At 36.0% G+C, this 144,179-nt stretch overlaps 7 protein-coding genes and 2 non-coding genes across 11 annotated transcripts; 5 read left to right on the top strand and 4 right to left on the bottom strand.

The window, feature by feature from the left end:
* Positions 1-19,210: 19,210 nt before the first annotated feature.
* Positions 19,211-19,318, top strand: LOC127809060 (small nucleolar RNA R71). The gene has a single exon (XR_008025066.1). It is a non-coding gene; the product is annotated as a small nucleolar RNA R71 (small nucleolar RNA).
* Positions 19,319-38,990: 19,672 nt separating this feature from the next.
* Positions 38,991-56,720, bottom strand: LOC127807936 (delta-aminolevulinic acid dehydratase, chloroplastic-like). Its single transcript, XM_052346172.1, has 13 exons — positions 56,566-56,720; positions 56,153-56,486; positions 54,415-54,526; positions 54,214-54,287; positions 52,359-52,427; positions 52,204-52,287; positions 52,035-52,104; positions 50,308-50,363; positions 44,670-44,791; positions 43,275-43,346; positions 43,091-43,172; positions 42,910-42,987; positions 38,991-39,437 (listed from the first exon to the last, which is right to left on the bottom strand). Exons 2-13 carry the CDS (start codon positions 56,468-56,470, stop codon positions 39,273-39,275), a joined length of 1,302 nt encoding a protein of 433 aa, XP_052202132.1. The 5' UTR covers positions 56,471-56,486; positions 56,566-56,720; the 3' UTR covers positions 38,991-39,272.
* A 4,007-nt stretch (positions 56,721-60,727) lies between these two features.
* Positions 60,728-60,834, top strand: LOC127809027 (small nucleolar RNA R71). Its single transcript, XR_008025037.1, has one exon. It is a non-coding gene; the product is annotated as a small nucleolar RNA R71 (small nucleolar RNA).
* A 10,343-nt stretch (positions 60,835-71,177) lies between these two features.
* Positions 71,178-74,057, bottom strand: LOC127807938 (two-component response regulator ORR10-like). The gene is made up of 5 exons (XM_052346175.1): positions 73,604-74,057; positions 73,315-73,466; positions 72,101-72,184; positions 71,761-71,828; positions 71,178-71,610 (listed from the first exon to the last, which is right to left on the bottom strand). Exons 1-5 carry the CDS (start codon positions 73,830-73,832, stop codon positions 71,343-71,345), a joined length of 801 nt encoding a protein of 266 aa, XP_052202135.1. The 5' UTR covers positions 73,833-74,057; the 3' UTR covers positions 71,178-71,342.
* A 10,011-nt stretch (positions 74,058-84,068) lies between these two features.
* On the bottom strand, positions 84,069-99,574 carry LOC127807937 (probable L-ascorbate peroxidase 6, chloroplastic/mitochondrial). 2 transcript variants are annotated; one of them, XM_052346173.1, is made up of 12 exons: positions 99,248-99,574; positions 99,013-99,156; positions 97,282-97,402; positions 97,110-97,210; positions 96,901-96,988; positions 96,209-96,276; positions 96,039-96,125; positions 91,878-91,952; positions 91,721-91,798; positions 91,528-91,632; positions 84,562-84,636; positions 84,069-84,271 (listed from the first exon to the last, which is right to left on the bottom strand). In XM_052346173.1, the coding sequence occupies exons 1-12, from the start codon at positions 99,431-99,433 to the stop codon at positions 84,119-84,121; spliced, it is 1,281 nt and encodes a 426-aa protein (XP_052202133.1). In that variant the 5' UTR covers positions 99,434-99,574; the 3' UTR covers positions 84,069-84,118. The 2 variants fall into 2 exon arrangements, with proteins under 2 accessions (XP_052202133.1, XP_052202134.1); XM_052346174.1 differs by having other exon boundaries at positions 84,069-84,444; positions 99,248-99,568.
* Positions 99,575-110,269: 10,695 nt separating this feature from the next.
* LOC127807404 (aldehyde dehydrogenase family 3 member H1) lies at positions 110,270-118,740 on the top strand. The gene is made up of 10 exons (XM_052345228.1): positions 110,270-110,654; positions 112,183-112,251; positions 112,360-112,456; positions 113,825-114,031; positions 115,258-115,373; positions 115,501-115,605; positions 115,698-115,870; positions 115,964-116,054; positions 116,820-116,969; positions 118,281-118,740. The coding sequence occupies exons 1-10, from the start codon at positions 110,421-110,423 to the stop codon at positions 118,509-118,511; spliced, it is 1,473 nt and encodes a 490-aa protein (XP_052201188.1). The 5' UTR covers positions 110,270-110,420; the 3' UTR covers positions 118,512-118,740.
* On the bottom strand, positions 118,710-120,557 carry LOC127807405 (uncharacterized). Its single transcript, XM_052345229.1, has 3 exons — positions 120,160-120,557; positions 119,444-120,009; positions 118,710-119,303 (listed from the first exon to the last, which is right to left on the bottom strand). Exons 1-3 carry the CDS (start codon positions 120,337-120,339, stop codon positions 118,859-118,861), a joined length of 1,191 nt encoding a protein of 396 aa, XP_052201189.1. The 5' UTR covers positions 120,340-120,557; the 3' UTR covers positions 118,710-118,858.
* Positions 120,558-123,350: 2,793 nt separating this feature from the next.
* Positions 123,351-126,871, top strand: LOC127807403 (uncharacterized). Of its 2 annotated transcripts, XM_052345227.1 has the most exons (4): positions 123,351-123,536; positions 123,651-124,999; positions 125,081-125,781; positions 125,860-126,871. In XM_052345227.1, exons 2-4 carry the CDS (start codon positions 124,171-124,173, stop codon positions 126,691-126,693), a joined length of 2,364 nt encoding a protein of 787 aa, XP_052201187.1. In that variant the 5' UTR covers positions 123,351-123,536; positions 123,651-124,170; the 3' UTR covers positions 126,694-126,871. The 2 variants fall into 2 exon arrangements, with proteins under 2 accessions (XP_052201187.1, XP_052201185.1); XM_052345225.1 differs by having other exon boundaries at positions 123,351-124,999.
* Positions 126,872-138,598: 11,727 nt separating this feature from the next.
* Positions 138,599-141,478, top strand: LOC127807402 (aspartic proteinase Asp1-like). Its single transcript, XM_052345224.1, has 8 exons — positions 138,599-138,896; positions 139,426-139,546; positions 139,638-139,864; positions 140,077-140,304; positions 140,385-140,523; positions 140,630-140,821; positions 140,936-141,008; positions 141,099-141,478. Exons 1-8 carry the CDS (start codon positions 138,736-138,738, stop codon positions 141,194-141,196), a joined length of 1,239 nt encoding a protein of 412 aa, XP_052201184.1. The 5' UTR covers positions 138,599-138,735; the 3' UTR covers positions 141,197-141,478.
* Positions 141,479-144,179: the final 2,701 nt, after the last annotated feature.

Genomic DNA, 144,179 nt, shown 5'->3' with positions numbered 1-144,179 from the left:
TCACGATTCTAATCACTATGAAATTTAAAGTTTGAATTTTCATAGCAATTTTTAGATTCCCATGATTCAACCCACTTGCATTTAATGAGGGAATATGGCATGAAACCATGGGCTTTTGTAGGAAATATGAATTAATTTTTAAATAATATTTTTTTATATTTATAAATTGTAACTAATACGTATTTTTTAAATAAAATATATTTAGTATATTTTTATTTTATGAATTATTATACCAAATTAGGTGCCATAATAAACTGTACAAAAATTATTATAGAAAAAAATGTGTATTAAATTATTTAGTATAAAAACTTATTAACTTGCTCATAGCTATAAAATTAAATAAATAAATAAATTATGTCAAAATCATATGAATTTAAAAAAATAGATACAATGATAGAAATACATTTAAACTTTTTAGAGAATATGTCAGCCTAAAAATTGCTATGCACCCATTATCGTTGCCATGCTATGCACCCATTATTGTTGTCATGTTATGCTTTCACGATTCTGATCACTATGAAATTTAAAGTTTGAATTTTTATAGCAATTTCTAGGCTCCCATGATTCAACCCACTTGCATTTGATGGTTGGGAACCGTGGACTTTTGCAGGAAATATGAATTAATTTTTAAATAATATTTTTTCATATTGATAAATTGTAACTAATATATATTTTTTAAATAAAATGTATTTATTATATTTTTATTTTAGGAATTATTATACCAAATTAGGTGCCATAAAAAACTGTACAAAAATTATTATAGGAAAAAATGTGTATTAAATTATTTAGTATAAAAGCTTATTAACTTGCTCATATATAAGTATATCTTACCAACTCTCTTTTTTGATTGTCTTCTATGTCTTTATTATGTTGATATAGTTTTCATTTCATCCATTATCTTTATAGAAGTTTTCTTTTTTATCTTTTTCTCACATAATCAAATAATTTTAATCATATAATTCATCTCATTTTTTTTTTCTCCTCAATAAATAAACTTTTATTTAGAACCAAAGTAGAGAATGCAGTGATTGGTAGGGCAAAAACCCTTTCTTGAGGGGCTCTGCCCTGCCACAGGGAAGGGTAAATAATTATTCATATGAAAATAATTAGTATGCAAATAATTATTCATATGCAAATAATTATTTGCATATGAATAATTACAATTTCTATTAATTAATTTAAATAATTAGTTCAAGATTTTTAATTTAATTTCTTCTTGACATGATTTGATCTAATAATAAAACTATAAAAGTATTCACAAATATAAATTTATATTTTATATATTCAATTTTTAATCTATATATTTTTATTAAAACTTTCAAATTCTAGAATGTTTCTTAATTAACATTATGAGATTATTATCCATTCCATATTTTGTCTTATTCACCATGATATATATATTGTATCATATGCAAATATGTAAGGGCCCACTCTTGAATATTCCCGCTAGTATAGGATATTCGAAAGGAGGTCATCACAGAGATGATATAAAACAAACCATAATAAAATAACTCAATTCATTACTAGCAGCGGAAACTAAATTAAGGTTCAGTTACACTTCCAATATCTCATAAGTTTGGGGCTCGAAGGCCATACAAAATAATTAAGAAACTCTAATGTTAACTAACAAAATAAAAATCATTTCATCAAGTCTCACCAAAATGCTAAATAGGATCTTCAAGTTAGGGCGCGTCTCCGTACATCACTATCCTTGGGCTTTAGTCCCACTATACTCGCCCCAAAAAATGGCCTTCTCTTTACCTGGAATGGCAAGGAAGATCAAGTGAGCTACAAGGCTCAGCAAGTTCGAGAAGTAATGAATAACGAACAAGAATCAAGAATAGGGTGACACCAAAAATAGTAATCAAGAACTTGACAGTTTCATACAAGATTCATAAGTTATGACCTTATCAGTTTCAATTTAAATATGTCATGTCACCATATATTATTATGCAAATGTACATATAACATTAATTATCAGAATCCAATCTCGTAGGCTCGCAAGCTATTAAACAACATATGCCAAAGTGCATCAAGAAAATAAAAACTCACATTCAATATGGAGCCAACTTGCCAGGCTATGGCCACCTCGTCCCGTGCCAAATGCTCTAGGGTACCTTTCATTCCGCACAAAATAATAGGTGCGCAAAATTTAATAACAATGGTATATATATATATATATATCATATTTTAACATGCCATTTATGAAATCACGCAAGGTTACCAACTTTGGTGCCATGCTCTCAAATGCATAAATAAGTATCCACATGGTTTAATACCACGTATTGATGATAAATATACCTCCACAAAAAGTCTCAAATTTTATGATTAGAGTTCCCATGCAACTAAAAGAACCACACCAAGTACATTAGCTCTATTAATCTTTACACACAGTGGCATTTAATTTATTGGCCATATTCTAATGACTATTAAAAATGCAAGGAAAATTCTGGTATGAATTCTCATAAATTTGGGCATATTTAAAAATCATTTAATAGCTAATTAAATAATGTTCATGGCAACATACAATGGGTGTGTGGGTGTTAAATATGTGTATACATATATATATATATATTATTAGGGTGCTCTTAAACTTACAGAGAATAGCAACACACATATACATATATACATATTTTATTTAAGTGCCTTATGTTTACTTTAACTTACAGGGACTATTAAACATATATAATATATATATATATATATTATTAAGTGTCTTACGATTACAGTGAGTGCAGGGGAAGGATTTAAATAAAACAGAGAGGGAGAGAGAGAGGCTGCACTGCGCGCACATGTGAACATATGTATGAGTGCATAAAGGATGGGTTGGCTGGAACGGAAACAAGGCAATCTAAGATAGCTAATCGGTTATGTATAAGTGTATAGATGTATATGTGGGTCACTCGGCTGGGATAACAGTGGAGCTGATTGGTATGTATATGTATACAAATATATATGTGGGTCACTCGGCTGGGATAACAGTGGCTGTTCATATATATGTATATAGGTGGATTTTGTTTGGAACATAACAAGATGGAGTCAGGCCATGCTCATATCTACTGTATATATATATATACTGGTTTTGCTTGGAATAGGGTATCCATGGCCGAACGTGTGTATGTATATATATATGTAAGATTCAAAAAGGCATGGGGGAATATATAAATTGAGCAGGCTAGGTTTATACCCGGATGGTTTCAGCGAGCTTATGGTTATTGTGTCGGATGACCAGCTTATATAGATACGAAAATGAGCAAATCTTTGCATCTTCATCTACCCAAAAAAAATTGCCATTCACATAAGGAAAACTCAGGGTGAAATGAGACCCCATTGGAGACCACAATGAGATCCAAAACCAACTGGAAGGTCATAGCACAATCATTCAGAATGTATAATCCACAAGCTAACATTCACTGCATACAACGCAATATATGTATTTATATATGGACAAGCATAGGTGAAGAAGGAACTCACTAGGATAGAGAACGTTCTATGTATACTTATATATATATATATTTACATAGGGACATTTCTGGCTGAATAAGAACTCCATAATGAATAAACATGTTGATACGTGTGTATATATATATATAGCGAGTTTGGAACAAAAGTTAACAATGGAGATTAACAACTTGGAGAAATAGCGTAAGAAAACTTGTTGAAGTTTAAAAAGACTGCGAACAGAGGAACTTGCCTGATGGAATGCGCAAACTCAACCAGCAACGGGAACACACAGCAAGCAATGAAGAAGAAAGGCAATGCAACAGTAGGGGCACATGGGTATATAGGCGCTGCAAAAATGGGGTTATGGTTTGAGCATAAAGTAAAAAGGCACAGCAAGAGAAGGCTGCTACTGTCCCCCCCCCCCCCCCCCAAAATATGGATTTGCCCCTTCTTTTTTTGGTAACAGATAAGCTTTTTGGGATGTTTTTGACATTTGACAATTATTTTTATTTAATTTCTTTTTCTTCCTTTTTTTTATTCAAATAATAAAATTTGAATCTCCTTTACCATTGGGCCCAAACCCAACCCAACAATTTATTTAACCCATATGATCAACCCATGAACTCTTATTTAACTATTTAAATGGAGTCCAAAATATTAATTTTTCAAATTCTTAAAAATTAGACTCATACACTTAAATTCATGATCACAAGAACCATAAAATAAAATTGTACAATCTAAAACTATTTCTACGTCCTCAAAGAAATTTACTATTAAATATTAAAATACTTAGGCTCACATTTAAAATACCATTAAACTAATGTTAAGTGTTAAAACATCTAGACCCACTTTAGGGCCATTACAAAATAAGAATATACAATATGCAAATAATAAAAGCTTATTTAGTACGTTTAAACTTTTAAGAGAATATGACAGGTTTGGCAACCTAGAAATTGCTATGCACCCATTATTGTTGATGGAAGAGAATATGACAGAGATTCAGGAAATACTTTTTATCAATTGTCAAAAGTTTTGAACACTTTTCTAGTCTCCCATGATTTTGATCATTTGAAATTCAAAATTTGAATTTTCATTGCAACTCGTGGGAACATTCAAATGTTTGCGTCTATAAATAAGTGATTGTTGAAGTTGTTCAATCACAAAATTTGCTTTCGCTATCTTACTCTCTTGTTGATACGCTATTTTACAAGTTATCCTGCTCTGTTACTATCTTGCTAATTACTATACTTTCTAGTGTTACAATATCTTTGATTGGTTTCATTACTCTACATTTACAATCATGTCTTCCCTTCGTCACTCCCTCACTACTCGCAGAAATGATCCTCGCAATGCTTCTTCCATGGAGCCCCCTCGAACCAGTACATCTTCTGCAAACCCCTAACGACCTTCTATTCCATCCCCAATGGTACCACTCCCCCATGATTTTTTTAACGATTGGAGTGGCAGTCAATGGGCATAGGAACACCTATCATTTACTGAATCAGATACACAACCTTCCGAATCACAAGATCCTGATGTGCAAATGTTTGGTAACCCCCCACCTCTACCAACTTAGGAATCCTCACCAAATGAGGGTTAGACATCCTCAAAACAACCAAATGAGGAGCCATCCAGCTCACGATGCAACTCCAAGCAACAAAGAACTAGTAATGTCTGGTAGGTGTTCGAGATCATTAATATAGTCGGGAAGGGTCAAAGAGCTCTGTGCAAATTTTACAAAAAAGACTACTCATGCCAACCAGGGGTGGGACTGGACACTTGATGAGACATGCCTTGAAACATGATGATGATGGCGTGGATGCAACGCAGACACAATTGCAACAAGGTAAGGGTTTGATTTTTCAATATAATAGAGAACTTGATAAATCTAGCTTAGCAAAACTAATAATTAAAACTGAATCTTCTTTTTTGTTTGGGGAGGATGCAATGTTTAAATGGTATTGTAAAAATGCATTACAACCTGTAGCTAGAGGTTTTTCACGAAAGACTATAAAAAATGAAGCGATGAGGTTATATTTAGAATATTTAGAACAATTAAAAAATATATTTAATTCATTTAATGGAAGGGTGTCATTAACATCGGATATTTGGTATGATGTTATGACAAATAACCATTATATGTGTGTCATTATACATTGGATTGATGAAGAATGGAAAATTCAGAAAAGAATAATTGGATTCATAGAATTAGTAGAACAACATAGAGGTAATTTAATTGCAAGTAAAATTCGAGAGACCATTTATAATTATAATATTAGTGATAAAATAATGACAATCTCATTTGATAATACGAGTAACGATGGCTCTACCATTGAACGACTAAGACACGGACTTCCATTAATTTTAGATGGACAATTGTTTCACAATAGATGCGCATGCCATATTTTAAATTTATGTGTACAGGATGGTCTACAAATATATAATGAGGCATTAGCTAAAATAAATGGTGTTTTGGCTTTAATTCGAAGTAGTGAATCCCGTTCTCGAGAGTGGAAACAACTTGTTAATGGATTTGGCTTACCATATAAAAGATTTCCAACAGATGTTCAAACTAAGTGGAATTCATCTTATTTGTTGTTACAAAAACTAAACCATATAGACAACAACTTGAATTATTTTGGAATAGAGAAATGGTAGAAGCATATCAACTAAGGGATAGTGATTGGGACCAACTAGATATTATTATATATATATTAGAAACATTTTATAGTGCAACAAAATCATTTTCTGGTTGTAAATATCCTACCATACATATTTTTATTCGTGAAATATTTTCTATTATTAGTTGTTTTGCAAAACATAGGGATTCAAATATATATGGACAATTTATAGCCCCCATGAAAAAAAATTAGAAAATATTGGATTAATATACCATTATTATATCTTATGGCAGCTGTATTAGATCCCACATAAAAGTGGGAAGGTGTTGAATATTTTTTGGAGTTTTACGAAACAACTATGGGGGTTGACACACAAGAAATAGAAACAAAAGTTCGAAATTTAATTTTTGAAAAGTATAATTTATATGAGTCCCGTTTTGGTAATAAACCAAGTAGTGAAAATTGTTCTTCACAAAGAAAGTCTAAGGGACTCTTAAAATGGGGGTGGTTCACATACCTCAAATAAAAAAAACCAAAGGGCGATCCACAAACATCTAGTGGGTTTAACGAACTTGAATTCTATTTAAATATGAGATCTTCATTTTCTGATAACCAAATTAACACATTTGATATTCTGTCACGGTGGCGTCAAAATCAACACACGTATCCGGTGTTGGCCGCCATGGCCCGAGATCTACTAACCCCCATTGGTGTCCACAGTGCCATTGGAGTTAGCTTTTTCTGCAAGAAATAGGGTGCTCAACCCAAAGAGATCGAGGTTGCAACATACGACACTAGAAATGTGTATATGTTTTAAGGTTTGGTTGGATGCTGAATTTAACGAACAAAGGATAGATTTATACGATAAATCTAGCAAACCAAAACATAATGACAGTGCAAGGCCATCCACAGCATAGTGATATTTCCTCTTAAGGGGAATATGCCTTGCAATTATTGGTTTGAGCTTTTTTATGCATTTTAATTGTTAATTATTTTCTCATACTTTAGATTTTTTTTTTCAAACTATACTAACTTAAGCATAGGAGTGCCCTCGGGAGCAATCCCGAGGGCAATTCTTTGTAGGTACTTATACCATTTGAAGAAATCAATGAGGTTGGGCAACATTTAAATATGAGTTTGTTTTTTTAATGTCATTTAATAACCTATTATTCATTTGCATCTTAATATATATTTGTTATTAAAACCATACTAACTTAAACATTGGAGTGCCTTCGGGGGCAACCTCGAGGGTAGTTTTTTACATGTATTTTTAGCATATGAAGGAGTTGGAAGCCTTTCAAGGAGAGGAACATTGAAAAATATAAAGTTGACAATCGCTTGTAATTACTTATAAATATATTTTACTTATAAATGATTTTAAAAAAATTGTATTTTGTATAGATTAAGATTAATTTTGAATTCAAGTGATGGCAGAAAAATAAAAGAATGTAGGGAAGGTTGAGAAGTGAAATGGAGGGAATAAAATAAATAAAATTAGTGGGACCCATCTACAATTTGAGAGGAATAAGGATTTTAGAACCTCTTCACAAGCTTGAAAGCACAAAAGCTTGATTGCTTGCATACAGGAAGGATTTGGGATCAAGCCCTAATAAACCAGTAGAAGACCACCGAGAAGACAGTTTTATTAAAGTCCCAAATCATTTGAAGTAAAATACGAGGATAACACACTTACCTTATCACGAATTTATTTCATGTTTTCTGTATATAATGAAACAAGTATAAGATATGTGGATAAAATGATACATAAGGGACATAATTTATAGAAAAGGCTAATAAATATATTTTAAAAAATATTTGTTACATTTGAGGAAAAAAATAAAAAAAATTATATTTAAAAAATTAAAAAAAGGCCCACAAGATGGCAGGCCCATGGGCTGGCCTTGCCCAGCAGGCACACGACTCGGCCCACCAGGCCCACGGCCCGACCCGCTTTGGCCCATTTATTAAGGGCCACAGGGCCGTGTCGAGCCTTAATTTCCATTTCTTCGGCTCGGCCCGACCCGTCTCACTCACAGGCCAAATTCGGCCTGGCCCACCAAATGAGTGGGCCAAGCAGGAGGCGGGCTGGCCTAGCCCGGCCCGCCTATTTCCCATCTCTAATTAAGGCTGTGTGTGGAGTCCATTGGTATAATAATAATAATATAAGGAGATTGAAGGCACCAAGATAGAAGGCCTAGAAAACAGAAGCGGCGCACGGATTCGAGGAAGGGATTGAGGAAGAAAAATGGCCTAAGAGATTGGAAGGCTCGAGAAGATTAGAAGAAAAGGAAGTAATGCGCAGTAGCAGACGTGATTTAATCAACAGATCCAGATCCATTTCAGATCTCGGCAGGGGGCTTTTTTTTTTTTTTTTTTTTTTCTTTGAGCCTTTGGTCCCTGTTTTTCTTTAATTATTATTTAGGATTTCAATTATGCAGCCACTCAATTTTTAGTTATGATTATTACATCAATTATGTTTATTTTATTCTAAACTTAATGTTTGTAATTGTTTGATCACCAATTACATAATTTGAGATTTCTTATGATGTTAGGCATAGATAAATAAGGAATAAACTTTGGACAAAATAACATGTGTTAATTGGGAAAGACATTCACTTGATTACATCTGTAATTTTTTATTATATTTGTAATGAATATTTTCATATGATGAATACATATATTTAATGTGTTCTCTAATTCTAATTCATATAGACATATAGTGAGTTAGGTTAGTTGAATAAACTTGTTAGAGTTAAACATAAACTAACAAATAAATTAAAATGCTCAATTGACATAATCCGTAATCTAATTAACCAAAAATTGAGATAATTTGATAAAGTGGATTTGCTAGGTGAATTTAGAAAACCCTAGGTCTTAACCAATTGATTTTTAATTTTTAGATAATTGTTAGTTATATATTAATTAATTTTCTTAATTAATCAATTGTCCAAATATAGTTAATTTTGAATAATTTTAGTATTTAAAAGATTAGTAACCAATCTTCGTGGGAACGATATCTTATTTGTCTTGACTGCGTATACTTGCGTGTTATTTGTGGGTTATATAAAATCACAAACAACAGATAAGTGATGAAGACGACATGGAGATATCCCTTAACATAACCATTCGAAAGGGTAATGGAATTGTGCACGGGAAAGGGAAATAAAATGTTATTAGGTAAGGATATCCCTTGTGTTTAAGTGTGATTGGATCATCTTGTGTTTTTTCTCATCTTATTCTTTTCCTTCAACAAGCTAACTCTTACTGGTTTCTCACAAGTGATTTGCTCTCCTTGACTAACAAGCCAACCATTCTATTTATAGATTAGTTTTCTTGTTTTAGGAATAGGAAATAATCTTCAAGACTAATTAGGATTTCTTGCTGAAAATCCCAACATAAAAGTTGTAGATAGGGGCAATTTTAGGTGTAGTTGTGCACATTGTGAGAAGTTTACTTGCTCTTTGTTTTCAGTATGTATCCTATAATCATGGAAGTTGGCACTAACTTTTGCTTCATTATACTCACATGTCATTCTGTTCCCTCATGACAATCATTCAACATAGTTAGACAACTATTTTTTAGAACATACAATATTCCAATAAAAAAAAAACTCAGTTTAGTTTCGTCTTTGTTCTCTCATGACAATCATTTCAACACAATTAAACAACTATTTTTCAAAACATATAATATTTTAATAAAATAAATAAATTTAGTTTTGTAAGAACCCATATTTTCGTGAACCTGCCACGTAATTTAAGCAAGTTTAGAATGCCAAAAAGTTGGCTTGATAACAGTTATTAATACCGAATCGACTGCAGGGAGTGCCTTGAAGCCGAGATGCCAAAGGAAAATGATACGACATTGATGAGCATCCCGAGATAAGATTTATGGTATCGAAAGAAATCGGGTCGAGAATGATTTTCGGTACAGCTAAAATACAACTGATATTTAAGCTATAAAATCGAATCGTAGTAGGAGACTTCCGGAAAGTCAACAGAAGCTTGAGGGGGCTCTGTTTTTCGTAATAAGCAACCATTCAGTGGTTTCGGGATGAAACGATAGCCCGATGAGGATACTGGGGCGGAATCGTCTTTATCGAGTAAATCTTGGGTTATTAATTTTGCGTTTTCGGTATTGAAATGCAAATTAATTGATGTTTGAGGGCATAGTTGCAATAAGAGAATTACTCAAGTAAAATTAAAAGGAAATTGGAGTTTAATGTGTAATTTTCCTTAGTTTAAAGTGTAATGTATAATTATATATATATGTATATGCACGTGATGTGTGTGCATGAGTGATGGCTGCCCATGCCCTACAATTTGATGATATTTTCCTATAAGATTATGGGAGAATTTGCACGTAATAAGGGATGGGTCGAGGGATGGCCAAAGCAGTTGAGTAGGTGGTGTGCTACCTATAAATAGAATGGAAATGAAAGCAGAAAGCATGGTCGAGAGCAAATCAGAGAGTGGGAGAGAGAGCTTAGGCTAAGTTTGGCCGAGAGAATATGAGAAAAATAAGGAGAGAGATCATGAGGGAGAGGTGGAGCCTGATCGGTGGCTGGCCAGAGGAGGAAGTCGCGAGCAACAAGGCGGGAGCAAGCTGGGCAACCATGGTCGCGGGCAGCAAGGCGAGTACGAGTAGGCGAGGCGGCCAATGGTGGTGTCAGCCAGCTGTGGTAGGATTGGAAGCGACGGTCGGCAAGGCCGAAGGCGACCAAAGTGGCCGCAATCTCGTAGCGGCAGCTATGGCGGCGAGCTCGTAACGATTGGGTGAGGAGACGACCTGGTCAGATGGCGAAGCTGCGTTGGGCAATAGCCGTAGAGTTGCTAGGGGCGTGCGACAGTGACGGGCGAGGCTGATGGCGGTCAGCGATGGCACGAGGCGGCAACCAGGCATGGCGTAGGGGTGGTTAGCATTGCAGAGGAAGGAGGGAGGAAGAAGAAAGAAAAAAAAAAAGGAAAAAAATGGCGAAAAATCCTAAAAATTTCTAGAAAAATAGGAAAGGGAGATTTATTAATATTCCGAAAATTTTGAGCGAGAAAATGGCTTGAGCACATGTTTTGAGGATATGACACGCATACCGAGAAAGCCTGAGAGGCTAAGTTAACGTAAGTAAAATTCCCTAGAAAATTTTAGAAATTCAGGAATATTATTTTATGAATTGTTATAGTGAAATATTTGAAAAATATTTAGTTTGGATTTATTGAGGAAAAATATGAAGAAATAGAGAAAAAAATAAAGAAAATGCAAGAAATTATGAAAAAATAGGTTTTAATACTTATTTAATCAAATATGGTGATTAGGATGCTTTGAGGCTTAAAGTTGAAGTGACTTGTGTGAATTTTGAGGTTGACACTCAAATCGAGATGATGCACGTATTTCGAGGTAATGCGCGAATATCGAGGTAGCTCGATAAGCTTGAGAAGGTAAGTGGTACTTTCCAACTAGATTTAGTTTTATGGAAAATGCTTGGTTTGAAGTGGTACAACCCCAAACCCGATTTTAAGTAAATAATTTTGACATGTTGTCATGCCTTGATATGAATATACCATGTAGATTGCATTTACATGTGTTGATGATGAAATGTGTATATGTTCACGATGATATTATCGATCATGCATCGCATAAGGGTTTGGGATTATGGACTGACACTGCTGATCTGCTAAGGGTGCACCTATACACCTTGACCTGGTAAGGAGACTGTAAAAATGGAGAGTAGCAGTTCGGTGCGGTTGACTGACCGGCTATCGAACCACTCCAGAATTAGAGATCTATGTATCTCTTCTCTAGTTTGCAGCAAAGTGCACCCTAGGTCATCTCTCACAAGGAGCCTCACCTTCTTCTACCAACAAGGAGAACCAATACAAATAACAGTTTGTTTAGGGGGGGGGGTTTGACAGAAAACTAATTAACAAAACAGAAAGACAAAGATGGATGAAAAATTAGTAAAAGAAGTGCAACCGGCTGTGTAATTGTCTCCTATGTGAAATCTTCCTCGTCCAACTTATATATCTTGGCTTGCTAGATGTTTTGATCTCCGGATAACAAACTCAAAGCATCCCCAACAACCGTCCAAGGATTAGAATGATTGGAATAACAAAATGAATACAGAAATCTCTTGTAACCAAAATGCAACCATTCACTCTCTATTCAACCTATCCGGACCTATGCAAGAACAACCGTTCAAGCATATAATATTCATTTCCGAGATGTTATACCAACCGGCTATAACATTCTGTTCTCTTAAGCATTTAACAGAAAATGAAACCATGCAAATTCACACAAACCTGCCATGAACTCCATGCATTCACAAATCTGCCCAAACTAAACCAAATGGAAATGAATAAGAAACAAACAACAAACCAGGTTTTTGTAGCTCATTCGGGACTCAGATTCCATATGGATTCAAGATACACAATCGGTTACAAATGCTCTAGCCTATCATTACAGCAAGGAAAACAAAATGGAACAAAAGATGATGAAAACAGAAAAATGCTAACAACCAAAAACGGCCAGAATCCTCCCTTTTCTCCTCTCTAAAAATCCTTTGGAAATTAATGCTAAGAGGTCTTAAATACATGGCTAAGAAAGGAAAGGCTGGGGAGGCTAGGGTTGGGCCTAGCCCAACAGAAAATGAGTGAGCCCAAAAACAGCAAAATTGAGAAGCCCAAGTCTGCTCCTTGAAAGTGAGCCCAAACTCCTTTAGTTGAGCCACTTCTCTAGCCCATCCAATATTCCCTAAAGCCTGGATCCATAGAAGTAAGATAGAAAATAGTGTAAGGATGATTTGAAGTATAATAAAATAGAAACAATGAAATATCAGCAAAAATTACTTCAAATGGCCTAATAAGAATGAGGTGAAATGCCAAAATATAGTATAAATATGCATGCTATCAAATCCCCCATACTTAGACTTTTGCACTCCTGGGCAAAACACTAGACTCTATGACTCAAGAATAAAAAAGTGGAAAAACACAAATCAGATGCAAGGTAAGTCTTCGAGAATTCATCATTCAAAGATTATCTTTCCTCTACTTCCAAGAAAACAAGTGTGACATGGCAATTCATTCAATAAGACAAATCAAAAGTAGAAGCCTCTCACAGGACAAGTGTATGCTCAAAAATCTCTCAAGAGGTGGTGGTGACTGTTTCGCTCAAATTCACCCAATCACAATTCCACTACCATAAGCTTGTTTATCTTCTCAATCTCCACTATCCATGTCACGTGCACGCCACAAATCAAAAGGGCTTATTCAGGGTTGTAATGTGGGGAAGAAAGAAATGGAAAGACAATAATGAAGGAAAACATGCCTTAGGTCGAGAAAACATTTCATGCAATTCCAAGATCAAGAGATAGAATTTCCAAGCATTATGAAAAATATTGCATCTTTATTCGGTTGAGTGCGTTTTACGCTCTGTCTCAACTTTGCTTTCTTTTTTTTTCACAATATATATATATATTTTTTTGAATAAGAGGTGAGTGCATTTTACGCTCCTTCTCACCATTTTATCCTTTTCTTGCTTTTCTTTTCTTTTTCATGGATGCAAATGGCCTTTGGCCTTATGACTTGCTTGATGAATTCAATCTCTCTCCCTAGAATGCACTTAATATTCCTCTTCCTAAGGTTGGAAGGTCCAAAAAGGTGTATGAAAATGAAGGGTAAGAATGATGGCTCTAAGTGGCAAGCGAAAGGGATTGATTGATTTTTTTTTTTTTTTGTAGCTAAATAGGGACAAGAAAGAATGCCTTAATCATGTTTGAGTCATGCACGAACAAATATAGCCTCAACCAAGAATCAAAACAAGTTCTAGAGTGGAGATCATGATAGGTGAATGCACACACAAGAAAGACAATAGGCTCAAAATCCTCACGGCTGTAGACTACCCAATCAATCTATCAAATCAAACTCATTGCCAAGTTACTTGAAATCAAGGAAGATAAGATTGAAGTTCTAATCATGCTGGGTCCTTTTAGACTTAATTGCTTAACTTGCATTTCCACGCAAAACAGACTCAACTAGACCTAAGGAAAAAGAAATATAAAAAGATAAAGAAAATGCTGCTAAAATAAGAATGCTGCCCCCCCCATACTTAGACTTTACATTGCCCTCAATGTAAACATGCAATTCCAATCAAAAATAGGACAAGTAAATGTAAAATATTAGGGAGAGAGAAACAGCCTGATGTATCAAATGGAGGTGGTGTTGAGGAGATGTAGCTCCTCCACAATATGCTCCTGAAAGCTCTCGTAGAATGGCTTAAGCCGCTGCCCGTTTACTGTGAATTGCTTTGCATTGGACTCGTCCTTGATTGCAACTGCACCAAAGGGGAAAACATGAATAACTATGAAAGGACCAGTCTAACGAGAACGTAACTTACCGGGCATCAACTTGAGACGAGAATTGTATAGCAGAACTTTCTGGCCAACTTTGAATGTCTTCCTCACAATAAGCTTGTCATGCACAACCTTGGTCTTCTCCTTGTAGATGCGTGAGTTCTCATATGCGTCCATCCTAATCTCCTCAAGCTCTTGAAGTTGGAGCTTTCTTTGGGACCCCGATTGACTGATGTCCATATTGCATTGCTTCACCGCCCAATATGCCTTATGCTCCACTTCCACCGGCAAGTGACACGCTTTTCCAAAAACCAACCTATAGGGGGACATGCCGATGGGGGTTTTGTAGGCCGTGCGGTAGGCCCAAAGTGCATCTTCTAATCTCGTGCTCCAGTCTTTCCTATTGGGCTGGACAGTCTTCTCCAAAATTTGCTTGATTTCCCTATTTGAGACTTCAGCTTGCCCATTAGTCTGTGGATGATAAGGAGTCGCCACTTTGTGTATTACCCCATACTTACGAAGTAGGGTGTCCATCTTTCTATTGCAAAAGTGGGATCCTTGGTCGCTGATGATGGCCCTAGGCATGCCAAACCTGCAAAAGATGTGAGAACGAACAAAATCTGCAACCACAGAAGCATCATCAGTCCTGGTGGCTTTAGCTTCCACCCACTTAGAAACATAATCCACAGCTAACAGAATGTACACATAACCAAATGACATAGGAAATGGACCCATGAAGTCAATGCCCCAAACATCAAAGATTTCACAAAACAATAAGGGTTGTTGAGGCATTTCATTCCTACGTGATATAGTGCCTGTGTGTTGGCAACGTGTGCAATGCTTACAGAACTCATATGAATCCTTAAAGAGAGAAGGCCAATATAATCCAGAATCTAGGACTTTCCTAGCTGTACGTTGGGGACCAAAGTGACCACCACATGCAAGTGTGTGACAAAAATTTAAGACAGATGCAAACTCATGGTTAGGCACACATCTCCTGATGACCTGGTCACTACACATGCGCCACAGATAGGGATCATCCCACACATAATACCGAGCCTGACTCTTAAATTTATTTAACTGTTCCTTCTTAAAATATGCAGGTAATTCAAAAGCAACTAAATAATTCACCAAATCAGCATACCAGGGCTCAACACCATGAATGTGGTATAATAACTCATCTGGGAAATCATCCCTGATAGGCTGGGAGTCCATGACTGTGGAATCTGAAGAAGGAGGGACCCTGCTCAAATGATCAGCTACTAGGTTCTCGGCCCCACTCTTATCTTTTATCTCAACATTGAACTCCTGAAGTAGGAGCATCCACCGTATCAACCTGGGTTTAGCATCGGGCTTCTTCAATAGGTATTTCAAGGCTGCATGGTCAGAAAACACGACAACATTAGAACCCAGAAGATAGGAGCGAAATTTATCTAAAGCAAACACAATAGCTAAAAGCTCCTTCTCAGTCGTGGTGTAGTTTGCTTGAGCAGCATCCAAGGTGCGCGAGGCATAGGCAATGACATGTGACTTCTTCTCCACACGCTGTGAAAGGACGGCACCCACTGCAAAGTTGGAGGCGTCGCACATCAGCTCGAAGGGCAACTCCCAGTCGGGTGGCTGTATGATGGGTGGAGAAATCAATCGACTCTTCAGCTCCTCGAATGCCCGCTTGCACTGCTCATCAAAGTGGAAGGTCACTTCTTTCTGGAGAAGGTGGGAAAGTGGAAGTGCAATCTTGCTGAAATCCTTGATGAACCTCCTGTAAAATCCTGCATGGCCAAGGAAAGAACGCACCTCCCTCACAGAGGTGGGGTAAGGCAATGAAGCAATAACATCAACCTTAGATCGATCCACTTCTATACCCTTCTTAGACAGAACATGCCCTAAAACAATTCCTTGTTCTACCATGAAATGACATTTTTCAAAATTTAAAACAAGGTTCTTTTCAATGCATCTCTCTAGGACTCTACCCAAGCTAACCAAGCAATCATCAAAAGAAGTACCATAAACTGAAAAATCATCCATGAACACTTCCATGCAATGCTCTATAAAATCTGAAAATATACTTACCATGCATCGCTGAAAGGTACCTGGAGCATTACATAGACCGAAAGGCATTCTTCTATAAGCGAATGTGTCAAAGGGGCAGGTGAAGGTGGTCTTCTCTTGATCCTCTGGGGCTATGCAAATCTGAAAGTATCCAGAAAAACCGTCAAGGAAACAATAGTGTGACTTACCAGCCAACCTCTCCAACATCTGATCAATGAATGGGAGGGGAAAATGATCCTTTCTGGTTGCTTGGTTCAACTTTCTATAATCAATGCAGACTCTCCAGCTGTTCTGCACTCTCATGGGGATAAGCTCATTCTGTTCATTTGGGACCACCGTGATGCCCGTCTTTTTTGGAACAACCTGCACGGGACTCACCCACTTGCTGTCAGAAATGGGGTAAATAATGCCGGCTGCGAGTAATTTACTTACCTCCTGTTTTACCACATCAAGGATGGTTGGGTTAAGTCTTCTTTGAGGCTGCCTTGCTGGTTTTGCTCCTTCCTCCAATAAGATACGGTGCATGCAAACAGATGGGCTGATTCCAGTTATGTCCGCTAAAGTCCACCCAATTGCTTTCTTATTCTTTTTCAGCACATCCAGCAACTTTCTCTCTTGGTCAGGCTGCAAGTTATTTGCAATGATGACTGGTAGCTTCTCATCTTTCTCCAAGAATGCATACTTGAGGTGCTGAGGCAAGGGCTTGCACTGAATGGTGGGTGGCTGCTGCAAAGAGGGGGCTGACCTGCTTTGCTCTAACTCAATGGCAGCAAGGTTAGTAGAAACAATATCCTTTATAGGGAAACCATGAAGATCAGGATGTGCATGCTCAATTTCAACTTCAGAATGATGGTTATCTAGAAATGCAGCAATCTCATAACATGCATCACATGGATCACTCTCATTACTACAATCAGGACAGATGAAGGAATCTGGAAGGTCATGAATTGTGGGGAATGCATCAATCAAATCACAAGACTTAATGCATGCTTCATCGACCAACAATTGAATCAAGTTAACTTGCAAAATGGAATGATCTTCAGAGGGACATTTCATGGCATCAAGTATGTTAAAATGAATGGTGCTACCAGCAAATTCCATGGAAAGTGTACCCTCATGCACATTGATGATAGTCCTTGCAGTTTTTAAAAATGGTCTACCTAGGATGAGAGGTGCATGCTCATGTGTGTTATCATCTTCCATATTTAAAACATAAAAATCAGCAGGGAAGATGCAATCCTTAACCTTAACCAGCACATCTTCTAGGACTCCAGATGGGTAGGCTGTGCTTCTATTGGCTAGTTGGACAACCACTCCTGTTGGCTTCAAAGGACCACACTGCAATGAAGCATATATAGAGTTAGGCATGACATTAATGGATGCACCTAAATCTAGTAAAGCATTGCTAAATTGCATGTCTCCTATAGTACAAGGAATGGAAAACGTCCCTGGATCTTTGCACTTCCTTGGCATGGCAGGTTGTATGAGAGCTGAAACATTCCTCCCAAGGTTGATCTTCTCATTCCCCTTAAGCTTCCTCTTGTGAGTACACAAATCTTTGAGAAATTTTGCATACTTGGGGATCTGTCTGATGGCTTCTAGGAGGGGGATGTTGACTTCAACTTTCTGGAATGTTTCCAGAATCTCTTTATCCAATTCGGCCTCTGCTCTTTTCTTGTTTTGTGTTGCTCGATGTGGGAATGGCATGGGCTGGATGTTGGAAGACTCTCCTTGTTCTTGATAGCTGGAGTTTGGCTGCTTGGCTTCTTGGATTGAGGAGGGTTGCTGCTCTTTGCTACCCTCTACATTCTGCTCCTCTACATGCTGCTCCTCTACATGCTGCTCCATGTTTGATGATGGTGGAGGGGTTTGGATGATCACTTCTTTCCCACTTCGAAGCATGATGGCACTAACATTACCCCTTGGATTGGCAACTGGTTGTGAAGGAAGCTGCCCCGAACCTTGACTCCTTAACTCATTGATGTTTGTGGCTAGCTGGCCTATTTGAGTCTCCAAATTTTGAATTGTGGTTTCTGTTTTCTGTTGGAATTGGAGTGTGTTGGCTGCTAGTTGCTTGACAAGATCATCCAAGGTAGGTTTTGACTTGGGTAATGGTGGTGCTTGCTGCATGGCTTGGTTCTGCCTTGGTGGTGGAGCATGGTTGCTTGAAATTGAAGGATGGAACCTCTGCTGAAATGGTTGATTCTGGTATGGCTGCTGTTGGTGCACATGTTGATTGGAAGGGCCGCCATATCTGAGGTTCGGATGGTCTCTCCAACCTGGATTGTAGGTGGCTGAGTATGGGTCATACTTGTGTTGTGGCTGCTGCTGGAAAGGTGGATTGTGCTGCTGGAATGGTCTACCAGGGAAGATGCCAGCAACAGATTCATTATTTTCTTGCAACTGTGGGCATTGGTCTGTTGTATGGGATGGCAAGGAGCAAATGCCACAAAGCTGCTGCTGGGGTTGCTTTCTCTCTAATGCCAATTGCCTGACCATAGAAGCTAATTCCTCAAGCTTGTTTTCCATCCTCTGCTGGTCCATAGTGGCAGCCACATTGACTTCATTGATGGCTTTTGTAGGAGTGTTAATTCTGGTGCCAAACTGCTGGGCATTTTGTGCCATCTTTGATATCAGCTCTTGTGCAGCTGCTGGGGGCTTCTCTGCTAAGGATCCTCCACTTGCAGCATCTACCAAGTACCTGTCCATGGGGATTAGACTTTCATAGAAATATTGAACTAGGAGTTGGTCACTTATCTGATGGTGAGGACAGCTGGAACACAACTTCTTGAATCTCTCCCAGTACTCATGTAGAGTCTCATCACTTATCTGCCTTATACCACAAATTTCCTTCCTTATGGATGCTGTTCTGGAGGCTGGGAAGAATTTTTCCAGGAAGATCCTTTTCAATCCATCCCAGCTGGTAATGGCAGCTGGTGGCAGGTAGTAGAGCCAATCCTTGGCGGATCCATCAAGTGAGAATGGGAAGGCTCTCAGCTTGATTTGCTCTTCATCTACTCCTTGTGGCCGCATGGTTGAGCAAACAACATGAAACTCTTTAAGATGCTTGTGTGGATCCTCTCCTGCAAGACCATGAAACTTGGGCAACAAATGGATCAGTCCAGATTTGAGTTCAAAGTTAGCATCCAACTGTGGGTATTGAATACATAGGGGCTGATAATGCACATCAGGTGCAGCCAGCTCTCTAATGGTTCTACCATCCAAATGACCATGATTACCATTATTGCCATTTCCATTACCATTACCATTTCCATTTCCATTACCATTACCATTACCATTTCCATTACCATTTTCTGCCATATTGATGAATTCTGGAATAGGTTCGGATGAAGTATTAGACACACTATTAGGGTCAATCCTATCCCGAGACTTAAGCTCTCTAGCTTGCCTTCTAAGAGTGTTCTCTAATTCAAGATCCAAGTCAAGTAATGTTTTCTTAGATGACCTGGTCATGCACTGACTGCACTCTCACCCTGCAATTAAAACACAATAAAAACAAATCATAATAAAACTTTTATATTTTTTTTTATTTTAGAGAGAGGTTTATACTCGCCAGTGTACGAGTGCAGTTGTAGTCCAAATTTAAATTTATATTTTCTGGATGAATCCAGGTCGTCCACTGAGAGATTTATTTATGGCAAAAGAAAAAGAATGTCACACACACGCACACGCATTTGGACAAATTGACAACAAGATTTTTTATGGTTTTGTTTTTAGACAACAGATACTAGAAAATAAAGTAAGGCAAAAATTGAAATAAACATTAAACGTAAAAATATGAATTTGGATAGTGCTTGAGTTAAGACAATTTCAGTACCAACCCGTTGATTCCCAAATTTTAGCATATAAGATTAGCAACATTAATTTAATTTCAGATATGAGGGTTTGTTATTAAATGCAATTAGAGATGATGATAGTTCTAGGTTAAGCAATCCCCATACATGATATGCGGGATTCTAATTTAAGCAACTACCATAAATCCAATTACAATTAATATACAAAACAACTAAATTAATCATCCGGGTTTGGGTATGATAGCGTTTCCAGTTCTAGTAACTCTCATACATGGCATGAAAGCTCTAAGTTAGGCTTACGCTCCAATCCAAACCTAGTGATTTTTTAATAATTAATACACACTCATACTGAAATTTAAATTAATGTTACTTATTTAAAGCGCAGCTTTCTTTGAGAATCATTGGCGTTGGACACTGTCCTTGCCTTAACCCAAGATTAGATTTAACTACTCATTTTTATTTGAAAGTTAATTGACAGAAATTTAAATGACGTAATTTAAATAACAGAATTTAAATGACAAGAAATTTAAAAGCATAAACTAACCGGCCATTTAGGCGGTGGATAATTAAATGACAAGAATTAAAATTGCAGAAATTTAAAAGCATAAACTAACCGGCCATTTAGGCGGTGAATAATTAAATGACAAGAATTAAAATTACAGAAATTTAAAGGCACAAATTAACCGGCCATTTAGGCGGTGAATAATAAAGTAATAATAAATGACATAAGAATTTAAAAGAAGAAAGAAAAAAAAGTAAGATTATAAGAGAAAGTACTAAAGAAAATGAGAAAGAACAAGAACAATTCTCAAAGAGAGAATTATAAGGAAACAACTAAACTTTTATTCAAGAATAATAATCACACTTACAAATGCAATCAAGTGAGCTATTTATAGGCCACAAGATGCAATACAAACCACACAATTTCAATTATTCAATTAGACATAATTATATCTAATGGGCACTCACACACTTAAAGTTAAATGGATTTTAGCTATAATACACACCTAATATTAAATGGATTTTAGCTAAAATACATACCTAATAAAGCACTCATAAAGTTAAATGGATTTTAGCTATAATATCCACCTAATAGTTAAATGGATTTTAGCTAAAAAACACACCTAATAAAGCTCTCACATAAAAAATAAAAATAGATTTCTATAAATTGGTTTTTAATCTTCATTAGGATTAAAAATAATCCTTGAGCCTTCTCCAAATAATATTTTCCATGGGTTGATCAAATTGGGCCTTAATTCTTCATGGGCTTGAATTCTTCATGGACTTTAATTTTTCATGGGTTTGATTTCTTCATGGACTTGATTTCTCCATGGCTTTGATTTCTTCATGGACTTGAATTCTTCATGGACTTTAAGTCTTCATGGGCTTGAATTCTTCATGCCTAAAAAAAATAAAAATAATTTAATGTTATTAATAAATTATATATTATATATATGTATTACACATGGCACATATATATATTAGATTATATTATATATATATTACATGCATGCATATAATGATATATATGTATTATATATAATTTTATATATTATTATTATTTACTTTAGAACTTCATTTCATTCATCTTTCAATTTAAATTTACATATAACCATAAAATATATATTAATATCTAATTTAAACCATATTTAAGATCGAAAGAAGGGTATAATTATAACAAAATTTTTACAAAATTAACCACTAATCATGCACTAGAAATCAGCACAAAAACAGCACACAAAATGGCCTATGCATACCAAAAACTCAAAAAGTCAAAAACACACAAACACACAAACACAAAAACAGGTCAAACAAGAGGCCCTTAGATGATTTTTTTATGCAATTTTTCACAAAATTTTAACACAAAAACACTGAGGGACCTAAAAACACTAAAAACCACACCAAATTAGCCACTAAGAAACATAAAATGGCCCAAAAAGTGGTCTAAACGTTGGAATTTGGCCAAAAAAGGGTCTCCTCACCGCAAAATGAATAGTAACCGGGAAACTGATTTCTTTGGACACAAACTGATTTATCCCCACAGCCCCATTTCTTTGGACACCAAAAATCAGCTCAATCGGAGCAAGTGGAAAGCTGTGAACAGTAACCGGGAAACTGATTTTTTCCCTCAAAACCTACTCCTATTTTGCCTTAGAAACCACTCTATATGTAAGAAAACATCAAGGAAAGCATATGGACTTGAAAGAATATCAAGTAGGGATGAGAAAGGAAGAGGATAGCACCGGTATCTCGAGCTCAATCCTTAAATAATGCTATCTGTCATGGAGGTGGTCAAAACCGCTGCTGAATGGGAGGCTGCTGTGGGTGATCTCCTTTTGGTTGCAGCTGCTGGTGCCTATCTGCCAAAAGAAAAGGGAGATTAGTGTGGAAGGTAAAGACAACGTTGAATGGAGTGTTAAAAGAGAGAAAATAAAAGAAAAATGTGAGAAAGAAAAACGGAATATCCTCTTGGTCAGGTGATCTGCTGTCAGAGGCAGAAAAGTGGGATTCAGAGCATTCTAAAAATGGTTATGCTCCTGATCTGCTGCAGGGTTGTCTACTTGCTGTGTGAGCTTGCTTTGTGAGCTTGCTTTTCAGCGCTTATCAGAGCACATGAAGACCAGAGAAGGACACAAGGTGTGCTACTGAAAATCAGAGAAGGAAAGAGAAGGACTGCAGGTGTCTTTTTGCTTTTTCAGTTGTTGCAGGGTTGCTTTTCCAAAAGATCAGGTCGTGCGGCCCTCTCCAACAGCCACTTCTTGGTTCAAAAATGATTCCAGAAACGAGAAAACATAAAAGGAAAATACACACAAACAAAAAGAAGATCGAAAAAGCAAATAAGGCTTTTCTGTTGCTGCTTGCTATCAGTTTATCTCAAGAACAGAATAGCTTTTCACCAAGAACACAAAACTGATAACCTTATCAACAACTGATAACCTTTTCACCAAGAACACAAAACAAATAAAACACTCAAACAAGAAAACAAAACAAACAGAAAATAGGGTCGGTCCTCTATGTTTTTAGAAGAAAAACTTGGCTCCCCGGCAACGGCGCCAAAATTCTGACCGGCTGTCGAACCACTCCAGAATTAGAGATCTATGTATCTCTTCTCTAGTTTGCAGCAAAGTGCACCCTAGGTCATCTCTCACAAGGAGCCTCACCTTCTTCTACCAACAAGGAAAACCAATACAAATAACAGTTTGTTTAGGGGGGGTTTTGACAGAAAACTAATTAACAAAATAGAAAGACAAAGATGGATGAAAAATTAGTAAAAGAAGTGCAACCGGCTGTGTAATTGTCTCCTATGTGAAATCTTCCTCGTCCAACCTATATATCTTAGCTTGCTAGATGTTTTGATCTCCGGATAACAAACTCAAAGCATCCCCAACAACCGTCCAAGGATTAGAATGATTGGAATAACAAAATGAATACAGAAATCTCTTGTAACCAAAATGCAACCATTCACTCTCTATTCAACCTATCCGGACCTATGCAAGAACAACCGTTCAAGCATATAATATTCATTTCCGAGATGTTATACCAACCGGCTATAACATTCTGTTCTCTTAAGCATTTAACAGAAAATGAAACCATGCAAATTCACACAAACCTGCCATGAACTCCATGCATTCACAAATCTGCCCAAACTAAACCAAATGGAAATGAATAAGAAACAAACAACAAACCAGGTTTTTTTAGCTCATCCGGGACTCAGATTCCACATGGATTCAAGATACACAACCGGTTACAAATGCTCTAGCCTATCATTACAGCAAGGAAAACAAAATGGAACAAAAGATGATGAAAACAGAAAAATGCTAACAACCAAAAATGGCCAGAATCCTCCCTTTTCTCCTCTCTAAAAATCCTCTGGAAATTAATGCTAAGAGGTCTTAAATACATGGCTAAGAAAGGAAAGGCTGGGGAGGCTAGGGTTGGGCCTAGCCCAACAGAAAATGAGTGAGCCCAAAAACAGCAAAATTGAGAAGCCCAAGTCTGCTCCTTGAAAGTGAGCCCAAACTCCTTTAGTTGAGCCACTTCTCTAGCCCATCCAATATTCCCTAAAGCCTGGATCCATAGAAGTAAGATAGAAAATAGTGTAAGGATGATTTGAAGTATAATAAAATAGAAACAATGAAATATCAGCAAAAATTACTTCAAATGGCCTAATAAGAATGAGGTGAAATGCCAAAATATAGTATAAATATGCATGCTATCATTGACTCAAACCGAAATGATATGGAAATGACATTTTGCATTTTGCATACATGCACAAAATATGTTTATTGTTTCCTTAGATGATTCATCATCTAACTTGGGTTATGTCTCTAGAATATTCAAACGTTCCAGATGGAGATTGTAGCAGAAATTAGGATGAATGAGACATGAAATGACATTTAGAAAAGTGTATGATGAATTAAATGATGAATTGTATGTATGTTATGTAGCCCATGTATTTAAGTTCTGCTACTTTGAATTCTGAACGTTTTTAGGAATGATGATGTAAAACCTTATTTATGGTTAATGAGGATGTAAGAATTGATTTATGATCAATGTTAAGATGTTAGGTTCGATTCTACCTTTTGCATTTGACATTTATGATAATTTTCTTTCGAGATAAATGTTTGAAAATTCTAGGACAGATACGAGGAATGATGTGATTTAGCTTTAAGTTTGAAAGAAAAAAATTTATTATCCCAGAATTGTCCTAAGTTATAACACGCCCGAGAAAATGGGGTGTTACAAGTTTCATTTTTGTTCCCTTATGACAATAATTTCAACATAGCTCCAATTAACCCATTGTAACGACCCGTTCCGGGTATTAGTGAAGTGTATGAACTCGAACTAATTAATTTATGTGGATAATAATCTTAGAGAATTGTGAGGAATTATGCATGATATTTTCAGGTGTTGTGCAAAGGAAATGAAAATGTGTAGAAGTTAAAGGCTTGACTTAAGGGGAAGTGGGACCCACAATTATTTGCAAGGTATGTGTGTGATGATTATTTGAAAAGTTTGTGGCGTCTAAATCAAACCAAGGTATTATTTGCATATAAGCATTTTCCATTTAAGTTATTGTGTGTAAGGGTAGTTTTGTAATTATGGAGATATGGGATATATATATATATATAAGTGAGGAGGGCTTGTTTTTCATTGATTAAAAAGAAAATTGGAGAAGGGAGAAAGAGAGCCGAACGGGAGAGAAGAGCCAAGGTGAGCTAGGGTTCTCTCTTTTCCTATTTCTTCTTGATTTTATGCTTCCAAGAGAGATTGATCAAGTTGGGTTTGTTTCCCTTCTTCTCTCCTTGCTTATTTTTCTTAGTTTTTGGGTGTAGAGTGAAGTATTTCTTTTGTTGTGGTTGCTCTTCAGGTGGAATCCTAAAGGAAAAGCTTCTAAAGGCAAATTCTAAACTTTTTTCTCTTCCCTTTGATTCCTTTAGCTTTGGTATCTTTCAAGAAAAGCTTGATTTGGAAAGCTATGTAAAAATTGTTGTAAATCTCTCAAACCCTTTGTTTGATTTTTTTGGTTTCATTTGGGTCTTGAAATAGAGGTTGTAGCACCTTTGGGATGAGGGATTATGGTGGAATTGGAGTTTATTGGAGTATTGGAAGGTTTGGAAGGGGTTTGAAGGGTTTTGGGGGTGTTTTGTTCGTTATTTTTGGGTTTTGGAGGTTCAATAGTCGACTCTGGGGTGTTAGGAGTCGACTTTGCATGAAGGGTTCTCAGCTAGGTCGACTCTGGGCATGTGACAGTCGACTTTGCCTCGAGATTCGACTCCCGGGTGTCGAAAGTCGACTCCCCCGGTAGACTACACTGCGCACCCTATACTATTTCAGCCATAACTTTTTGTGTAGATATCTGATTGACGAACTGTTTGAAGTTTCATAAACTAGACTCGATAAGAATCGATTTGGTATATAATTTGTGGGTATTTGGACAAAAATTGGATAAGTTGAAGCTCGATGAACTAGAAGCTAGAAATTTAAATCTTCAATTCCAATCTAATAATGCTTTGGTGTTTGGGGCATAACTATTTGTGGTATTGTCCAACTTGAAATCCATTTTTTAAAAATAAAATAGGCTTGTTAATCTTTGTTTTGGAATGTATCTTGGATTATTTGAATATGTTTGAGGCCGTAGCAACCCAGCCAATCTTGGCATGGAATATGGAGTTCTTCCGTTTGAGCGATTTGCTTTACCCCAATGTTTGGGAGATAAATAGTTTATTTTGGGGCATCATTGGAGTATGATGAGATTCACTGATAAGCTAGACTATAATTCTTTTAGATGTAATTCTTTATGAGGATAGAAAATGTTCCCTGAGAATTGTTGATGCAGTTTGTATTTGTTAGCCAAGTAGGGCTATTTCTCCCTACATTTCTTTGTGGAATGATGCTAAACCTTATCAGGGTAGGTTCCAGATGGTTTCTATTTGGGGTGGTGTTATATTTTGATTTATTTATTATTACACATTGCATGGTGATGCATTGGGACATTGGGCTATGGGTTTGCATACATATGGGATCATGTTTTGTGTTCAGTGGTGGTGTGAGCATTGGCATGACATGGTTGGCTTGTGAGTACCGACCTGTGTATTGTAGGTGAGCATGGACACATGGAGCATGTGTATGTATGAGTTCTTATGTGGGCGTAACATGGTCTGATGCTTGGCTTATGGGGGCCTTGACATCATGTTTATGCCGCATAAGCCGTGCATTTCTTTATTTGTTGCATTGCATGTTGAGGATATGGGACTCTGGGGAATGATTTGGTATATACCTCGGGAGTCTTTGGATGTGGAAGTTGTTTGGGCCCGGTGGGGAATGATCTGGTGTATACTCCACGGGTGTACCCGGTGGGGAATGATCTGGTGTATACTCCACGGTGTACTTTTAGACTTCGGGGAATGATCTGGTGTATACCTCGGAAGTCTATAGTAGCTTATATTGGATTATAATAGGTTTGTATGCGGGACTTGGGGGCCAATGTGTGTCTTATCTTATGTGGACCCCAAGGATTATGTGTGTGCATTGATGCATTTACGTTATGATTTGGTATCGTGGTACATGGCATGGTTTGATATGCAATACATATCATGGGTGGGTATGTTTATGGGTGAGTCAGCTATCAGACATGTTATCCTTTTTTTTATATACACTTGCTGAGTTTTGTGACTCACTCTTGCTTTTCACCATTCCAGGTAAGCGTGAAAAAGCAATCGAGGGTGGGACCAAGCTTAGTTCTCCCTATGTTAGATATTGTGTACAGAGGCACCCTAACCGAAAGATTCTTGGACGTTTTGTCTTGTTTTGAGTCCAGGAAGGATATTTGTCTTGCTATGCTAGACATGGTGTTTTTGTGTGTGCGGGCATGTGAGCCCTAATGTTGTCATCAAAGAATGTATACTATAAGATTTTTGCTTCCGTTGTATATATTAATGTAAATCTCATTTGAGATATTTTGTTGAAGTTTACATCTATATCCTTTCCGTGAGGGCTTCCTCTTGAAACTCATGTGTTTATGGGACTTTCGGGAGCGGGTCCTTACACCCATTTTCAGATCTCTTCCCACCTCTACTGCTATAGTCCTCCTCACAACTTGCCATTGTCTTCAATATCTCTTGTGACTACAGTGACGGCATACTAAGACAAAATTTAAACAAAATTTCAAGCTCTAAATTTGAATCAAGGCAGTATCAAAGTGAAATATCAGACGTAGGATGCAACAAAGAAATAAAAGACAAGGGAAAAAAATTAAATTAAAAAAATTGAGAATTTATTAGCAACTATTTATGTGAACCCAATATTTACTTTGTAGTTAGCAGTGTGATGTAACTACAAAGCCATAGAAACCAATTTACATAGAAATAAACTTAGAAGTATAACACATGAAAACAACTGCAAAGGCATCTTAATATGCCAAAAAAAGGTATGAAATTGGTTTCTAAGAGTGTAAGACTTTGGCATGACGTCATTGATATGTATTTCAACATCTATCCAGACAAATTTGCAAAATTAATTAGGAAACCAATTTAATTCAATATAGACTAGCGATCTTAACCACAATACAAGAGCAAAAACAATAGATATGAGTAAAGCACAAACCACTTTCCTTCCTCTTCTGATGGAATTTGGTTAAGGCAACCTCTCTTTGAGCAAATCGGCGTTCATCAACTATATCCCCACCTCATCTTCCTCAGGACGTCGATGTGGCACATATATTGGCATAAATGGTTGACTTATTCCATAAGTCGGCACCAAATTCACTCTATAAGCTTGATAGTTAGCACCTTGCAAAGAGGATAACAAATTTTAGTTTTAACTACAAAAAATGACAAAGTATAATATATAAGTATACGATCTAACAATCATGCACTATCAATTGTTGTGAGTAAGTGACTGGGGTTAGCATGGGATTTACTGCATCTTTTGCTGCTTGTATTAGAGCTTGACCAGGTTGTGCATTATTTTCCATTGGACATTTTCCTTTGCTTGACTTTGAAGTTACATGTGAAAAGAAACAATATGGGTAATTATATGCGAACATTTGATACTATCAGTAGATAATAGATAACTAAAATAGAGTTGTAAACATACCTTGCATTTATTAATACTTGTTTATGATGACCCATTTTGATGAAGTTTTCTAGGAGTTCTCTTTGTTTTCATACATTGCGGATCCAAAATGAGACCGAATGATGTCTTTGCAGTTTCGCCACAATCAAAGGAAATTTGAATGCTACCTTGGGAAAGAAGATTACTGCCACAACTTGTTCTCGGTATCGATATGGTCAAATTATTCAGTTGATTTTCAAGCAACTCCGTTGTAATACCCCGAGGGCTTAGAGAAGTTAGAATATATCGAGGATAGTGTAAGAAAGGAAACAACACCAGCTGGATACCTTTTGGGCTGAATGTTGGCAAAGAACTCCCAAGTTAAGCGTGCTTGACCTGGGGTAATCCAGGGATGGGTGACCCCCCTGGGAAGTTCGTGTAGGCCCATCAGGGTAAGTTGTTCCGGTCCTTCCTATCGCTCGAACGGGATGTTACATCCGTGAACTCGTGAGTGCGTTCTTCATCATCTACTACCAAATTTGCCACCTTAGTAGATAAATTTTGCAATTGATCGTATCTTACCTGCTAAGGAATGCTAACCCAACCACTGTAATTGATCTTAACCCTTGTGTATGTTCTACACATATCTCTCCTCCATCTCCTCAAGATATAACTGTCGGGAATAAATTTCACATCGTTTCGAATCAATATTGAAAAAGCACGGCTACTAAGTATCCTTAGAAACTCAAACAAGTGATAGCTGCAAACAATGTGTCACTTCTTTCCCTCAAACGTAACCGTAAACCTCTTTCTCTTCTTTATTTTGTTGAATATGATATCTTCTTGGACTTCGTACCTAGATCCAAGATAGCCAACCTTGGTAGAGATAATATTGCAATACACTTTTCTAGTGAGCTTTACTTGAAATTCTTTGAATTTTCTAATTGTGTAAACTTCTTAGAACTGTTTCTCCATACAGTACATAGTTATGCATGGTACCATATGTGAATATGACTTAAAATCTATCTGGAACTCCTTCTCGACTTTACATCTCAAAGCCCACTCATACTGTTCAACAAATAACTTCAATAAGGTTTTTGAGTTCACGTACTGGTCCAAAAACAAATTCATACTTTCACTCTGTTACGTTGTTGACATCCCAACCTAGAAACTTGTTCTCATATAATAAGGTACTCAACAGCCTCGTTCTCTAAAAAGCCCGAATAACCAAGCATTATCATGCAATGTGTACATATCAATCAACAAACCCCAACCTCATTCAAATTCTTTCGGATGTTGTGATTCGTAGACCATTTCGTGTGTAACCAAAAGTATTAAACCCTTACGAGGGTGGCCCCCAAATTTTTTAGGCAACTTCTTAAGTATATGACACAAACACTATCAATGCCTCGTGTTCGAAAAGACAATTTGAATAGCATTTTGCATTGCCCTATCTTGATCAGTTATTATACCAATGAGCACCTGACCTTCCATGCATTCCAGTCAAGTCCTAAATAGCCAAACGAAAGTCTCAGTATCCTCATTTGATAGTAAACCACAACCAAACAATGTTGATTGTCTGTGATGATTCACACCAACAAAATAGGCAAATGAAATGTATACTTATTCATCAAGTGCATGGTATCGAATGTTACAACATCGTCAAATTCCTTGTATGCTTGTCTACACCTATTATCAGCCCAGAATACATTTTTCAGTTGACACTCATCGTCGAAATCCACACTAAAGAAAAAACCATGACATTGTGCTTGCATTTTTGAAAATTGGACTTGTATTGCAACTATATCTCCCTCCCCAAGTCTTAATCGTCCAATCTTATCAATGTAGTTTCTACAGTCCATTTCAACAAATGATAGCTTCTCATATCCACCCGCTTCAATGACAACTAAATTATAACTTTTGTGCATCGGGATACCAGCTATGTCATTTACTTCAAGCTTTCGTTTCACCTACTCAATCGTTGAATACATCGATACAACCTAGATTTTGAAGGACTTATTTTGTGATTATGCTCCAAAATGACTTTGGTAACACGCAATGTTCCTATCACATCTATTGCAGCTATCAATCTAGCTAAACACCCTATTTTATTGGTTGGTTGAGGCTTGAACGAGTTGTTTGTATCACTACTTGTCAGGCCTTCTCGACTACAAGCAAATGTCACATATTTCAACGACCCATCACTATCCTTTTTTGAAGTTCTTTTTCTAACAATAAAACCCACACTATAAGCATATGCTTTGTAAAATTCAAAAATCTCATTATGGTCTGTAAACTTCATCCTAATCGTAGGCACTATAATACCCCAAAAAGCCCAGAAAAGGGTAGTATATATCGAGGATAAGTAAGGAAGGAAACAACACTAGATGGATATCTTTTAGGCTGAATGTAGACAAAGAACTCTCAGGTTAAGCGTGCTTGAGCTAGGGAAACTCAAGGATAGGCCCCCTGGGAAGTTCGCGTAAGCCCATCAGGGTAAATTATTCTGGTCCTTTCTATCGCTCGATGTGGGATGTTACAAGCACGATCTCCTTGGCCTCTGATTCGTATTCATTATCTGCCTCTACTTCAATCTCATCATCAGAAACTACTACATTCTTTTCAGTAGCATACGAAAATTGATCTAAGAGACAAATTTTTCAGCCTATTAAATTTCCAATCAAGAATTTAATTTGTCTAATTCAAAAACTCAGATCATCAAAAACCAAAATGAAAATTTGATCAAAGTAATTTATGATTCGAATATATTGATAAAAATTTATATAGTTGAGCAGTGTAGAAAAATTGGTTCAAATCGTTTACAAATAGGAACAAATATTCTTATATAACTTCTATACTAAAACTATAATCAAAATACTACAACAATATGATTTTTGGGAAATGTAATCTTTTGATTTAAATTTGTTATTAATTTGTATCATTTAGCGATCTTGAGTTGTTATGGTTAATTTTATATGTATAATGAATTAAATTCACATAGCTTGTGGGCTTGCTACTTATTGAAATGTTTGGATAATAAACAAGGGCTCAAACCATAACAAAGTCATTATTAACATTTAACCAAGAATTTTGCAACTAAAAAAAGATAACAACCAACGAAATCCATTAACAAAACAAAAGGCCCCAGAGAAAACGTAAAAGACTAGGGGTCAATCTTATCTAGGTCCAACATTGTCATCAGTGGCGGGTGGAGGCGAAGATGATCCGATTGGCAGCGGTGGTGAGTGGGGGCGAAGGCGGTCCGACTGTAGACTGGTGGTGGCAAGAAGGAATGAGGAAGAAGAACGTTGTCGGCGAGAGGATATATGTCAGCAAAGAGGAAAGAAGAAAAATGAGGCTGTCAGTGAGGAGAAAGAAGGAGGTTGTGCTTGCTGTGCTTTGCTCGAAAAAGAAAAATCTTGGCATTTCTTTTGATAAAACCTGCTCGTTGCCGAATTGCTAAAAAATGGTGATATTTTGAAAGTCAAAATATTATGCAAATTTGATTTTGGTAAGGCCATCTGTAAGTTTTGTCAGGTAATGTAAAATTACTCCATTAAGATAATATACTTTCTACATATTGTTTGGGGAATTTTGAGTGTATAATGAGTATTAGTAAGAATTAATATTTTTTATTTTCTCAGCTCTCCATTCACAATGAGTGGTTGGGAAATGTTTTCCCTTGCAACTTACTTTCACATACAAATTGTTGTTTTTAATTACTCTCACTTTTTTCTCATTACCCTAAAATTCTCTTTTTAAATTCTTTTAAAGTTTATTATTTATAATTTATAACATTTAATTATTTTGTAGTTTTACTTTTATTGAGAAAACTCTTCTTCACTAATGCATGGAAACATTGAAAGAATATCATTTTAGTGTTTTAGAACTATTCCTACTCTAAAATGTCAAGAAATATAAAAAAAAAATATTTTTGAGCAATTTCTATAATTTTAAAAATATTTCAACATTATTTGACAACATTGAAAACGTGTTTTTATTCTGCAACCACGTTAAAGACGGAAGGAATTTCATCTCTGCTATCCCAGTAATCAAGAGACAAAAATAAGTTGTGTTTATATTTTTTTGAATGAATAATGTAATTTAAATTTATATTTGATTGAATAATTATTTTTATATTAAAAATTATTTTAAAAAATGTTTTCCATTTCCTTGCAATTTAGCTCTTCTTGACATTATTTTTCAACAAAAAATTAAATTTATATGTCGAACAAAAATGATCACAATGATCCAATTAATTTTAATTAAATAATTATATTATTATAAATTAATTAAAAATACAAATACAAATCTTACCTATAAGTGAAAAGAAAATGAAGCAAATTGATGATTTGAGAGAAAAAAAAATAAAGAAAAGTGAAAAAAATATAACCACCGACCCAAAATGGAAACAAGAGAATTTCAACTTTTGAAATTAGAATTACAAATATAATGTTTGAAAATTCAATGATTTGTATGTTAAAAAAATTCAATCAAAAATCATATTTAGTGAAAAATAAAAAAATTCAATAAAAAATTTAATTCTTTAGAGATAACTTTGCTTCCATAATTTAATGATAAAATGGAGACTAATTTGCTTTGAATCCATGAATTGGATTTCATTTATATTATGAATTGATTGACTTTTTGCACTTTTTTAGAGATAAATTAAAATTTTGCTTGGATTTAGGGATCGATTTGAATAAATAATTATATTTTCTTTTACTTTTTTTCTTTATTTTTTTTTATCAAATCATCAATTGGTTTTACTTTCCTCCACATAAGGGAAAGTTTGATATTTTTTAGTTTTAATTAATTTATAGTAATAAAATTATGTGTAATTGTTTTTAAGAATAATTGGGTCATTATCGTTATTTTTTCCGGACATGTATATTAAGATTTTTGGCCTCAAAATGATATTAAGGGAGTTTTCAATAAAAAATAAAATTACAACAAGAATATTTTACACTGATTAAAATAAAAAATATTTTCTGAATAAAAAAATATTTTTCAAATATAAGCAATAGAAAGATTTCTTTTTGTAGAATATTTTTATAAAATAAAAGAAACCTTAATTTTGGTCTTAAAATATTTTTGCTTACAAAATACATTATTGATGTTTTTTTTTTTATCAAAGAATATTTTAAGTTCAAACAAATGGAACATAAAAGAAAAAGGAAGATAAAAGCAAAAGTAATACTATCAAATAAACTTTTTAGATAGATGTTTTACAAGCATAAGGTATAAATATGTCGTCAAATTTTATCCTTATAGCCATTTGACCCCTTAACTTTAAAATGGATCTATCATGTTGCTAAACTTTTAATTTTGGAACAATGACACACCTCAACTTTTAATTTCGGACCAATCATGCACATCTTGCTCCATTCAGCATTGTGCATGAAATGACACATGATTGAGGAGTGTGAAGGGTCAACTATAGACTCCAACGACTAATTTTTTGGCACAATCTTCAATTTATTCTCGTTCCTCTTTGCTATTGTCAACGACTAGCCAACTAGAAGTGCAAGGAAGACAACCAACTACCATACTTACTTTTCCTCACACCAACAATTGACCAACCTGACGATCGACCAACGATGCTTACCCTTTTCTCTCATTGACGGCCAATTGAGCTTCCTCTTTCTCGTGCCAATGATCGACAAAGCTTCATCTTCCTCGTTCCGACAACTGACCGACCACGTTTCTCCTACTTCTTTATTCATCTCGACAGTCGATCGATTGACCCTTGGCCTTCTTAGCTAGTAACCGACCTCTTTTTTCACTCTCACTGATCGACCCCTCGCCTCTCTCACCTTGGCCAGTTGATTGACATCTCTCCTACTTCTTTCTTCATCTCGCCAATTGACCCACGATTGACCCTTAGCCTCCTTAGCTAACAACCAACCTCTTGCCTCCCTTGCCACCGACCAACTATGGTTCGTTTTTCCTCGTTATCGACCCTAACTGACACTGCTTCCACACTAACACTAATTCGTTGCCTGAGTAAACATGCAAGGCCGAGGATGCAATTGGCCAAAGTGCATGTGTGGGCTTCTTTCGATTCTAAAAATTTCATACACAAAAGATGTTGTGGGATAACCTAGCAAAACCCAACCTAAACCAAAGGAAGTATCAAAGAAGGTCAAAGACTTGGAAGACCTCGAAAAGTCTTTCAAGCATAAGTTACCCAATGACTCTAAAGAGTTTTTGAGATATCAATGGGTATAGTTATCTGATGACTCTAATAAGTCTTTGGGGTAGCAATTCCCTTAAAGCACCCTTAAGATCTTCATCCCGAAGACTCTCTCTGAAAAGTCTTTGGGGCTAACCCTTGAATCTCGAAAACCCAAAGAGTCTTCAGGAGGGTCTCATCCAAATGATACTCTTCAGGGCATCCAATCCCCAAATATACCTTCAGGTCCTCCAGCCTCATTTGCAGACTTTTTGTCTGAAGAGTCGATCCACCCAAGCATGCCATGTGTTCTTCCTTGCCACGTGGCCCAGCCATCAAAGCCTATAAATACCCTCCTGGGATTGCGCCCTTGGGATCTAGATCTAGCACCCAAAGACCCAGACCTAACACTTCATATCTAAACACATCTGAAGATACCTACCCAAAGACACACATCCAAAGCTTCACATATAACCCATACTTATCTTGCATTCTACATCATGACATTGTTTGAATTTGGCATCGGAAGGCTCACGAGGAAGAGTTCCCCATGTGCCTTCTAATTGTTCTTGTCCCATAAACTCATCCGGAGACAACAAGGCATAACACATCCTAGGGGCTCCTCAACTCTCCCAGAGGCTAGTCATCTGAAGGCTATCCAGTCGAAGACCCATAGCCTTCGAGGACCTATTCTCCCAAACACTCTTTCGGTACTAGGCATTCGAAGACTCTAGGCATTCTTCATCTGCTCCCCCAAACAATGGGTCGAGCCTAGCCCTGTGAACTTTGTTATCTAGAACAGTGAATTGAGCCATTCTCTAGCCAGACAATTGCTAGCGCCACTTGCTGGCACAAACCTTACTCTTGACTTTCTTGCTAAACTTTGCTAAGCTATTTCTTAAGACAAACAAATTTAATTGTTGTATTCTTGTAACAACAAAAGCGAACACGGGTAGATGATTTTATAGTTGTTGTCGATATAGGGTAATTAATATACTTTTTTTCCATATTAGATAATGTAATGCCTTATTGTCGATGTTTGGATTTGTTTCTTGAGCTTGAGTTACAAAAGGGTGAAGTGTGCAAATTTTTTCAGTGGCATGATCCTTCTATGCCTGAGTATGTCTAGTATGCAATTAATAGGCTAACGAAAAGAGTGAAGGAGCCTAAGAAAGAGAGGAGGAGCTTGAAGAAAAAATTGACACTATGTATTTTTTTTATGCTTTCTATCAACTACTTGTATTATAATGCAAATATTGGAGAATTGTAGGTCTTAAATCAAAAGATTTCAACCCTAGAATTATATTTTAGGGAACTTGAAGTTGATTATGTATTGTAAATGCCGAATTGAGCTTGTTCTTATTGAATTATGCAGTGAAAAAATTTAGTCCCCTGTTGGTTCATTTCATAATCAAACATTCAACATAAAGAATCCTACAGTAGACTTTAGTATTGAACTCATAAGTTAAATAAAAAAATAAATATTAAGTGCTGATTGCACTATGTAATTACATCTATTGTTCAGTATGTGAAACATGCCCATATGTTGTTGGTTGGTCGCCCTTGATCCTTGAGTTGAGGTGGCTCCACTTTGTTGTTGTCGTCTTCATAATTTGTTAACCTTTTGTTGCTGAAATTGGTTGGCTATTACTGCATTCTTTCTTTGCCATTTCAACTTTGGTGCTTTAAAGCCCAGATCACCTGTGACAACTACTGAGCTCTTTACTTGCATTGAGTTATGTATAAGTCTTAGAGTGATATTTAATGATTGTATACAAACAAATATTAAATTTAATCAATCCGATGAATTAAACAAATTTTTAGATAATAACATATTTGATATCTGTAAATAGTATACCTTATACATCATGACCCCAGTAGCTTCATTGTACAAGACTCCAATTCCCTTCGTCACATTTTATCATTTCGCTTGGGAAGATACTATTGGTGTTGCATATGACCTTTTAACACCATTAACACTAGCATTTGAACCAGTGCTAGCAACGTCTTGAGTGAAACCTCTTCTTCTACCACTTGGTTGGGTTGTTTGAATTGAATCTACATTAACGACGAGGAAATTGATAGAAAATTTCAAATGTATTTTTTTTTTTTTTTTTTTTTTGTCTTGCATAATTTTGATGTGGTCTCCATGTAGATATGGGAATCCAAAGTAAGCCCAAACAAATAAATAAAATAATTAATTTATTATTGTCCAGTTATAATGAAAAATACACCATAAAAACCCTACTTATGCAATCCTTAGCCGCCACCCCCCTCCTAAAAATGAAAAGACTAGAAGACTAATACCATGCCTATCAGTCTAAATAGGTGTATATATATAACACCAACACTAACTGGTAGTGCACTCAAGGAAATAAAATGACATCGAAGAGTTCAATATAATTTTTTCCCTATAAACAAGGAGAGAGAAGAGTACAAGCAATGCAAAATGAAGAGGCTTTTCTGTTTTTCCTTTTCTTTTTCTCAATACAATCTCTTTTAATCTTTTATTTTTTCACTCGTTCTCTTCTTTCTTGTTATGAATTTATGTTATTTCTATATCAAACAATGCTCTAGTTTCATTCTTAAATTCTAAACAGATGTTGAATGCATGACAAAAACACAAAAGAAACTTGAAACTGCAATCGGAGTAGACAAAAAAGGCATTGTAACAAAGCAATACGAGATTCGCTAGAATAAGATCAAGAAATAGAAAAAAAAAAAAAAAAGACAAAAAAAAAATTAAATCATACCCATGGTGGCAACAATCAATTAGAGTTGTTAATCAACGGCAGCATTGAGCAATCAGAGTTCTCAATCGACGGCAACACTGTGCACTGAGCACCGAGCAACCTAGCAGTTTACAACCAATCGGAGATGTGAATTGACAGAGGCACTGAACACTGACCACTGAACAACATAGCGATTTTCGAGCAATTGGTGTTGTGAATCAATGGAGGCACAGAGCACCAAGCACCGAACAACCTCACGATTTCCAAACAATCAATGTTGTGAATCGATAGCGACACCAAACACTGAGCCACCTATCTATAAGGGGAACGATGATAAGGGGACAATTAGAAAGAATGAGAATACCTCTAAGCTATAAGTGGGAATGATGATAAGGGTTTGCAAAGGGTCGCCTCATCAACAAATAGAAAGGATTAGAAGGGTTTGGACGAGCAATTGGAGTTGTTTCATGATTTTGTAGTAAAATATTTAGGGTTTTTCAAAGCGCATGTAACTCACGTGCACCCAACTACTAGATGAGATATGTAATTGTTCTAAAATTAAAAGTTTAGGAACATGATAGGTCTCCAAGTTGAGAAGGCCAAATGACTACAAAGGTAGAGTTGGAGAGCTTATTTTGCCATGTTTTGTATAAAATGGACATGGATGGCATGGCATGGCATCCTTATCCATACATTGATAATTAAAAATATTATGAAATATATAAAATTGTAACCATTATGTTATTTTTATAAATTCATTAAAAAATTCAATTTCTGATATACGTGAAACTAACATTTTTTTTTTTTTTTGTGAAACTTAATTAGGATATAAAAATATGATACTATATTTTGATTTTTTGCAAGTACTAAGTAGCTAGTGGTTAGGAAGTTCTTTTAATGAAGTATTTTATATAATAAATCTAATTTACCACAAATGTACATATATGATTGGGTTCACATATAAATGAATCAGAATTTGCAAGTTAGTTGCAGATTAAATTTGGATTAGATTTAGACGTCATTAACTTATAGAATAGCATTAAGAAAGAGAGTTGTCAAATGTACAATTCAATAATTTGATATAAGTGAAAATAATTCATTGCTATTCCTATGTCACGTAAAAAGAAAACCAAACTAAGTTTGGATCATCAAATATGGCTTAGCAACTCGGTCAGGAGACTCAAATGAGCCATACTTCATAACCCGACTGACTCAATTGTAATTGAGGGATAAAGATAAAAGAGTGAATATGTCTCATAATATAATATATCTGGGGGGATCTGGCCGTAGAACTATTATTGTAAAGAAGATTTTAAAAATTACTACTTTTACAAGGTAACTAACTAAACGAGCATAATCTTTGGGGGAGGGTTTTGACCTCATTTTCATTGTTCCATGAAACAAAGACACTCTTACATTGGGACAAAGATGAACAAATATAACTGACACCGAAATCACAATTGTCAAGCATTTCGTTCAAAACACTTCACCCTTATTCGACGGTGTAGGCGTCATATTGGCAAAGCTCTAATTCTATGATCAGTTCTCACCACATAAACATCTACCAGCTTGTAGAGCGAAATAAGTGAGAATGATGTCCGCACCAGCCCGCCGCAGGCACATCAACGACTCCATCATGACTCTTTCCTCGTCAATCATTTTCAGAACGCCACCAGCTTTAATCATCGAGTATTCACCGGATACCTGGAAATCCAAGAAAAAATGAATGATGCCATGCCTGCGGAACCAACGTAACTTCCAAGAAAATGGATAATTAAGCTGGAAACCCAACTCAAAAGGGGAAGACATGAAACTCCAAAAAGAAACGAAAGACCGGTACAGGGCCATCTGTCCTTTGTGATGTAAAACCCTCCAGCATATGGAAGCAATACCATCAAAACTAACAACAATACAATAGTATTAAGATGGTTGGGCAGAGAAGCAAATGCATTTGTGTCGCAAGCATTGATTAGAAGTAGAGGTAACAGCCATTAAGGCCAAGGGCAAAGCCAAACAAGATTGCCTAGTACTACCAAAATAACAGACTTCAAAAGTAGTAGCAGAAGCAAACTGACTCATGATGAAAGACAACAGGATGAAAGAGAAAGACAACAATAGTTCAGGCATTTTCTTTAATAAATAATTACTCACTATGACATCATGTGGTTGAACATGAATAGGCAGCATGGAAATACTCTTGACTCGATTTTCTAAGTTCCTTGATTTTAGTACTACACGCGACTTGATTTCAACATTCTTTTTGTAACCAGATAAAGTAATGTGACCTTTGGGAAAGCAGCCAAAACTTAAAAGCTGATGACAATGTCTGGTGTGTCAGTCAGCTTGAGCTCAAACAAATTTTACTGGAAGTTAACCCCTTCAACAAAATTTTCCGAAGCTAAAATGAATATCCATGTATAAGAATACCAAATTGGCCCAATCCAGTCGTAAACATTATAAAAACATTCTCAAGGCTGCATTTCATGGGAAAAGCGAGGAGATATCCTCAAGACTACGTTGAGTTTTGGGTTCCTGTCAGAGGCCATACAACAGTGACAAAACTTCCCAACAGAAAATTGTTCTGCATTGTGCAATTATGTTTTTCCAGAAAGGACCACATATGACAATAAATACTTTTCCTTCCCATTCCTGCATGCAATGTGTCAGCTTTGAAACATATTTAACATCTTAAGTAAGAATTCAACATTCTGGCTTTTAGCATTTGGACCTGACCAAATCTCATTTATAATGTCAATGACTGAAAATGTATTGTTCATAAACAAAAAACTAATTTTTCCTACTTTATACACATTATTTATTCCTTCTTTCAATTTTCAATCTTCAATCTTCCTTTGCATGAGTACAGAGAATAGGTTAAGAGGCAACAAAAGAAAAAAATAAATAAATATTGGTCTCCCAAAAGCATTTTTTGCAGTTCAGCACAGCAGAAAAGGATATGGTCAACGATAAAAATGGTTGGCGGTCTAAAATTCATGCAACACATCCCACCAAGGTGGATTAAGGCTTGTGATCATCGTAGAGCAGCAAAATTTAGATAGAAGTATCTGACTGGAAAAAGATCAAGCTCTGACCTGATTAACGTGCAACTAGAATTTTTCATTACTATCTCAATTGCCTCTTTGCTAACAGTTAACATCACAGGACATTTTTTTAGCCATAGCAATGTTTTGAAAAGGGCCAAGCACAGAAGGGCTCATGGAGCTTAAGTGCAAAGCAAAGCACATGCTTAAGCAAAGTGAAGTGCATATGAATAATTTGAGTATAAACTTTTATAAGCATAAAAAATATAAACTATTGAAAAGCAATCATTAAAAAAAACTAAATAAGAATGAGAGCTGCAAATTTGACAAAAGATAAGATATCATTTTTCTTTATATTTTATATCAGTTCAGAAGTTCATGCAACCATAACAAAAACACATAAGAGGACATAAAAAATGATACAATCTGGCCAGTTCCTGGTCTTGATGGAACTTGGAAGAAAAACTAGTCTAAACTCTCGGTTGAAAGGACCTAAACATGCCAAGATTCTTTTTTAATTTTTGATTTTTTATTTTGGTGAGTCTTATTTTGTTTTTTGTAAAAGTTTGGTAAAAAAACCCCATTCTATTTCATTAACATGATTTAGACAGAGGATCAAATCAAAGAATATGGAAAAGAAAAATCAATCCCTAATTTGCAGCTTTTTGCTTGGTAAATACAGCTAAGTCTTCTCTGAAAAAAAAAAAAACAAATGTATATATGGTTTTATTTAGATCTTTCTAAGATCTGATAATAGCTTTTTTTGGGTAAGAATTCCATACAAGCAGCCACACTATTGCAAAAATTTAAAACAAATCCAACCATTCATGTTGTTTGATTAAAAAAAAAACATGTTTCTGAAACACTTTTTTGCGCTTCAGAGCTTAGGTAAAAGTAAAACTTAAGTGCTTAAGCACGCTTTTTTAAACACCGGCCACAGCATGTACTCATTGACACTTGGCTCCAGGATTATGTAAGAAAGATATTACAGGTTAGGTAAATCATGTCAGTGGAGCTTGACATATGAAATAGGTAAAGCCTCACACGAGGACATAATTAGCAGTATTTCCAAGGACAATAATAACATTTATGAATTGTTTGCAGTTAGTAATGGTGCTGGCAATGTAACTGAAAAAGCATAATCAAGAATGTGGCCAAATAGGTCCGGGCTTATGTCAATTACATCTATGCATAGGGAACCATAGATCTATGTCAGACACTATTTTCAATTTATCCCAAACTTCAGCATGGAACTCCACAGTTATGGAGTTCAGACACATCAGGCACTTTCTATAATTCGAAGATATATCTTAGACACTCCCCCACAATCTTTGGAAATACAACTTAAACACCACAAATGTGTCTAATTTGTCTTACAAATTTTAAAAAACAAAAACATGAATGACCAAAAAAAATTTGCAAAAACCATTTCTAAGATGAAAAAGAAAAATAATAATAAAGCAAAAATAAATGTAGCACGAAAGCCAGTAAGACTAGGCCATGAATGATCTTCTTGAGGCTTCATCTTCTACTTTTTGCAACATAAGAAGAAATACATGGATAGCAATTTATATAGTTTTATTAAATATTATGCAGAAATTTCTATATCCACTTTAGGATGTTTCATGTTAATGTATCACATCAGGGGCCTGTATTAAGATACTCCCAAGTGTGAGGGTCATTCATTATAAATAACTTGATAGTCAAGAAAGTTATTTATTTAAATACTCATAATTCCTTTTAGAATATTGCATTCAAATTTACTAAGTAAAAAACATAATTTTATTTCCAATACCAGTAGAGATTTTGATTATTTGTCTAAGTTTTAGAACACGTGTTCAAGGGATATCTACTCATGCATTATGGACCAAAGCAAATGCCCTGGTGCGCATGTAATACATTTTCTAGATTTTGATTATTTACATGCAGATATCCCTTTCTCATAAGGAAACAGAAAGAAAGCAAATAAAGGGAGCAGTTAGAATTAGTTTGGATCACAGGTGGTTTTGAGTCAAATTGTACCCTCGAAATATGTTCTAAAACTTAGACAGAATATCAATATTTTCTAAGGGAAATTATTCATAATCAACTATAGATAATGTGAGAAAGTAAAACAGAAATAAAGTCCTGGCTACCTGATATGCAGCAATTGGCAAAGGAGATTTATCACGCAGAAGCCTGATGATATCCAAGTAAGGCAGACCCGGTTTTACCTGCACCCCAGTACTCAGTCCAAAATGAGTTTCCACAGCTAAATTTAAAATCAGAGTGTACATGCATATAGCAGAAAACAAATAATGAAATAAGTAAACTGACCAGAAGGATATCAGCTCCTTCAGACTCATCTTCATGGGCCTCAACTAAAGCCTCTCTATAGTTGGCTGGATTCATCTGATAACTTTGGAATACAGGCATATGCAAAAGTGAGCAGCAGCAACAATACATTAAGCAACTAACCAAAACAAATAAACAGCTACCACAAATTTGATGAGACGCATACGTTTTCTTATCTCCAAATCGTGGATTTGAGTCTAGTGCTTCACGAAATGGACCATAGAACGAACTTGCATACCTGTAGTCACCATATTAGCCAGAAGTGGGAAGAGAGAGAGAGAGTGGATAGTTTTTGGTCATCTCAGGAAAACAAATTGCTCCCTTTCTTTTAAGGAAAAACATGGACCATGTGCCATTATTTTTTGGTTGGGCGGGGGGAAGAGTTGGATGCATAGAGGGGGAGGAACGTCAAAGTTGGTAACATAAAACAAAGATCATCATGCTTATATAAAGTCCAAGTAGTCCTACATGTAAGATGGAGCACATAAACCCAGCTAAAGAGGATTTAAAATATTTTGGCCTCCTTGTTCAATGAAGTAAGGCTTAATATGTTGTTCCTATTCAATGAAGCAGGAAGTAAATAATTTGTTCCCCAGATCTGTGATGTATTACAAAAAGTTGATAACATTAAAACATACTTGTCACCAACCTCCAACCTAGATGAAAGCAAAATCTTAGGCTAATAGAAATTCATGACTCATAATAAAACAGACACCATTACTATAAATCATAGGTGCCAGAAATCCTGGTCAGACATGGCTCCATAAAGCAAAAACTTTTGACCCAAGCATGCCAAAAATATTAGGTTGGGCTACCAAACCAAGCAAATCCAGTCCCCCTTTTGGTGTTGTGCAATAAAGATGTGATTCCTAGGCTTCAATCAAGAAATATGGACAAAGTTCTATTCCTTCCACCAAATGAAACACCGTTTGATAACAGCATGAAGTGGAAAAGATTATTGAGATGAACCTTTGCTACCTGCAACAGTGGATGGTTCTGGTATATGGAATAGGAATGAGAACACGGTGTGCCTTACATTCTAAAATATGGTACAATAACAGTAAACTTTGGAAATTTTACTATTAGAATTCACGATACATTTAAAACTATCTTATCTTCAATGAAATAATACATTTCTCAAAACATGACAAATAAGTTTTAACACTTTGGTTTATTGTATTTAGTCGTTTCCTGTCCTACAAAACATTTAGGAAAATAAATGTATAAGGGTAGCTAAAATCACTGTTTTGGAATGAAATTGTACCATATTATGAACAGGTGTACCAGGTTGCAATTCACTATTTACTGGCAAAGTAGAGAGGAAGACCCCCACCGCCACTGACCCCCCAACAAAAAAAAAAAAAACAGCGGCAGCAGCAATGACATGCGATAAGCGGATAGAGATAAAAAATAAAATATGCAGATTAACACCTTATACAAGATATATCAGATTCTGTTGATCTAATCATGCATGAAAACTAAAAAAAATGATTGCTATGAAACAAGTATAACACACTTAGAAAGGTGATAGGAAGAATAGTAACTCAAATAAGCACATTACTTTGCTGTATATGACATGATAGACACATGTGAAAAACCTTCACCATCAAGAGCTGCTCGAATTGCTCCTACACGGCCATCCATCATGTCACTGGGACTGACAACATCTGCTCCTGCCCGGGCCTACATGTACAAGTCATAGGATAGTTATTCAAATCTCAGTTCCAAAATATGCAAGTCACTGTTAGGCCCCTGGTTCACTTGACTTATCAAATAAGGTCTACGGGGTAGCGATCAAGGGCAAAGGTGTAAATAAGTTGGCCGGCATAACAGCCAGCCATGTGTGTAAGGGGTAGAATAGGGAATTGCTGGTCTAACAACCCAGCTATGGCATAACAGAATTCGGTTAAGGTGTAGAGTGAGGAATATGTATTGGGGGGGGGGGGGGGGGGGGTAGAGAGGGGTGATACACTGTTTTCTGTAAGTGAATTTGGGAGAGAGAAAGCCTCTCGAATGCCCTGGGTGTTCTTGTTCTTGGCTGGAAAGTTTGATAGCTATTGATACTTGATTGTTGTTTGGATTTCTATCGAAAATCCTACTATTTTGGCATCAAAGCATCACCGATCCTAATGGTGAACTTGACCGATCGAGTGGGTGAATTGGAAGGGAGGATGGAAAGCATGCAATGGAGTGTTGAATCGATGGAGAAGAATGTAGCAGGCTTGCTTGAACAATTCGCTTGGATGAGAACGAGATGGGAAGAGAATGAGAGGGAGAGGAAGAACAAGGAGAAACTGGGAAGCCAACCGCCGGAATTCGCTCAGGATTCTGAAGCGACACCGGAGGTTGGGATGAGGCGAGCAGAAGCAGAGGGCCTCGAGGGAGGTTGGCGACCTGAACCTCGCAGTCGCCAACTGGAGATGCCGCTTTTCGATGGGGAAATCCAGATGGCTAGATCTTCAGGGCCGAGAGGTATTTTTCAGTGAATGGGATGACGGATATGGAGAAGGTGGATACAACAGCTATTTGTTTGGAGGGATAGCCCTCTCGTGGTTCTAGTGGGAAGAAAAGCGACGGAGAATGAGGACTTGGGAGGATTTCAAGCTGATGTTGCGAAGCTGATTTCGACCCACTCAAGAAGGGTCGGTAGAAGAGCGTTTTTTAACTTTTCGGCAAAGAGGGACTGTCTTGGATTACTGTCAAAGCTTTGAGGAGTTGGCATTGCCTTTGGAAAATTTGCCAGAAGCTGTGCTAGAAGGGCACTTCATCAACGGTCTCCGTCCGGAGATCAAGGCCGAGTTGAGGGTGTTGAGGCCAAGGAGTTTGGAGCAAATGATGGACCTGGCGCAACGAATAGAAGAGAGGAACCTTGTGCTCCGGGGAAATGCAGCTGGATCAACTTCAAATAGAGGTCAGTCCGTTTCATTCGCTATTCCAAATTACCAGTGTGGGGGTCCTCAGCCCCATGCGCAACCAGCTTCTAAATCTGTGGTAGTGAACTCCCCCTATCCATTTCGTCCCCAAAACAGTGGGAGGGTGAGTGATCAACCTTGGAAACGGCTTAGTGAGGCCGAATGGAAGTCCAAGCGAGATAAGGGCTTATGTTTTAGGTGTGACGAGAAGTATACGATAGGCCACAAGTGTAAGAATAAAGAGCTGCAAGTGATGATGATATATGATGAAGAAGTAGAGGAGGAGGAACAGTGGGTAGAGGAAGAAGAAGACAACCAGTGCATTAGCCGAGAGAGGGAGGCAGTAGGGGAACCAGCCCAAGGGGGTGAGGACATTGAGCTGTCCATAAATTTGGTGGTAGGATTGACAGCACCCCAAACAATGAAGATAAAAGGGGAGATAGAGCAGCAGCCGGTTTTGGTCCTTATTGATGGACGAGCAACCCATAATTTTATTTCTGTGGAGTTGGTGCAGCAGTTGGAACTAATCAGGGAGGAAACAGCAGGGTACGATGTGATTTTGGGGACGGGAGTGGCAGTTCAAGGGGCTGGAATTTGCAAAGGAGTGAAGCTTGAACTCCAAAATTTGCAGATTGTGGAAGATTTCTTGCCCTTGGAGTTGGGAAGCTCGGATGTTATTCTGGGAATGAAGTGGCTAGCAGCGGTGGGAAAGATGAATGTGGATTGGAAAACTCTCACCATGAAGTTTCAAGTAGGAGGCATGGCTGTAACTTTGCAGGGGGATCCTAGCTTGAGTAAGACATTGGTATCTTTAAAAGCTATGGTAAAAGCATTCAAGGAGAAGGGGGAAGGGATGTTGCTAGAATTAGGGACAATGGAAGCTAAATTTGAAGAAGATCAGAGAGCAGTTCTAGAATTGTTGAAAGGGGCATTGGCCGAATATGGAAGGGTGTTTACTGCTGTGGAGGAGCTGCCATCTAGCAGGGAAAGGGACCATGCCATAAACCTAATTCCGAGATCCTCATCGGTGAGTGTAAGACCCTATCGTTATCCTTATTTACAAAAGAATGAGATTGAGAAGTTAGTGGGTGAAATGTTGGTTGTGGGAATCATTCAACCCAGTTCCAGCCCATTTTCCAATCCAATATTATTGGTTAAGAAGAAGGATGGAGGGTGGCGCTTTTGTGTCGATTATAGGGCCTTGAACAAGGTAACGATTCCAAACAAATTTCCCATTCTGGTAATAGATGAGTTGCTTGATGAGTTGCATGGGGCTAGGGTTTTTTCCAAACTTGACTTAAAATCTGGTTACCACTAGATTCAAGTTAGGCCCGAGGATGTTCCAAAGACAGCATTTAGGACTCATGAAGGGCATTACGAGTTCCTAGTGATGCCATTTGGATTGATGAACTCTTCGGCTACATTCCAAGCGTTGATGAATGAAATTTTCAGAGATTATTTGAGGCGTTTTGTGTTGGTGTTTTTCGATGATATCTTGGTGTACAGCAGCAGTTTGGAACAGCATGAATAGCACCTAAGATGTGTGTTAAAGGTGTTAGCGGACAACCAATTGGTGGCCAACAGCAAGAAGTGTGTGTTTGGGCAGCTGGAAATTGAGTATTTTGGGCCATGTCATTTCTTATTTGGGGGTTTCAGCTGATAGTAACAAGATGCAAGCGATGATAGATTGGCCTACTCCAACAACGGTAAAGGAATTGAGGGGGTTTCTTGGGCTTACGAGGTACTATAGACGCTTTGTGAGAGACTATGGTAAGCTGGCTCGGCCTCTAACGGATCAATTGAAAAAGAACAACTTCTTTTGGGATGTGGATGCTGAACAGGCCTTCCAACAACTCAAGGCTAAAATGGTATCTTTACCCGTTTTAGCCTTGCCTGACTTTGAGAAGCCCTTCATCATTGAAGCTGATGCCTAAGGGCCTGGAATAGGGGCTGTTTTGATGCAAGAATAGAGGCCGATCGCTTATTTCAGCCAAGCATTCAGTCAGTTGGGGAGGAAGAAATCAGTTTATGAAAGAGAACTCATGGCCATAGTGTTTGCAGTGCAAAAGTGGAGGCACTACTTGTTAGGCAGAAAATTTTTTATTAGAAAGGATCAAAAAAGCCTCAAGTACTTGATGGAGCAACGGGAGGTAAGTCCTGAATATTTAAAATGGATGGTAAAGCTGATGGGATACCAATTTGAGATACATTATCGGGCTGGGATGGAGAATAAGGCAGCTGATGGACTATCCAAAATCTGTCACACAGCAACTTTGATGGCTTTGACAGTGCCTAGGGTGGTCCAATTTGAGCAGGTGGTAAGTGAGGTAAACGCTGATGTAGGGTTGCAAAAAGTGAACCAGGAGTTACGAGCTGACCCCTCCTCCCATCCTAATTTTCAGTTGGTGGACAAGCATCTCGTCTACAATGGACGACTTTACTTACCCAAGGGATCTGCACTAATTCCGTTGATACTCCAAGAAGGGCATGATGGGAGCATGGGAGGTCATTCAGGGTTTTTAAAAACTTACAAAAGGGTGTCAGCAAATGTCTATTGGTCGGGTATGAAGAAGGATGTGCATCGGTATGTAAGTGAGTGTACGACTTATCAACAAAACAAATATATAACCTTGTCACCGAGGGGATTGTTATAGCCACTACCAATTCCTAACTAGATTTGGGACGACATCGCCATGAACTTTATTGAAGGACTCCCCAAATCTAACAAGGTGGACTAATCTTGGTCGTGGTGGATTGACTTAGCAAGTATGGGCATTTTATTGACCTTAAACATCCATTTATAGCTGGGGATGTGGCTGGAACTTTTATTAGAGAAGTGGTGAGGCTCCATGGAGTTCCTAGGTCCACTGTGTCGGATAGAGATAAAATTTTTACGAACAGATTTTGGGAGGAGATTTTTCGGCTACAGGGCACCAAACTCAAAAGAAGTACAGTTTTTCATTCACAAACGGATGGGCAAACCGAGGTACTCAACCGGACTTTGGAGACCTACTTAAGATGTTTTGCTTCCTCCAAACTAAAGGTATGGTTCACTTGGTTACCTTGGGCTGAATTATGGTACAAGACCTCCTATCACACAGCTGCCAAGTTAACTCCCTTTCAAGTGGTGTATGGGAGGGAACCACCTCCCTTAGTACGGTTTGAGAAGAGAACTACCCATGTCTTGATAGTGGAGTAGCAGATGATTGAAAGGGATGTGATCCTAGATGAATTGAAGGCACAACTATTGAGGGCACAGGCAGTAATGAAGAAGAGAGCAAATAGGGAAAGAAGAGAAGTGAAGTTCCAGGTAGGAGACTTGGTTTATTTGAAACTAAGGTTGTACCGACGAAGGTCTTTGGCTGCTCGTGCAAATGAGAAGCTAGCTGCCCGTTATTATGGCCCGTTTGAGATTGAAAAAGAGGTAGGTCCTGTAGCTTACAAACTAAAACTGCCACCACATTGCCAAATCCACACTACATTTCATGTGTCCCAACTACGGGAGGCTAAGGGTGCAGTGAAGGCTACTATATAGCTGCCCCAATAGCTTAATGAAGACCTAGAAATGGTGGTGGAACCTTCAGCAGTGCTAGGAGTGCGGTCAAGTGCTGGCAAGAATATGCAAGGAGCAGAAGTGTTGATCCAATGAAAGGGGCTTCCACCACTGGAAGCCACTTGGGAGCCCTACTCAGTGATTCAGCAGCAATTCCATTTTTCCACCTTGAGGACAAGGTGAAAGTTGGGGGAGGGAGTAATGTTAGGCCCCCGGTTCACTTGACTTATCAAAGAAGGTCTAAGGGGCAGCAATCAAGGGCAAAGGTGTAAATAAGTTGGCCAGCACAACAGCCAGCCATGTGCGTAAAGGGTAGGATGGGGAATTGCTGGTGTAACAATCCAGCTATGGCATAACAGAATTCGGTTAAGGTGTAGAATGAGGAATATGTATGGGGTGGGGGTGGAGGTGGGGGTGGGGGTTAGAGAGGGGGGATACGCTGTTTTCTGTAAGTGAATTTGGGAGAGAGAGGGCCTCTCGAATGCCCTGGGTGTTCTTGTTCTTGGCTGGAAAGTTTGATAGCTATTGATACTTGATTGTTGTTTGGATTTCTATCGAGAATCCTACCAGTCACTTACAACTGAAAACACAGTTTACCCCATAAAGAATCCAGAATTCCATATGAGAGTCTAGATTAAGGTCTATGAAGATACAATGATATGACGACTTAAGGGGATTACCAAATACTAGAATTTAAATAAAATTGGCATCATCATAAGATCTGCATCAGTTACCTGTGCAACTGCCTGTTTACATAATTGATGCACAGTCTCATCATTCATGATAACTCCTACAGGGTTTCAAAGATATTTAAAAGAGTCAGTGATAACATCAGTTGTGTTGAATAAAAAGTTGAGCAAATAGTCCTTTAACCAAAGGATTGTGTGCAGGAATTAATCTAAATGGCAGAATGTTACCAACACCAACTTGATGGGTTCAGACAAGATGAACTATCATCATAACTTATGACTGACCAACAAACTGGATGTTTAATTGACCTCTTATGCAAATGGTAGTCAAAAGTCACCACAGACACAATGATACTCTGGTGCAAAATGACCCATGGTAACCAAATGTCACCATTGAAAAAGGCAATAACAATAAGCCTTGATGCAATTACAAGCTACAGGTGATTCAGCATCTGTTCTTTCAGAAATCATAACATTTTAAAAGGAGTAAAAGCTGGTATAACTATCTGCAATTTAAGCCATACAAAATGTCATATCGAGGGGAACAGTACTCTTTGTTTCTATTAGATAAGTATGAATTATATTATCCGCCTCCACTCCCCAAAAAAAATAAAAAACAAAACGCCACCCTCCCTTCTCCTACAACTAACTTCTGAAGACTTTATTATCACAAAAATGTTGGCAATTCAAGCACTGTATAACCATCTCTTACAATCTAGGAAACACAAGCACTTTAGTTTGAGTGCCATAACTGTGTCCAACATGTACTGGACATGATAAATGGTGTGTCCTAGTCTTTTATTAAAACTTTTGTTTTTAAACACATCTATGATATGCAAGTGTACATGTGAAATTCCATTACTTTTCTTTTATAGGGCAATCGTGTTCACTCAAGGAAAATCTAAGAAGTGATGTTTGAAATCCATTACTTCTCCCAGAGTCGGACACAGCAAAATTTTCAATATAAGTTTTTAAAACTTAAGTCAAGATAAAATTTGCAAAAAGAATTGTTGTGCATTAAACATAGAAAACATGAAACCTAATTTTACTCCAACAAAAATAGCTAATTTCTTTCTTGGCATTTTTATTATCATTGGATGATTCTTTTTTTTTTGGCTGTTAGGAATTTAATGATATCTTTATGTTTGACCAATAGCATTTTATTGTTATTAACACAAACTGAATGGCATCTTTATATCTTGTTAATACTATTAGCCATTTTTTGGTTAACTTACCATTAGTGCTTTTTGGTTATTACCAAAGGGGTATGCACATGCAATGCATATAATTGTTTTTCATCCAGTAATTGACTATCAAATATGGAAATAGAATGTGAGGTTATTCATCATCATCATTGCAAGCCTTACTCCCACTAGGTGGGGTTAGGTATTTGAGTTCTAGCTCTCCAATCATTTATAAAGTTATTAAGATTGAGGATGATTTGTAAATTCAGAAATTTAATAGGGTGGCTTTAAATAGCAGTATAAATATTTTTTTTTTGGACAAGTAATTGTAGTGTAGATAGACACTTATAGGTATTGTATTATTCTTTTGTTGTCCCCCTGCCATATATTCATATCTTTTATCTTTTCCAAATTACCATATCCCTCAGCTGTATCCAAGTCCATTTCTTTTTTTAAACTTTCTCCTTTTTAAGTATTTTTTCATGTTTTTTCAAACATGCCTTTTAAAAAATATTCTCACGTGTCTAGAAGGTGTTAAACATCAAAACTAGTCAATCACTTATCTCAAATTGTAAAATTATTTCTTACCATCTTCTCTGACAATGCCATCATGCCCATCAGAAGAATATGGATCCAAGGCAACATCAGTGTAGATAACCTACCAATGAGTCAATGAGACATCAAAAGCTTCATAGCTGTAACCAAATCCCCTAACTTTCTCAATTAAGAAAAAAAATTTGTAAGTGAAAGTACTTACAAGATCAGGATACTTGTCTTTTAGCAACCTTATAGCACGAGGCACTAACCCATTCTCATTATAAGCTTCATCTCCGGTGGGCGACTGGAAATGTATATACATGTTAAATTATGTCAACCTATAGGAGTAAGTACACTTTAGATGGTAATACATACCTTTAAAGCATCGGGAACTTTTGGGAAAAGCACAATACTGTTAACACCAACATCGCGGGCTTTTGACACCTAAACTAGGAAAATTTAGCAACAAATTATTCTGTGAAACAATAATATATCATGCATGCATATCAAAGCAATAACACAATGGGATACAAGGCAAATTGAAAACTTTATATGCTAAAGATAGAAGAAGAAAAAAAAAGGAAATGGGAAACAAGGCAAATTGAAAACTTTATATGCTAAAGATAAAAAAAAAAAAAAAAGGAAATGGGATACAAGGAAAATTGAAAACTTTATATGCTAAAGACCAAAAAAAAAAAAGGAAAATGTTTGTGACCCACATTAATTGTAAAGGAAACTTTTTTTTTTCTTTCTGGGAGAGCTACCTTATGAGGGGGAGAGAGGAGTACAAAAACAAGAAAGAATATATACACAGAATAAATAGCCTTTAGGGTGCTTGCTGTACCTTTCAAGCAGTGTTAAGTGTACATATATCTATACTAATATATATAGAAAGGGCCTTGCTGTGTGAAGCCGGTCAAATTTCGCTATATCCAAAATAATTTTGTTTGTATACAATTCCAAACCTTTGATTGAGCAATATGTTTGTTTAGAAAAAAAAATGTAAAAATAGAAATAGAAATTCAAGAAACTATATTATTATACAAAGGTAGGACCTCAACTTTGTATGTGATAGCAAACTTTGCTAAACCCAAAATAACCTTTTGCTTGTTTGCAATTGCAAATCTTTGATAATTGACACAACGTGTAGTGCATGTGTGAAGAAAACACACCAAAATAAACCCTTGAAAGAACAAACTTCAATGGCCGAAGCTTGGCTTTCAAGAAGACGCAAAACAAAACTGTTTTACTAAAAAAACTCAAATAGGTTGCTGAAATTTGTATTGAGAAAACTTGATTACAACCCCTAACTTCTAAGTATATTTATAATGTTAGGCTAATCCAAATCCATCTAATATTTGTAACTAAAATCCAACTAGAATCCTAATAGAAATAAATCCTAAGTAAAAGTCAACTAGAATCCTAATAGAAATAAATCCTAAATAAAATTTAACTAGAATCCTAATAAAAATAAAACTCTAATTAAACATGAAATAGAATCCTAAATCAAGTAGAAACATGAAGTAGAATCCTAAATTAAGTAGAATCCTAAAATTTATGAAGTATTAAAATACTGTTCTGGCGCTACTATTCTAATGATACTGTTCCAGTTTGGTTGGGTCGGCCTTGGGCCGAGTCTTGATTGGTGACCGCAACAATAATTGGGCAATATATTCTCTCTATTAGAAAAGGATAAGCACATAAACAGAAATTCAACAATCAATAAAGACAAATAAATGACTAAATTCTCCATATTCTCTATATATTTGAGTATTTTTAAACTATCATTGTAACAAAATTAATTACTTTTATTGTTTAAAATGAAAAAATTAGCACAAACATCGCATCAACATGCTACCTCTAGTATTTGCGTATGGATGGAAGGATAATTTGGGGAAAACTTGTTTCCAGATAATTTGCAAGTCTTTGAATTTGACCTAAACCCAGCAATTGAAGTATAAATAAAAACCATTTGTGTGTATGTTAATGTACAAGTGGCACGCAAGTGAGAGGTATGATTTAACACTACACTGATACCACTTTTGTAATATTGCAATTTAACACTCATGCAAGTATTATGATGACATAATAAACATTATAAGTTGCAGCCAATTAGAATGAAATGTCACAGCAATATTTGGAGAATTGAAATGAGATATGATGGGACAAACATATACTAGTTTGTACCATAGCATTTTTCAAGACAATAGAATTAATAGGGCTTACCAACCTCTTCGACAAGTCCATGTCTCCAACCAAGCCTATAACATCCAGGCATAGCGCCAATAGGCATGTCCTCTTCGCCTGCAATTGCAGTAAGATGAGAAAAAGGTATCATTGTCATGGAGAGTGAGAGCGAGATGCTAATATGACATTATTGGAGTTCAAATGACAATAAAATAAAAAATAATGGTCCAGAGTTAACACCAACCTTCATGGATAAAAAGTGGATATACAAAATTTGCAGGCGTTAAGCTTGTTTCTTGAAATGCTGCTCTCAATGCAGGAGATCTCCTATTACGACGAGGGCGCCTATTAAGTGGCTGATCCCGACCAACATGAGGCACAAGCATCCAAAAGGATACATAATTTTGTACAGTTGAATATATAACCAATACAGAGGAAACTGAAAAAAATTGTAAGATAACAAAAATTCCAAACAGCATTAAAGAAAACTTAGGGAAATGGCACAACATCCATAAATCATCAGCAGTTCAATGTCGAATCAACAGAAGATCTGGCACTAGCACAATGCATGGCACTAATAAGGGGCACTGACCATAATACTGATTGTATTCCAAATACTTTATAGAAACATGTTCCCCTTATATATGAGCTGCATCAAATACTTTACACTAAATTTTTCCCTCGAATGTCACTTTACCACAGTCCAAATGGCTTTTGTATTTGCCATGGTCCATGGGTAACTCACTCAAAGGGCTGCAGTTCAAAATTTTCAATTGTTCATGATTGCTCTCGTGTTGGTGTCCATATTAAAGAAGCTTCCATAGAGTTCACTGATTGGAACCTGAGTTTATCATTTGGGAAAAATTTCACCACAATCCAAAATGAAAATAAGTCTCTATATCAGTCTACATTGGTAAAGAATATATGAACGCATCCCTTATCACGTTCTATTCATTGTTCTTAGAGGCTGTTTGGCTTAGCAGTTTGACCGCTTATAAGCTGCATAAGCAGCGTATAAGCTAGATAGTGTTTTATGTTCAAGTGTTTGGCAACCACATGTAGCGTAAAAGCTACACAACTTAAAAGCGGTTATAATAGCGTTTTGCAAAAGCTGGTAACCCCCAGTTTTTGCAAAAAACGCTACTAAGTTGACCGATTAAAGTATCAATTTGCCCTCGAATATTTTACATATTTACATACTTGTCCCTCTATTACCGTTGCATCTTCTCCTCCCTTCTCTCTTTTGCCATTTTCATCTTCCTTTCGGTTTGCCTAGCGCCGTCGCCCCTCATCCAGCTCCGCCATTGCCCCTCATCTGTCGCCGTCGCCCATCTGGGCCACCGCAAACTGCCATCGCCCCCATCAACCGCTACCCCCATCGCCTGGACCGCCGCTGCCCCCATCTCCTCCGCCCCAATCGCAGCTGCCCGCTGCCGTCGCCACCATCATCTCCTCTGCACCAATCGCTGCGTGTATGTATATATATTATATATATAACAGCAATTATATGTATATATATAATACATAATAATATATATTATTATTATATATAACATATATAATAATATTGTATTAATATATTTTTAATAATTATGTATAATTTATTAATATTTAATAATAAAATTTTACATCATTTAACACCATATCTATTTTAGTTTTTTTATCAAGTTTTGATAACTTCTATTCCAAATCAAATATATAACTAATAATTGATAGCTTAAAAACACGTCAATCCAAACACATTGTCAACTTAAACACTATCTAACTTTTAACTTAAAAGTTAAATAACTTAAAAGCTATTGATAAAAACGCTAAGCCAAACAGCCTCTTAATCTGAAGAATGTCAACGTAACTTGAATAGCACATGCGTCGACTTGCCGAGCTTCTATTTAGTTAAACGTTTGAATTCATCACATCCACCATGAAAATCAACTCGCGAAACGCAAAAGTTAATCGCAATAGCGTTTTTCCAGAATACTCACAAGCGAAGGCACCACAGGTGTTCCAGCAGGCGCCGCCGGCTTAGGCGGCACCGGGGGAGCTAGGGGCGCATTCCCGGCCACCACGGCAGCCTCGCATTCCTCCACGCTCAGACCAATCTTCTCCATCTGTCCATCCCGCGTCTCGCTCGCTCTAACAACAAACAATCGGCGGCGGCCACTCGATGCTCCTCCATTCACGGGCCGAACGCACACGAAATTCCAATTCACCGACGGTCTCAAACCCGCATAGTTGGGGCATTCAAAACCCTTGCTCGTCCCAATATTGAAAGGCAAAGTCGCCATCGTCGACGCCATCATAGGATCTCAGTACTCCCTGTGAAATCAACTCAATTTCGTTAAAATTGAAAAATGGAATCGAAGGGAAGGCGCAGGCGATGAGATCTGAACCGTACTTCGGATAAGAGAGAAACGGAGAATTTGGGGAGGGCCAATGGGGATGGAGAAGACTGACAGGAGATGGATCCAATATAGTTTCATTCTAGAAGAAATAATAAAAATAAAAAATAAAAATAAAAAAAAACACCATTTCAACCCTTATGATATACTTTGGGGTTATCCTCTTTACGCGATTCCTCGTTATTTGTGTTCTCAATTTTGACAGAAAATATAAATTATAGGCAAGTCTTTAGTTCTTGTCTAAGCCAAGTATTGAACTCATAAGTTACTAATACTAATCCTCAATGTATCACTTATTGCTTGACCTATACTCTTGAGGTAAGTGTTATAATATATTTTCATTATCTTGAGATAGATTTAACTAATGTAATGTATTTGTCTTTTTTTTGTTTTACGTATTTTTATTACTTTCTTGTCCTTATATTTATTATTATAGTTATTAAAGACATAAGAAACACTAAGGCATTAAGGGGTCCTAGAGCTGAGGTACAAGACGCAAGTCCATCAAAGGCGAGGCACATTGAGAAAAAATATATAATTTAATAAAATATAAACAAGTATCTATCATCAAATTCAAACATAAACAATTCATAATCAAATTAAAAAATTTAAAAAAATAAACACAATAGTAATAACATCCAACATCTATCACCATCACCATCATCTTAATTATATTAGTCACTTCCAAAGTCTTAGTATTTTTCTTCAAAATCAATATCTTCCTCCTCATCTTTTAAGTGTTGAAAGAAGTATTAATTTTTTACTGAAAAGAAGATATTTTTGTCTCTTGTCTTTTTCTTTTACTTTGCCCTAACACTTGTTCCTTTGGCAATTCTAGTGTGATGGACACTTTCATCAACTCCAACAACTACAGTACTCCATGATAAAGAATCATCTTCACGTGGATCATATTGACACTTTAATGCTCGATTGTATTTTACAAACACCAAATCGTTCAAGCATTGCATTGAACTAGCTTATTTAGTTTTTTTTCTTTTTTTTGTTATGAATCTACAAATTAACATATAATATTTTTAATAAATATTATGTCGTCTAAAAAGCTAAGTAAAGAGTCTATATTAGTTATTATTTACATGAAACCAACCCATACTCCAACTCTATCGTGTCATGCTTGTTGCGGTTAGACCATGAGCAACAGTAAGCCTTTTTCTTACTATAGTCCTATCGCGGTATACTTACCGCAGTTGGACCATGAGCAACAACAAGCACGTTGTAATGTGCCTGGACCGTAACGTGCTTGACACGATCCAACCCTTCCCTCACTTTTTTTTTTTTTTTTACTGATTCCAAATGATGACCTCAACATTATTGTTTTTATGCACAAAACAATTTCTAAAAAAAATGTTACTCTAACCTAACTCAAAATCAAATAAACCAAAGGCAATACAAAAAAAATAAATGCAGAATGATAATAAATGAAAAGGTGAAAAAATTGGGTTGCCTCCCAATAAGCGTTTTTTTAAATTTATAAGCTTGACTTTGTCTCCATCTTCAAGGAGGCTTGAATCATTTTTCCATCAACATTTTGTGGGTGCCCATTAATGGACTTATTCCTTGAATGTTAGTCTTAATATTTGTGATTGAAAATATATTGATATATTATATGTTTAATAAATAAATTCATGTAATTGTCATATGGCATATAGTGTTATATTTTGATGTTAAATAAATTGATATATTTTACATTTGCATATGAGTTTATTTCATTATGTATGTGGGCTGCATTTACATGTTCTATAATATGTTCTAATTTGGGCCATGGGCCGTTAGTGTTTTATAGCCCAATAAGTCCAGCCTGTGCCTTGATCACTTCTTGGTTAATTCCAGTCGTGTCCCCTTGCCCTTAGTATATAAGCTTCAAGAGGCATTCCAAAGGTCACTGTTCTTGTGTGTAAAACCCTAAGCAACAGAGAGAAAGAGCGAGCACGAACGAAGAAGAAGAATCGCGCTCACGCAAGGCGTTTCCAATCTATGTTCTCACGATAAGTGTGTATCACTTGGGGCTTTTATTTGTGAGAGAGATTGGTGAGATGAGAGTGTTGGGATTGCTCGATTTTTTAGCATTGTACTCTGTATAGTTACCTTGTTTTGATTTAGTTTCTGATTTGCGAAGACCGTGTTGATCTTGTGCATGTATTATGTAAATCTGTTGTTCATACATTTTTAGTGGATTGACTAGAGGTAGAGCATTTGCCGTGAGTAGGATTCTTTCGAATTCGAACACGTATATGCTACGTTCTTTATTTTATATTGTGTGTGTGGTGTTGCATTCATTTTCGATTTTGTTCGGTTATTCGTTTTGGATCGTTGGTACTGCCGAGGTTGTGGTTGTGTGTTTAGTTCACAGATTTCTCAACAGTTAGCAACTTTCAATCCAATTCCCTTCTTTTGTTCCCTCAACACCTTTATCAATTTTTCCTTTTCATGACTTAGTGGCTTGGCTTTTGAAAAAGAAAAAACATCCAAATAACATAATTTGTCTCTTTTAGATGGACAACCTCTTTGCTTCTCTCCCAAAGAACCCACGACCACGACCTTGTTCTTGGCATCCAAAATTTGTTTATGCTCATCAAAAGAGTAAGTAATGCAATTTTCTATAGGGTCATCAGGTCTATCTACCAAATCAACAATGCCATCTCTCGTTAAGACTTCTTTTTCATTGCCATTAGAATGTTTCATAGCCTTAAATACATTAAACATAACGGTCTCATCATAAATTCTAAGGCTAAATGTTCCTTGTTGGACATAAATCAAAGCTCTCTCTGTGGCAAGAAAATGTCTTCCTAAAATTAAGGGCATATCATAATCTTCTTCCATGTCCAGAACAAAGAAGTCAATAGGAAAAATAAATTTCACCACTGTTACCAAAATGCCTTCCACTACTCCCCTCGGATATTTGATACTTCTATTAGCCAATTGAAGAGAAATAGTGGTGGGTGTTGGTTCTTTTAATCCAAGCTTCCTACATCAAAATTAATTTCACCAATAGTGCAAGGAATAGAAAAGCTCCCTGGATCCTTAAGTTTTGGTGGAAGCTTATTTTGCAAGATAGTTGAACACTCCTCCATTAGGTTGATTGTTTCATGCTTCTCTAGTTTTCTCTTATTTGATAAGATTTTCTTCATGAATTTCACATAGCTAGGCATTTGAACTAGAGCATCAGCAAAAGGTATATTTATATCAAGCTTCTTAAACACCTTTAAAAACTTCTCAAATTGTTTGTTCATCTTATGTTTTCGCAACCTTTGAGGGAATGGAATTGGGGGAACATACGGCTTGATCGGTGGCTGGATTGCCTTATCTTACTCAACAACCACCCCGGGCTCATCAAGTGTATCTTTTGTCTCTTTCGTTGTGTCATTTTCTTTTGCCACACTAGGTCTCTTAACATGGATTTCTGGCAACTACACCCCGCTACTTGTTGTGATTGCCTTCACTTGCTCTTTTGGGTTAACTTCCGTATTACTTGGCTACGTGCCCAATTTCCTTTTAGTGAGAAGTTTTGCTAGCTGCCCAATTTGTTTTTTTAATATTCTTAATGGTTGTATCGATCCATTCTTGAAGCTTCGAGACCGCTTCTTCCAATCCTCATTTTTTTCTTGTGGTCTTTCCCGTTTTGGTAGATTCTGAACATTTTGATTGTTGTCATACGAGAAGTTAGGATGGTTTCTCCAACCAGGATTGTATGTCCAAGAGAATGGATTGTTATGCTGTCGTTGAAAATTTTGTTGGCATTGGAAATTTTGTGTATAGGCAGCCTACTCCGTAAAGGAAGGATCCATGATGACTAATGGACATTCCGAAGATTGATGATTCGCTCCACACATTACACAAACTAGAAGAAATCCTTGCACCATATTAGCAGACGAGGAGTATTTGAATGCTTCTATCTATTTTGACAAAACATCAATCTTAGCTAGCATCAAAGTACTCATATCCACTTCATACACTCTAGTTGCTCTTTTATGTAAACTCCTGTCCGACCACATTACAAACTGCTCACTCATTATTTCGAAAAGATTATGAAATTCCCTAGCTGATTTATTTCAAATGGAACTACTTGCTGTAGAATCCACTGTTGAACGGCTATAAGGAGTTAACCTAGCGTAAAAATAATGATTTTGGGCTGGTAGTGGAAAACCATGGCCTGGACACTTCCTCATCAACTCTTTGAACCGTTCTCATGCCTCATGAAAGTTTTTTGATTCGGCTTGTTGGAAGGTTGAAATTTCATGCTTGAGCTTGCTGATTTTTGCCCGTGAAAAATATTTCAGCGTAAACTTCTGGACCAAATCCACCCATGTAGTAATGCTACCAGCTGGTAATGAATCCAATCACTCCCAAGCTTTATCTTTCAAAGTGTGAGGAAAAAGTCGTATTTGAAGTGCTTTTTCATTGATATCTTGATACCTGAAATTTCCACAATATTCCAGAAAGCGTAAGAGATGATAATGTGGATTTTCATCACTTCTCTCCTAGAAAGGTATGTTGCTAGAGAACAAATTTATCACATCTGGCCTCAACTAGAAGTTATCATGCCCATACGGGAGATAAATTATATTGGACTAGTTCCCAACGATTGGAGGCATCATAAAATCTCCCATCAAGATATCTCTCTCATTGACTTCCACTTCATGTTCCACTCGGACAAGCTGATTTGTGTTATCACTCAAAGTGTTTTATTATTACTCCCTCGTTGCCCTTTGTTCACGACATCTTTAATAAAATGTTTGTTCAATCTCCAGATCAAACTCAACAAGATTGAGGCATTCTGAATTGCGCATGCACTATCTCAATCCTAACACAACAAAAATTGAAATAGTTTAGCGTTTGGAATTATAGGAAGCAACACAGATGTTAAAGCTAATCTTAGCTAAAGCAATAATCAAAAGAGTCAATCCCCGGCAATGGTGCCAAAAACTTGTCCGCCTATTCTATCCCACAAGTAGACGAGTCGTGACAAGTAATATAGTGATAAATAAAGTGTCGTACCCACGAGGATTGACTAATGATTTCTACTTTAACTACATTTAACCTTAACAAGACACACACAATTAGATGCTATTAACCGTTGGTTTTATAATAACGATAACTAGATCACTAATAGAAAAACACAAAAACAACTACTTTCATTTTAAAACTCATAAGTTAAAGGCACTAGGGTTTATGAATCCACCATGGCTCTTGATATGGTTTAATCTTGCAGTACTTAAGTTTGTTAATTCTTGTATTGAGTTAAAAATTGATGATCCTATAACAATCAAAAGCATATCCGATGGTCAATCAATTTTATGCATATATATGAGATTAATTATCTCTAATCAACCTACGAATATATAAACATGCACTTAGCCTCAGTGATCATCTTCATACGATTTCACAAAGCAAAATGGTATCTTTACCTATTATCGGACTTTATGTTATTTATTACCATGTGTTAATTCATATTGAATCTCTCAAAAGCAATATGAATCACAAACACATTTTAATGATGAGTAAGCATTAAATGGAATAAGAGTATAATAAACAATCAACCCAAAAGACAAGATTATAACAAAATCGAATACTTTGAATTAAACTGACAAGGAACAAGCTTTCATCATTCACCCTAGTTACAAAACACCTAGCCTAACATGACTTCAATTAATGATAGAACAATAAAAACAGAAGTCATCATCTGGAAAAGAAGAAAGAAGAAAGAAAAATATAACCAAACAATTGAGTTCTTCAAAGTCTTCTTCATTCTTCTTCGATTTTTCTTTGTCTCTGTCCAAAAACGTTCCCAAATCTTCCAAGAATCATTATTTATATAGTTCTTTTTAGGTTATCAGAGTCGTGCACCTTGAAGGAGTCCATCCCTATTTGATTTGGAATGAAACCGTCTTAAAACGGCTCTTTCACCAAACTTTGAGCCCCACCGCGGTCCTACTACGGTATGCTTACCGCGACAGCACTGTGAACTTCAATAAAGATGTCCAACCGCGGTCCTATCGTGAAATGCATTCTGCATTCGGACCATGAGTTCTAGCAACTTCCCTCCACAGCGGTCCTACCGCGGAATGCATTTCACTTTGGGACCATGAGCTACAACAACTTGGCCTCTCAACTCTTCAACTTTTGTATTTTCATCTCGCCACTTTGTGACTTCCTTAATATCGACCCTGAATAGATGTCCATCCATGCCAGGTTCGGCTCTAATCATGCACTAAAATAATTATTTCTGCTCCAAATACCTTCAAATGAGTTTATCACCTACATAACCACATATATAACCAAATTAAGTAGAAATCATGCTCATTAAATAAATAAATGCTAAGTTTATAAACCAAAATAAGTGTATAAAAGACATTCATCACTCAAATTATACTCACATCCGGATGCACTATAAATAAGGCTAAACACTTTAACTGTAAATTTTTGCAAGTTCGGCATGGAAGATCCATAAGATTTCCACCATTCAAGTGTTGAGATGGAATAATTATGTTGATGATATTTATCATTTATCAAACATCTTATAAACTAATCTTAAAAAATTAACTATGCACTAATTTATTTTAAAAATTGAAATAAATACCAACAAACTCTATTACTTGGGAATTTTTTCTTTCGGAGTCGAATAGTCAACTCCATACCAAATTGGTTACTAAATTTGTCCTGCTCCTCATGGCTTGGAACCAACCTTGGCAAAGTTTTGTACAATCTTATCATAATCTTTTTATTTTCTAAATATTAAAATCTAAGTAAAAGAACTCTGAATTTAAATTGTGTCCAACTGCATGCAAAGGTCGGTAGAGTTGACATTCCCACATTTTATCAATAATTTTAAACACTTTGTCATATTTTTCTTCTATTTCCTAAAAGGATTTTGCAAGTTCCCTTTAATTCTATCAATCGCCTCATAAATGTATTCCATTACAGGTTTATTTTCACTATCAACCATGTAACGCCCCAAATTTTTTAGGCGTCAAATAGCTTAGGATTTTGGGAATATATTTTTTTTACATACCACAACCATTGACATACAACATATAATTCTCAGGAATCCCAATTTCACCTTCTCAGCCTATCAAACTTAATAACCAAATGGCTAAGATAGGTGATGTTATTACAAATATAGAAGCCAGATCAAACTTGATATGGTTCATAAGCATAATGCTTTATTTATTATATAAGAAACCGATCAAGACGTCTATAAAATATATTACATAGACATCATCTCTCGTAAGCATTAACTGAACGTCTCAAACATGACTGAAAATATACTAAGGTTTGCATAGGTTCTAAACATCAACTAAATTTCTCGTACATAATTAAAGGCATGCTAAAACATGCTACATACAACAAAACAAGCTTATTCTTCAACTGTCTCTTTTTCCTTAGAGCCGTTTGTTAAACCTAAAATATTTAAATATTTTAGGGACAAAGTCTAATTAAAAGATGAACCTTCTAGTGAGAACTCCAAAACAGTTTATATATATACATGAACAGGTATAAAATGTATGAGGAAAGAACGAAGACTATTCTGAAGTGCCTCGTGAACATGTCAGCCTTCTCCAACGAGAGCTTTTTCAATGGCGCATTCTAACGCCTCTCGAGAGGTCCTTGGCCCAACCTCATAGAACTTATGCAAACACAACATCCATTGTTCCTTAGGTTCACACAGTCTCCACTATGAGAGCTTTCTTGATAGCGCATGCATAGCGCCTCTCAAGGGATATCCAGATTTTTGCCTTCGGGCAACAACAAATAAGTACAACAGTATGGCCACACGGACTTTATGAATGCAACAATTGAAAACCAACAAATATATTTTTCAAGAAAACATTTCAGATATGCAACACGATTTCATGCAAGATAAATAAGAGTTTAAGCATAGGAGTTTTTCACAAAATAAGAGTATGAATACTAGAGCCTCACCATGAACTTAATTCGGTAATTTCTTGAAATTCGCGCCCAACCTTGATTCTTTTGCTAGACTTCTAATGGTTCTCAAATCCGAGTCTCAACATACCCTAACCATCATATATATTCAATATTCAATGTTTCTCTTTTCTCCATTCCTTCTCCAACTTCTCTAAATGGTGCCTCCTATTTATAGGCATTGAAACTTGGCCACCAAGTATGTTATATTATATTATAATATTTCTTAATCATTTCAAATATTTTCCAAATTTTCTAAGATATTCCAATCATTTAAGATCTTTACAAATTTTCTAAGATATTTTAATCATTTTAATATTTTCTCAAATCTTCCATAATCTTTTATAATCATTGTAATCTTCTCCAATCATTCCAAATTTTCTCCAATCATTCTAAATCTTTTTTAGATTTTCTTCAATCATTTTAAATTTTTTAAAATCTTCTCCAATTATTCCAATGGTTAGTTGGTTCAATTCATTGTTCCAACGGTCTAATTACGAGGTTTCAAGAATTACAACCTGCCCTGAACTATTTAGGATAATTGCACTTAGACCCCTTGCAACTTGGTCCTACTCATTTTTTTAATTGCACTTATATCCCTAGAGAAATAATTTATTACGCTAATATCCCAAGATTTTAGATAAATTATATTTTTATCCAAACTTCAATATTTACGATTTTGCTCCTGGCTCAAAAACTGAACTTTTCCCTCAATATCTTTATAACCCTTTGAAATGTCATATTTCTTCAAATATTTGAATCTAAAAATCTTGAATATTACATCATATTTGAGTCTAAAAATCTCAAGTGTTACAAACCAACCTAAGGACTCAGACTGAAGTATCAAATACCTTAAGAATGTAAACAATGTTAGTCCAAAATATGGGCATTAATATGGTGGTAATTGCTCTTTTACCCTCAGCTTTTTTAGCCCATTTACTTGTTGTATAGTCTTCTGAGGTGAATATTTTTTTTCAAATTTGTATTTTGCTTATGTATTCTCAAAAGTGTGAGATAAGCAGTTGCAAATCTCATGATACTGGCTCAAACAAGCTCTCTTTTTCCTATAAACTTCCTCAACATATTCTGATGTTCAAATCGAGTGATTGGTTTTATGTTCAAATTGAGTGATTGGTTTTGATGAAGAAAAATAACAATTGGCTTTTGAATTCTTTATCAAACAAGTTATCATTAAATGAACAATGTTTTCATAAATCTAGTCAACGTGATCTAATTCAATCTCTATACATATAGTCTTGTAAAATTAAAATCAAAAGTTTGTTTAAACTGTTGGTCAAAAGGATTAAAATGAAGCAAACATTTTTTTTAAAAGAAATAAGGCCATCTGTCGACTGGTTGAGAAGACATGTCGATTGGTAAAATGTTTTTTCCTAAAGCTGGCCTTCATTTGTCAACAGATCATTCATCATCTATCAATCGATCGTTCATTTTTTGTTCATTTGTTGACCATTCCTCAATGAACTGTCGACCGGCAAAATGTCAAGCCTCCTTATTTCTGAAGTTTGCACTCTATCTGACGATCAATGCTTTCGCATCTATCGACCAACATAATTTATACACAAGGACATGTCAACAGTTTCAAATGAGTTGTCGACCGATGCCTTGTATTTGTCGACCGTTTCTATCGTAGGAACACCCAACAACTAGTTTTTTTAGGCATTAAATGCATTCCAACCACCACCAACGGTCTGATTTTTTGATATATTTACCCGCAACTATAAATAAAGGACTGGTGGCTCATTTAAAGCTCTTTGAAGATTTCATTGTTCAATTACCAAGTGATCAAGAGCTTTTATTGTGCTTAAATTTGTATTCTTTCATTTTCATTAGTAAGGCTTTTGTTGTATTCATTGTTCTATCTTTTCAAAGCCTTGTATTTTGATTGAGAGAACCTATAACTAAAAGTGTCAGCTTTTATACCCTCTTCTTCAATTTATATTATTGTATTTTTCCTAACTTATAAGCTAGAGGGCTTACTTGTGTATAAGTATGAGATTTGTAATTTCTTAGTCTTGTACTAGATGGCTTACTTGGAATCAAGTATGAGGTTTTAGTGAATTAGTTTAAAATCCTTAATGGGAGCTAAGGTACGTAGTAGATTAAGTTTGGTTTAAATTGAACCACTATAAATCCTTTGTGTCCTTAATCTTTCTTGTTTCATATTCTTTAAGCTTTGTATTTGTCATTTTATACATTTTATGTTTTAAATCACTAAAATCTCATTTGGATCAAAAAGTTTGCAAGTTCTATCATATTTTTAAAATAACAATTCACCACCCCTCTTAGGTGTGTGCCATAGTAGTTCAAAACTATTATATTCACCACTCCTAGTCTAACATGTATATATGTATATATATATATATAAGCATTCAATTGCATTGCCCTCGTCAATGTCCTACCAACAAAAGACATTTTGCATATATCTTCTAAGATTAAATCAATGCAATGCACCATACAAGGAGTCCAACCATAAATATTTTAACTTTGCTTGCAATAACTCCCCTAAAAGTTAAGATAAGAAAATAAGTTTTAAATTTAAACACAAACTAAAGTAAAGATTATGAAAATGAATTGAAGATTTTGTAAATAAATTCAAAATTGAATTGTCTTACTTGCAATGATATTATTAGATACATTATCAATGACAACTTGGACAATGTTTTTCTCTTCGACATGCTCCACTAGGCTATTAAGTAATTCAAACATTTTCTCCCCAATCTTTGAATAATTAGAAGCATCAACAAATTCCAAGAAAAATGAAACCTTTGGAGAATTTACCAAAAAAATTATCAAAGTTCTTTGTTTCTTATCAATCCATCCATCAGCCATAATAGAGAAACCATACTTTGCCCATTCTTTTTCATAAGACTTCATCATTTGTCTCATATTAGCAACTTCCTTGTGTAACAAAAGAACCCTAACCTCGTGATAACTTGGTGGCTTCATCCTAGTGCCAAAATTGACAAATGGATTCACCTATCACAACAAAACTAGCATAGTCTGCAATACTGAATGGAATTGTCACATCGTACATCCATTTAGCTATATCTTCACAAGTTGTCTCATGCAATTCATTTTTACAAACTTCATTCATTGTAGTTTGTCTCATCCTCTTCCTATCTTGCAATACCTTCTCCACATGCACTAAGAGTGCAAAATACATCCATTGGCCCTTTTACTTTGACTTTATTTGCATTGAAAGAGTTACTACTATACTCTTTTGAACTCTTAATTTTAAGTTCAAAAATGTCATCTTCATCTACATCATTGCTAAAAGCATCCACATCTTTAAAATCTAGAATAAAACTTTTCTTCACACTCACTGCAACTTTTTTTCCATAAATTCCTTGATTTCTTCTTTAGTATATATGATGGAGATTTTGCACAAGATTTAGTATTACTGAATCCTCCAACAATATGCTACTTAGCTCTATAAATTCCTCCCTTCATAATTTTTTTTGCAAAAATTACAAATTATATCATTTGTGCTATTTGGATTGGAAAAACGAACATATTTTCATATTAAATCTTTTTTTATTACTAGAAGACTTCATAAAAGACTGAAATTTAAAAAAAATATTACAACCAAGTTGTTGAGCTAACTTACTCATATTAATTAAGTTTTGATGATTAACAAAAATATTTTTATGATATAAATGTATTTCTTTCTCATATAAGAAAATAATAAATTTATTTTGAATTAAAAATGGGTATAAAGAGTAAATTTATTTTAAATTAAAGGTGGATTGTCTTTAAACATGTTTCCTTTTTTTGATCATTTATGTCTCAAAAGTCTATGTTTGAATTTTTATTTATTGATAAATGTTTTTATTTTTTATGCAAAAAGTATATTTATTTTCAATTAAAGGAGAATTACTTTTATACACGTTTTCTCTTTCTCATACAAAAAGTAAATTTATTTTAAATTAAAGACAATTGGTTTTAGACATGTTTTCTTTTACTCATCATGTTTTCTTATTTTAATCATTTATGTTTCAAAAGCTTATATTTGAATTTTCAAATCTTGATTTCTCATACAAAAATTAAATTTATTTTGAATTAAAAGTGAGACATGTTTTCTTATTGTTGGAGAAAGTCTAAATATTTTTTAAATTTCAAACTTCATATTAATCATTTCTTTAATGGCTAAAATGCTTATAAATACTCCCAAATTCATTTTTTGAGTATCCATTGCACATCCAAAACTTCCAAAAGCTCTTAAGCTAATTTTCAAGCATTCCAAGGCTCTCAAGGATTCATTATTCATCCACCGAAGAGCCACAAGGCAAAAGGAGAAAAAGATATCACAAAGCTGAATCCAATCTTCTCCATTCAAACTGAGGTCACCATTTATTTATTTATTTAAATATTATTGTCTTGTATAATTTGTTCTTAATTGTTTATTTGTGTCCAAGTGTGGACAAATTATTTGTAACATTTAAATTACTATTGTAGATTGTATAGATTTTCTAGAACCGTTAAAATCTAAGTGAATCTAGTTTTCAAGGTAAGCTAGGGAGAAAACCTTGGTGTAGTGGTTGTCTAGAACCCATTGTAATCTAGGTGTATATCTAGTTTACAAGGTGAGCTAGTGTAGAAATTTTGGTGATTTTGATTTAGTAGAACCCTAAGGATGGTTAGACCTTGGGAGAGTGGATTAGGTATGTGTGAAAATATCAAACCATTATAAATTATGTTGTGCCTCATTGTATTTATTTTTGTTATATCTTGTGACTTACATTTAAGGTGTGTTTGATTGCATTACCTAGAATTTAATTCTAGGTAATATTGCCTAGGAAACAAAAACCATCTCACCCCCTTGGAAAATGAATTCCATGAAAAGAAGTTTTAAATGGTTGTACCATACATATTTTTTCATGGAAAAATTAAGAGTGTTTGATTGTTTTCCATAAATCTGTAATAATTACATATTTTTCATGAAAAATGTGTGTAATCAAACACACTCTTATTATTACTCTCAAATACAATTTATTATATTTATCAAATATATATATTTTTCAATAAAATTATTAATCAATAATATTTATTAAAATTGAGAAAGATTTTAATCACTCAATTTACCCCCCTCTTGAGTAGCCATACTCTAAGGGACCAACACAAGTGAATTTTGAAAGTTGGGCTATCCAGCTATCTAGAGAAGACTTTTGATTTGTATGATTCCTTGCACTTACTTAAAGGCTTGGCCTTATGATAGAAAATACACAGCTTTATTCACTTACCTAAAGACTTTTTGAGTTGTGGCTCTCGATTGCTACTTGAAAATTACTCGTTAGCTTCGTAGTTGCGAGACTTGTCAAGTTTTGCTCTTCCCACTTGATCTTGCAAGCCTATACTTCTTGCTTTGATGACCGTCAAGTTTCGTTATTTAGTTACCCAAAAAGCTACCCGTTAGCTTAGTAGCTTTCATGGCTACAACTACGAGCCTATTCAGTTTCGAAAGTTGTGAGCCTATACTTTTGGAATTGGTTAGTTGGTTATTTGGTCCAAAAGGTGAAATCGTTCACCCCGGGCGCCCCCCACACCCGGCCCGACAGGACGTGGGGAGGTTAATCATGGTAACTCAGCCGGACGCAGTAGCTAGACCCGAGCTCACTGCGCATAAGGAACCCCCCTCACTTTGGAGAGAGGTACCCCATACTGCCGCTTGAGAGATTCGATCCTCGATCTTAGTTCAAGATTCACCACGAAAGACATTTTGTGCCCCCTTCTTGACCAACTGGGCTGCCCATGCGGGCTAGTTAGTTGGTTACTTGATTGAAAGGATTGTTGCTTTTCTCTCCAAGCAATGGTTGCTTGAATCTAAAACCCTAAGCATTCATTCTTCTAAAGAATTAAGGAAAATAGGCTTTTAGGGTTTGGGTCTGTCTCCACCAGGTTGGATTTTTCTTTTTTTTTTACCTTTTTTAAATATATTAAAGATATGAGAGGCGCGCCTCTCGCCTGTGCTATAAGGTGTGCACCTCAACAAATCATAGGTGCGTGCCTTTTTATGACAGTGCCTTATCTCGGGGGATCTAAGGTGCAGGGGTTGGCACCTCTTGTGCCTTGTGGTTGAGGCGCGCCTTATATATAATCTTAAGTCTTAATTTTTTTTTATTAGCGGTATCGTATTTGAAAATATTTTTCACCAATAGATTTATTTTGAATTTTAAAATAAAATACAATAAATATATATATTGTCGGAGACAAAATAAATTTATTACACTTTCAAGCATTGTCTTGAATCGTGTTTTTTTTTTTTTTTTTTATTCTTTTCCAAAGTTAAGGGAAAAAAAATGAAAAGACGGATGCATGGAACATAAAATAAGAGTATGTTAGTCATTTTAATTTATTTTTAAACAATAGAAGAGATCACTATCATTTTCAATTAAGGCAAATCTTAGGAATCGTTGTTATAATTTTCTTAAAAAAAAAGGTTGCATCATTGATATAAAATTAACTCAAACCAATGTGACACATTGCACACTTACAACTTTTACAGTGCTCTAAATTTCATATCAAACTTCTAATTTTATAATAAAAAACTTAAAACAAATTAAAACCCTCTAGAGCTTCCATGCTAATAAAAAGCAGCTTTGTACTTGTATATACAAGCTCACACACACTTAGTTTAACATTAATGAAGTTGTTCTAACATAAGATTAGTATTGATTAAGTTAATAATACAATGGAGGGTGAGTGATGCATGCATGCATGCATGCATACACGTAGATAATTAATATACGTACCCTAAAAGAAAGAAAATTAAAAAATATTAATGTAGGTTAATTACTTATACTGAATGAACTAGCTACGTACTTCTTTCATTTTGGGCCGGCTCTCGTGACATTCTTGGGAGATAATACTGCTTGCCTTTCATTAGCGTTATTGTTGCTCTCCTCCTCGTCGTCCTCGTCGTCGCTGCTGCTGCTGCTGCTGCTGTTACATCATTTTGAACCAAATTCATATGGGATGCATGAATGGCTAAATTAGGCTTTAAAAGGTGAGATTGGAGTTTCCTCAGATCAGACAATTGAACCGGTTTTAGTAGGAACTCTTCTGCTCCTCCTTCCAAGCACCTTATACATGCAAGAAATAATCAAACATTATGCATAAACTTACTATACAAGTTAATTAATCATGTACAACACAAATGGGGCTGGGGCTGGTTAATATTTAACTGGAGAAAATTAATTAAGAAGCTTAATTATTATATATATAATTACTACATGTTGATTCTGGCAGGTATGTTTTCTGATGACATGACAACTACTGGTATATCCTTCCAAGAAGAGCCCTGCATAACAAGAAATGGAAAAGGCTTGTAATTTTTGTTATTTATTAATTAACTAATTAGCAGTTTGCAATTATTTGATTGAGTTGAAAATGGAGGAAACATCAAACTTTATAACTAGTGATGATATGAGAATATATATATATATATATATGTATTAACCCAAAGACTGATTAATTGCAGGATTAGTGTGTGAGTATTGAATTTGATGCTTAATTAATTTAAATAAACCAATCCGAGATCAGGAGTAATCTGTGATGATTAAGCTTAATTACCTTGACTCTTCTAAGCAAATCGTATCCATTCATCCCTGGCATGCTGTAATCTGTGATGATTAAGTTCACTTTTGATCCTTGCACCTGATTTACATAAAATTCTGCAATATTCAGAGCACACACACACACACACACACACACATATATATATATATATATATAGAGAGAGAGAGAGAGAGAGAATGTGTCTGGTTAAGGATCTGGTTCTAGGTGATGGCATTTATATATGTTTAACTATATATGTATCTACCAGATAAATACTGATAATTAACATTTGTAAAGAAAATGTGGATCAGGGGGTGGTGAGTTTACCAGAAGCACACTTGAAGAATAATGGCTTAATTTTTCCTTCTCATTGATGTCAAAAAAAAAAAAAAAAAAGTACTTTTCCAACCATTTGCCAAATTTTTTGAATTTTCAAAAACTATTATTTGAAAAATGCTAGTATAAACAGCCCTAGATTAAGAAATAAATTGTCTAGATAGTCAAATAAGTTGCTAGAGCCCACCCATTCTATGGAAGACAGTTTGGATTTAAAGGAGTGACCAGTTGACACAGATAATATTAAGGATTCTGACTGGAAACAGCCCTAGATTCAGGAAAATATCTTTTGATAAATGTTACAAATTAAGAGATGGCCATAAATGCTTGACTTGATTCATAGGGTACTATTCATCCACCAATGCATGTGCATAAACTATTTGTGGGGCCTTTGCATCAAAGCCTTGGAAGGAACAACCATGAGCAACACTAATTTCGGATCTAAATTGCCATCTACATCTTTAATTTGCATAATTTTTAGATCAACTTTTGAAGCTTTTTTGTGTTCAAGGATATATATATATATATATTATATAAATATAATTTCATCAATATAGAATTACATAATTGAACCATGCATTAAGTGTGTGAGTTCCTTTGTTTTTCCAAGAAAAAATCTGCATAAATACCATTTCTTAGCTGTTCATGAGCATGCATACATAAGAGCTTCAAGAACCCTTGTTTATGGTGGAGTATATAGGGTTAGATATAAAGTGAAAATAGTGTGTGTGCATATATATATGTGTGTGTGTGTGTGTGTAAACATTTCCTTGGCATATAAATATATATATATATAGAGAGAGAGAGAGAGAGAGAGAGGAAATTAACCTCTAGAAAATGAAAGAGAGAGATATTAAGATAAAAATGTAAGGTGGGTTAGAATGAATTCTCACATCTTGGAGTGATGGGTGCTGGGAAGAATCAGAAGGTGTGCAAGAACAAGGAGCTGCAGCAGAGCTTGTTGATCTGGAATCTATGTTAATATCACTGCCCTCAAGCAATCCCAGGAATTCCAAAGCTTTGTTTCCAGAATCCACACAAGTCACTGCACATATATAATATATATGTATGTATGTGTGTGCGTGTGACATGAATAAAGAATTAATTCATTATGAGAGAGAATTAATTACTGATATATATATATATTGAGAGAGAGAGATTAGATAGATGTGATATATATACCTTGGTATGAGGAAACAGTGAGAAGCCTCTCCAAGAGCATTCTGTCAATGGTGCTGTCATCTACTGCTAACACATGAAAGTGTTGTTCTTGAATATGTTGCTCCTCCTCCTCTTCTTCTGCTTCTTCTTCTTCTTCTTTTTCTTCTTCTTCTTCTTCTTCTTCTTCTTCTGCCTCTTCTTGTTTCTGGGTATAGCCTGGAGTAGTGATATCTGGCTGCTTCAAATCCATTTTTGTTCAAGAAAATGTGCAAGGAGACCAGGCCTTCTGAATTCAAATGATGATGCTTAGTTGCCTGGACTGTGCAAATCAGCAGTGCATGCCCTATATATATGTGTGTGTGTGTGTATAAGATGAGAGAGAGAGAGAGGTTGGTAGGTGGTGGGTATATAGGTAGCTATGAATGGATGAAAGGGGGAGATGGGAGTGTTTTTCTTTTTTTAGTTTTGTTTTTACTTTTAGAAGTAGTTGTTGTTATATATATATATATATAGAGTAGTTGGGAAGCAATCTGAGACTTTTGCAGGAAATGTCTGAGTATTTTTGGCCTTGTGATCTCCCACTAGATTCTCTCTATGCACTGTATCTGTACAATCCACTGATATATATGATTTGTATAAAAATTTGATCTTTTGGTATCCGAATTTAGCTATAAAATCCCAAATCAAATTTTCTATTGTTTGGGCCCAACACAGACTGTGCCATGATATTCGGTCTCAATTCAGATGGAGAAAGTCATTCATATATATATATATATATATATCACAGCCCCACATCCATCCTCAAGTAGCTAGGAGGGGTTGATACTTGATGGATTTGCTGAAGCCCAAATTAAATCCAGCAACAGCTGCTGCTCCCCTCTCATTTTATCTTCATAATTAATCTGGAGGAGGTTGAGGTTGGTGGATTTTAGGGGAATTTAATTGGGATCTGTGGGAAACCTTTCAAAACAAAAACTACGTACGTACTGCTTATATATATAGATAGATAGATAGATAGATAGGAATAGTGAGGATGGTAGTGCTTTAATTTGGTTGAGAGACAAGTGTCATGAGCTTTCCCTGTTGAGTCCTTTTCCTGAGACTTTAGAGTCACGCTTACTGCGCTCCATTCCATTCCCCCAACTAAAGGATAAAGCTGCCTTCTGGGAGAAGCCTTTGTCCCAAAATCAACTCATTCTTTCATTTCCACCACTAAAATTATATATAATATATATATAATATAATTATATATATTATATAATTATTTACTCAACACCCCCCCCCCCCCTAATTATATAACCATGCATTTATACACACACAACTGCTACATAGTGTCACACACACTCTCTCTCTCCCAGCTAGCTAGCTCTAATTAAGTTGAATTAGTTGATGATCATCTATTAAAATTTTAAGATTAATTCTTTTTCATCATTATATCATTTCTTATGGTTTTAATTATATATATAATATAATTCTCCTCTAGTTGGTTAATTTAGTGTCTTGAAAAATGTCTAAAATACTATTCTTTACTATCATTATTTTTCTTTATTTTCATCGCTTGCTCGCTTAAAGTAAATCAAAGATTAATAATTAATGTTTAATGGGAGTGTGAGAATTATGTATGAATATTTTCATATTATTAAGTGGGATGAAATCTCTCAATTAAGTTTCCCCTCCCTAACCCCATATTAATACTTTTAAGGGAAAAGGGTTTATGACTTCAATTGATATGATTATAATTAATTAATTGATGATTATATTATGTTATGAATCATCCAATGGTTTTAATTAATAAAAAAATGTTCAAATTAGCTAAAAAATGAATATGAATTAAGTGATGATCATAGAATATGAATTAATATATATATATATATGAGGTTAGAAAAAAGAAAATTGCATGAATGGGCCTCTACTTAATTAAATTTCTCTAACCCACCCAAAACTAGCTAAACAATGGATTAAATCATCAAGTCATACCCTAAAAAAAAAATGAAATTGTCAAATGGATACAATAAGTTATTGTATTTTCAAAATTGAGACCAAATTACCTATTATTGTAAAAGTTTTTGTAATGTCTTCTAACAACATTTTAATTCCATTAACATAGTTAACTCCATCCTAATTAAAATAATTCCATAGTTGCAAATGCTTCAATCGAACCTCCTCCAATCCAAATTTGAAAAAACCTTAAAAAGTAATAATTTATATCTTTAATTTTATGTAGTGTTTTAATAAAAATATGATTGAAAAAAATAAGATGTGAAAAATATTTCAGATAAAAATATTTTATATTTTTAAAATTTATCTAATAACTATTGAAAAAGAAATCATACGACTTTTTATTTGAAATTGTTCAAATAAATTCATCTCTTACCCTCCAGATAAATTTATCTTAAATCTTACAAATAAAAAAAATAAATTCATCTCTTACCCTCCAGATGAATTTATCTTAAATCTTACAAATAAAAAAAATAACTCGCATGTCTCTTAATACATTCTAAAAAAAATTAACAATTTAATAAAAAATTTAGAATGATTTATAATCTTATATATCTCGATACAAATTTATCTTACTCATTTTAATAAATGTTATTTTAAAATATAATAATTAATTTGACTTCGCATCTTAATATACATTGATTTATTTGGGCTTAAATCTTGAATGTAGAGTAGGTTTTATTTGATATTTTTAAAATATAATAAATTGTATTTGCAATATTACAGAAGCATGATATAATAATAAAGAAAAAAAATAAATTTAAGAAAGATTTAAGGGTTGGGACCACAAAGGAAGAAATAGAGAAATGAGTGAGGGAGAGGGACAGGGGAGGCGACATTGAAACATGAAACCTATCTCTCTTGCAAGTTGTAATTATAACGAAAGGGACATGAAATAGGATTGAAGGGGAGGTGGGCCCCACTACAAAATATTTTCTAAATCTTTGTGGGTCCCTCTTCATATTCTACTCATCATCATCATCCGTGTCTAATGCCACTCCCATCTCACGCTACATACATCTTATCTTATATTTTCTCTTTCTCTTTTTTTTCTCTCACATTATGAATGTTTTCTTTTACTGGGCCCCACAGCCTGTCTGCCACGTGTTATTTTCTTTTTCTTAAAACAAAATTCTACCCCCCTTTTCCTACAACAATTTCTTAAAATAAATAAAATGGGTATTGGAAATGTTATTGTATTTTAAATTTGTATTTACATAACAGATAATGTAATATGTTAAGGCACCACTATCACTTTAAATATTAAAATTATAAGTGTAAAAATAATATTTTTATATAATTTTAAAGAATGGTGATTGTCTCCGCAAGAAATAATCTTAAGGTATGTTTAATAGCATAAAAAATGTCACATCAAAAGAATTGAATTCCATGTTTGGTGTTTGACACGTTACATTTTTCATAAAATTAAATTTCATACTATAATTATTAAAGCATATTTTTGCTTCTTTTTTATGAAAAATTCTATTTAACGGAAGATTGTTATTGTTTTTCATACAAGTTGGAAAATGCTTTCATTTCTAACTAAATGCTATCACACACACCCTTAACGTGTGTTTGGTTAGAATTATTTTTCATAGAGAATATCACATCAATGAAAAAATTTCCATACTTACATGTCTGATTGCCTAACATTTTTCATGAAAAATTTTCACGGTACAACTTATTAAAGTATGTTCTGGTCCATTTTTCATAAAAAATTATAACTAGGAGAGAGGTGAGAATTGTTTTCCAAGAAATTGGAAAACATTTTCCTTTTTCAAAATTTTCCAATGATAGCATGGAAATTTCATGGAAAATATCTCATTCAAGGAATTAGATTCCATCTTTGTTGTTTAATATACTATATTTTCTATAGAATTGAATTCTATAGTACAACCATTAAAGTATCATTTGGTCTCTTTTTCATGAAAAATTCCATCTAAAGGAGGTGATTTTTGTTTTTCATGCAAGTTGACAAATATTTTCTTTTCCAACTAAATGTTATCAAACACATGTTTTTTTTTCTTTTTAGACACTCAAATTTTTTATTGATTCAAAGACACCATTAAACTTGTAATTTTGAGTCCATTGTGTCTCTAAATCTTTTATTATTTCAACTACATCTCTTAATCCATTGTTCTCAACAAACTTGTCGAAATTACATAATTCAGGGGTGTAATTAAAATAACAAAAAATTCATATATACAATTGACTCAAAATTAAATAATTTATGTTCGTGTTTTAAACAATAAAAAATTAAAACATTTAAATAAAATATATATAAATACAAGAATTAAAATACGTATTTGAACAAATAACCTCGATATAAACATTAATTTAATTCAAAATTCTTTCCACTTCAACATCTCTTAAATTACCCTAAATAGATTTTTGTTAATAGCATTTCAAATGACCTAAACATTAACAAAATTAAAAATAAAACCCATGATCTTAAATTTATAATATTATATTATATTATATTTGTCTAAACCACCCCTTGTAATACTCAACTAAACTATTACCTTAAACAATCAAGTTGAGATCTTTCAACCACCCCAATTAAGATCTTCATGGAATCCATGCAACTTCTCAAATTAAGAAAAAGCAAAGCTTGACCACTGGCTTTTGTTCATATCTTCTCCATTTGTCAATACACTCATCTCCTTGTTACTATATATATGTATATATATATATACATACATATATGTGTGTATGTATAGCCCATGACTCCATCTAGTCGTTTGACTTTGCAGGCAGGTTGGGACCATGCCTCCCAAAATCAAGAGGATCTCCAATTTGACCAATCTTTTCCCTAATCAGTCATCCAAAAATCACAAGAGATTTCTCAAGATCTGGCTTGTGGGCCCATCACCATATGACTCGACAAGTCTTCTTTCTGTCCTTTTGCTTTGCTTTTACCCACTGTGGTTTGAGAAATTTCCTTTGTGTGTGCCCCCCACTAATTAAGCTTTTATATATTCCCCTCCCAATCCCATACGCCACGCTCCTCCTGCCTTTCAAGTTGGCTTCTCAAAGCCATCAATTTCATGCATTATGGTCTTGCATTCGGGGAACTTTTGAATTTAGAAAGATTTAAAATGTGGGTTTTTTGTGTTTCGTTTTAATTCATTGACAATTATGCAGAAAAAATGAAGTTATAAGTTAATTATAAAAATATGTGAGAAGAAGATTAACAAAGACCGATGCAAAAAGAATAGATATAATATAACGAATATTTAGCAAAGAATTAGAAAAAGATTAAGAAAAATTTGGTAAATTACTATAATTAGGTAACAATGATATGAGTTCTAGACCGTACTAATCCTATTGGGTCCGACCCCTAGGGACTGTCCCATCAATAACAACTCAGCAACATCTTTCATCCTCTCAATACCGTATCCAGATCACCCACGCCCACAGCAAGGCTCAACTACCCTGAAATCCACGGCAAGCCTCGAGCCTTCCGTTCGACCATCCTTTGAGCTGGAAGGAACAAGTTCTAAGTGTTTCAGACAAATAAGAATTATGAATGAAGAGATGGGATTTATATCCTCAACTATATAATAACTTAATAAGAGTTTAACTTGATATGTTGTTATCAATGAAAAGAAGATTGGCATGCAAAAGAAATAACAAATTATAACTTTTTAGGCATGATGGTGATACAATTTTGGGAGCGTGTAGTACTCTTTGTGAAGATTTTCTTGAGCAATAGGTGTTGTGCTTTCAAGCGAAATTTTTGGGGTAAAAGAAGTCTTCGTGTCAATAGGAGAAAAGAGAGGATATTGCTTTAAATTTTATCCTTTCAAATGTATCCTTTGAAGGGGTAAAAACCTTTAATTGGTAAACGTGATTTGTGAATTATTGTACGTGTTTGACAAGTCGATTTAATACATATAGAAGATTAGTAATTTGGGCTCATAATTCTTTGATTAAGGTGTGACAAAGTCTTTGATGACATGGTCATTCACAACTCGTTCAAAAGCCTAAAATTAAGGTCAAAGTTATGCACGATTTTATTCGATTACTATTGTAACTGTATTCATTGCATAATCTAAGCTTTAACTTCTAACTTTTAAGTAGGTACAACTTTTTTATTTTTAATAATAAGATAAAATATGTTTGACACTTAGTCTCTTGACTCCTTCTTTCCTAAATATACTATGTTAAGAGATTAACAAACATTTCGATCCATTAATTTCAACTTAACATAATGATACTAAATTTTGACATTCGATCCATTAATTTCAACTTAATATGATGATACTAAATTTTGACATTCGCCTTGTTATTTTTTAGTCAATCAAAACCTTACACAAAGCCTCCAAAATGAATTTCACTATGATGTTGTGGAAAATAGTTACTTAGTGATGCATGCTTGAGGAAGACAAAGATGAAATTCCACAGTTCTAGTCATTTGATTTTTTTCTTTTCCTTTCCCCCACTCAAGGACCCACTTACTTTCAAAAAATTGGAATTTTCTTGTCATCCAAACAGGTCCAATATTTCATGATCATCAAAGATTTAATGCATAGAAATCCCTTTATTCTTGGCCAGCATAAAAAATTCATGAATTAAAATTGTTTATTGGAAAATAAAAATTATCTTTTTATGGATATATATATATATATGTGTGGACCCACCAAATCAAATCAACCATACTGTTGACCTTTAATCCCACATTTGGATGTGGGCTGCAGGTCACAAGCCGACCCCAGTTTTTTAACATTTTTTTATTTCTATTTTTGCTTCAATTATATGAAATTTGTAAGGAAAAATATTAGTTTATCAAAATTTGAATCTAAAAATCATTATAATAAACTTGTTTTAACTGATTGATGAGGGATATTTTATTAAGGGCAAATTTACTATATTACCTTCGGAGACTATCAGTCTAGTGCTGCCACGTGCCTGTCTCAGGAAGTGTCACGTGTCCTCTAGATCTTCATCCCATATTTGATTTTGCACAAAATTGACTCGGTCAACCGAGATTCTCTCCAATGTCTTTTTCAAAGATATGACGTCTTTTTCAAAAATTATCCTATCTTTTCAGAGTAAACTCTACGCCATCTTTAAATAGAGGTTAACTTTTACAAGTATGAGTATCTGACTACTGAGTTACTTTTCATTTTGGGTATCTTTTTCTACTGATTTGAGCGTTGGAATTCTCTCGGGGGATAAAAGCCCCGCCCTTACAGGTACTTATTTCGAGACAGATTTCGATAATTGGTCTAGTATCATCACTTATAAATCTATAATTTTAGGCCCATAACCAACTCTATCGAATTAAAATTGAGTATAATCTTGTTTAGGGTTTAGGGTGCGATCTCCATTTTAAAAATTTTGTAAAATTGTATCCCAAAATTTATGCCTCAAATTAGTGGCACCAAAATACTAAGGTGTATAAAACTTATATTTTGGCATAAATTATAAACTAACACCTTATATTATTACAAACAATATATTCAACAAGTTGGAAGTGGTTTAATTAATAGTAGTTCAAAATTAAAATTATACAATTAATAAACAAAAGAAGCTTTCAGATTAAGATTAACTTTTAAGAGTATTTTATTAATAGGCTGTGTCGGTTTAGGGTTTAGATGGTTTGACCCTAACTAATGTAAATTTAGTCTATTTTTGTATTTTTTTTATGATTTGACATGAAAATTAAGTGTGTATATATATATATATATGTATGTATGTGTATTTGAAAAGGTCCTTTAATTGGAAAAAAAATAATTTATTAAGAAGATTGCTTAAGAAAATTATATGGGCAGTTATTGGCTCTATCTATAGCCAAATAATATTTGTATTTTAATTTACTTTATAGAAATCATTAAATTTTAAATTTTATTACAATTAGTCGCTCTTTAAAAATTATCAAACTCGACGAAAAAATTATTACATTGTAAATATATAAAATATAAAATAAAAAACAAAGAAGTAGCAGTTATTGGCAGTTATCGCTTAACATTTTGAACATTCTATACAAATATATACATAATTATATATATGTGTATATATGGCATTAAAATTTTGGCAGACAAAGATAAAATTTCTTTAATTTTGATAGAAAATTTTTGAGAAATTAAAGGTAAGTAAGTTAGATGAAAACCCAACAATTTTTAAAGAAGAAGAAAGACCCAACAAAATGGTCATAATAGCGGCCACAAACAACGGTCTTTAACAATTGCTATTTCTGTATTTTTTATTTTATGTATCTATCTTCTAACTAAATTCTAGCTAGATTAAAAATTTAATTATTACCCCCACAGACATGACATAGCAATGAAGTACTAGAAAAATAATAGGAGTATCGAAAGTTTGAATCCTTATAGAGGCAAGGTCATGGTACGTCATGTCGCCTCTCTAGAAATCCCGTCCGCAGAACTTAAAGGAGGATTCATGAGAGGATAGTTGTTTTTGAAAGTTCACTCCGAATATGTACATACTGTAATCGCATTTAGATTTATCTAAAAGGTGAATCAAGGGAAAAGACCACTTTTCCTCAAGATTAGTCGCATCTAGATTTATCTGGAAGGTGAATCAAGGAAAAAGACCACTCTTCCTCAAGATTAGTCGCATCTAGATTTATCTGGAGGGTGAATCAAGGAAAAAGATCACTCTTCCTCAAGATTAGTCAGGTGAAACTCGGAATTTGGGTCATAAATTTTTTTTTAATTATTATTACAAGACAAATTAAAGTATAAAAATTAATTCAAAAAAAGTATAAAATTTAGATACCAACAATATTATTTATATAAAATTGTACTAATAAATCATTTTACTGTTTTGAGAGAAAACATTTTTTATATTGTTTACCAGCAAAACAAGCCAACCCTAAATAGACCAAAAAAACAAAACAAATTGACCCCACTATTTGAAGTTGAATTGATTTTTAGGCCGACTGGTGGACCCACCGACGAATACTTTTTTACAAATAATCATAATTTCTTTTAAATTTTTAAAACCAAGTCCAAGATTAGAGTCTTTTGGATAATTTTATCATTTTTTGAAAGGAAAATACTATTGATATATCATTGTGTACACATTAAACTATATAATGATATATCAATGTCTAAAATGCCTTCATCTAAGACGGTGAGACGCAATGAAACAAGGAATATTTATATCATTTAGGGATATTTTTTAAAATACCATATTTGCTGCCAGCATAGGAGGCATGTGCCACGCTAGCTAGAGAGAGAAGAAGCCAGCGTGATTGATTAGTAAATGCATAATTGCTTCTGCTTGTGCTACCAACAATCAAACAGTTAGCTATGGCGTAAGAACGACTCTTTTATAACCCATTTGAAAGACACAAAGAAAAAAGCTGATCTTTAAGTAATAACTGCTTTGCTTGCAAGTGGTTGCGGGTTTTATGGTTGATTTCTAGGGGTTAGGTAGGTGCACGTACTTACGTACCTGAGATGAGAGCTAAATAGTTCCTTTTTTTGTCCGTTTGTTCAACGCTCTCCCTCCCTCCCTCTCTTCAGTATCGATAGATACGCTAAGATGACATCACACCTTGATGAATATGACACGTATTTCTCCAGACCAGACCAAGTTGACATATATAACCAAATTAAGTGTGTTACTGTTACTTCTTCAAGCCGCTCTACTACCTACCCTTTATGGCATTTGGTTGTCTTCTTATAGTTGGAATGATGTGTGTCATAAGCGAGTTTGAACGAACAAGTTCGTCATCTCTAATGTGGCATTTGAGCGGTGAGATATATATATATATATGGCATTTTAAAGAGTATTTCTAAAAAGGTGGTAAAGTGAGTGATAAAATTATCAAAAATTACAGAAAATCAAACCTCGAATTTCCCAGAAATGAAATAAATAACAAAATTGGTCACTGCCAAAAGGGCGGTGTTTCAAATTATTGAATTCCTGCAGCCCATTTTCCAAGTAAACCCACACGATGAGCCCAACTTCGAACATCAATGTTTTCGGGGTTTCCTCATTTGTATTACACAAGGCAACTTTGCAGTGCAGACCTTTCAAAAATCTCCTCCCTAATCCAATTAAAATTTGTGCTACCATAATTATTTTTGTAAAATGTGCTGCTTTTTTTTAAACATACTAATTGATTTAAGAATAATTTTATTTTCTACTACTAGATGTTTTCAATTCATAGCAAAAACTCCAAATTCCCACTTGTACCTATAGCCATGAAAAAGTTAAAAGAACTGTTTTTTTAATTTTTAATTTATTTTTTAAATTTATATTTTAAATATTTGTTTTAAAATTACAGAAAACGCTTTCTTTTGTTGTCCGTGATGTTTTCTTTATTTAGAAAGTTTTAAATATGTTTGTGATGAAAATAGCCAAAACGATTTTTTGTTATTTTGAATTTTTTTTTTTAACAATTTTTTTTCTTATTTTTTAAAATATAAAAATAAACACATTTTCGCTTATTTGAAAAAACTGATATGAAAACAGTTCAAAGAAAACAGGGGTTTATGAATTTAGCCGACCATTAAGCAAAGCAGCACTTTCTATAACATGTATAACCAAAAGAATCCAAACTTAGTTTCCAAACAGAAATGTCAAAAGAGCCAAAACCGCAATCACAATGATGATATTAAGGAAATAGTTTGATTGGAGAGGCTTATCTGGGGCTCCCCCAATTGCTTCATACTCTGCTCGTATCTTCTGCTTCATGCTCTCTGACAGCTCTCTCTGCAATTCAAATAGGAGAAAAAACTATTGAATTGAGTCTCTATTCCTCTCCTCCTCATTTAGACTCTTCCAAAGTTTTAGATGTGAGTTCACACGATTTGATAATATCTTCATCTTGTGTTATTAAAAGAAGAAGAAACGGCACAACTAAACAACACACTGGTATCTTAATCCTGCAGCAACCATGAAAAAGAAATAACACAATTTTAAACTCTTCCATATGATGAGTACAACCACAAGTTTATTATAAGCACACAATAGCAGAACGAACGCTTGTAAAACGATTATACCTTTCCAGACGAGTACTTGGCGGCACTGAACTTCTCTGGGACAGGTGTAGCAGGGACATCCTCCAGCGAGAAACCCTGTTCACCAAATCAACCAAATTACTTGGGGAGAACCACAAATTCCCATTTTAAGTTTTCCTTTCTTATGCAAATGAAAACGAAAAGAGAAAACGGAAGACATGGATGAGAATCCTCATGTACACTATTTCGAATCACTTTAGACAGTGTTAAGATCTAGTAGAGGCCTAAGGGAAGTGAGGAGTCAAAATTACATACGACAGACATGAGATGTTACTTTGCAAAATCAATGGAGAATAGTTAAAAGTAGAGTGCTTCCAAAATTTGATGCAATCATAAATCTCTTCAAAGCGAAAAGGGAAGTTTTATTGGACAACTATAAGTCTATCTTTGTTATATGACATGAAGGGTTGGGAGTTCAGTACCACCGTGTGTAAAATAGGAACTTAACAAATACGTGAATACTAGGTCAGATGTGTCATCATATAAGAGAAGTCAGAATTATGAAAGTGATTATCTATAATGAGGTTGGAGTGGCATCTATTGAAGAAGATAAGATGAGCAAGATGCAAGATGGTTTATGTTGTACTTTGATGAAGCTTCAATATCGCTGCATTTGGCATAGGGGCTGGAGGGTCTTTTCAGCAACCCTCAGAGCCGCCCAAAACGGTAGCATTTTGGGCCTCTGAGTGGATGGCTGAAACGGCAACCAGCTGTGCCGTTTTGCTTGACGTACTTCATTGTCGCATTACCTGCTGTGTGCCCGATCGTTGATGCTCTACTGTGCCTTTATTCATCCCGATCGCCACCGTTGCATCCTTCTATATATCTTCTACAGTGGCCTCGAGATCAGTAGCGCGCACAACCTCCGATTACCTTCCTCTTGCTTGGTTTGATCTATTTATTCTCTGTATTTTCTTCTCTCTCTCTGTATAGTTTATGTATGTTTTCTCTCTAGGGTTTGGCCTCTGACCTTTAGTTTTTGTGGTTATAGGGCCGATTTAAAAGGTGAGAATCGTTTTTGTACAGTGAGGGTTGAGAGTTAATCTGTGTAAACCGAGGTTGTAATCGTTTTGATCCGATAGTGGAGTGAGCTTTCTTTGCCGGAGCTCAACGTGGATGTAGCCCTCATTAACGGGTGAACCACGGTAAATCTTTGGTGTTTGTGTGTTTGATTTATTCTTGATTATCTGCATGCTTACAGTATTGAATATTATGTGTCTTCCGCTTTGAGTGTTTGGTCGAGGGTTATCCTTTTGTAACAGTGGTATCAGAGCCATTTCTCTGGTATTCGCCGTTAGGGTTTTCGAAGCCTGTGCTATTTCATCTTCCGAGTCATATTTCTCTTTTACTTGTTTTGGTAGGCTCTAGGGTTTGCTGTGAGTCTCTGTCAGTCAAGGGCTTGCTGTGTGAGTCTCTGTCAGCGTCTAGGGTTTTAGGGTTCCTTCGTGCAAAGCGAAGATGACATCAACCCGATATGATATCGGTACATTTGACGGAAAAAATGACTTCGGTAGTTGGAAAAAGAAGATGAGAGTCCTGCTCTCTCATCACAAAGTGCTTATTGCACTTGAGCCTGACGACAGAAAGTGGTCAGCAGATCAGTTGGCTAGAACTGATGAGGTAAGAGAAGAAGTTTTTAATCTTATTTTCTTACACCTTGGTGATAGTGTTATTCGTAAAGTTGATGGCATAAATTCCCCTATTGAACTGTGGAACAAATTGGAATCATTATATTCTGTTTTATCTGCTCCTAATTTAGTTTATTTAAAGGGAATGTTATTCAATTTTAAAATGAATTTTTCTAAATCTATGGATGAAAACATAGATGAGTTCACCAAGCTTACTCTATTACTAAGAGGAACAGATCAAGCCCTGGGTGATACCAATGAGGCTATGATTCTTTTAAACTCATTGCCAGAAGAATATAATGTAGTCAAGCATGCTCTTCAATATACTGGAATTGTACCTAGTCTAGATTTAGTCATATCTGGAATTAAAGCTAGGGAACTTGAATTGAATACATCCAAGAAGCCTGCTAATAACTTATTTGTAAAAGGCAAATTAGAAAAGAAAATCAACTCGGGTAATGGAGATCAATCTGGGAGTTCTGGGAATAGGGGTAAAAATAAAGAAAAGAAGGGCAAACAAAAACCTAAGTGGAAATGCTATCATTGTGGGAAAGAGGGACATATTAAAAAATATTACTATGACCTTTTACGAAAACAGAAACAAGGAGGTAATGCAACCATAGCTGCAAGTAATTTAAATACCTTAGCTGAAGTTTTGACTGTCTCTGATGAAACTGTAGCTAATGAATGGATTATGGACTCTAGGTGTTCTTTCTACATGTGTCCTAATATTGCATGGTTTCAAAACTTTAGTGACAAAGAATCTGGCACTGTTTATATGGGCAATGATCAATCTTGTAGTATAAAAGGAATAGGAGACATAACCCTTAAAATGCATGATAACAAAGTCAGAATGCTCACTAAGGTCAGATATGTGCCTGGTCTAAAACGAAATTTAATTTCTCTTGGTACTCTGGATGAATTGGGCTATTCTTATACTGCTAAAAATGGTTTCATGCATGTGTTTAAAAATAATAAACTAATCTTAACTGGTACCAAAAGGCATGGCTTGTATGTGTTAAATGGTTGTTCTTTTTATCCTGTTTCATCAGCATGTACTGTTCAAACTGATAAGACAGATCTCTGGCATTTGAGACTTGGTCACATGAGCCAGAAAGGTCTGCAGGCACTGTCTTCTCAAGGTTATCTTGATTCAATGTCTGCAGAGTCCCTAAACTTTTGCGAGCCTTGTACCCTTGGCAAGCAACACAGGCAGAGTTTCCATAAAAGAACTCACCTGGCGAAGGTATGCCTAGAGTACTTGCATGCAGACCTATGGGGTCCCTCTCAAACACCAATTCTTGGTGGCAACAGGTATTTCTTATCCATTGTAGATGATTATGCTAGAAAAGTTTGGGTATTTCCTCTTAGGACTAAAGACCAAACCTTAGAAAAATTTAAGGTATGGAAGACCTTAGTAGAAAATCAGACAGATAAGAGGGTTAAATTTTTAAGAACAGACAATGGATTAGAATTCTGTAATAGAGATTTCGATGAATTCTGTAATTCTCAAGGCATCACCAAACACAAGACTGTTAGGAACACACCCCAGCAAAATAGGGTAGCTGAAAGGATGAATAGGACTCTCCTAGAGAAGGTCAGGTGTCTAATGTTTACTGCTGGTATGCCTAAAACCCTTTGGGGAGAAGCCCTGTCCACTGCCGCCTATTTGATCAATAGGAGCCCTTCAACTGTTTTAAATTTCATATGCCCTGAAGAAATATGGCTAGGCAGAAAATTGAATTTGAATCATTTAAAGGTCTTTGGGTGTCAAGCCTACGTCCATCAATCAATAGGAAAGCTAGATCCTCGGTCCTCAAAGTGTGTCTTTGTAGGATATCAAGAAGGAACTAAAGGCTATAGGCTATGGGACAAGAGTTCTGGAGGAATTAAAATAATCATAAGCAGGGATGTTATATTTAATGAAAATGTTTTCCCTTGCAAATTAGAGAAGACAGAAACTGAACCTAAACCCAGTATCACAGAAGACTTTGTGATAGGATCTAATACCCACTTTCAGGTGGAGCTGCCATCAGAAATGCCTGAGGTGCCAGCTGCATCACCCCCTGTAAATCCTAACCCCAGTAGTGACTCATCATCTGATCATGAAAGTGATCAGGAGGAACCCACTGAAGTCCCTGAGGCTGAGGTGGAGCATCATGACTCCCCCCAGCAAAACTTGAGGGACTATCAATTGGCTCGAGATAGGAGTAGGAGGTCAATCAGACCCCCTTCTAGGTATGCCTATTCAGACCTTGTTTATTGTGCCTTGGTGGCAGGCATGGATTTGAGAGGCAGTGAGCCTACCTCTTGTGAGGAGGCTATCAGCTCTCAAGATAGCTTTAAGTGGCAGTGTGCTATGGATGAAGAAATGACATCCTTAATAACCAACAACACTTGGGAACTGGTCCCAAGACCTCAGAAACAAAAGCTAGTGAAGTGTAAGTGGCTGTTCAAAATCAAAGAAGGGATGTTACCCTCTGATCCCCTTAGATTTAAAGCTAGATTAGTTGCGAAAGGTTTTACTCAGAGGGAAGGCATTGATTATACTGAAATCTTTTCGCCTGTTGTCAAGTTTAAAACCATTCGTTTAATGCTTGCTATAGTAATTCAATATGATCTAGAATTAGAACAGCTTGATGTTAAAACTGCCTTCTTACATGGAGATTTAGAAGAGATCATCTATATGGAATAGCCAGTTGGTTATGTTAATAAAAACCATCCAGATTTTGTTTGTTTGCTAAAAAAGTCTTTGTATGGTTTAAAACAATCCCCACATCAATGGTATAAGAAATTTGATAATTTCGTAATTGGGATTGGTTTTGTGAGGAGTGAATATGATAATTGCCTTTACTACATTCACTCTGATATGCCCGTATATTTGCTACTGTATGTTGATGACATTTTATTGATTAGCAAATCTAAATCTAAGATTAATGAACTTAAATCAATGTTGAACACAAACTTTGATATGAAAGATTTAGGACCTGCCAGGAAAGTTTTAGGGATGGTAATTGAGAGAAATAGAAGTAAAAGTTGTCTAAAGATTCACCAACATGATTATTTATTAAAGGCTGTACAGAAATTTGGAATGTCAAATTGCAAACCAGTTAATACACCCTTAGGACATCACTTCATTTTGTCTAAAGCCCAATGTCCAACATCAGATTCTGAAAGGTTAAAAATGGAATCCATCCCTTATGCAAATGTAATTGGAACCATCATGTATTCCATGATCAGTACCAGGCCAGACCTTGCTTTTTCAATCTCTTTACTTAGTAGATATATGTCTAACCCTAGGAAGCCTCATTGGGAAGCCCTAAAATTTTTACTGAGGTATATTAATGGTTCCTTAAATGTTGGCTTGAATTACATGAAAAGAACTGATACTCTTGATTTGGTAGGTTTTGTAGACTCTGATTTTGCAGGTGACCGAGACTCTAGGAAGTCTACTACAGCCTATTACTTTACCCTAAGTGGTAACTGTATAAGTTGGAAGTCTCAATTACAGCCGCTGGTGGCCCTGTCCTCTACTGAGGCTGAGTATGTTGCTGTAACTGACGCCTTAAAGGAAGCCATTTGGCTTCAAGGTATCCTTACAGAAATCCAAATGTTACAAGGTAAGGTGATAGTTTTTTCAGATAGCCAAAGTGCTATACATTTATGTGAGAATCCTGTTTACCATGAAAGGACAAAACATGTAGATGTAAAATACCATTATGTAAGGGACCAAGTAGCCAAGAGAAAGGTATTTATCCAAAAGGTCCCTACAGAAAATAACCCAGCTGATATGGGTACAAAAATTGTAACTGCAGCCAAGTTCAGACACTGTCTGAGTTTGTTGCATGTCATGGTTGGTTGAAGGAATAACCAACAAGAGCTATGATGGCAAAGGTTCTAGCATGCTCCGTTGTTGTGGTCTTATCCCTTACATACTGAAGCTTCAAGGTGGAGATTGTTGTACTTTGATGAAGCTTCAATATCGCTGCGTTTGGCATAGGGGCTGGAGGGTCTTTTCAGCAACCCTCAGAGCCGCCCAAAACGGTAGCGTTTTGGGCCTCTGAGTGGATGGCTGAAACGGCAACCAGCTATGCCGTTTTGCTTGACGTACTTCATTGTCGCATTGCCTGCTGTGTGCCCGATCATTGATGCTCTGCTGTGCCTTTATTCATCCTGATCGCCACCATTGCATCCTTTTATATATCTTCTACAGTGGCCTCGAGATCAGTAGCGCGCACAACCTTCGATTACCTTCCTCTTGCTTGGTTTGATCTGTTTATTCTCTGTATTTTCTTCTCTCTCTCTGTATCGTTTATGTATGTTTTCTCTCTAGGATTTGGCCTCTAACCTTTAGTTTCTGTGGTTATGGGGCCGATTTAAAAGGTGAGAATCGTTTTTGTACAGTGAGGGTTGAGAGTTAATCTGTGTAAACCGAGGTTGTAATCGTTTTGATCCGATAGTGGAGTGAGCTTTCTTTGTCGGAGCTCAACGTGGATGTAGCCCTCATTAACGGGTGAACCACGGTAAATCTTTGGTGTTTGTGTGTTTGATTTATTCTTGATTATCTGCATGCTTACAGTATTGAATATTATGTGTCTTCCACTTTGAGTGTTTGGTTGAGGGTTATCCTTTTGTAACAGTTTAAACATGTGAGAAGAAGACTAATAGACACAAATACCCAAAAAAACTTGGTGCCAAACTCCAAAACATGACATGGGATATAGTGGCCTTATAAAAGATATAATCATATGGTTGTAGATAGGGACGATTAGAGAGTTAGAATCCATGTAGTTGACTCCACTTAGTAGGATTAAAGCTTGTGATCATGGTGAGACATGATGAAGACTTTGTTACTTCTCACTAAAAGGATTTAAAATAAGAGAACTTGATACCATGGACATTAGAATTTTAGGTTCACTTTTTTTTTTGGGGGGGGGGGGGGTCCTAGAGAAGTTAGTGGAATTTAGAGATCAACAAAGAAAAGATTGATCACAGCAATAAAGAACATATTTTAATGTAAATGAGAGAGAGAACATTTTGAAGTTAAGACATTTTGAGGAATCATTGATCACAGTGAAACAAAAACATCAATAAAATTCAAAATAGAACTGCAAAATATATACAAGGGCACAAAAATATGATAAAATAATGTACACATTCCTGAAAAAATTATGCTATCAGTGATTTATTTGAGAGAAAAAAATGAATAATGCCAAACAAAATCATGAAGCTGGAGACTCTTCCAACTTATACAAGATATAAATCCTAGAAAAAGTTAAATGTCTAAAGTAGAAAATATATGAATGGGTAACTATCAAACCTCGGGAGGTTCAAACTTGGCTCCAAGGTTGCTGAGCTTGGCATGGGCCTCAGCATAGTCCTTGAAAAATGCATCCTGATCTTCAGCATATTTCTCAGCATACACCTGAAATGTACATAAAGTTTTACACCAGTATACAGTGCAAAAAATCTGCAAGGCAACTTCTCTAAACATGAACCTCACTCTCTTTCACCTTAAATGAGGGATCCTCAAAAATAACCGCATCAGTTGGCAAAACAAGTAAATCTTCATCCTTTCTTTCTTTAATATCCTGTATCAATCAACCACAATAAGAGGAGGCCGGATATCATTTTGGTCTATGACCAAAAAACAAAAATGCAGTTGGGTACCTTGAAGTAGGAGTTATCAAACTTCAGCCACTGGACTGTCCAAGAATGTCCTCCTGGAGCTCCTGGTCCATCTTTCTGTGTTACATTAACAAATACCAGTCAACTTCTCCAAAAATGATTATACATATAATGATACATTATCATGTCAGTGTGATGGTGATCCAAGACAAAAAAAAAATTGCAACTCTAAAGGCACAGTGATTACTGTAATTGCAATGATCACAATGAAAAGAGAATGGATAGAAGAAATCAGATGTGCTAATCAGTAATAGAAGCCATGATCCCTTTGATTAACAGAAGGTGGCCACACAAAACAAAATGGCAAAAATGATGCTCCTCTAGCCAGTATAATTCCCACAATAATGGTGCGAGTTTTCCTAAGCCAGGTTCTTTGGGTTTTGTTTCTTGGCCTACTGTTTTGGGCCTATAACAACTACCCCTTGAGATTGAAATTAGATACAAGTGAATGAATCCAAAACATACCAACCCACGAAGCATTCATTGCATCCTTGGCAAGAATTTCTCATTTCACATTATAAAAAAGAAAGAAAAGAAAAGAGCATATGCAAAAGTTTTGTGTGTTAGAATTAGATCTGATGCGAAATAAAATTGTTTTCCAGATATCACATTTTTCAGAATTTTATGATTTATAAAACGAAAGAATATTTGTTGATAAAATCCAATTTCATCGTTAGGTCACCCGCCGTAAAATCCTCTACACATAGGATGCTAAGTCGGTCCACCCAAAACCACCTTTAATCCAAGATCGTCATGAGAGAAGAAGAAGAAATTTTTTTTGAAAAATTTCTTACTGATTTCTGGTTACTAGATTCAAGGTTTATAGTCCGATTTATAGGAATCCATATGGAAACCCTAATTGCTATTGGCTCTAGCTTAATTTGCTAGCATTAAACCCAATCCAATTATGAATCATCTTAATAATTTTATTCATAATAAAATTATTTAATTATTCTTATTTATCTAATAAATAAATGGGCCAAAATTAGTAATTTATCCTTTTAGTTGGTTAAACTCCCAAGGAGTTGGGGCAGAGCCCTTAGTGATCAGCTTTAGCTCTCCTCCTCTGCCTGATTCTTCTTCCTCCTGCTCCAAAGCATGTATAGAAAATAATTGGGCCAACTGCAACCATTTGTTTTTGAACATTTTCTGTAGCCTCTTCCTCGTGATCAACTTGCACATCCCTGTCTTTGCATTGCCTGTTATAGTCATTCTTCTACCCCCCTTTTCAAATGTGACCTCCATCTTATTGAAATCAAAACAAATGGGGCTTATCTCTTTCATCCAATCCACTCTAAGGACAATGTCACATCCTCCCAATTTAAGTAATCGTAGGTCAGCTTCAAAATCTTCTCCCTGCATCTGCTAACAAAACCCCATGCAAGTTGATTTGCATAAAACCTTCTGCCCATTACCTACAGTGACTAACAGGGGGTGAGTCTCTGTGAGGCTATACTTTAGCTTCTTAGTTGTCCCTTCATCTAGAAAGCTGTGGGTGCTACCACTGTTGATTAATATCATCAAGCTACTGTCCCGGGCCCTTCCTTCCACCTTTATAATCTTACTGTAGTCAGTCCCCTTAACGCATGTAGTGAGATCTCCACCTTCTCTTCCTCTTCTTCCTCCCCCTGACTGCCTTCCTCTTCTTCTTCTTCTTCTTCTTTTTCCTCTTCCTCATTTCCCTCCAGTAGTAATAGCTAACGTTTACACTAATTCCCCCGGGAGTATCTGTCTATCCATTGGAAACAGAGGCCTGCCTGCCTCTTCTGTTCCAACAATTTATTGGCCATCTGTTGTGGGGGTGCCAGAGAGCCAACGCCTTACCCCCCCTGACCACTTTGTCCACCACCTCTACTCCACCCCTTGTTCCCCTATTGTATTGATCCATTCTGCCACCCCTTACTGATCCCTCTTTGCTTCTTCATAAGTGCCCCTATGGTCAGTTCCTATAACTTGGCACACACTGCAGTTTGCTTAATGGTCCTAGGTTGAAACATCTTAACTGTAGAACGTAAGTCATCGTTCAAGCCACTAATGAAGCTTGATACGAAATAACCTTCAGTAAGGGTGGGATTCAAAATCAGCATTAGAGCTTTCAACTCCTCATTTTTTTGCTGATAGGTTTGGACCGTTCCCTCCTGCCTTAATTTGTTAAATTCCTCTACAACATCGAACATTCCTCTTTCCCCAAAACAATCGCAGAGATCCTCCACACAAACTTTGCCCATGAACAATTCTCCTTCACCCCACTCCATCCTTGGAACCATGCGTCTCCCGCGTCATTCAGATAGGCAGCCACTAAGGTCACATTTTGTTGTTCAACCACAGTGTGCTGAACATCCCTTCACAATGCCTCACCCACCATCTTGGGTTATGGCCATTGAATAAGGGGATCTCCATCTTCGGTATTGGAAATCCAATCTGATTAGAACCAGTCATATTTCCATGCCTCATTCCTCCTTCATTCTCCCCTACTCCTTGAGGTTCTATCTCAATTTTAGCCGACCCATCAGATCGGGAACTCACTCCCTGACCAAGTAATATTGGCTCAGATCTCTCCCTAAGAAGGAATGCAGGAGAGAGTCTTACTTGGGTTTGGCTGGTGAACATCATCATAAACTGCTACATTTGATCCTGTAGGATTCGGCCTTGCTCCCTCATCTGATCTTACAGCCTCGCATTCTACTCCCTTCTTTCTTGGAGCCACCTATTCATGGCCCCTTTGATCCTTCTCTCCACCATTGAGTCTACTGAACTCTCAAGTGTTTCCATTCAGATCTGCATGTCTACTACCATTGTCGACACCTGTTGAAGTTGTGCCTCCATCAGCTTCATTCTTGTCCCATCCGCCATGATCAAATCAGGAGGATCTTTCCTTGAGCCCGAGACCTTGCTTTGATAACAAATTATTAGAGTCTGGTTCTGCCAAGGGGAATTCCCCTGTAATCAATGGAGAATTGTGTCTGATTGAAGAGAGTAGTAGGAGAGAGAGAGAGAGAGAAAGAGAAAGAGAGTCGGGAATTGAATCAATTGTATTCACCAATGCCTCAATTAGCTTAGGGGTTCGGCTTATATACCAATCTTGAGAGGATTGGCACCAGAAATTCAAACTATACATCTTCTACACACTTCTATATAATTGCCTCTTTTCCCTTATTACAATAGGACCCTTGATACAATCCATATTATCCCCTCCCGCCTAATGGCTTTCTCGCCTTGTACCTGGTTACATGACAATAGCCAACTTCAAAGATATAGGCTTCAAGAATGCCTACTTTTTATTAGATAATCATATTATTTGGAGAATCAACCCATTTGCTTATTCCAGTAGACCTGAGCATGCCTTTTACCTGCATAAGCTGAATACTTGGCTATTTTGTCAGTAACTTTTGAAGTATTACATCAGATAACATAAGGAATCACATAACAACTCCAATGCACGGTGATCTGCCACTTGGACTCCTGAATACCCACCCCTTCTTTTGGCACATCCTAACCTCCCTGCTTTACAAAAACCAACACTTTTTCATCTACTGATACCTATGACAACATATATATACAATGAACAAACTAAAACAAAGGGATCCCATTTGTATGAGCAGGTGGGTTTTTGGCTGTAGCATAAAGAATTTCCTTTAGTAATGGAACCAATTAATTGATTCTGTTTAGAATTGGAGTACAATCAGTTAATTATTTCTCAGCTATCCAAATAGATATAGATTCATTGTTGTTTTTGATGGTTAACCACATATACAGGCTTTCCGATCTCTCTTTAAAAAATTACTCACCCTCCTCCCAATAAGAGAAAGGAGTGTTCAAATGTTATTCACCTATAACATGTTACTGGGAGTTACTAGGAGCACAGTAAAAAACAAAAAATACCTCCAATGATAACAATGGACACTTGCAGGATGTTTTCAGTTTAAAAAAAAATGACAACAATAAGAAGATTAAGACAAGTATACGAGAACAGCAACAAATTATCCTCCTGAAAACAAAATAGGATTACACAAGTTCATCAAAAAAGTAATAGATTATCCTTGCTAAGCAGTCAGCTATTTGATTTGGTGCTTTCCAACTGAGGTTGCTCTTAATCACATGTTCATTCTGCATTCACATAACTAGCTATATCTAAATAAGTACCGTGTACTTTGTCTCTGGCTTGCCCCAACCACTGCGTTCTGGTCTGGACCTTCCTAGTGTGTGTGCACCTGAGAGTGCAACTATTTCCTGCAAACCACACAGCTTGAAGGAGAGGTACCAGTATGAAATCTAAAATCATCTTATATTTTGGAAGGTCTGAGTCATCTGACCTTGTCATCCATTCCCATCCTGTAGAAAACATCACGCAGATGACCAGCAGGAGTAGGGGGTCCCGCATCTACACATACAATTAAATTTCAAAAGTTAGAATTGGAACCAAAGCTGAACCAAGTCTTCAAAAGGCATCAAACAACAATGTATCAGGTTGATTTTTAATAACAATTAAACCATGAAAGCCCAAAAATGGTGCTAAGTCAAAAATCACAGTAAAATAACAGGAGAAAATGATTTTTTCTTTTTTCGAGGACTAGAAAACATCATCAGCAGAAAGCTAGTTCAATGAAGATTAAAATCCAAAATTATCAAACACTAACAGTCTTATAGGACTAACTATATGTCTTTTTGCAAGATTCCTTGGGAGCATATAGAATGCAGAAAGCACTTTTACAATAAAATTTACTTCACAAGACAAACTGCTATATGGATAACAAAAACACCATCTCCCCTTGGAGAAGTGGAAGGGGTCCACAGTAATGTGCCATATGGAATATGGAGCTTTATTCTAGTAGCTTCCACACATCGAATAGTTGAAGTGAATCAATATATCAAATTCAGTTTCCATGTTTTGGTAACCATGCTGTTTCTAACTGCTTCTGTAATACTGTTGTCACATGACAAAAGAATGGTGGCCATGCATGGATATAAAAAATATATGTTGCCTGCAAAGCAGACCTCAACTTACCGGGAAGCCTGCCTTCTTCTGGACATTCAGCAGGAGAAGACACGTCCACTCTTCCATACTTCATAGGGATTTTGGGGCCACCAGCCTCCTGTAATTTCCCAATTGAAAAAATAAAAAAGTGAACCATGAAAATGCATTTTATGAGATAGAAGAAAGAAATCTAAATTAGTTTTGCAGTTTATATTAACTCAAAAAGTACTAAGAATGACCTCAATTGCAGTAGCACTGGCCAACTGGAATAGATCAGCATATGTCACACCAGGATATTTGTCTTTGATTGGCTGGAGAAGTTTCAGTGCATTAACAAGACCTGGAAACCCAGCTTGTAAGGCACCATTTCAATGAACAAGCAAAAAAAGATGAAGGATAATCCAGACTTACCTGCATTGGCACCATGTTTCAGCTCAACTTCAAACCTTAGACTTCCATTAGCTCCACCTCTTTGTGGCCATTCTTCAATGTTCTTGTTATAAGTACCCGCATCATGCCATCCTAGCCGCACCTGCACTAATGAAAACATTCAAAATATATCTTGACAATCTATATAAAATTTCTTTTTTCCTGATTAAGGTATAAAGATGTCATTAAAAGCGCCAAGAGAAGTGAACATTGTAAGATAATACAAAATCTGTCAACCTAATTACCTACAATGTAATCTCATCAACAACAGGAACAAAGAGGAACTACAAAAAGGGGAGCCCTCGCTCAACCATAAAAGAAGATTTAGTGTTCCCTTCAAAAACTGTTCTGCACCTTCAAAGGCTCTTTTATTTCTCCCCTCCATAAACACCACATCACACAAGGACAAGTGATGTTCCAAGGCAACCTTAACCCTCTCCTTGAATAGCTCTTTGGCCACACAAAAAATAAATCTGAGACCACCTTGGGCATTATCCAACTAACTCCAAAAAGTGCTAGTACAATATCCCATATCTATTGAAACACTGCAAAACATAAAAGAAGGTCATCCAACAACTCTCCCAGATCCTCACAGCAGAAGCACCAGTCAGTGATAATATTTGCTCTTCCACAAATCAAGACAGATCCACGTGAAGCCATCCAGCAAAGAAAGCCATTATGAGTGACATTTTCAATTTTCGTACAGCCTTTCAAAGAAAATTATGAACCATTCTAGCTCTAAGCACTTAACGGGTGCCATATCCAACTGTCTTTCCACTGCCTGATGATGAATTAGTCAAAATAAATCCACAAAAAAAAAATCTCAGAATCCATTTACTGGATATTAGACCTATTGTATGCTAACCAGACAACCCATGTCAGAGAAAACAAGTGCTTTACAGAGGCATCTCTATCTCTGGAAATCTCGAAGAAGTCTGGAGAAACCTCACAAAAAGGTCTCTACACGCACCAACTAGCATGCCAGAATTTGGTCCCGATCTCATCCCCAAATTCGAAAGCTATATGTTTGAGAAAATTTGGAACCAAAAATTGCCTTCCAAATTCTCAAACTCATATGAAACCTATGCCTACCTGTACACCAGCAACCATAATCCTTAGCCACCATCATCCTCCAAAAACTCTTAGGCTCAGTAGGAAATCTCCACACCCACTTTCCTTGTGAAGCTTTATGGTAAAGACCAAGGGCATGTTCAGTTGCAGAAACCATTTTTTTTGTTTGGTAACTCCAATTTTCTATTGAATAATTGAATCTCCCATTAGAAAGATTTCTTGTTCTCATCAGAAATCTGCATATATCTGGAAACTAGTAAGTTTGGTTGAGCATTATTTTTTTTATATGAGCCAAGATGGGGTAAAATCAAATTTTCATATTAACTCCCTTCTTTTCCTATGATGACCATGCCAACAGACACATGCTGAATTAACATTCTCTGGAACTACACTGCTAGCATAGAACTTGAATTTTGAAGAGAAACATAAAAACGTTTGAACATATAATACAGGTTTAAGTTAATGTAGCGTTCAGTTAATTAATTCCCAACAGCACTGGAAATACCGGTCTATTGGCCAGACGGCTTTGGTCTACCACACGCAAATGGAAAAATATATATGAACCTATAGTTGCCGATTCAAGGACTATAGTTGGATAAATAACACATGACTGCGTCTGAGAGGATACGAGAGGCTAATTACGAGAATCGGATGGGAAAACGTAGTCTTAAGAAGCTCCTTGACATCTTCCCTGGCGCGCTTGAGCTGATCGGGATCGGACGCAAAGCTCTTCGGAGATGCAACCGTTGTGAAATCGCCAGCAGTCGCACGAACCGCCGACCTTCTCTGAAATTCAAGGCGAAACAAACACAAACACTTCAAAAACAAGCTTAACAGGAACAAAAATAAAACACAAACAGAAAGAAAGCACGTGAACCTGGCGAAGGAGGAGGTGAGAGAGAGGCAGCGACGAACGGAGGCATTTCAGAGAGAGAGGAGGCGGCGGCGGAGGAGGAGGCGACAGATTAAATCCTGCTCCCCTGGCGCTCGGAAGCCTGCGAGTAGTCGCCGCCGCGGCGCCTGCAAGCGAAGCCGCCGGCGTTAGGGAGAAAGCCTTGGCCATATGATCGCTCTCTGTCCCTCCCTCTCTCTAAAATCAACGTGAAAACCGTTCTGCGCGGCTGCTGCTGCTGCTGCTGGTGCTTTGGGCGCGACCTTGACAAATAGAAGCGGATGCTTGGTGTTAGGTGAAGACTTTATATATGGCGGGCGAAGAGCGTCTCCACGCTATCCAGATAGGCCACACGCCTCCATTGTATGTGGCTTTGTTTGATTTCCTGGGGTCGGTGGCTCCTCTCATTGCTCGTCCTCCTAATTGCACAACATTAAACATCAAAATTTTGTATCTAAATAACATGAATCTCAATACTTAGTTCCTAATTTAGAAAAAAAATACTCAATACTTGATTAGTTCTTAATTATATACTAATTGTTATTGTCGAACTATAACAATAAATTTATGCATGTGAGATCGTTTAAGAATGGCATAAGAGTGGTTTATAAGAATGATAGGTGACAACTATATTCTCATAGGGTAGAGCGATAATGATGGATACTCTCTCAGGTGGAATGATAGAGATAGATGACCCCTTCGAGCAATCGATGACTTGTCTACAAAGAAGATTAGTTAAGGGTGTGTTTGAGGATCCCCACGTAAACACTTCAATGCCTAAATTAACCTCTCAAAAATATGGAACAGTTATATACAAGAAGGAATGTAAGTACAAGAGCTGGCGTATTGAATGAGGGGGGGGGGGGGGAGGATCCCCTTATTTATAGTGATGGAAAAGACAACTAAATGTCGGGCGATCTAATCTTCTCGACGAGTAATTCGAATATAGTTTTGACTGGGTTTCGTATGAGCGTTGGCACACAAGCACGCAAGTGTGGGCATGTGAGCGTACAGGTATGACTTTCCCATAGTGTTCTAAAACTTGGCCAAGGTAGTCGCCTAAGCGTTGGGCAGCCCTCGGCTGCTGCGATTAAGCTCTAATTGGCACCCTAGGTTGTGACTAACTGCCTAGGTCAGGCGCGGCCTAGGCCACCTACCTACCTACGTCGCGCAACCTGCTCGTCAAGATTTGTAAGAGCTGTGTAGAGATGGTAGACAAAGGTGGACTAAATGTCCTCGCCTCTAAAGCTCAAGAACACATCATATCTGTCATTGCTCCGAGAAATGAAAAAGAATGAAGATGGCTCTTTGCCTCTTGTAGTAGTAGTCATTGAACATAGGGAGCATAGAATAATGGATCTCTTGAAGAAATTTAAGGAAGAAAAATTTCTAAAGTAGATGGAAATATGGAACTCGTTTGGAAGACGAAAGAAATTTAAAAGGAAAGGGGGAGAGAGAGAGAGAGAGACCAAAGCAAGCATTGGTCAAAAAGTCGAATGGGCAACTGTTAGGAAACTTGGGAGAAATTTGTGAGAAAAAAAAAAGTCAAAAAAGTACAGCACATGAGTTAAATTATTATTATTAATATAATAATTTAATTTGTTTGTGATTTACTATTGGATGAAAAGCACAAAATAATGCAAAGAAGCAACCAATGTTACAAAAATAATATAAGTTTATGTGTTGAAAATAGTAGTTTTCCTAGACCCCGCCTAGGTACCCTAGGCGCTAGGCCTCAATCTGACGCTCAACTAGCGCCTAATGCATTTTAAAACACTGCTTTTCCATTTGTTGTATTTGTCAACTTATGAGTTAAAAAGTGTTGGATAGTCACAAATATTAGCAAAACATCTCTATCTTCAAACAAACTCTTCAATGCGATAAAACGAGTCATTGCAGGGCATAGAATGTTCTTTCAACTATCTTGTTTCCTCAACCAAAATAAAAAAAAAATGATATGACTATATACAAAAATAGAAATTTTAGGAGTACAAGATGCAAAGAGTAAAAATATGTGGCATATTGTTGATATCCTTTTAACATAAAATTCAAATGATAAAAAACACAAGATGATCAATAAATGCGATAATCTTTCTCTTGCAATAGCTTTCTAGCCAACATATAATGGGCATTATTATCAGTAACCATATGCATCACATTCTTTGGTCCAACCCATGGTATTATCTCAGAAAACAAGTTAAATAATGTTAAAACATCTTTAACAACATCAGAGACATAACAGATTTAATAAATGTAATCTCAACAGGGCAATATACCAAAAAGGTGATCAAAATCCTATGCCTTCGGTCTATCCAACCATCAGCTATAATTGTGCATCCATTAACTTTCCAATTATTTCTATACCCGTTAATAAGCATCTGACATTCTTTCTTACAGTTCTTGAGCAAGTTAATACGCAAGTCATGATAAGATGGTCCCTTATATTTAGGACCAATAGCAGCAGTTACATCTAATGGAGGCTGAAATTATTGAGAATTTAAAGGATTAAAAGGGATGGAAGCAGCATAAAACCACCTAGCCCATAACCTGTGAACTTTCCAGACTGCTCCCTTAGTAGTTAGGACACTCTTCATTGAACGTTAAGCCCAAGGAGTTGTCCTAAAGCAAAGAGGTTTTCTAATTCAACAATTTTTGTTCTCTTCCCCTTATCTTGCACCCCTTTTTGTCTTAATATCTTCATTTGTTCAGTTTTTTCTAATTCTAGCATTTTTCTTGTCATGACTAATCTCCTCAAGGCTTTATTTTATTTTTACTCAAGTTATAAATCACACGCTAGAAGTCTGAACTTTCAATGTGGGACAAGTCTCATACCTTGCAATGGACCATAACATACCATCACGCTCCGCAGCCAGACGCCCACGACGGCGGGCTGTGCACTAGTCTCGGGCGAACACTGCAATGCCGACGTCACCTCCGTCGCCGCTCGTTTGCACTGGAAGCCATGAACCTGACTCTAATACCACTGTTATAACTCTCGGGTAGAATTCATCGTCAAAAGTTAGCTGTTAAGGAGAAGGTGCCCAAGAGGTTATAAACCCCATGCTAGAAGACTAAACTTCCAATGTGAGATAAGTCTCATACCTTGTAATAGACCCATTGTTGTTAAAATCCCGATTTTACGCGTACGACTTTACGATTTTACGATTCGAAGACCCCCAAACGATTCAAATCCCATGTAAAATCCAATTTGGGATAAAATCCTATAAAATCTCGATTTTACATGTACGATTTTACGATTTTACGCTTCAGAGATCCCCAAACGATTTTACGATTCAAAGACCTCTATTGATTTAAGTTGTAAATTAAAGGATGCTTCCAACGTCTCAATGTCACATAGCATCTGACATTGGAACTTATGCAATGAATTATTATATTTTGCCTCTAAATTGGAACTTGATTTAACATTGATTACATAAATTCCAATGTCACATAGCATCTAACATTAATTACATAAGTTCCAATTTACTTGATTTAAATTATAATTTTTACTTGATTTAACATTGATTGTATAAGTAAATCAAGATAAACAAATAATTAATTAATGGACCACCCAACCCCAAATTGGGATATTACTTGATTTAATCAATGTTAAATCAAAAAAAAATTACAATCTAAATCTAATGGAAGACATTGGAAGCATCCTCTAAAGAATTTTAAGCTATATTTTACCTCTAAATTACCTATATTTTGCCTCTAAATTGCCTATACCAACTTGTTAGTTTTTGAGCTATATTTGGAAAGTATCATTTTTTGAATTATAATAAGGAATAATCAAGTTATTAAATAATATTAATTCATTTTCTACAAAATTATATTATTATAAACATATATTTACAAAAATTAAAGGGTATTTTTAATTATCTCTAAAATCTTACGATTTTACGATTCGATTTTACGATCCGATTTTATGGACCCTTTGTCGATCCCACTTAAAATCCCGATTTTAACAAACCATGAATAGACCATAACATTGCTTAGTACAATAAAGACAAATGTAATGCATTTTACTATCAATTGAATAAGATTAACTCACATGCATGGTCTCGTGTTGGATTAGTTTTTCCACGGACCATTGGTATATCTATTGTTAACTTCTTTTTTGATGAGTGTACATTTGGAGCATTCGTTCTCCTTTACAAGCAAAACAAATACATATCATTTATTTATTAAACTAAACAATTGATGACATTGGTATCAAAATTAAAATTTTGAAACTTCAAATTTGAAGTTAAGAATAAATTAATAATGTGAAGGAAAATGCATATAAACAAAAAAGCCATAAAAAAGCATAATTAATGATAATTAATATATTATATAGTTATGAGAGGTGGCTGGAGATGAGCGAGAAGAAGAAGAAAATGGAAGATTGACGGTCAAAGATGAACGGAGAAAAAGAAGAACACATAAAGAGGAAGACGAAGAAAGAAAGATAAAGAAGAAAAACGATGAAAAATCAAAGAGCAAGAATAAGAAGTGAAGATCGGAGAAGAAGAAACATGGAAGATTGAAGAGTAAGAAGAACAAGGGAAGATCAGAGAAGAAAAAGAAACACGGAATATTAGAAAGAAAGAAGAAGAGCAAAATGATGGTTGTTGAAGTTTGGAGTGATGAATTGTAATATTGCATTGGCCATATTAGGGTTTGTAGAAAATGCAATATTTGGGGCTTTTTATATTACTCAAAATGAGAACGTGTTGAGTAATTTTCAACCCTTGAAAGTAAATCGATTAAACAATGCTAGTTCTTCTGGCCAGTGATTCAACTCCTACTCAACCAATGTTTGAAAACCTCTTCTTCTTCTTCTTCTTTTTTCATTTGAACCAATTTTTGAGACTATAAATAAAATCATATTATTTGCCAAAGAATCACTCTTATACATGCAAGATATTTTCAAATTTAAAACAGTTACCTTTCTAACACAAATACATAAAATAAGTTTTTATATAAAATATTGTTTAAACATAAACATGCTTACAAATAATAATTTATTATAATTATAAATTAAAATACGTTAAATTAAAAGGAGATATTTAAAATATTAAACTTTGTTTTATTTTTTTACAATTAGCTAGTAGTATGAGTATCTTAGTTAGGAATTTATATAATAGATCTGGATTGGTGTGAGATAATAGACCGATTTGTTTGAGTTTGCCATTATTAAATTTGGATCTACGACAGACGGACAGACGTCTTGAAAAACCTTAAGATCTCATGTTCGATCGCTCCTATGTACAAATTCTGTGCAATTTTTTTCTCTAACTTATGGATAAGATTTAGATGTAAATCCAACCCATTAACAGCCGTTATGGAATTGAATGTATGGGTTGGGTTTCTAGCCTTGATGCTTTCTTTGAAGTGTCTGGGCCGAAGACAATTTGGCATGGGCCTCCAATTGGGCTTGGGCTGGCCTCATTTGGAAGAGCTCTGGGCTATGGAGATTCAATGGTGATATGTCATATATATATATATATATATATATTAAAAAATGCACTTTTTATTTTTCTTTTTATCAAACTTAACTTTGAAGTTGAATGAAATGCCTTCATATTATCGTTGTACGTATATTACACTTTCAGGTATTTGGTATAAGAGAAGTTTTAGATTATTGGGATTCATGATTTTTAATAATGTTCTTAGAAATATTTGATTCTCAAGATCTATGTAATTTTATATTTTGTTGATTTTAAATATTTTCAACAATATTAGGTATTTTTTTTATAAGAATCTTACATTCCTATGTTTGGTTTAAATATAATATTTTTTAGAATCCATGTTATTTTTTCGAAATCACCCTTATTTGATTTTTTTTTGTTTAAAAATAATAAATTTCTTGGGATGCCCTCCTTTGCGCCTCTGCCGCTCGATCCCATGATTTTTGGTAAGGAAGATAAATTTAAATCTGATCCACAATGACTACATAGAGAATGGATTCAAACTTGAGAATTCAAACTATCCACCATTCCTTATTGACCATTGGGGCAATCCCAATAGACAAATAATAAATTTCTTTTAGCATATAAGATTTTGGGCTGTAGAATTATAAGAGGGTAAGAGGTATGACGAAAATAATTGTGAAAAAACTATAGATTATAAGAGTGTAAGGAGTGTTTTAATTTTTTTATTTATTAAAATTTTTTTGTAGTCCATGAGAATGCAAGATTTTCAACCTCATAAATCTTTTTATGGAAAAGTTGATTAAAAACAAATATTGAGAATGTTATTTTTTTTTAAAATAAAAATAAAAATAAAAATAAAATTTTGTACGAAAATATAGATTTTCAACACATTTTCAAAAATTTAAAAATTTCTCCATATGATAAATATATTGATGGGAGGTTTGATGTATCGTGTCACATTACATGACATTAACTAAGTCGTGACTTATTTAATCTAATCCAAGTTTGATTAAATTATCTCACCTCTCCCATTCGTCAATTATATTGACAATTTTGCCCTTATATAAATGCCAAATACTATCTCTTTCCCTCATCTTCTATCTAGTCATTGGGTGACTCTTATGTAATTTAAGAGTTTCTCATATGACAAAAATGTCATAGTCAGAGTTGATGGTTCAACAACTCTTACAGTGTATTCTTAATCACAATGAGTTGTTATTGGTAATTTATTGATTTCGTGAATGGATAAAATAGTCATTTAACAATTAAAATCTAATTATGCTTCATTAAAAATTTATTATACCAAGCATAAGATAGATATAACTTTAGCTTATGTATCATTTAAACCTAGAATATTAAATATAAAATAAAATTATTTAATTCCATCATTATTTAATTCGAATAACAAATGCCCAAATAGTCTCTTATGCTCCACTGACAAAGATGTTTAGTTCTATTAGTTGTCATTAAATTGACAATGTGTCCACATTATCTATATTTTATTATTTATTTTTTTAAACTTTTACAAATTTAAAAAATAAATAATAATTATTTAACTGACACATCGCTACTTTTGCAAATTGAAAAAATAAATAATAATTATCTAACTGACACATCGCTAACACACGCACCACACCGTCACCCGCAAATTTTAAAAAATATCATAATTAATATAACGATATGAGTAATACTACTTGTATATTTAAGTTCGCACTCTATTAATCAATTATCAATACATCTTTCGCTTGAATGATTTAACGATCAGTGTATTGATAATTCATTCAAGTAATAAATATATTAGAGATACTTGAATGAATTAATAATACACCCTTCACTTAAATAATTTAATGAGGGGTGTATTAGTAATTGATTAATCAGATGTCAATATAAGTGTCAATTTAAATTTTTAAGTAACATTATTTTTTTATTTAATTTAATTAATATTATATTTAATTAATAAACACTTTTAATTTAAAAACTTATTTAGAAATAAAAATAAGCTAAAATGCCTCAACAGAGCCCAAAAACAGCCGCCGTGTCGTGCTGCACTTCTATTAATTAATGCTGGCGACATAACCAAGCGAACTATATATATGGTTGATTGAAAGAGATGGTGACATTTGTGTCGTGTTGGTTTAGAATGGATGAAACTTAGGAAGATACGGAGAGTGGAAATTAGGTAAAGCAGAGAGAGATGGTGGGTGAAGACGGACCAACGGTGGCACCTAACGTCGCCGGAAAGTAGCTGAGGAAGTTGACGCCAATTGTCATGCCAGCGTGGTATTTGTTTATTTATTAAAAATATTGTTTAAATACTTAATTATATTTTTTAATAATATAATATATTAATATATAAATATTATTATAATTTAATATTTAAATAATATTTATTTATTTACTTATTTTCTGTCTTGTCACTCCACCCTACAGGCAATTCCTTGATTTTAGCTGATTCCTTGAAGAATAATAGTATTGGTATATTTTTGTGTATATGTTGGGCTACATAAAAGTGTATCAATGACGAAAATATCCTCATGAGGCGCGTGAGGCTCATGGAGAGGCGCAGGATATTTTGATCATAATACCTCATTGTGTAGCCAAAATATACAAAAATAATGTACATTTAGCATGATTCTTCCCTGAATTTGAAGCCAACCTTGCCGCTACAACCAATCCCATTCCCATCAGTGCCATTGCCAATATCAGAATAGGGGTAACGTTTCCCCTACGATCTTAAAGTTGTAATCTACGGTGATTATGCTAAGACTATTCATGTCTATCATTATGAATGGTAATAGCTTAACAATGGATTTTATTTATTTATTTATTTAAAATTAAAATAATTATAAAAGTGATAAAAATATAATTTTTAAAAAAATTGTATTAAATAAACTATAATTAATTATTTAAAATTAAAATAAATTTAAAAGATTCATAGTTAAAGGATATTGAAATACGATTAGTTTAAACATTTATTAAAGATTTATGTAAATAGGTAGATGGGTGACTCATTATCACTTTCATATATAATAATACACTTTTTGAATTATATAATATATTATTTATATTGTATATTATATAACTAAAATTAAATAATAATAAATATACTTTATTTTCAAATCATATTTATTTATTAAATTTTGTTTTTATTGTTGTTTATGTACAATAATAAATTTGCAAGTACGAAATACTATCAATCTTGAGGCTCTAATCTTTGGGAGATTTGCGAATGAAGAAAAGGTTAGGGGCATGGAGTGTCTCCCGCACGAGATCTCCAATACTTAAGTTAGTCTCTGTTAAATAATATAGAAAAATAAAAAGATTGTAATTTAAATAGAGTTTTAGTTTTATTTCGATTGAAGAAATCACCTCTTATTTATAGAGATCGAAATTGACATGTAAAGGAACATCCATATCTTTTGGATCAATTGTTTTGAATTTTCAAACAGAGACATCATATGTGGGTTTGATGCATTGTTGGACTACGGAGAGACTCCTAAGAGTACCTAGGATTTGGAAGAGTCCTCCGACGATAATTATATCGAGAAGGCCTTCGGATTTGGAAGTTCTGAAGAGTCCTCTTGGGTTTATTTTGAACTTAAAACCATTATCTTAGACACAACAATTTTTAATATCTAAATAATTCTATTAGTTAATGATACATATATCGTGTTTTGAATAATTTAATTAATTAATATTTTTTTGAATATTAAAAACAAAATACAATAAAATGTGTCTTATATAAAAACAAAATATATATTTATTATTATTATTTTATTATAACCCTTAAAATAATAATTAAAAACTTCAAATTCTCGTGGCTCGTTATAATTTGGATGCGTTACTATTAATGCTGTAGGAGTAATCCTACTTGCACATCTAATTTGACACCTATATTGATATCTCATTAATCAATTACTAATACACTCCTTGTTAAATTATTTAAGTGAGTGGTGTATTAGTAATTCATTTAATTATTGCATTTATTGCTTTGATGAATTATCAATACACTATTTAGATAGTATTTGTTAACCAAGATATAAGATGAAAAATATCAGATATGAAAAGCATTCTGGATATTTATCATTTCAAATGTGTTTGTTAAGCTTATCTGGTGACTATTAAAAAAGAAGTCATATGACATCTTATCTTGATTTTTTTAAATATGCTTATATCTCATCTCCTCAAGATAAACATATCTTAGTCTTTTTACATAAAAAAAAAAAAAAATGACGTTTGTATTCTTAAATGCATTTCAAAAAATTTAACAAATAGTTTAATAAAAATCTTAAAATGTTTTTCAATTTTATCTTAATCATTCCATATTTTAGTCGGGAAAGTATTTCGACTTTATTTTGATATTAACTTATTTTATTCATTTTAACAAATATTATATTATTAAATAATTTAAATAAAAAGTATATTAATAATTAATTAATAAAATATTAATATAAATGTCAATATGAATGTTCAACTAAGATTATTGAAACCCACCCCCATGGGGCAACTTAGCGGTGGAAGTGAGAAATGATGGTATGGACGTTACAAGTTTGAGTGGTGGGAGGAACAACTTGAATATAAGTGATATAATTCTTATTGGATTGTGTGTCGTTGGAGTCAATACTAACTCTACTGACTAAGATCGGATTAGATTTACCTACATATAATTCTTAGGGAGGTCATGCGCTCAGGATTAGGGGAGCCTAATCACTTATACTTAGATTAAAAAAAAAAAAAAAATTATTGAAACCCATACTTTCAGGGAAGCCTTTGCCGTTATTATCACTTTGTTTTAGCTTTTGCTTGGCATTGCCAATTTATCATCACTTTATCTTTACCTTTGGTAAAAGCCAAAATAAAGTGACATTATTGTCGTTTCAGCAAGAAGAACGTGCGGCCACCAACATGGAAGGCCGAATGTGGGCCCCAGCAGTCTCGTTTCGGACATTCTCAGCCAATAACCATCACGAGGAAGGGACACGTTGCCGTCATCGTTCGCCATCGTACTTCCGTTTGTTCTCTCCCTCGTGCTTGCCCGCATTCCCATCCTATTTAATGGACCAAATTGAGACGCAATCATATTCCTCCCCCGAAATTTAAATTTATGATATTTAAATAATAATTAATCTCTTAAATAATTTGATTACTAAATTATTTAATTTATATTTTATTTAAAAATAAATTACAAGTATTAAATATTATTTAATAAATTTATATTTAAATTTTTTTTTCACGTGTGTAATAAGAGCCACCATCTAATATAATAACATATAACAATGTTAGATTATATGAAAATTGATAATCAAACAATAGCTAAATAGTAAACTCGGTTTCAAGATATCCCAAAATATTCTAAAAATGCACACACGGTTACTTTTGGTTGGACTTTATACATAATTTATATGAAAAGAGATGACACTTTAGGTTAAAAGTATGATTAGTGTTGGATTAGAATTACTAACGTGCAAAAGCGTATTAGGCAAGTTTGTTTGAGAGTTAATTCATATAATTATTGAGCCAAACTTATAGGAGCCTTTACCAAACAAACCCGGCCGGCGTGCCGGATTAATCCATTGCACTTGAGGACAATTTCCGTCTCCACGTTCAATTGATACCATTATTCTATACATATGTATATATATATACACGCGCTATACACACAGAGAGAGAGAGAGAGAGAGAGGATAGTATTCTTGTACTGATAAAGCAGTTGTGGCTGTCTCTGAGTTGAGTGATCTGCAATGGCTTCGACAGATAATGGGAAGGCGATGATGTCTGCGTTCGATAGCGAAGCGGCGAGTTTTATGGTGAAGGAGCTGAGAGGCACCTTCGCCGCCGGTAAGACGAGGACGTACCAGTGGAGAGTCTCGCAGTTGAAGAGTTTGTTGAGAATAGTTATCGATCACGAGAGAGAGATCATCGATGCTCTTCGCTCCGACCTATCCAAACCTGTTCTCGAAGCCTACGTATCGGAGGTCCTTCTCTCTCTCTCTCTCCCTCCCTCTCTCTCTCAGATTTCATAGATTTCGCGTGTTGGATTCGTTTTTGATTTCTGTTGTATGGTTACCGGTGCGAATTCGCTTTTTCGGTGAGCTTGTTGAGATCTAGAAGGCGAGGGGGTGTTTGGTTGACTTTTCGGAGGAATGATTTTGATCTAGAAATTCAAAATTATTGTGATGGATATTCTTATGCTTCTGTAATCGTCTAGTCTCGCTTGAGTACCGGATAAAAGTTTTGTGGTTGTGTTCTGGTAGTGCAATTTTTCTTGATTTTTAATTTATCGGGACATAGTTTTGATTTCTATATTAATCAATGTGTAAATTGTCTAAATTCCTAGTGACCTGGTTCGTTTTCAGTTTATTTATCGCTGCGGCATGATTGTGGAATTTCTTCGATCACTGGGATGGTGTTATGACAACTCGATCTGTGTTGTCACCATCACCATGCAATTGATGATTTCTCGTGAACTCTGACGTTCAGAGAATTTATTAGCCGGAAACTAGCTTCTACCATGTTTTTGATTTGCTTGCTACAAAATGATAAAAAAACATGTTTGCTACCACCAGCACGTGAGCACTGGATTGTTTTCACTGTGAGGTAGAAAGTAGAAACCTTAATTTATACCAAGTATGTAGAGTGTCATCACAAGTGTTAAATTTCTGTGTCTGAATAGCATTTACGATTTGTTTGTATGGCAGCATTTATTACAGAACCACAATAGCTTTCTGCAACAAAAGCTTGGCTAACCTTTTTATATACCTCTGAAATGGGGTGGTTATTAATGGCTTTGGAAAAACTCTTGGGGTAGGTTCTGAAAGTTAATGCCTCGATAATAAATTTTTGGTCTGTCTATCTAGACTGCACCTCTCCACTTTGACTGCCTCTTTTCCTCTAATGGTACCTGCAATCGTATCTCGAACTGGGACCACTGGAGCAGTTTCATTCTATTAAAATCTGTGCAGAAGTTGACACTTATGAAGTCTTAAAATTGCAAAAATCTGCAGTTTTGGAATTTGTTTATTCAGATTTAAATTGTTCAAGCAATACGATGATATAAGTTGGAAGGATGTCGTTTTTTTAAGCACATGAGTTTTCTGTATAAGGCGTTTAAGTAACTTTCACTTTATGTTTGCATTTTATATTTCTTGATTATTGATTTTCCAGTTATTTCAGTTTAAACCAGTTTATGCTTCTGTCTTCAGACACTTCCTCAAATTCAACCTTAGACTACATACTCTGAGAATGAAAAGGGCATGGTGTACCTAACGTCAAAGACTTGTAGTTCAGTGTTTTGGTTTGCAAAGAAGAAACTTGGTCGATAGCTAATAGTTTCTCTCATCTTTTGAGGAAGAAGCGTAGATAAGTCATTTGTCTTGTAAAAGTTTTGATGAAATAACTTCTTCCTTGTGGAACTTACAACAGTAAACTACTGATTCCTGTTCTGTGATTATTCTGACCAGTATTTTCATCTTTTGAGTTTGATTGACATTTTTTATCAAGCAGATTGCTATGTTGAAGTCCTCGTGTGAATTCACACTCAAACAACTAAAACGTTGGGTGGCTCCGGAGAAGGTAATATATTTTTAACTCTTAGCTGGAATCTTCTAAATACCGCATAGAATTGATAATTCAATGTTCATTTGCCTAGAATGTTGATAAAAATCTTGTCATATTTTTCAGGTTAAAACCTCAATAGCAACTTTCCCTTCATCAGCAGAGATAGTGCCAGAACCGTTAGGTGTCGTATTGGTGATCTCAGCATGGAATTACCCTTTCTGTATGTTACTACCGCATCTTGCATCTTTATTATTTTTCAAAAGTGAAGCTACATATTTAATTTGGCAAAGTAGATATATATGGCGATGGCGTTGAATCACTACTGAAATTTGGTTCCCTAGGCAACTACCCACCCTTTAACAGTGGCACTAAGTCCTCACTAATAACATTATTTATACTTGTGAATGCCTGTCCATGGAATTTTAGTAAAAGTTTACTTGTTTTAATGTGTGCCTATTTCTTTTCTGCTCAGCATTGCATCAAGCCATGTCGTGAAAGCAAAGTTGGTTGCAATGCATTATGTTTACTGCTGATGCTGTTTTACTTTGCTGTTGCGATCCTTTTCTCTATCAGATTCTCAGTCTCTTCTTTCTCTTCACATAAAGTGCATGTATGTCTACAACCTCTCTTTCCCTATTTTCCTCTTCTTCTTCTTTTCTTTTTGGGGGGGGCGGGTTGATATTGTAACTGATTTCTGCATAACTTTTAAAGATAATTTCTTTATGCATCAATTAGCTTGTCACTTTATATAGGACATGTAAGATCAACTTCCCTGGTTTCTGAGCCATCAAGGATTTTGGACATTTGGTTTGATATCAGGACTTCATGAACCTTACTACGGTCGAAAGAGAAAATGGGGACCCGAGAACTTTGGACATTTGGATTGATTTCAGTACCTCATGAACCTTAACTATGGTGGGAAGAGAAATTGGGGGCATTCAATGCTAATGCACTGTTTCATCTATATTTTCTGTTGATGGATTTGTTTGTCGGAGATGCTGAAATGCCTCCCGTTTTCTATCACATTTACAATGACTTGTAGCAACCAATATCCTTGAATACAATAGAAGCAGTAGAGATGGCTTCTTTTCTTTGAACAGCAGAAAAATATTATGCAGTTCACCTCAAGATACTTGAGGCTCCACTTTGTAAAGTTACATTTTTTTTAATTGATCCTTCAGCTGAATGCTATGTAGCACATTAATCTGTTGATCTTTCAGCTGATGGGACATTGTACATTCTCTAGTCAGTAGTTTTTGGGAGTTCATCAAATATACCCTGAGCGCAGCTAGAGAGGAAGAATGCAAAATTAAGTGAACATCTAGAAACTGTAGTAAAGTTCTAGGAGTTGGTACTAGTGAATTAGTGATTGAATTTTGATGGCTTCTGATTTCCTGTACAAATCTTTCAAAAATGCCCACAAAGCATTGTGTCTTTCTCTTGCAAATAGATTTCTTTTTATTGTTTCAATTTCTTACGAAGTAACTGTTTCTAGTTGTGATAAGTGGCTGGATTTTTTAATTTTGTATTTTGTGAGAACAAGATCTAGAACTAGCAATAATTGCTTTCTTTTATGATTTTTTTCCAGTGTTATCTCTCGATCCAGTTATTGGAGCAGTTGCAGCTGGCAATGCTGTAGTTTTGAAGCCATCAGAAATTGCTCCAGCCACATCCGCACTGATTGCAAAATTATTAAGGAAATATATGGACACCTCTGCAGTAAAAGTAGTTGAGGGGGCTGTTCCTGAGACATCTGCACTACTTCAGCAAAAGTGGGATAAAATATTTTATACAGGTTCATACCAATCCATCTTTTATTTACTTCTTTTCCATGGGGATATTAAGGCTTCATTGGTATGAAACTGAGAATTTTGGGCATTCTCCTAATTTTCTTATTCTCAAGACAACTTCTCCTTTCTTGTCAAGCAAATTTCAAATGGAGGAGTCAACTTTTCTGCTCAGTCTCCACTTGGAAAAGCTTTCAGCTAATCTTTTTGGTTGAACTCTAATTTCTGACGGAAAATGTCTACTTTTTCCTTTCTGGTTTTCTGTGACTCACTGATGAAGTTAATATCAACTGAAAGTCAATTGAAGAGGTCCATGAATATTTGAGCATAGTAGACCTATGAGATCAAGGGATCGTCTTTGTAATGACTTCACTTGGTTCTGTTTAAAGTTATCACAGCACCAGGGAAGAAAGGATTAGAAAAATAGTGGAAACAAATTTGGCCTACAGAAATGGATGACTAACCATAACCTATCACATTTTTTTCACATGATGGTCTATGATGGTGACAGGATGAGGACTGGGGTTATGGGGAGAGAGAGCCCGCTGGGGGGGGGGGGGGGGTTGACAATGTTGGTGGATTATATGGGGACAGTGGTAAGTGAACTTAAAACTGGTTGAGGTCAGAGAAGCATAAAGAACAGAGAAATCATGAGAGAGACAGCATATAATTCTAATGTATGCTGAATTTTGTAATATATGGTATTAAAATGTATGTGGACAGGGACCAAAATGCAATTTGGAAGTCTCATGGCAGTTGGTATTTTATTCAAACTACAAGGAGGGAGGGTAGCTGGCTTACCCCTTTTAATTTGTAAAAGCTGAAAAAATTCCTATAGGAATGAGTCATTGGTCATATCCTTCATCCTTGGGTGCAGTTCATTTCTACTAACCTGAGATTTCAGGTTTGTTTCCATCTAACATGGAATTTCTACTTGGTATTGAAATTGTAAGAAAGTTGTGGAATCCCCATCTAGAAGGCAGTGTTTTCCTATCTATATGCTGTTTTCTAGAACACAAAGCATCAATCAAAATAACTTGCACACCTAAAGCTAACTTGTACTCTTATTATATTTTGTCAAGGGAAAGCTTCAGACTGGAAGTAATTATATGGATGCAAAGTTGTTTGGCTTCGATTATTGTGACTTTTTATGCTTGAAACTGGTTATCATTTATATGATGATCTCTGTGGTGGTTTGTAATGTCATATGTAATAAAAAAGAATGCTTTTATAGGGAACCCAAAAGTAGGACGCATCATCTTGGCTGCTGCTGCAAAAAACCTTACACCTGTTGTTTTGGAGCTTGGAGGAAAATGTCCCGTTGTTGTTGATTCCAACATCAATCTGAAAGTATAGTGCTTTCCTTCTCTTTCACAACATTACTTTCATCTCAAATTCTCTTGTTTGCTGAAAAATTTTGGTGCCACACTTCCATATTTTGTGAATGCACTATAACATAAAAATGTGTGTTTGCAAGGTCACAGCAAGGCGGCTTATAGCAGGAAAATGGGGACTAAATAGTGGACAAGCATGCATTTCTGCTGATTACGTTATAACAACAAAAGAATTTGCTCCTAAGTTGGTAAGATTGATATATTGCTGAGATGTGATATCAGTATGCAAAATGCAGGTGTCATCTTTCTCACACTGCTTCTTATGGAACTCATTCTCCAGATAGATTCTCTGAAAGATGAGTTGGAGAAGTTCTTTGGTAATGATCCGCTGAAATCAGAAGACTTGTCTCGCATAGTGAATTTCCACCACTTTGCTCGCTTAGTGGAGCTCTTAGATGATGAGAAGGTATCTGGTAAAATAGTACACGGAGGTGAAAGGGATCAAAATGACCTGTAAGTTCTACTGTGAAGTTGCTCTCTGTTTACCCTGTTCTGTAATATGATAACTAGAATGAGCCAATTCATACTTTCACGATTACTTTTCAGAAAGATTGTTCCAACCATTTTGCTGGATGCCCCAGACGACTCTCGCATCATGAATGAGGAGATATTTGGTCCTTTGCTCCCCATTGTGACGGTAAAGATCTAGACTTGTTAATTCTATAATATAGCAGTGAAGTATTGGCCTAATTTTCTATAAATCTTTCCATCTGGAAAGTTAAAAATCCATGTGTCTTCCTTTTTCTTGGTCATATGCTTTTTTGCTCTCCATCCCCGTATACCTTTCTAACAAAAAAAGAAAGCCAACAATTCCATTCTATTTTCATCCTTTTCCCTTTCTCCCTTTCCTAATAGAACAATTACCAAGAAACTCAAAATGAAAATCCTATAATATTGGTAAAGTATTGGAACGTGGCTGTACCTAATAAAATCATGGCCACCAAAGCAGGAAAGATATTCTGCCCCCATTCCCCTGCTCTCCCTCTCCCATAAACAAACCAACCAAACTAAAGAAACAAGAAGACCAAATAAACACATTGCCACATAAGCTGGGAATGATATATGAGGATTTGTTGGCAATGTGTTTTGTGAGAAAAATTCTGCTAATAGAAAAGCACATCATGAAATGTTCACCTGGTGTCAATTTACCTATCTGGGCACCAGTATGCATTTAAACTTGAAATAGAGGAAAATAATGGATGGCTGTCCAAACAAGGAAATTTGTTCTGGGAATATTACCCTGTAGAAAGAGGTAAACACTGAAATAAAAGGTTATTAGTTGTACGTTTGCCAGTTTGGTTCTTTCAGCTTTTGGTGAAGCAGTAAAATATTGTGCAACTCTTTCCCTTTCTTGCTAAGTGAATGTTGACTGAGACATTGTTGTCCTTTTGGTTTTGTTAAGGTTCACAATCTGGAAGACAGTTTCAGTATAATTAACTCTAGAGAAAAGCCACTTGCAGCTTACTTATTTACCAACAACAAGAAGCTTAAGGAGAAGTTTGTCAGAGATGTATCTGCAGGGGGGTTGCTTATCAATGATATTGGCATACATGTGAGTATTCTTTATTTAAGCAATACCATAAAAAATATTCTCATACAGAATAAAACTGCATTAATGACTGTGGCCAATACACTCTGTATAGTTGTGACCTCATGACAAGTTATGTCTTAGTGCTGTTGTTTAATTTGAGCCATTCCTCAACATCTTAAGAAAAAATTTATTACAGTATTGGTCTTTTGGATATCAAGTAGAGGATAAATTGGGGAAGATTTGAATACGTACCTGTCCTGAGACACAAATCCTCATTCTCATCCCCCTTTTATTTTAGCCTTTTAGCAGAGGCCTTTCTGTAAGCATTGGTCCTAACATTTCGGTTCACATCCATGTTACTCGGATATTTCTTTGTCAGCCTAGATGCTCATGTTGAGTGGCATCAGGATTCAAATTGGGGAATAGTCCTGACATCAAATTTGGATTCAAGATTCAGGAGGAATTTGTATAGTGTCATAGCAAGTTATGATGTCAAGCGACAATTTTGGCTGAACCCTGGGGACAGATTGAATTAGGAGTGTGAAAATGGGCACCCTTCAACAAAATACCACTGCAATTAGAAAGAAAAACAAACTTAAGGGCCCATTTGTTTATGGTTTCAAAAATTGTTTTTTAGTTTTAGAACTAGATAAATTTGGGAAAACCACATTTATTAAACTAGTTGTGGAAATTATTTTCAGAAATTTGTCTTAAAACAACCTAGTTTTAGGAAATAATAAAGTAGGTTGTTAGTTTCAAAAATAATTGTCCTACTAAATTGGAAATTGTATTAAAAAAATGGTGCTTTCAAACACAAACAATAAAAACAAAAACACAGAAACCATAGCCAAACTGCATACTTTTCTTTTGTAGTGTTTCATAATGAATTAGTTTGGTAGGTAATTTTGACATTTTGACTTTGTAAGCATGAATGAAATTCATTACAAGTAACAAGATACACTATTTATCCACTGTGAGTTTATGATCCTACATTGAAACATTCACCTATGTATGGCTGAGAAAATTATGGAAAAATAAGAATACGGAAAAATAAGAATCTTTTATTGTATTAATGGTGCATGCAGATATATCTATGCATGGTTGTCCAGACCAAACCAAGGGACTTTGGTTGTCAAGCATCGATTGATACCTCTGTTCGATACATCTACAGTGGATCTATTTTTGTTTTCACAGAGAAGAACACAATATGAAGGAACCAAATTGAAACATTCACCTATGCTGACATCTACATGCTTATGATCCATCTCAAATTTAATTTTTCATTCAACATTGAATTTGTACCTGAATTCCATTGAACTCTTGGTGATGCAGCTTGCAAACCCCCATTTACCATTTGGAGGAGTTGGGGAAAGCGGAACGGGTTCATACCATGGCAAATTCTCTTTTGATACTTTTAGCCACAAGAAGGCAGTTTTATACCGGGGTTTTGCCGGTGATGCATCTGCAAGGTACCCCCCATACACATCCTGGAAATTCAGACTACTAAAGGCTCTGCTAAGTGGCAACATCTTTGGCGTTATCCGTGTTTTGCTTGGCTTGTAGAAAATCCAGTTTATGAGGCATTTTCCTAGAAGTAATTGGTAGGATGCAATCATTATTTAAGCAACAATGTATCTGTTTGCGATATGCGCCTTTTCCATGTATTATCACAAGTTCTGGCTGTGACCAATTGACGTTTCTTTGGTTCTTATTTATGCTCTCTGTCGCCTCAATTGAATCGCACTTGTGTATACCAGTAAATAAATGAAATTGCTTTGCTTTATGGATTTAATTTTCTTTCCAATTCTTCTTTAGTCACGGCTTATGCTATGTCAATAGTTGAAACTGTAATAATATAGAATAATTGAACCTACATATATACAAAACTGCAAAAGAACTGATTTTCATGATCAACAAGAATCCTGCAAAATGCTAGAGATCTCGCTCCGCTTTTCGTCTGTCAGTTGGGCAGGAAACTCAACCAGGAACTTGACTACCAGGTTTCCCCTATTCCCTTCCTCTGTTAACTTTGGCATGCCCTGGCCTGCAATAATCTTTTCCTCTCCAGGTTGTATGATATCGTCCATTGTTAAGCTCAGCTCCCCGCCGCCTAGCAAAGGGATTGGAAGGGTGCAGCCGGTGAGAGCCTGCAACAGAGGGACTTCCACTGTCAACTCCAGATCATCGCCTTCTCTTCGAAATGAATGATGCTCTTTCTCCGAGATCACAAGGATGATGTCAGCCTGGTAAGTTCCCGATGTCTTGTTTTCTATTCCTTCAAATGTGATCTTTGTTCCTTTCCTCCATCCGGGGTTCACTTTGATCGTTAGCAGTTCTTCTTCTTCTTCTATTTGCCTGCCAGCAAAAGCACACACATCAATCCATTTTGGAGAATGTTCAATCCTAATATGTTTCCTGTGAAAATTTACTGGCAAGAATAATTGGAAAACTGAAAATTGTGTAGTCTTGGAATAAGAGAGACATGGAAATATTACCCGTTGTCTGTGACAACATCTCTTGTGATCATGATCCTCTTGGTGCATCCGAAGCATAGCTCTTCAAGGGTGCACTCGAGGTTCTTCTCAATGGCTCTGGGCTTGAGCACGCCATTCGAGTTAGAGAACATGATTGGCGTCGGGCCCTTCCGGCTCGTGTTCTTAGAAAGGGACGGGGATGGCCCTTTGATGCTAGGAGCCTTCAAGAATGCGCCATCTTCATGGAACTGGCCCTTCTGGCTCGAATTCCTTGAGAGCACGCCAGTTTCTGGGACGGACGACGTGTCAACGCCCTTCTTGCTCATGCTCTTCAAGAGCCGGTTAGCTGCGGCTATGGGCGTTGGAGTCCAGCTCCTCAGACTCCCGCTTCTCGATAGGTTTGGGGTAGGGCTTGATGACCAAGATGGCTCGAAAGGGCTCGATAATGGAGAAGGTGATGAGGAGAGATAGGAATTATTATTATTGGCGCTGCTATCCTTGCAGAAACCTCCGTGAGAGGCAAGATCATCACCCTGCGGTCCCTCGCCATTTAGGTCTCTTCCTACATGGTCTTTAGGGTCCAAGGCCTGAATTGATGAAGTTAGGGCTAAGATAATTTTCATTAATGTGCATGGTTTCATGCATAAGCTGAGAAATCTGAAAGATTATCAGGTTTCCAATCTCAATAACAAAATTGAGATTCTGATAATCACAATGCAACATGCATGCTATTATACCTTGATGGCTTTGTGAGTAGGCCTGGATTCATCGCTGGGATGGGATCTGGCGTCCTTGGAATGGCGATTCTTGTCAGAATGGCGTCTAGAGATGAGTGATCTATACACCCTGCAGAAACCTCCAAACCCGAACATGTGACAGACCTCCTGCGGTAGTGATCGAGGATGATCATCTCCCATGGAGGAAGAGAGAAAGAAAGAGAGGAAGAGAAATTGGTTTGCCAAAAATAAAACGTTTGCTACGAGGGAGTTTGTTAGGTGAATGATGAGATCTGCTATTGTGAATTATATTATTTTTATTTATTAATTAAGACGAGGGGATTGATTTTTGAAGAAGAGAAGAGAAGAGAAGAGAAGAGAAGAGAGAGAGAGAGAGAGGAGGGTTAGGCTCTCTGTTGTTGATTATAGTTATATCTGTCTCCTCTTAACCTTAATTTGTTATATTATTTGTAGTTGCAGCAAATCAACGGCCTCTCTGTTGTTTCATGTTTGTATGGATGCTTCTATTTTTAGCTTAGCTTCGTTGCGCAATCAACACTCAAAGAATCAAAACAACTAAGACATGACTTTCCACCTTTTTTTGTGTTAGTATTATTAGTGTTTTTCGGCATAAAGCGCTTTTTATTATTTTATTGTTTTTTTTTTAGTTTTTTAAGCATAAACATAAAAAGCTTATTTTAAAGGTTTTTTTTTTTGGGCACAAAATAGTAGATCTATATCGGAAAAAAAAAATATGACCCTTCGTTATCCTGTACGAGTCATGCTATTCCCAAATCAGAGGAGTTAGACATAATATGAGATGCTTAGCATAGGTGGCCATGTTTGCCTAGCTTGTTTGGTCTTTTTTATTTTTTCTTAAATTGAAATAAATATATTCCCTAAAAAGTTATGGACTGAATCATATGTTAAATTATTTTTAGAATGACATTATTTTTGTTTATCTTAAAATGTTGAAAAATGAAGAGTTACAACTTATAATACAACTTACAAATATACTGTAAAAAATTGAAAGAATACACTCAAAATCCAACATAAGGTGACAAGGCTTATATTGAACAATATGTTAATTTATTATTGTTGTATCAAAATTTTGACAGATTAAAAATTACAATTATAACAACTCACAAGTAACAACTCACAAAAGAATAATATATTAATTTATGTGATGTGAGTGGCCCAACAAGATGCGAGTGACTATTAGGATGGTTGTGAGTCTTAGAGCGATGAGATAACTCTAGAGTGACGAGAAAATTTCAGAGTGTTGAGAGAGTCTCAGGTTGATAAATGATTCTTTTTTATTGAGAGATATGTGACTTGCTAAGAAATAAATCGATTAGGGGAATGGGTGAGTGTCCTATTGTAGATCCTTTGATATTTAAGTTAGTTTTTGAGAGTATAAAATGCTTGAATGCTTGAGAACATAAATAGAGTTTGAGTGTTTGTGAGCGTAAAATTAAGCATATCTTGAATGAAGAGGTAACATTTCTATTTATAAAGAGCGAGGAGACTAAAAAGTGGAGTGTGACTTACTTTTTTTAGTGGGCATCTCATAGGCATCTTGGATCAGGTCTCGTGACCTCTCAAAAGGGTCTTTGTATAGCTTGAAAAGAGGTTCCTAGGCTCGAGCAACTCACGAGAGTCTTCCATGTGCCTTCAGGGTGTATGAGTGACTTATGAGATTTCTTGGAAGGATCTCTTGGTTATGTTGAAAGAGGCTTTTGAAGGGTCACTCTGTTGTTTCTAGATCTCATGCACATGGCTCACAAGTCTATGCATAGTGCGTATGGTGTTACCGCATGGTCACAAGATTGGCCAAGTCTTTCGGTTAGGCATGGCCCGGTAGCAAGTTTGCTTGACATGGCTTGCTAGGCTTGGTCATGCCTTGAGATGGTTTGGTTTGCTGAGTTTGGTCATGCCCACGTGTATGGTGCGTCATTGGTGGCAGTCAATGAGTAGAGTCACTTGATTATAACCGAGTGACTCTCAGCCAAATTTTGGCGTACGCCTTGACCCACTTGGTTATACAAGTGGTTTGTGAGGGCTTGTGGTGTGCCTTTGTGTGCATATTGCCTTACTCGTTATAACCAAGTGACTCTTGGCCAGATGGTTTGGTGTTTGTACTTTGTGGCCCATTCGGCCTTAATCCTTTGTAGCCCACTTGGCCCATTCGGCCTTGGCCACTTGGTCCAGCTTGGCCCGCTTTAGTTTCCAGCCCATCTCCATTACTTGGCCTACCCTCGTGGGTTGTAAACCCATTCCATCACATTTGGGCTGATTATTGAGTTTACAAATTTTAGTCACTGTCAAAGTGTCTTGTGTTAGTGATTCTACATAATTTGTTGTGAATATAATTATATTTATACACCATCATAATAGTTGATATTAACCAATATATAGTGTATTGTTTATATTAAATAATACATGTAAAGTTTCAATTCAAATATTAATAAATACTAGTCATATTAGTCAATATGGGGCAAAATCTCAAGTATCACATAATCCCTCTCAAAAAATAAAATAATATTAATTGTATGATTACAAAAATTAATTTTATATATCTTCACCCTTTTATATCTCTATTCTTCTATACCATATTATTTATTTATTATCATTAATTTTCTAACTACTACTTTATAATAAAGAATATAATAGAGATTTGTTATTGCATAATAAGTTAATTTAAAAGTATTGTTATGTTTTTATATTAAATCTCTGATTTAAGAAATGCCTGTGACAATGGTAATGATTTTATATAAAAATATTGCCAAAAATTTATAATTGTACATAACAGGGGCATACGCTAGTCTATATATATTATGAATCTATTATAACGACACATTTAAAATGAATGCACTCTATATTATTTATTATTGATGTCATATTATATTAATAAAAAATTAATATTTTATGCAGTAGAATATTAATAATCATGTTTGGAAATCAGACCATGGTTGTATTATAGCAATTACTTAAATTCAGGGGCAAATCTGGAAATTTCATCTAGTGAGGGAAAGTTTATAATTTAAAATTATCGTTAACAAAATTTATAAATTATAAAACCTCATTTTGTACGATCATTTGCAGAGACTTATTTTTCTAAATTAATTTTTTGATTTTTAAATCATTTAAGTCCTTCGTCATATCAAGCCTCTCGATATCCGTGTTCATGTCCACACGCTTCAGCCGTTGGGGCCATATAAAAGAGAAGACGCGGCCAAGTCTTCGCCACTTTCACGCAAGAATTCTTGGCGAACCTTCAGAGCTCTTGCAGCCTGCCCCCTTGCGCACCTACACTCTCTCGGTCAGAGCATAGTCACTCGGTCAAAGCGATCTCACTCGGTCAGAGCATACTCCTTCGGTCAGTACATACTCATTCGGTTAGTACTCTCACTCGGCCATTTGATTGCACCGACACACACGGCGTGCACGTTAACTCCTTACTTCGGTCATCATATGGGCTTGTCATTCATTCGCCATATTATTGTCCTTAGGCTACTGTTCACCAACGGAGTTGCTGTCTCCCACTCCCTTAATTGATTCCAGGATTCACCCAAAAGACTCATTAGATTAATTAATGCCAAGGCCTACCCTTGGTTAATTAATTAATTAATTCCACTCACCCCAATACAAAAGCCCACTCACTTGGTTATATTGCTGTCTGCTACCTTCTCTGTTAACTTTTCTGCCGCATCACATGATCCATTCTAATCCTTCCACTCATACTGTTTCGGTTGTTGGGCATCCTCTCGTGACCTTTAGCCAGGCCTCCCTCAATCAACCAATTTCAGCTTTGCAGAGATTCCTTCACCCGTGACTTTTTGGGCTTGGCTTTAGTCAATTTAACCGAGAGGGGCAGGGCGCCTCTCCCGCACCATAACCGAGTAATTTCGCTTGGTTTGGCTTTACCCGTTTTAACGAGAGACCTTAGTCAGTTCTTCCGCGGCACGTACACTTCTTCTCTTATTTTTCGGCTACACCCTTACTCTCCCGCAAGCTCCTGTCAAGGTAATCATGTCTAGGAGAAGGAACTCGGAGCCCCCGTATACTACTCCTACTCGAATTCCTGAAGGGACGACCTCCCAGCTAAGAATAAGAGATTTTCAAAGTGTCTGGGCAGCGATTCCCTCGAACTACGGTGTGAGATACCCCAGGCGAGATGAACCCCATCCCTGTAAGGTGGGCGAGGGCAGTCTTGGGATTCATTTTGCTTCATTCAAGGCGGGACTCCGCTTCCCACTGCCTGCCCTTATCATGGAGTGGCTACATTTTCATCGTATCGTGCCGGCCCAAATTCATCCTAATGGTTGGGCTCAATTGGTGGGCTTCACTATTCTTTGCCACCAGAGAGAAGTGGTCCCATCGCTCCACTTTTTGAGCTGTTTCTATAGGCTAAGGAGATCTAGCAAGCGGCGTCCTTTCTTCACGCTGCAAAGGATGACAGGGCTTGACCTATTTCATGAGCTTCCCAATAAGATCAATCGATTCGAGTCCCGGTGGTTCGTGGTCGATTTGCCGCCAAGTTGGGATGGCCCGCGCTTTTGGCGCTGGGATGATGATTACGATGAGGCAATCCCTCCTCCCAGGCATGTCCGAGCAGTATATCAGAATGCAATTAATAAGTTGGTGTCTCAGGGGCCTTGTGATCTGGCGGGCTTACTTTCCCTCAAGAACATAAGGGATGCAGGATGGGGTGTCACTCAGCTTGCACGCCAGCCCTCTTCTCCCTCTACTCTAATTGAATGGCAAAATAACGAAGGCAATGGGGAAGAGGATACGGAGGATCTTTTAGGGACATCATCACACACGTCCACCGTCCCACAGGGGCAGCCTTCTCCTAAGGGTAGACCTTCTATGTTGTTGAAATCTCTTTTCATTTGCCAGTTCCTTTGACTAACTCTCCTTCTCTTCTTTTACTTTGCAGAAATGGATCTTGTTAGGGAGGCGAATCGACAAAGGCGCGAGGAGGATGCCCGCAGTTCCGGGAAGAGTGCTAATCCTGTTTGCCCACCTAGGGGAGACGCCAATTCGAAGGGTGCTCACCAACTCGTTGCGCCTCAAGCTCAAAAAAAGACAGGCACATCGTCTAAAAGGACGGGCACGTCATCTCATAAGCGCCAACGCCTTAGGGAGGCGGAAGCGGGTGCTTCAGTGGATGCTCTTGACGCCGAACGATCTGCCCCTTCAGCTGAGGCTCTCTTGCCAGGTCCTCCACCTTTCGAAAGCATAGCCCAGGACCCCCTTCGCTCTCCCAGTTCCCAGGGGGGAGAAGCCGCTCCGTCTCAATTTGCTGGAGATCTCCATCGCAGCCATAACGAGTGCCGCCAACCTGTTGTTCCCCATCGCATGGACCGGAGGAGATTAAGGGAGGAAAGGTCCTTGATAAGCAATCCTCCAATTCTTCCGGCCATTGGGCCTTCGCTGGCCTCGATGCAGCTTCCTGATGGCACGCAACTACGGGGCAGGGATTTCCAATTTTGCCCAGGGGTGGTTGATACGGACACCGTGGCCGATCCAGGGGTCGGCGCCCGTCTCATGTATGCCTCCATATTACCCCGAGATGAGCGCCAATACTTTGGCAACTTCCCCCAGACTATGGACGAGCCCGAGCGAAAGTTGGTTGAAGTAAGTTGATTCGCTTATACTCATGCTTTCTTTTCAAGTGTATCTTCACCTTTCTAATGTTGGTTTGATTTTGTCTAGGCAGTTCAAGGGATGGTGGTATCTAACGCCATAGGGAGGGCTTACTCCGAGCGCATGGAGAACGAGGTGGCCAGGTGGAGGGACCTCCAGGCAAAGTGGGACGAGCGTCACCAAGTCCTCACATCACAGATCAGGCGACAAGAGCAGGAGATCGAGGGGCTGCGCGCCCAAATGTCGGTGGCTCGGGTCACTTCCTCATGTCTGAGGGGGGAGAATCAGGATCTTCGCGAGGCCAACAAGACATGGGAGCAGAAGTTTAGCGCCCTGCAGTTGACACATGAAGGTCTTCTTCAGGAGCATGCTCTGAGGGTAGCTGAGCTGGCTGAGAGCCGAAAGCAGGCACTGGCTCTTAGGACTTGGCGAGAGGAAGAAGAATCTGCCACACGCGCCGAGGCGGTGAAAGAATATCGCCTGTCCAAGGACTGCCAGGCAAGGAAGAGCCGCTACGCCTCTAGCTTCACCAAGTACGGCTTTTACCTTGCCCGCTCTTACTTGGAGACGCAGCGTCCAGAGGAGTCGTTCCCAGAGCTGGTCCTTACACCAGAGGTGGAGGAATTCGAAGCCCCTGATTGGCGCAAGTATGACCCTGACCCCACCAGCCCTAACACTTACATTAGATCTCGTCTTGTGGATGACTTAAGCAACTTGACGGGCCCGTGGGAGCCCTACTCCTTTGGCCCAGAGGGCGATGAGATGATCGACGCCCATCAGGACTTAGGGGTCGCTGGTAAGGATGGGGCCGAAGAGGTGCCTCCCGAGAATGCTCCTCCCACTGTCGAGCAAGAAGATGGCGAAATCCCGAATGCTCATGGTGATGTTGATCTCGCCTCCTGAAGATGCTCTTCCAGGGGGTCGTTTGCTTAGCTTTGGAGTGGATGTTTTTTCTTTCTTTCTTGTTTTCCTCTAGCTCTAGCATGTAATTTCCTTCTCTTAGCCCATCTCTAATGGCTCTCTCTATTCCACTCCCCCTTATATTATAGAGTTATGCTATTTGTATAGAATGATTTTTACATATTGATTTAGAGGGAGAGAATATCGTGATAAATTGACGATATTCTGAATTTAAATTGAAGCAATTTGTCGCGATAAATTGAATCTAAATGAAAATCGGCCAGGCCTCCCCTTCTTTGCTCTACCCACTTGCAATTTCATTGAAAATTTCTAGCGACCATCGACGAAGTTACCATTCTCCACCAATCACAGAGAAAGCGGGACAAATCGACTCGTTGTTGGATCAATGCCATCGTTCTGGCTGATTTGCCTTCTGCGATTGCTCCTGTCTCCGTCAGTCCTGTAGCTTATAGCGACAACATAGTTGGTCATGCGCTTCAGGCTCTGTTCTATGAGCTGCTTCCTCCATCTTCTGTCTCTAGCTTCCTCGAGACCTTTTCCTCGATCGCGAGTCGTAATGCCATCATTCTTTTCCTGATATCGCCATAGCCATCACCTTCAAGCTCATCGTAAAGGTATTGCCACTGCGGAACCACCAATCATCTTCGTCACCAACCTCTTCTTCTTCATCTCTATGTGGATTCACCTTAAGTGGCCACCAATGCTATTTTTCGATCAACCCCACAAGGTTGCTGTTGCTTGACGATTTGGATCTGCCTCCCTCTGATCATTGCTTCTAGATACAAGTCTTGTATTGTAATCAATATAATTTTAAATTGTTCTTCAAATTTCCAGATTGAAAATAGCTCAATGTTCTTCAATATTATTATTTTTTAACAAAAAAAGAAAATAGCTCCTTGTTTGTTGTCCATTTCTTTTTCTTGATCTTTTTACTTATTAGGAATTTGTTTATCAAATTTGATGTCTTCACAAATATATATGTGAACGCACTCAAAATTTAATAATAAGTTGATTTATGGTATATTTATGCAGATGTAAGTATTCCCTTAAGAGGAGATTTAAGGATTCAAACAATGCAACTTGAAAGTTGTAACTGCTCAAAATATTAATGTGAGGTCCCTTGCTTGGAGATCCCGAAAGCTCGTGAGCCTGGGATGGGAGTCTCAAAAGAGAAAGGTAAGACATCAAAAAGAAATTACTAGCTAAGCAAGATCCAGAAGGAAAAATACACTAGCACAGCGCAAGCTTGGTATATACATACATACAAACGGTAAAGTAATGGGGTGGCAACATCTGCGCACCCTCCAACAAAACTTGGGCACATGAGTCATGACATACAAAGCATAACAAGTAATCTTCTGTACCCTAAAACCACAAAACAACCCTAAGACTGTAGATTGGGATAACCTTATACAATCAACTACCTAAACACTAAGAAATTATTGTTCTCATCTTCGACTGTCGCTTTCCCTGTACTTGGAATGATGTAAAGTAAGGGTGAGTCATAAGACTCAACAAACAAATAAAAAAATAACGGTAAGGCTAGGAATAAAATTCCCCTTCTATCTACCACCCACAACATGCCATGTAGTGAATTAAGTGTCATACCAAACCGTGCATCATGTACTCAAGACTCAACACAAATATATATACCAATACACTTAACGATTCTTGGGCCCCACATAAAAAATGCACAACCTAGCACCCAAGTCCCAGCATACAAACCTGCCGCAATCATGAACTGGCTAGCATCATCCACATAGGCCCATGGCCCCCATAATATAATCCACATATGCCTGAGACTTTTATCATAACCATATCCCGGAGTTCCTGAGTCATAGCTACCTGGATCCCAACTCCATTCATAGCTATTAAGGGTTAACTCCATACTACAATCCATATCAAACTGTAACCATGCAATACAATAAATAATAGATGCAATAGCTTTTGCAGCATTAACTCGATAACAAGGCCTCTATAAGCTCAGCATCAGGCCATGTTACGCTTACATAGGAATTCACACAAGTGAATACTCTAAATGCATATGCTTGCCTAACATACACAAGTCAGGGCTTAACAGGCCAAATGTGTCATGTCAATGCTCACACTCCCAACACATATAAGCATGACCCCCCAATAAAGGCAAACCCAATCCCATGCACTACAATATCATGCGATATGTCACATAATGGCAGAGCCAGTCGATAGTGACCAGGCACCAGTCGACGATCCGTGACTCAGAACAACTGGTCAATAGTCTTCTTCAGGCTAGTTGAGGGTTTACTCCTTCATCGCTAGACAGTCGACGCACGCCTCACCGCTCGACAACTCATGCCTTTGTTATGACCACTTACACCTGATAGACCAAAAACTAAACCCCAACTTCTAGGAATCTAATCCTAGATTTGGTTTGACATCATTCCCAAGGAAATTGGGGCGATATAATACCCTGTAGGCATACAATAAATAAAACCTCAGTGAGTCTCTTATTTAATTTAAATTAATTTATACTAATGAGATCCTTAATTCATATAATTAATACTTGAAACCGAATCGAATTAAGGAAAGGAATGGAATTCATAAAACGAATGAATCTTGTAAAGGAAGTAAAAAGCTTACCTTTAATTATTGGATTTCAGTGTTTTTACTCCCCCATGCTGCTATATTAATACACGTTGTAAAATAATATAATCTTTCAAAATTAATAAAATCGCACCCAAAATTAAATTCTAACCGTAAGGAATTATTAATACAATTACTATTATTAAAATAAGGAATTGTTATTAATTTTCCTTGCTCATCGTATGGTAATCCTTGCTGCAAGGGCTTTGTTATGGCCAAGTGCTTGTAGCCAATTATTCTTGCGGCGCCATAGACCTTGCAACAAAAGACTCCTCTCGACAAGACCAAGACTTCCACTCAATAATTGACACGTGTTAAATCCTAATATCCTTGGGAATCGTGCCCTATAAATACCTAACTATAGGACACTAAAAGGGACTTCCAGATACGATAAAATTAGACACATTAACTACGTTTTTACTGTTTCTTACGAACAACTATCTACTTTCAGTACTGTTAGGCATTTGAGGGTTATCGCGGGTGAGGATTCCCATGAGCCTTCTAACTCATTTTTGAGTATCAATAGGGGAATGAGACATCTTTTGCGACAAAATCTCTTGTGGCGAATATCCTTGCAACAACTTGTCTTGTGGCAACATCCCTGCGTCAAGATCCTTGCTGCAACTTTCTTTGTAGCAACATCCTTGTGGCGAATATCCTTGCAACAACATTTTTTGTGGCGAATATCCTTGTGTGGCAAACATCCTTGTGACAACTTTTCTTGTCACAATATCCTTGCAGCAAGATCCTTATGGCAACATCCTTAAGGTAGTCTCACTCTTGTGGCAACCTTGTTGCACTAGACATAAAACTCAAGTACCTACAATAGTTGGTCCCACGTCATAAAATCTAATTATTATATTTTTGGCAACAATAATTTGGCGCCATTTGTGAGAAATTGAACAAGAAACCAAGACAGGATGGTGAGGATAACAAGGTCTGCTGGCCCAGGCAACCCAACTAATCAAGCTCGAAGAAATGCTCGGAACCAAATAGGCATCACTGACGATCCCAACCGAGGGCACCCCAACCTTTAGAGGCTCATGCGAATGAGGAGGAACATTCAAGAGATGCTCCTCATCTTGGGGAAAACCTGGTTGTTGGAATGAGGGGTAGAGGGCCATCTGAACAAGGTGAAGTGCACCTCGCAGAACTCGGGGGGCATATCATGAGGCAAGGACATTAGGTTCCATTGGTGACTCCGATAATCCAAGATTAGAATTTCCTTGGACAATCGTTAGCTCCCAAAAGAAACCCAATGACTATTTCAAGTCACCCTGACCTTTTAGGGGTGGCACCACCTACAGTCTTGTTGACAGATTATGAAAAGCTCAGACATAATTATGAGGAGTTAAAAAGAAGAAATGATGAGCTTCAAAGGAGTAACAAAGAGAATGGAAGAAAACAAGTAGGGAATAACCTCCTTGCTATAAAAGATGATGCCCAACATTCACCTGCCCTATGTGGAACTATTTGACGTGAAATGGGGGAGACAAAAGTCACACGTTGACCGATAGAGGACAACCTATCACAAGGTCCAAAGAGAGATGCCTTGGCCCAACAATTAGGTCCCAAGTTAGCTAAACTTGCAAGCTGAACATAACTGATGACGAGGAAATCACATATGTATGAGGAAATTGCCAAAAGTACCTTATTTAGAGCCCTTTACATATCTCATTCTCTAAAGGAAGACGCACAACAAGAGTCACTTAAGGCTGCAAATGTGAAACGAATCATTAAGAAGGTGTTAGAGCAAAAGCAGATGGTGACTGCTCCTAAGGAAACACCCACGAAAGGGATTCCCTTTGTCCGACGAACTTTTGCAACAATCAATACAGCCGGGGTTCAAATTGTCTCAGCTGTCGATTTATATATATAAAATAGTAAACCACAATTCATAACAAATATGGAAAATAAAACATGAAGTGAATCATGCATGCAGACTTGTCCACCTCATATGATTTTTCCTTGGATCCCAACACGAGCTCTGTTCAGTCTCAAAAAATTTATAACCCCATACTTAGGCACTTCCTTGTTATCACATGCAAGTTATGATCATACAATTTGCAAAAAAATATACATTGACCCTTACATTACTTTCGATGCCTTAATAGGCCTCTTTAAACGAATTCCTCCAAAGTGTTATAAACACCGATGTCACGTTTCAAAATTCTTTTAATAAAATTTAAACATAATAAATCAAAAGAATTATTTAAATAGATAAACTAAAACTAACTTCCATCTAATTTTAACCTTTTCGCACCTACCTTGTTCTTTAATCATGCTTGTTGCTTGCTTTCCCCAACTTTCCACTTTCACACATTTTGATTTATTCTTTGCCTCCATGTATTTATAGGCATTTTTCCTTATTGCCCCAAACTTGAGCTTCCTATCTCAAAATCTCTTGATAGAGACTCCATGTGTTAACATCATTAACTTTGTAAAACTATCTAATCAAATAAATTTCTAATCCCTTCCATGTTCAGTTCATTCTGTTTGTCATGCTACGTGGGCTCTAATTTACCACAAGTTACTAAGCAACCTCATCTTAATTCAAAGGGAAATTCTATTCGTAGCCATGCTTTTTGCTCTTCACACCCACTTTTTAATATATCTAAAATAACCTTGAACGAAAATTCAATTTTACCCTCTATTTTCTTCAATGCTTAACCACCCACATTACGCAACCACCTACAATCGCACTTTCTTCTCACCAGAGAAACTCTATAATTCATTTTGTATTATTTCATGCCTGCCATCGTAAAGCTATTTTCTCCTCATCATAGCAGAGAGGTCACTCATTCTTATTGTTTCACGCTTACCATTACTTAGTTATTTTCTCTCACCCAGTCGGAGTTAGCCATAGATTACTACAGTCAAATGTTGACGATGACGTGGGCAGAGTTTGACAACACCATAGCATAGAGTTTGCATGGTGTTGGCGCTGCTAGTGTCAGTGCCCTACATGCTTGATTTATATGGCTTCTAGCATATATATAATTAAGGGATTAATGATATAATTCTTGCAAATATAATAAAATATGTTATCATAATTTGATGTCGTATTTTCATTCATAACTCTCCAATCAATTCATATGAATGAGCCCTTAGATTTCCTAGTGAAAGTTTAATTCTTAAGTGTTAAGAATATATGACAAAAACTTTCGGATTAAGAATTTCTTAATAGTATTCCTAGTTCTTAGATTTCTCAAAAGTGGGCTATGATTAATTGATTAAGGATTGACACATGGGTTACTAACTTTAATTAGTATAAGATAGTAATGATAAATGATGGTGAATCGCATGTCATAATCCATGAGATGGATATAGTAGACATATGGGTAGATATTTGTTGAACATTTACCGAATGTGACCCACGTGATAGATCACATGGCTGAGAGGATCTATGATCTATCATAGGCTTTGATTATGTTATTGGTCCTTAGATTGGAGGCAACACAATTGTCTTATATGTCGGTTTTAGGAATTTGCCTTTGCTAAGAACCATTCGGTTACTGGATGGGAGATGCATTGTGTGGTCTCTGTGCAGTGGCGTATGAAGGCAGATAATTGCTAATATGATCCTTTGACTTTCGGCATGAGGTGGACATTTTATGAAATTAATGGTGGTTTTGATTGTAGAAACCCCTTTCTAGGGTATACATGATTGGAAAGTGTTTTCAATGTCGGAAGGAGTTTCGATGTGCCATCTTAATCATACCACATTGATCTTGGTATAGCTATCGAGTTAGTGAGTTTGATCAATTCATGACTCTCACTCGATCGAGATGCTAGTCAATTGAGGGATTATAATACATGAGAATAGAAAGCCCAAATAGGTTCTCTTTGAAGTAAGATTTCATTACTGGTAGGATCACCTTGACATAATGTTAGTTGTCACTCGTGGTCTTTCGGGGTACATCGAGGAGATTGAGAGATTTTCGTTGTAAACTAAAATGTTTGGTTAGTGTCAAAGGGGTTTGACGTATCCTGATTGCAGCTTAGTAGTGAATCTAGAAGGTCATATGCATATCCAAGTGTAGTGGTTGACTAAGCGATTAAAGCTAGAATCATCATTAAGAGTTAATGATATCACTGTTAAGAGTTAACGGATCGAATTCTAAAGGTTTAATTAATAGAAGCAACTGTCAAGAGTTGACATACATGTCGTTAAGAGTTAACGAGAGCCTCAATTTCATTATGAGATGATGAAAGGGTTATTAAGAGTTAATGGCAAACCTAAATGTAATTTTTAGAAATTTAGACAAAAAGGCCAAAAACGGTCGACAGGCCTTGGATGCTGTTGAAAGGATCAAAGGCTAGACCCGATCGACAGGTTGAGAATTGGTTGATAGTCTCGTGCCAAACGGTCGACAATTTCTTAGAACTATTGATCGTTTCTATCATAGAGAGTTGCAATTCGGCACAATCTTTTATTGTTTTCGCAATCAAATTGGACGACGCGTGGCTACGAAGGACTCAGGGAGGACTGCATGCATTTAGAGTGGTTATGCCTTGTCTATCCCTTATCCTCTATCTCTGTCCCCGTCGTTTGTCTTATTTTGGGATGATTAGGGTTTTTGGGTCTACATATATAAGAGAATGAAGAAGAAAACGTGGAAAGCTTTTGGTGGCTTTTGCGTGTGCGATTCTCTCTCGGCCTCAGCTCATTTTCTCTCATTTTAGAGCCCTTGAACCTTCTCTCCATTGCTTCTTGTTCTTTCATTGCTATTGTAGCAATTCCAACATAACAGTGAGACTGTTATTATTTTGGAATCCCCATTCCATTGAACCCAATTTCTATTTAATCACTAACAAGAAGCCTGACTAACACATAGGCATTCTTGTTGCTCTCATCCACCACTAGGAGCGTGGACTGACTAGGCCTCTCGTGTTTTCAGGGATTGGGTTAGTCACTTGAGGTGCTGTTCGGGAGTTGTGCGGAAAGCAAAGGTTGCTGCCTTGGAGGATATCCAACCTTTACTTCAAATCCAGACTGACAATGAGGTACATTTCTGATCCCTTTATAGTATGGTTTGCATATGATTATTGAAAACCGAGTCTTATAAGATGATTCTTGATTTTCTTTTGCTATGCTTGTATGTGTTTTCGGGAAAAAGTTTTTGAAAATCGACAAAACTCTTGCATGATGCACCAAATGTTGACATTCCTCTTTAGCCGCATGATCACAAGCTTGGCCAAGGCTCTTGGTTAAGCTTGGCTTGGTAGCAAGTTTGCTTGACATGGCTTGTTGGGCTTCGTCATGCCCATGCACGTGGCGCTCGTTGGTGGCGATCAATAAGTGGAGTTACTTGATTATAACTAAGTGACTCTCAGCCAAATTGTGGCATACACCTTTACCTACTTGGTTGTATAAGTGTTTGTGAGGCTTTCTAGTGTGCCCTTGTATGCATATTGCCTTACTCGGTTATAACTAAATGGTTGGGCGCTTATACTTTGTAGCCCATTGGGCCTAAATCCCTTGTAGCCCACCTTGTATGATGGTTCTAGCCCTTTGCTAAGCCAAGCCAACTTGACCTTAGCTCCTGATGGCCTTGGCCATTTCGTCCAACTTAGCTTGCTTTAATTTCTAGCCCATCTCCATTACTTGGCAGCCTCATGGGTTTTAAACCCATTCCGTCACATCTGGGTCAATTATTGGGCATAATAGGAAGTTCACAAATTTTAGTCATGGCCAAAGTTGTCTTGTGCTAGTGAGTGCATAGTTTGTTATGAATATAATTATATTTATACACCATCATAATAGTTGACATTAACTAATGTATAGTGTATTGTTTATATTAAATAATGCATGTAAAGTTTCAATTCAAATATCAATAAATACTAGTCATATTAGTCAATATTGGGCAAAATCTCAAGTATCACCCAATCCCTCTCAAAAAATAAAATAATATTAATTGTATAATTAAAAAAATTAATTCTATATATCTTCAACCTTTTATGTTGATATATATTCTTATATACCATATTATTTATTTATTATCATTAATTTTCTAACTACTACTCTATAATAAAGAATATAATAGAGATTTGTTATTGCATAATAAGTATAGTTATATTTTTGTATTAAATCTTTTGTTTCTATATATTATATAAATCTATTATAATGACATTTTTAAAGTGAATGTATTCGATATTATTCGTTATCGATATCATATTATATCAATAATAAATTCTATATTTTATGTAATACAATATTATATTATATTAATAATAAATTTAATATTTTATGCGGTAGAATATTGAAAATCAGACAATGCTTGTATCATAAGTTGGGGAAATTTTATAATTTAAAATTATCATTCACAAAATTTATAAATTATAAAACTTTAGTTTGCATGAAAGTAAATTTATGTTAAATCATACATTAACTAAATACAACAACACAACTTTCTTTACTAATAAAATTCACATATTTAATCGATATTTTCAAAATAAAAAAAAGAAATACACATATTGAAAGTTTTTCCATTATAATTATTCTCTACAAATTTTCATATTTTGAAAATGTTATAAATTTTTTTCATTATCGATAGCATCAAATATGTCTTTCTTAATTCAAGAATCTCCCATTTGATTGTGCAATCAGTTCTTCACCATCTTCATAGCAAAAAAACTCGTATCTATTAATACTCCGACAATAGGTAGAATTAAAACTAATCTCAATAGGTAGAATTAAAACTAATCTCACAAGCAAATACATTGAAGGAAATAAAATATTTCTTTTTTTCTTTACTAACTTTTGAGCAATATTACCAATACTTTGAAGTTCAAAAAATTCATTACTAGATTGCATGTTTATACTTTAGAGTTTTTTAAAATAGTATTCGGGAGAGTTGATAGTCTCCCAGTTCTTTTGATCTGTGAGAGACCATATCTCTAAGAGATTGAACATGTCTTTGAGAAACATAGTCTCTCGAAAATAGAAAGAACCAACAGACTATCAAATCTCATGAAGACTATTTAGGGAGACTTTCACAGTTTCTTAGAGATTGTAAAAACCTAAAATTGGCCATGTGAAATTTCTCTTAATTAGGGGGGTTTCTCAAATAAAGTGCAAATATGATAACTCTGACATTTAAAAATCCTTTTAAGAATTATGCAAAAAGAATAAACATTATCCATAAGAACCTAATTCTTGTAGATCTCGAAATGTCAAGATAAACATTTCCGTAAGAATCCTAATCCTAGTAGATATTGGTAAGCTTCATACTCCTCTAAGATAGTGTTTGTTAAAATCATTAAGATAAGATTGTATTAAAATAATGTTGGAATACTTTCCAAAATAAGATATGGAATGGCCAAGATAAGAATGATAAGCATTTCAAAATTTTTATCAAACTGTTTGTTAATTTTTTTGGAATACACTAGAGAACATATGTAACATTTTTTCTTATCTGTAAAGTCTAAAATATACTTATCCAGAAGGAAAGGGGGATAAGAGAAGCATATTTGAAAAATATTAGATAAAAAGCTATGTAATTTTTTTTTTAAGAGTGATCAGATAAATTTAACAAATATATTAAAAAAGATAAAAGTCTGAGATACTTTTTATATCTTATCTTTTTCATTTTATATCTTAATTAATAAACACTACCTAAATAAATAAGCATTCATTTAAAAAAAAGGTACACATCTACCATGGGAATTGCCTTGTGCCCTCTTATTCTTTTTCTTTTTTTTTTTGTGCAGAATTTAAGCGATTTAACGATGATATTTTTGGTTAATAAATTTGTTATTGTGTTCGAACAACAATACTACATTTTGAGTAAAATTACCAATACTATGAAGTTAAAAAAAATTCATTATTATGAATCTTAAGTTGACTTTGACGCGTTACCATCTCTACTTTTTTTTTAAAATAATAGTTCAGCAATTATGTAAAATTAATTGTTATTTTTTCCACCTAAACAAGCCTCTGAACTTTTATCTTCCTGTGTCACATGTAACCAAACTTTTAGGTTAATTATAGTTTGACCTCGTTACAAAATGAAAAACATTTCATTCATCTCACTCACTAAAACATTATAAAAAATAATTAAAAGTGAATGTCATTTCACTTTTTTAGCAAATAAGAATTAATTGTTAAATTGTGTGTTTATTAGAAAACTACCCATCAAAAGACTCTCTTATTGGAAGACATTTTTTTGAAACATCCCAATATATACATATTTCTATTTTGTGACATCATTTGACTTAAGTATATTTCTATTTCGTGACATCATTTGACTTAAGTATTGAAAAGCCTACGTGGGGTCGCATGCCTTTTAATTATTTTTGTGTTGTAGACCCATTTAGCGTTTATCCATTCGGAGACCCTCCGAATCCATCGAAAGACTAATCAGTAGATCGAGTTAGACATATATTAGCCCCTTTTGACGTTTCGAACCTTATTCCTTCACTTGAACTTTACCAAGCTGTTTTGTAAGATAAATAATTTTTGTTGTTATATTCAAACAGTAACATTTAACAAATAAGAATTAATTGTTAAATTGTGTATTTATAAGTTTTAGATATTAACTTAGTGTAACCATGTAATTTTAAAAAAAATAATATATACTTTACAACTTGAATTTTGTGCACTCCAAGGGCAAATAAAACTCCTATTCAATACAATTTTTTTTTCTTTTTACTTTTTTGCATGTACTTTCTTACAAGACAAACAAGTCTCAAATTTTCTTTTGCATATAGAATATTAGAGGTTAATTAATTATTACAATTCATTATTTGATTTTTATTAAATTGGTATCGTTGAATATCTATTATTAATTAGATTATTTAATCATATGGTCAATAATATAAAATAATGAAGTGATTTGTATACATTTTTAGTGCAATGGATATGGAGACGAAGGATTAAATATATTATTTGATGAATATGAATAAAAATAGTAATATTTGAAATGAGATATAAGTACAAGTAGAAGTAAATATATGTTTAGTAGTGAAATAGATGATATTTAAGATGTAAGATTTATAAAGCCACTACGATGCATTGAGAGGCAAAGTATGATATTTTTTAATCCAATTAAGCTCCCTACCAAAGTGGCATCCATTGAGCTCCCGTAAAAAGAAGAGGGGGTGTGAGTGTAGTATTTTCTAAATAAATGGGCTTAAGTGATATTTAATTATAGCATTTTGGGGGGTCCAAGTGTAAGTTGTCCCCAATTTTTGGCGGCCCCGCGTAGGGAAGTTTCAGCGTAGACTTGGCGAAGAAGGAAGAACAGTACAAAACAAAAACGAGTTGAGCTGGCCGGTTCTGACCTGCCCCTTCGCAGAACAACTCACTCTTTTCCCGATCAATCCGCAAGTCTTCAAGTCTTCTGAAGTCTTGCTTGTTCATTTCAATTTTTTCATTACCCCTCGGCATCTTCGATCGAGATGGGTGATAGAAGGAAGGGGTGGCCATCCATGGCAGTGATTTTCCTGGCCCTGTTCTTGACCGCTCAAGTCTGTTTCTCGGCTGCCAAACAGCCTCCCGTCGGCGCGAAGTTACAATCCTCCGTGGTTTTACCTGTTCAAGGAGATATCAACCGCAATGGGTATGTTTTGTTCGGTTCTCTGAATTTTCATGTTTCATTCTTTCTTCGATTTGTGTATATAATCACCAGTTTATTTTCTGGGGATTCGTAGGTTATGGTTAATTGCTCCACTCATCAATCAATGTGTAATTTTTATAGTTTTTGGCATCTCCAAGAGGGGTGCTACTAAGAATTCTTGATTTCGAGGATTAGACACGGTTCTGATACTCTCAATTTGCTCATTTGCATCAATTGGAGATTAGATGATTCATGTTCCAATCAATTAAAAATTCTGTAGTCATAAACTGCTCCAAAATCCATTGATCCATGCGATTTCTTTGATTCAAGTGGGGTTCAATGTTATTTGTTCTGTTTAAACTAGGATTGCTGGAAAACTCGTCTGAATTTGACGATCAGGGGGTGATCCCTACTTGAATCAATTCATTGATCAAACAACGCTTTGCTCAGACATGCCTGGGTTTCACTGAATCCATGGATTGTATTTTTCTTCTGATCATTATCATAACTAGGTTGTTGTTTCAATTTGCAGAGCTCTATATACTACCATACATATAGGGAACCCACCCAAGCCATACATTCTGGATATAGACACTGGCAGTGATCTTACTTGGGTCCAATGTGCAGCTGCACGAAATGCCAAGTTACTCAAGGTAAAATTTTTGGGGTCAATTTTTAAGTACTTTAAGAACTTTTGTCCATCTTTTCCTCGTTTTTCTCTCTATCTTGACTCCTGCAATGTAGGGCCCTAACAGTCCATACAAGCCGAAGAATAATGCCTTGTTCTGCAAGGACCCCCTGTGTCCCTTTGTTGAGAAACCAGCCAATTACCCTTGCGAGGCGCCAAATGATCAATGTGACTATCAGGTTGATTATGCTGATTCTGGTTCATCTCTTGGCGTGCTGGTCCGGGACTACTTTACCCTCAAATCCACAAATGGTCATGATCTTAAACTCTCTCTGGCTTTCGGGTGTGTAGCTCGCCTCTTTCCTTGAACAAACTTAACATTCGCAGTGTAAATGCATCTGCTAAAAGCCTTTTACTATTCGCGTTCCCGATAATACAAGAATAAGGAAATGTTTTGATTAATTTAAAGCCTTGTTGGGAACAGCCACTGGAATCTGTTGAATCTGTTGATTATATTTGTTGGATATCTGATACTTTCATATTTCTCATCTTTAGGTGTGGATACGATCAAGAATTTTCAGGTCCACATCCTCCTCCTTATGTAGATGGAGTACTTGGCCTTGCCAATGGCAGATCGAGCATCGTGTCCCAGCTAAAAGGTTTAGGCGTGACAAGGAATGTATTCGGCCATTGTTTTGGCAGGCAAGGGAAAGGATTTATTTTCTTCGGAGATGTGCCGTTGCCTTCGGGACTTGTCTGGGCTCCAATGTTTCCCAATCCAGGGTGAGAAGCATTCCCTTCGAACTCTGTTTTGCTACAATTACAATGTGCTTTCTGATCAACGTACTAATGGTTTCTCTCAGGAACCACTACATGTTAGGACCTGCCGACCTTTTTGTTAGCAGGGACGCTCCAGCAGCCACGAGTCTTAATGTAGTTTTTGACAGTGGGAGTACCTATACTTACCTCAATTCCCAAGCTTATAATGCCACAGTTTCCCTGGTAAGTTTGCTAGATTTCCATCTTCTCCTTATGAAGAAGAAGAAGAAGAATAGATTTCCATCTTGTCTTTGTGAGAAATTAACTAATCCACAACTAGCATTCTTAGATCAAGAGAGCGTTAGAGGGAAAGCCATGGACTGTAGTCAATGATGGCAGTCTCCCTCTCTGTTGGAGAGGTGCAAAGCCAGTGAAGCACATTGATGCAGTCAAGAACAGTTTCAGCCCCCTGGTACTAAGCTTCCCGAAGGTGAAGAATGCTGCTTTTGTATTGCCACCAGAAGCTTATCTCCTTGTCACTGTGAGCACCTCTTGAGACTTGCTTTACTACCTAACTGGTTTGAAACCAAAACCAGAGAAAGCAATCATATTGAATGAATGATGCTAAACAACCTGCTGCTTCTTGTTTTCGCAGCCTCGGGGCAATGTTTGTCTGGGGATCTTGAATGGAGCTGATGCAAATCTAGGAAACTTGAACGTAATTGGAGGTAAGAACTCCTAGAAACACAAATAAACAGATATACTGATAGAAGCTTAATCACACAGCATATTTAAACCCCCTTTCTTGAATCCCGTAGATATTTCCCTGCAAGACAAGTTAGTGGTTTACGACAATGAAAGACGGATGATCGGATGGGCTTCTAAATACTGCAACAAACTTCCAGCTGGGGCTTGAAATTTTTTCTGGTAGTCAGTCATCTTCCATTAGATCATTCACTTGAATTTATTTTCCTCTGTGGTGATTAGATTATAGTGAGGGTTGGGTTCATTCTTGGCTGTTAGGATAATGTCCTGTATTTATCCATGCAATTTATATTTTGAAATAGTTTGAATAGGTAGGACTTATACCTAGTCTCTAGGATGTGGTTTATCCAATCCGTATGATTAGGAGATTAGTTAGCTTTCTGTATTATAAAATCATTCCAAATCCTATGTAACACATCATTCAAAGCTTAAACCTTGTTATGGCATCAGAGCTCTAACAGCCTAATCGGCTATCGTATTCCGATCCAAAATCCTCAACACCTTCCCTCAGAAATAGCCAGACTTCTCAGAGAATTTGCCGTCAATTTCATGGCTTCAAACCCAGCTAATACAGCAACCCTCGCTGCTGCATCACTTGTTCCAAACATGGGATTGTCATTCCCATCGGTCTCGATTAAATTAGACCATGATAACTTTTATGTGTGGAGTGCGACAGTGAAGGCTGCATTTGGAATTAGAGGCTTTCATACTCAATGACCCACCTGCTACACAATCAGCTTCTGTTAGCTCTGTGTCCGACACCTCCGCAACACCGACTTCCATCACGTTGTGCCCTCGAAGAGACAAGTTGGTCCTCCTTTGGCTCCGCTCCACGATCAGTGATCGGCTACTAGGTAATATTACCAATGCCAAAACTTCTAGGGATGCATGGCTTACCCTTGAAAGAATATTTAAATCCCAAACTCGTGCACGTGTGATGCAAATACGTATGCAGCTTCAAACCATTACAAAGGGTTCCATTTGAATCCAACTGGCTTGAGAGATGGATTTATTTGCACAACTTTTTGGCTGGACTAAATAACATTGAAATATGGAAAAAACCTCTGATAATATAGAGCTTAGTAGGAGGCTCCCTTCCTTTATTAATCACGTATTTAGTAACAGAGATGTCAAGCAGACGAACTTGACACTACCATCACTGTAGATGGTGGATGGGTTGGGCATAGGCCTGGCCCACTCATGATCAATATACTAATTATATATTTGAAATATATATATCGATTTATATATTTTGTGCATGGTATATGCATATATATATTAATATAATATATAGTTGTCTTATATATGACTATAAATTAAACATATAGGCAGCAATTGATAATTTGATATATTTATTTACTTAATACATCATTTGCATATTTTATACGATACTATACTTTACATAAATCATATTCATGCATACTTGCATTAATTTCAAAATGGTCAAATAAGATTTGAAATTTATATATCTAAGAAAGTAATACTAAACACACACAAGTATTTCAAATTAATTTCAAAGCCTGGCAAGAAGACAGGCTGGGCCTAGTGCATGTCCAAAGCTTCCATGCCACTTTGCGCGGTTGGATTGATATCTTTACAGTAATATGCAACTTGGCAGCCAAGCAATTATGAGTGCCACAAACGCATAATTACAGTTAATAATTAAAAACCAATATCTTATTTATTTATTTATTTTTTAATTCACCTGGAGTGTCCGAGTTTCGCCCGATTAATCTCTAGAGACGGATGACCTTACCTTTTCTCCTGGATAAATTCAGATACGATCACAAGTTATACACACTTAGAACTGGACATTTGACTCAATTCATGCGGGACTTGCATTCCAACTTTATTGCTGCCTTCCAATCTTATTGTTGTATTTCAGCAATAATTTTGTCTTTCAAATCACCACATTAATTTGAACCTCAATACTTCGTATGAAACTCTAAATATTTTATCACTATAAATTCATTATCTTTTATTAATATAAAAGACTAAATGTGTACAATCACTCTCTAATGTAGTTACCCAATAATTATGCATTCTACCATAAATTATGATTTTCAACAAGGATAGTAATGGGTTGACTTTAGACATAATTTTATCTTTCTAAGTATCAATAGTAAAAAACAAGGGGAAAAAAAAAAATCTTCAACGGAAGTAGAATAGGGTCTTAGACTTTGTCTAATTAAGATACTATATCTTATTATATCCTGTTTACTTAAAGTTTACATGTATTTAACTTAAATTATAAGAATATACAAAATTCTAAGAACTTATTTATGAACAGCAAACAAGTGTTATTAAGGTATTTGAATAACTTGGTCAACAAACTTAACACCAACTTATTTTCTGATGAGGGAATATTTAAGGGGGGGCAATTTTACTGTACTACCTCTAGGAGGTTACCATTAACTTGGAGCCATGTGTGCCAGTAAAGGTCAATATGCGATTGCCACGTGTCAAGTCTTAGGAGCTCCACTTATTCTTATAATCTTTATTATGATTTTGAACTGACAAGAGATAAAGAGGAATATTCAGTCAACCAATAATATCTCTAAATATCCCAAGAATTATCTCTATTAGGGAATATTATCTTTTCTCCCCATAGAAAGGGGATCAACCTCTCTTTTTGAAATATATCTTATCTCCTAAGGGAAAGGCTAACGGACATCTATAAATAGAGTACAGTCTCTACAGGTATGGGGATCTGATTCTTAAGGGACTCTTTTATTATCTTCCATTACTATTATATTCCTCAGAAATTCGTGAACTGACTTAAGCGTCGGAGGGATCACGAGGAGCGAGTCGCCCCCCCTTTTTGGCAGGTACTTGGTTTGAGACAGAAGAAGGTGATCGGCTCCACATCATCAATTGGCGCCCACCGTGGGGCCCTCGTTTTTCTTTTTGTCTGCCAAGTATAATCTCAAGCCACTCGAAGCACAATCAGATTGAGTGGGAAAGAAAAGGTTTCACGTATGTGGTCTCATTAACGGTATGCTCCCTGGTTTAATATTTATACATCGATCACTGTTACATAAAAGGAAAAAAATAGCTGGAGGCACTATGCGTATCAACTATTAATTTATGTGTGTAAAGATCAATTTTTGTATGTGTCAATTTTCGCTGTTTTC

The sequence above is a fragment of the Diospyros lotus genome, chromosome 8, assembly GCF_014633365.1.
Source record: "Diospyros lotus cultivar Yz01 chromosome 8, ASM1463336v1, whole genome shotgun sequence".
Lineage (NCBI taxonomy): Eukaryota > Viridiplantae > Streptophyta > Magnoliopsida > Ericales > Ebenaceae > Diospyros > Diospyros lotus.
This window is presented reverse-complemented; position numbering and strand designations above follow the sequence as displayed.

Bases quoted from the DNA above. Each gene is read 5' to 3' on its own strand.
- LOC127807936 (XM_052346172.1), bottom strand. From the start codon at position 56,470: ATGATGGCGTCGACGATGGCGACTTTGCCTTTCAATATTGGGACGAGC. The intron at 52,428-54,213 runs GTTGGTAAGCCC...TTCCTAGTTTAG, and splicing joins GACATGGACTTGTCGAAGAG to GTGTCAAAAGCCCGCGATGT. The intron at 43,347-44,669 runs GTAATGTGCTTA...TGGTGACTACAG, and splicing joins ATCATGTCATATACAGCAAA to GTATGCAAGTTCGTTCTATG.
- LOC127807403 (XM_052345227.1), top strand. From the start codon at position 124,171: ATGTCTAGGAGAAGGAACTCGGAGCCCCCGTATACTACTCCTACTCGA. The intron at 125,000-125,080 runs GTAGACCTTCTA...TTTACTTTGCAG, and splicing joins GGGGCAGCCTTCTCCTAAGG to AAATGGATCTTGTTAGGGAG. The intron at 125,782-125,859 runs GTAAGTTGATTC...GATTTTGTCTAG, and splicing joins CCGAGCGAAAGTTGGTTGAA to GCAGTTCAAGGGATGGTGGT.
- LOC127807402 (XM_052345224.1), top strand. From the start codon at position 138,736: ATGGGTGATAGAAGGAAGGGGTGGCCATCCATGGCAGTGATTTTCCTG. The intron at 140,822-140,935 runs GTGAGCACCTCT...TTGTTTTCGCAG, and splicing joins AAGCTTATCTCCTTGTCACT to CCTCGGGGCAATGTTTGTCT. The intron at 141,009-141,098 runs GTAAGAACTCCT...TGAATCCCGTAG, and splicing joins AAACTTGAACGTAATTGGAG to ATATTTCCCTGCAAGACAAG.
- LOC127807405 (XM_052345229.1), bottom strand. From the start codon at position 120,339: ATGGGAGATGATCATCCTCGATCACTACCGCAGGAGGTCTGTCACATG. The intron at 120,010-120,159 runs GTATAATAGCAT...TCATCAATTCAG, and splicing joins CTACTCACAAAGCCATCAAG to GCCTTGGACCCTAAAGACCA. The intron at 119,304-119,443 runs GTAATATTTCCA...TTTTGCTGGCAG, and splicing joins GATGTTGTCACAGACAACGG to GCAAATAGAAGAAGAAGAAG.
- LOC127807937 (XM_052346173.1), bottom strand. From the start codon at position 99,433: ATGGCCAAGGCTTTCTCCCTAACGCCGGCGGCTTCGCTTGCAGGCGCC. The intron at 96,126-96,208 runs GTCAGATGACTC...TGTGGTTTGCAG, and splicing joins GGATGGGAATGGATGACAAG to GAAATAGTTGCACTCTCAGG. The intron at 91,633-91,720 runs GTGAAAGAGAGT...TGTACATTTCAG, and splicing joins TTGAGGATCCCTCATTTAAG to GTGTATGCTGAGAAATATGC.
- LOC127807404 (XM_052345228.1), top strand. From the start codon at position 110,421: ATGGCTTCGACAGATAATGGGAAGGCGATGATGTCTGCGTTCGATAGC. The intron at 112,252-112,359 runs GTAATATATTTT...CATATTTTTCAG, and splicing joins GTTGGGTGGCTCCGGAGAAG to GTTAAAACCTCAATAGCAAC. The intron at 115,871-115,963 runs GTAAGTTCTACT...ATTACTTTTCAG, and splicing joins GAAAGGGATCAAAATGACCT to AAAGATTGTTCCAACCATTT.
- LOC127807938 (XM_052346175.1), bottom strand. From the start codon at position 73,832: ATGGATTTGAAGCAGCCAGATATCACTACTCCAGGCTATACCCAGAAA. The intron at 72,185-73,314 runs GTGAGAATTCAT...TATGTAAATCAG, and splicing joins AGCACCCATCACTCCAAGAT to GTGCAAGGATCAAAAGTGAA. The intron at 71,611-71,760 runs GTAGTAATTATA...TGCATGTATAAG, and splicing joins ATACCTGCCAGAATCAACAT to GTGCTTGGAAGGAGGAGCAG.